The 137,007-nt window shown below is 53.6% G+C and overlaps 7 protein-coding genes, 1 long non-coding RNA gene and 1 other non-coding gene across 19 annotated transcripts in view; 5 read left to right on the forward strand and 4 right to left on the reverse strand.

The window, feature by feature from the left end:
• Window positions 1–12,886: 12,886 nt before the first annotated feature.
• NPPB (natriuretic peptide B) lies at window positions 12,887–14,098 on the forward strand. The gene is made up of 3 exons (XM_028108181.2): window positions 12,887–13,009; window positions 13,260–13,515; window positions 14,082–14,098. The coding sequence occupies exons 1-3, from the start codon at window positions 12,887–12,889 to the stop codon at window positions 14,096–14,098; spliced, it is 396 nt and encodes a 131-aa protein (XP_027963982.1).
• An 8,222-nt stretch (window positions 14,099–22,320) lies between these two features.
• NPPA (natriuretic peptide A) lies at window positions 22,321–24,383 on the forward strand. Its single transcript, XM_028108410.2, has 3 exons — window positions 22,321–22,919; window positions 23,023–23,349; window positions 24,088–24,383. Exons 1-3 carry the CDS (start codon window positions 22,800–22,802, stop codon window positions 24,097–24,099), a joined length of 459 nt encoding a protein of 152 aa, XP_027964211.1. The 5' UTR covers window positions 22,321–22,799; the 3' UTR covers window positions 24,100–24,383.
• Window positions 24,384–26,122: 1,739 nt separating this feature from the next.
• On the reverse strand, window positions 26,123–56,216 carry CLCN6 (Cl-/H+ antiporter 6). 3 transcript variants are annotated; one of them, XM_028108359.2, is made up of 23 exons: window positions 56,076–56,215; window positions 55,221–55,280; window positions 51,206–51,271; window positions 50,785–50,850; window positions 48,391–48,457; window positions 45,455–45,561; window positions 44,746–44,872; window positions 44,052–44,119; window positions 42,754–42,812; window positions 41,805–41,937; window positions 41,057–41,170; window positions 40,552–40,718; window positions 39,898–40,024; window positions 37,287–37,413; window positions 36,837–36,990; window positions 36,573–36,732; window positions 36,373–36,479; window positions 35,210–35,396; window positions 34,212–34,369; window positions 33,848–34,004; window positions 31,852–31,959; window positions 31,598–31,723; window positions 26,123–29,148 (listed from the first exon to the last, which is right to left on the reverse strand). In XM_028108359.2, the coding sequence occupies exons 1-23, from the start codon at window positions 56,160–56,162 to the stop codon at window positions 29,068–29,070; spliced, it is 2,613 nt and encodes an 870-aa protein (XP_027964160.1). In that variant the 5' UTR covers window positions 56,163–56,215; the 3' UTR covers window positions 26,123–29,067. The 3 variants fall into 3 exon arrangements, 2 of the variants coding, with proteins under 2 accessions (XP_027964160.1, XP_027964159.2); XM_028108358.2 differs by lacking the exon at window positions 26,123–29,148 and adding an exon at window positions 31,112–31,424; XR_003610185.2 differs by lacking the exons at window positions 26,123–29,148; window positions 31,598–31,723 and having other exon boundaries at window positions 31,871–31,959; window positions 33,848–33,970; window positions 56,076–56,216.
• A 234-nt stretch (window positions 56,217–56,450) lies between these two features.
• MTHFR (methylenetetrahydrofolate reductase) lies at window positions 56,451–69,932 on the forward strand. Of its 6 annotated transcripts, none has more exons than XM_028108274.2 (12): window positions 56,451–56,548; window positions 58,946–59,191; window positions 60,953–61,251; window positions 62,019–62,129; window positions 64,573–64,766; window positions 65,480–65,730; window positions 66,024–66,158; window positions 66,368–66,548; window positions 66,826–67,008; window positions 67,840–67,941; window positions 68,854–68,973; window positions 69,280–69,932. In XM_028108274.2, exons 2-12 carry the CDS (start codon window positions 58,959–58,961, stop codon window positions 69,520–69,522), a joined length of 2,052 nt encoding a protein of 683 aa, XP_027964075.1. In that variant the 5' UTR covers window positions 56,451–56,548; window positions 58,946–58,958; the 3' UTR covers window positions 69,523–69,932. The 6 variants fall into 6 exon arrangements, with proteins under 6 accessions (XP_027964075.1, XP_027964076.1, XP_027964072.1 ...); XM_028108275.2 differs by having other exon boundaries at window positions 56,485–56,548; window positions 58,949–59,191; XM_028108271.2 differs by lacking the exon at window positions 56,451–56,548 and adding an exon at window positions 57,793–58,695.
• A 736-nt stretch (window positions 69,933–70,668) lies between these two features.
• CUNH1orf167 (chromosome unknown C1orf167 homolog) lies at window positions 70,669–91,526 on the reverse strand. The gene is given in 21 exon segments (XM_088022863.1): window positions 70,669–70,910; window positions 70,912–70,982; window positions 71,466–71,576; window positions 71,872–72,034; window positions 72,281–72,558; window positions 74,428–74,683; window positions 75,266–75,655; window positions 76,572–76,716; window positions 77,616–77,824; window positions 78,521–78,675; window positions 78,786–78,972; window positions 80,621–80,807; window positions 81,377–81,552; window positions 83,209–83,395; window positions 83,819–83,913; window positions 85,237–85,373; window positions 86,049–86,256; window positions 86,741–86,784; window positions 86,979–88,192; window positions 89,193–89,321; window positions 91,033–91,526. Coding segments are annotated over 20 exon segments (4,413 nt in total). The 5' UTR covers window positions 89,263–89,321; window positions 91,033–91,526; the 3' UTR covers window positions 70,669–70,780.
• A 7,730-nt stretch (window positions 91,527–99,256) lies between these two features.
• On the reverse strand, window positions 99,257–113,249 carry AGTRAP (angiotensin II receptor associated protein). 2 transcript variants are annotated; one of them, XM_028108630.2, is made up of 5 exons: window positions 113,111–113,249; window positions 105,102–105,136; window positions 103,406–103,511; window positions 102,352–102,547; window positions 99,257–100,883 (listed from the first exon to the last, which is right to left on the reverse strand). In XM_028108630.2, the coding sequence occupies exons 1-5, from the start codon at window positions 113,135–113,137 to the stop codon at window positions 100,768–100,770; spliced, it is 480 nt and encodes a 159-aa protein (XP_027964431.1). In that variant the 5' UTR covers window positions 113,138–113,249; the 3' UTR covers window positions 99,257–100,767. The 2 variants fall into 2 exon arrangements, with proteins under 2 accessions (XP_027964431.1, XP_027964432.1); XM_028108631.2 differs by having other exon boundaries at window positions 102,373–102,547; window positions 113,111–113,248.
• LOC114213412 (uncharacterized) lies at window positions 106,985–118,377 on the forward strand. 2 transcript variants are annotated; one of them, XR_015768018.1, is made up of 3 exons: window positions 106,985–107,125; window positions 107,294–107,388; window positions 108,082–118,377. It is a non-coding gene; the product is annotated as an uncharacterized LOC114213412 (long non-coding RNA). The 2 variants fall into 2 exon arrangements; XR_015768019.1 differs by lacking the exon at window positions 107,294–107,388.
• A 51-nt stretch (window positions 118,378–118,428) lies between these two features.
• Window positions 118,429–118,611, forward strand: LOC114213421 (small nucleolar RNA SNORA73 family). Its single transcript, XR_003610207.1, has one exon. It is a non-coding gene; the product is annotated as a small nucleolar RNA SNORA73 family (small nucleolar RNA).
• Window positions 118,612–128,819: 10,208 nt separating this feature from the next.
• DRAXIN (dorsal inhibitory axon guidance protein) overlaps window positions 128,820–137,007 on the reverse strand; it is a 10,945-nt gene continuing 2,757 nt past the window's right edge. Inside the window, exons 2-7 of one of the 2 annotated variants that reach the window (XM_028108629.1) lie at window positions 136,704–136,894; window positions 135,388–135,390; window positions 135,009–135,120; window positions 134,527–134,616; window positions 132,850–132,939; window positions 128,820–128,932 (exon numbers count right to left, since the gene is read on the reverse strand). In XM_028108629.1, coding sequence (XP_027964430.1) covers window positions 128,820–128,932; window positions 132,850–132,939; window positions 134,527–134,616; window positions 135,009–135,120; window positions 135,388–135,390; window positions 136,704–136,894 — 599 coding nt within the window. The remainder of the gene's footprint in view (window positions 128,933–132,849; window positions 132,940–134,526; window positions 134,617–135,008; window positions 135,121–135,387; window positions 135,391–136,703; window positions 136,895–137,007) is intronic. The other variant, XM_088022612.1, reaches the window with a different exon arrangement.

Below are 137,007 nucleotides of genomic sequence, written 5' to 3' on the forward strand. Positions count from 1 at the left end.
AATTCTGAAGTACTGGGATTTGGTACTCTACCACGAGTGGAGTGACCAAGGTCATGGCAGTGACCTTGGGTAAGTCAGTTAACAGCTCCGAGCCTCAGTTTCCTTGTCCATGAGATGAGGTTGGAAGCGATCCTTTCCTCCCCACATTGCTGAGTAGAAAACACCACAAGGAAGGAAAATGCGGGGGCGCCTGGGTGGCTCAGTAGGTTAATCGTCTGCCTTTGGCTCAGGTCATGATCCCGGGGTCCTGGGGTCGAACCCCGCATCAGGCTCCCTGCTCATCGGGGAGCTAGCCTCTCCCTCTGCCCCTCTCCCCTGCTTGTGCTTTCTCTCTCAAATAAAGAAATAAAATCTTTTTTAAAAAGAAAGGGAGGAAAAATGCTGGTGCACTGCCCAGCTCCTAGTTGGTGTTCAGGAACACAGCAGCTGCTACTTCCTATGGTGTTCCTGGGGTGAGCTCGGCCAAGAGGCTGCAGGGACAGGAAGTACCTCGGGGAGTTGCTGGCGTAGTCTGGCCTTGCCAGGGGCATTTGATGCCTGAGGGCAGGGCCCTGCCCTGGCGCTGGCCCATGCCCAGGCTCCCAGACGGTTGCTGGACTTGGCTTTTGCATCTCTGGGTGAGGGATTTGGAGGCCCCACTGCCAGGCTTACTCCCCTGTTGTCCAGCTGGGGTTCCTCAATCTGGGCACTGTTGACATTCTGGGCTGGGTCATTCTTTGTCGTGAGGGCTGTCTTGTGCATCGTGGGATGTTTAGCAGTTTCCCCGGCTGCTACCCATAGACGGGGGAGCACCCCTTCCCTAGTTATGACAACCAGTGATGTCTTGGACACTGTCGAATGTCTTCTAGGGGTCAAGACCCTGCTGGTTTAGCTGGCGGCCTTAGGAAAGGCCCTGATGCTGGTGCTTCCTTTGGGATCCCACGCCCACCTCTCTCGAACCACTGACCCTCCCCATCCCCCAACCGAGGAAGATTCTGGACATAGGGGGTTGGCCTGCATTTGGGGCAGAAAATCTCTAGTGCCGTGGACCCACTCCATGTCCTGAATGAACCGTCCTTCCCAATCCTGCTACTGCCAACCTGGCTGTCTGGGGTCACCTCAAGGTGACTGTGGCCTAGCCTAGGCGCGGTGGCCAGGGCTTGGCTGTAAACAGGCAGCAGGAAGCCCAGAGCAGGGGTGGGCCCAGGGAGACTGTGCCAGAAGCAGGTGTGGACAAGCCTGCTGACAGGCCAGACTTATCAGGACCAGAGGCCCAGGCTCCAGAGGAGCAGGTCGTGGGGCTTTATCAGCAGTTAGCGCGACAGAGTCTGCAGCCATCCCGCGGGCCAAGGGCGCTGACAGCCAGGAGCTGGTGGGGCACAGCCTCCCGGCCTCGGGCCTCCCGGTTCCCAGCACGGGGCGCAGGCGCACTTTGCAGGGACGTTTGCGGGAAGACAGGATGGCCGGCGGGGGAGACAGAGGGAGATGAGCCTTGCTTTTTTCCCACTTGCCTTCAAAGATTGAAGCATGTGTTTACAATTTCAAAGCTGATGCCTGCTTGCTGCAACAACAAGTTATTTTAAAAGGGGTGGGGGCACGGGGGTGCCTTCAGGGAGAAAGGAGGAGGTGAGCGGGAGAAAGGCAAGGAGAGAGTGGGGGAGCCGCACCAGGACCAAAATCCGGGCTCTCTCCCACTTCCGCTGCCAGCCGGCCCCTGGAAGAAACGACCAAAGGACCAAAGACGCGCTGGCTCAGAGCAACACGGCTCTGGAGGCCAGACATCCGAAATCCCCATCACTGGGCTGACAGTGAGTTGTGGGAGGCCCTGGGGAGAGTCCATTCCTGGCATCTTCCAGCTCCTGGCTTGTGGCCGCAGGGCTCCAGCCTCGGCCCACGCGGTCACACAGCCTCCTCCCGTTCCGCGTGGGCCAAGTCTCCCTCGGCCTCCCTTTTGTAAGGGCGCCTGAGACAGCATTTGGGGCCCAGCGGATGGTCCAAGCTAATCCCCCTACCTCAAGACCCTCCATTTAGTCACATCTGCGACGTCCTTTTGTGCCCATGGAGGGTGACACAGGGTGCAGGGATTAGGCTGTGGGCATCTTTTGGAGGCCTCTTTTTTTTTTTTTAGATTTTATTTATTTATTTGACAGAGAGAGAGAGAGAGAGAGAGAGAGAGAGACAGCGAGAGAGGGAACACGAGCAGGGAGAGCGGGAGAGGGAGAAGCAGGCTTCCCGTGGAGCAGGGAGCCTGATGTGGGGCTCGATCCCAGGACCCTGGGATCATGACCTGAGCCGAAGGCAGATGCTTAACGACTGAGCCACCCAGGCGCCCCTGGAGGCCTTTAATTAGCCTCTCTCGCCCGCTGCCTTTCTGCCATTTCTCAAACACGTCACCCCTTCCTTCTGCAAGCCCTCAGCTCTCCTCCTTCTGCCTGGATTGCTCTTCCCTGGACTCTTGGCTCCTTCTCGTTCTTCGGGGCTCTGCTCCAACGTCACCTCTGTGGAGAGAACTTTCCTCGTTGCCCCCTGTGGCTGGCACGGAGCAGGTGCTCAAGGCAAAAGTGTTGAATGAAAGAGAGGGACCTAATGGTCCTGAAGAGGGAGGCTTCCTGAGCCTCCTGAGCCTTGGACGCTTCCCTGAGCCTTCCCTGCCTGTGTTCTCTCACATCTGGGCAGAGGCTGAGCCCCTGGCCCCAGCCTCCCCAGCACCAGGAACGCCGGGTCCATGTTGGTCAGAGCCTGAGGCTTCTGGCTGCCGCGGCCTAGGTCTCTGGGGACAGGGCCTTGGCCTTTCCCTGGCCAGTGCCTCCAGACAGAGCAGGCTGGGTGGGGAGGGGTGGCACCCATGTCTGCCGCAGGGCCCCCCACCAGCCAAGCTCACCCAAAGGGCAGCCCGGCCTGGCAGCACCCACAGTCCACACCGCCCAGGCCTGTCCTTCAGGCCTGTCTTCCCTGCTTGTCCCGAGGCCCCTGAGGACTGAGTGGTGGGCAACAGCAGACCTGGTTGCCACTACTCACCCACCAGGGCCTTTGGGCAAGGCATCTACCCTTTCCATACCCCAGCATAATAAAAATAAAAGGCAATGTTCATGGAGTGCTGTCTTGGCTCCAGGCTCTGCTCATTTCTTCCTCACTATAAGTGAGATGATGAATCCCTTCAGTGTGGAGAACCACTCACGGCCCCCGGCATGTGCTCAGTAACATTAGCCTGGCTCCCAGGGCCCCTTAGAGCGCTCCTGGTGTACATATCTGAGCACAGGAGGGAGGGAAAGAAGGAAGGAGGCGGGGGTGGGGGGGAAGAGGGAGAGAGGGAGGGAGGGAGGCAAGAAGCTGGCCTCATACCCTGGAATGATGGCTTTACCTCTCTGGCCTCAGGGTCTCTTTCTATTTAAATATGGGGGTTGGCAATGGATGATTTTCCAAGTCCTCTTCATTCATTTTTGTACTTTTGAGGCTGAGAGCATCTGAGCTGTCCTGGTCGCAGAGGTCAGCCCAGGGGACGTGAAAAGTAGCGCTTACATCCACAGAAGGGTGTGGGTCCTACGAGTTTTGCTCTCAGGGCACAAGTGGGCACCTCTGTACAAGTGGGCTGTGTGGTTCTAGAAGGAAAGACTGTTGGTCGCCTTTATTCCCTAAATGCTCCCACCCTGGGGACATTCTTGTCACTCTCCTGCCTCACCAGAATCTCCTCTCGGGTGGCAAGTGCCTGACCACCCCCCTCCTGCATACCCTCCCATCAGAGCAATGGGGGTGAAACACTGCCCAGTTCCCAGGTTGCACCCCTGGATGGGTCTGCACCTCCATGGGCAGTCATCTCTCTGGCCTCCGCTTCGGGAGGTGGGCAGTGGGAGGTGAGCACGTTAGCCTCCAAGGAATCACTCTGTGCATGGGGGGTAAGCTCTGGGCATTGGGGTCACAGAATTAGAGACGGATAGAAGTCGAACCTTGGTTGTGTCACTTTGCTGTGTGTCGAGACCAAAGGACTTAGTGTATTCACATCCCGTGCTCTGTGAGGAGGGGAGGCCTGTGTCCCTTGGTTCCTGTTTGGTCTCAGTGCTTAGACAGTGCTGCGTATAGTAGACACTCCATAAACAGTTGCTGAAGGGATGAATGAATTCCTTACTTTCCTCATCTCTAGAAGAGAGACCCTGACATCTACCTGCATTATCTTATACCTGTATTAGTTATCCGTTGCTGCGTAACAAAGTAGCCCAAACTTACTGACTTAAAAAAATAGGCATTGATGAGCCCACACGTTCTGTGGATGAAGAATTTGGGGTGGCTGAGCCTGGTGATTACCGGCAGGATGTCAACAGGGGCTGCAATCTCTGAAGGCTCGACTCGGGCTGGAGGATCACTTTTCCTGCCCCCCAAAATGGGTACAACTGATCTCTCGGTAGAAGTTATATATAATACTTATGTTATAAAGTTCTAAAAAGAGTAATAATAATTCTAAAAATAATGGGCATGATTGCTCATTTATTTTATTTTTTTAAATAAAGATTTTTTTAAGAGTTTATTTATTTATTTGACAGAGACACAGCAAAAGAGGGACTACAAGCAGGGGGAGTGGGAGAGTGAGAAGCAGGCTTCCCGCGGTGCAGGGAGCCCGATGTGGGGCTCGATCCCAGGACCCTGGGACCATGACCTGAGCCGAAGGCAGATGCTTAATGACTGAGCCAGCCAGGCGCCCATGATTGCTCATTTAAATCGAGTGTTTACTTTGTGCAGGTCAAAAACATCTTACATATATTATTTCATTTAGTCTTTCAACCACCCCATGAGGTAAAGGCAATGGGGGGCTAAAGGAGCTTGCCCAAGTATACAGCTAGCATGTGGTTGTCAAGTGTTGCATAACAAATCACCCCAAAACCTAGTGGCTTAGGGCAACAGAAATTGTTTTATTCTCTCTTATGGTTAGGGAAGGGCTTGTGTGGTTTCGGTATAGGGTCTTTGATGCCACTGTGGACAGATGGTGGCTGGAGCTGGAGCAGGTGGGTCTAGCCAGGCATTTCTCTCTCTTCACATGGCTTCAGGGATTCAGAAGCTGCTTCACCTTCCATGACCCAGCCTGTGAAGTCAGTGTTACTTCTGCCATAATCACGAGCCTGGCCAGGTTCAAGAGGAGGGAACATGGACCCCCTTTCAATGGGAAGGAGAGTTAAAGTCCCGTGGTAGGAAGAGCACGTCACGTGGGAGATCTCGTGGCCATCTGCCACAGTGGTAAGAGGTGGGACTGAGATCCAATGCAGGCAGGCTGACCCCCAGAAACCGAACCCTACCTTGCTCCACTGCGTTGTCCCATTAAAGGCTAAGTCCCCCAGATCCCTCGGCATAAACCCGAGGACACGGGAGCCCAGACCCAAGACCCCTCGTAAACACAAGATGCCCGTGGGTTCTTTGCTATGGTTGCCACAACACGGCACCGCAAACCGTACGGCTTAAAATAACAGAAATTGATTCTCTCCCGGTTCTGGAAGCTGTAAGTCTGAGATCAAGGTGTTGGCAGGGCCATGCTCTCTCTGAAGGCTCTAGGGGAGGATTTCTCCGTGCCTCTTCCCACTTCTGGTGGCTGCTGGAATCCAAGCTCTCCCCCCCGCCCCCGGTCTGTTTGCGTGTGTCTCTTCTCTTCTTCTAAGGAGACCAGCATGTTGGGTTTAGGGCCCACCTTATTCCAGTATGATCTCATCTGAACCAATTACATCTGCAAAGATCCTATTTCCAAATAAAGTCATATTCTGAGGTTCTGGGTGGACATGAATTTTGGAGGGGGTGGGGACATTGTTTAGCCCAGAACAATGCCCCTGTCTGATTTTCCTGTCACACCCTGGCTACTTTTCTAGTCCCTCACATCATTCCCTTTTAAATGGGGGAACATGACTCCACCCACAGGGACAGGTCCCCAGACATGTCCAGGAGGATGCAGCTAGCTCCAGAGGGCCCGGAACTCTGAGCCTGCATGGGGACTGGGGACGGCCCCCTTCACTGGGGAGGAATGTCAAAGGAGAAAAGCCAGCCCGAAGACTCTGGCGCCCTGCCAGCGCCTTCCCCACTTCCCACGGTGGGAATGTCACGGAGACACTTCCCGCACACCCGGCCCTGCTCCTGCCTGACCCTCCCCAAGCACAGAGTGTCCTCTCCTCCAACAGCTCTATTAATATCCCTCATGTGGATGTTCTGGGGCGGCCATTCATGATCTCGGCCTCACGTGTGCGCCCCACTCCAAGCCATTCATGAGTGTGACCCTCTGGGCTTGGGTGGCCCCCTCCCTCTCTCCTGTGCCCTTTCTCTGTTTTCTGCCCCTTCCCTCCCTCCCTTCCCTTCTCCATTTTCAGAGCCAGCAGGATCTAATCCACTAAGTGCTTGTTCTTCGGAGTGACCCCCACTGAGTTAGAGGCTGCTGCACTCACATTGTACTGGAAGAGCACAATGTCTGCCTGGGGATGTGCACTGTGCAGCCCTCCCCAGGGACTGCAGTGTGAACAGCGCCCCCTGCAGGTGTGCGAACAGCAGGAGGAAGCCATTCTTTCCCTGCGTGTAGAGTCCCCTCTTTTGCAGACACGCCCACTGCTTCAGTGAGCCTCCCTGACTCCACTCTCCTGACCCTTGGTACAAAGATTGTCAGCGGCTATAGTCCTGTTGGGGGAGGGCAGGCAATCATCAGCACTGAAACCCCCAAGTATGCTCATACTTTCAATTCAACAAATCTTTCTTGAGTGTTTAGCCTGAGTAAAATTTCTAAAGAAGTGGTTCTCAACCAGGTACAGTTTTTCCCCCACAGGACATTCGGCAATGTCTGGAGACACCTTTGGTTTTCACAATTTGGGTGAGAGGGACGTTACTGGGATGTCGAGGGTGGAGAACAGGGATGCTGCTAAGTATCCTACAGTACACAGGACAGGGCCCCTGACCCCAACAGGGAATGGTCTGGCTGCAAATGTCTATAGGGCGGAGGTTGAGGAACCCACATCTAAAAGGACAAAGGACAAAAAGCCAACACATGTAAAGATTTTTATAGCCACCTTATTTTTTTAAAGTAATCTCTACACCCAATATGGGGCTCGAACTCACGACCCTGAGATCAAGCCTTGCATGCTCTTCCGACTGAGCCTATAGCAGCACTATTTAAACTAACAAACAAGAAATCTAGGCGTTACCTATCAAATTAGAAAATAATTATATTAAGAATATTAAATTCAGGGGTGCCTGGGTGGCTCAGTCGATTAAGCGTCTGTCTTCAGATCAGGTCATGACCTCAGGGTCCTGTGATTAAGCCCCATGTCAGACTCCCTGCTCAGCAGGGAGTCTGCTTCTCCCTCTGCCCCTCCCCCCTCATGTTCTCTCTCACTCTCTTTCAAATAAAAAAAACTAAAAAAAAAATTAAATTCAGTGGATTATAAAATGACCATTTAAAAAGATAAATGCCAGCTCTTTGGCAACATTGAGAACTATATTAAAACTTACATATATATATATATACAAATTCCTCAAATGATTGAACATAGAGTTCCTATATGACCCATCCATTCCATTCCTAGGTATATACTCAAGAGAGATGAAAATGCATGTCCTTGCAAAAACTTGTGCCTGAATGTTCATATTGGTATTATTCATAATAGCCTAAAGATGGAAGTAACTCAAAAGGTGGATGAATGGATAAACAAAATTTAGTATGTCCACACAATGGAATATTATTTGGCTATATGAAGGAATGAAGTTCTCATCCATGCTGTAGCATTTATTTTTAAGTCATCTCTACATCCAGTGTGGGGCTCAAACTCACAACCCTGAGATCAAGAGTCACATGGCACCACCAGCCAGGTGATCCCTCTCCATTTTCCTTTCTTAGCTGATGTTTTTCTGCCAGAATACTGTGGGTTGTTATTTGCCTTGAGCTGAAAAATGGTTTGCATTTATCCCTGTACATTTATTTCTCCTTTTAATTTATGTAAAGTTTTTGTATGCGATTCTCAATTCTTTAAGAGATGACCAATTTTGGTTTTCTACTGTCACGTGAGAACATTTGGCCCCAGCAGTGAATCATTGTGGGAGAGAAATAAAGTGCTGCAGTAAATCAGAAAAATAAAATCAGACAGCGTTCAGCACTTTTGTCTGCAAAGGCTCCAGACCTTGGGCTTTTACTAAGGGATGTCTTTTAGCCTCAAGAAATATTTCTAAGAAAAAGGCGTGCAGTTTCTTTTGGGGACTGGGTCAGTTAGGGAGCTTTGGGATGGAAGTGACAGAAATCTAACTTAAATTGGTCTAGGCAAAAAAGTGGGGGGGGCAGATTTATCAGCTCGCATAAGTGCAAAGGCCAAAGTAGATTAACTTCAGGCATTTATGAGTCCAGGAGCTCCAATGATGCCACCAGGATTTGGCTAGAGGGACGAAATGAGTACAGGCCTTTCTGGAGGTAGGTGGGAAGGAATCTGACCCATTCAGATTTCGTTTTCCTTATGAGGTTATAGAAATGAGAGGCAACCCCTCCATTACACTCAGATGCTTCAGATGTTGCTTGTGAGGCTGGACACAGGATGGGAAGAGGTAATAGCTATTTCTTTCCAGGCTACCAAGCTCAGCCCTCCCTCTGATAACCATCAGTTTGGAGATTCACTTGAAGGGCAGAGAAGAGCTGCACACTCCGGCTGGTTTCCAAAGCACCCCCAACACACACACACACACACACACACACACACCTGCGCGTGCATCTGCACTGATGCCATGCTGTGAAGTATCTGATGGTCCTTCTGTAGGTGTTGTCTGGCTTTTGAGAAAGTCTACAAGTCATAGAAGATTGAAGTACTAGTGGGGGTTGGGAGCTGGTGAGCAGACCTAACCATGAACTAGGGGCAGCTGATGGTTACAGGGCTTCTGTGCGTTGAGAAATCCTCGTCTAATTCCTCCATTCTACATAAGGGGAAACAGAGTCCCAGAGCAGAGAAATGACTTGCGTAAAGCCATACCATGAGATAGCAGTGGGCAGAGACATACCACCTGCTGACTCCTTGGGCAGTGCTCCCTGCTTCCTCCTTCCTCTTTCCCTAGCGGTCAGTGCTCTTGTGTTGCCCCTATGGCTGCCCATGGCTGGAGGTCAGAGTCAAAGGGGATCTGTAGCTCTGCACACTTGTCCCAAACCTTTCTTTTTCTGCATGTTCTTCTGCCAATAGCCTAGATACTAAAGACCAAATGTCTGTGTTCCCTCCCAACAAATTCATATGTTGAAACTTATTTCCCAAATGTGAAGGTATTAGGAGGTAGGACCATTGGGAGGTGATTAGGTCATGGGGGTGGAGCCCTCACAATGGGATTAGTGCCTCTGTAAAAGAGAACTCAGAGAACTCCCTTGTCCCTTCTGCCATATGAGGGTGCAGAGGAAATAGCGGCTTATGAATCAGTAAGAGGGCTCTCATCAGACACTGAATCTGCCAGCACCTTGATCTTGGACTTCCTAGCCTCCAGAATTGTGAGAAATACATTTCTGTTGTTTATGAACCACACAGTCTTTGCTCTTTTGTTATAGCAGCTCAAACGGACTAAGATACTAGTTGTGGTAGTTGATCAGTTAAGCAGCCCCCACCTCTGCCCAGAATGCCCTCCTCATCTTCCTTCTCATGGCTCATTCATTCTTATCCTTCAAAGCTTTAGCTCAGTACTACCTTCTCCAGGAAGATTCCCCCTCAACTGAGTGTTCCTACTATGCTTACAGAGCGCCCAGGACTCACCCATATCCGTCACCACATCATCCTGTGGGGCTGGGGGGTCTGTGACTGTGTGTTTCTCCCTGCACTGTGAGCTCCCCAAGAACAGCATTTGTCTTGTTCATGGTGTCCCCACCTCCTAGCAGAAGCTTAGTTTTACCTGAACAGTCCCATTCCCTCCTCATGGCAACCCTGTGATACAGACATGAGAAAACATGAAGAGAGGTGAAGTAACTTGCCCAAGATCACATACATAGCAAAAGGTTGAGGTGGTGTTGAATGCAGGCAGTCTGATTCCAGAGTCTAGACTGCAGACCGCTGTGACCCCAAACCTTTGATAAAGGTTTGTTGAATGAGTTAAGGGGCTTATTTCTTTCTCTGTAGCCAGCACCTAGCACCTGAGGTTTGACCCTGGTAAGAACCAATACTGCTACCACAACCACCTTTGCTTATTAAGTATCAGGCGCTACGCTTAGCATTTTACATACACTGTATTAATTTCGTGTTACTAATGAAACAAATTGCTGTAAACTTAGCGCCTTAAAATAATATAAACTGATTTCCATATAGTTCTGGAGATCAGAAGTCTGAAGTATGTTTTTTCAATGGGCGAAACTCAAGGTGTTGGCAGGCAGGCTGTGTTCCTTCTGGAGGGTCTAGAGAAGAATCCATTTATTTGCTTTTTCTAGCTTCTGGAGGCCAATTACACTCCTTAGCTCATGGCCTCTTCCTCCATTTTCAAAGATGCCAGCAGTAGTGTAGACGCTTCTCTTATCTCTGACCTCTGTTTCCATCCTTCCGTTGTCTCTTTCTGACCCTGATCCTCCTGCTTCCCTCTTATGAGGACCCTTGTGATTACATTAGCCCTCCCCCAGAATCCTGGATAATCTTTCCACCTCCAGATCTTTAACCACAGGTGCAAAGTCCCCTTTGCCTATGTCAAGTAACATAGTCACAGGTTCTGGGGATTAGGATATGGACATCTTTGGGGGAACATTGTGAAGCCTACCACATATACCATCTCATTTAATCCTGGTGCAGTAATACTGTGACATTGATGGTCTGATTAGCTCCATTTAATAGGAGTGGAAAGTGCGTGGCGTACAGTAGGCACTTAATAAATGTTTGTGGGGATGGGATTTGGTGTGAGAACTAATTGATAATATATTGTTCTTCACTGGACAGAAGGTCCCGGAGGATATATTCAATCCTGTGCCTTCCCTAAAATTTTTTCCACAATCCCTTCTGCTGGGGCAAGCGGAGGCTCTGTCAGAGTGCTTCGCACTTAATTATTTTCCCTGGCCTGACTGTTTCCCTAGTGGGATCACAATCTCCTTCAGTGCAATTATATTTCTAATTCTTTGTCTCTTTCCATAATGCCATGGGCTTTCACAGACATCATTTTCTCCCTTGTAGTCCTTGAAAGGGGGGAGCATATGTCCATTTTGTGGAAGAGCAAAACAAGGCTCAGGTTACATGCAGAACCATTTTTTAATAGGTGCTGGTTGATGGACTCTGTCTTGCTCCTAACACTTTTGCCATTCAGCATTAGGGACTCGACGTTCTCAGCAGCCCCTGACCCTCTGACTCAGCTCTGCACTGGACTGGATTTTCTTGTCTCTTTCACTGACACTTAATCTTTGGATATTCTTTCTCTGGTGCATGTGCGCGCACACACACAGCTTTCTGTACCTTCAGAGATGACAGTGGATTAATCTAAATTTTTCTTTTAGTAGGAACCCCTTGCAATCACCCTGGCAGTGATTAAGAGAGTCAGCTCTGGAGTCAGACTGCCTGGGTTGCAACCAAGCTTTCCCACCTGTCAACTGAGAAATCAGATTAATTCCTCTGAGCTCAGTTTCCTCGTTTGAAAAATGAAAAACAGTAACAATCTTTTTCTCACATATCAGGCAGATGCTATTTTTCTAAGGTAAGATTTGCTTTGAGGTCACAGCTTCTGCCCCTTGCTGCCTTTTCTTCATCACCCATATCCCATTCTCTCATCCTGCTGCTCGTCCACCCAAGGCATCTAGAAGGGGTGGTGACATAAGTCATGTATGCTTTAGGGGGGATTTAATCTGCTGTGTCTCTTTCCAGGGCCATTTTTCTTTGCGGCCTCATTTGTAATCACAGGCAGGAGGTCCAGACCATCTGCTAATAGGAATTAGGTCATGGATGGTCAGATGAAGGAGGGCACTGGGGAGGGGCACTCTTCACACTTCTAGCGTCCCACCAAATAGATAACCATCTTCCAGTCATCTTTGCTTTTTCTGTCCCATGTTGGCTTGGTGGGGGAGAGGAGGTGTTGGCACCTGGAGGAGATGTGATAGACGGCATTCCTGGGTGACTTCATCTCTGGGCCCTGCCTCTCAAAATTCCAGCCAAATCAAGCTCTACCGTTTAAGGGATGGAAGCCGGGTCAGCATTCCAGAAGTTCCTTGTCATGCCCAGGCTTTTAATCAGATGACATTGGAGAATGTGCATCCTAGTGCAGGCAGCTGCGAGAGGGTAGGGAGGGGTCTCAGACGTTCCCTACTCCATGCTTGTCTTTCTGGCCAGACCTGAGTGGAGGAGAGCAAGACCTCTTGGCGCCGGGTTTGCTCAGAAGGATCAGCACCACGGACAGCGGTCAGGGCTCCGGGAGACCCGCGGCCCCAAGGGTTGCAGAGAGCCGAGCGCGTGCCGAGTAACAGGCAGGCGAGGGGAGGGAAGACGCGCTGCGCTGGTGGGGTGTTGGCTGGGGCTCTCCTGGCTCTGAGTCACCCGGTGCGCTCCGCACTTGCGTCGGGCATCGGAAAGCTGGAGTTGTCTCTGCCCTCTCCGGGAATGGTTGGGGGTGGGGAGGAAAGGCCCCAGGAGTGCGGCAGGAAAGGAGGAAGCGGGAGGCGAAGGACCTGTTGAAGTCCCCCGCGCGCTCCCGCCCCCCCCCCCACGCCCCGGGCAGGCCCATTTCTATACAAGGCGTGCTCTCCCCAGCCTCCACCCCCGGCGAGTGTGGTCGCAGGCGCGGAGGGGCGCATTCCCCCGCCCTGAGCTCAGCTGGCCGGAATGCGGCCGATAAATCAGAGATAACCCCAGGCGCGGGATAAAAGGCCGACGTTGCCGAAGGATCCAGGAGAGCGCCCGCGGGCCCGAAGAGGTGAGACGTGACCCGGGACGCAGCGCAGCAGCGGCAGCGACCATCTCTTTCCCCACTTCTCTCCAGCGACATGGACCCCCAGACCGCGCTATCCCGGGCCTTCCTGCTCCTGTTCTTGTATCTGTCGCCATTAGGAGGTCGCTCCCACCCGCTGGGCGGGCCTGGCCCCGCCTCGGAGCTGTCCGCAATGCAGGTGAGCCAGTGCAGGTGAGCGCTGCCGCGTTCGTGAAGGCCACTGTGGGTAGCAGCAGGTCACGGGTTCTTAGCTACTGTCCCAAGAGGTCCTCAGTATCCCTTGGGAATTAGTGATAAGGGAACCAGAAAGTGATGGAATTGGGTGCCAGGACTCCATACCCAAGGCGGTTGGTTCACTTGGGTCCCATCCAGGGCAGTTCCACCCAGGTGCAGGTTCCTGAGGCTCAGGCTATCCCCACCCATTGCAGGAGCTGCTGGACCGTCTGAGGGACACAGTTTCAGAGCTGCAGGCAAAGCAGATGGCCCTGGGACCCCTCCAGCAGGACCACAGCCCCGCAGAAGACTGGGAGACCGGGGGGGATCTCCCTGCGGGGGCCCTTGCGCCCAGTGACAATGTCCTCCAGGCCCTGAGAAGATTACGCAGCCCCAAGATGATGCGCAAGTCAGGGTGCTTTGGCCGGAGGCTGGACCGGATTGGCTCCCTCAGTGGCCTGGGCTGCAATGGTAAGCCCCCTCCCTGCACCTTGGCTCACCCTCCCCCATTCCCTTGGGTTCAACCATTGGAACCACTTCTGGGTTTGCTGTCTCCAGGGACCACACCCTGAGAAAAGGACACTTGGACATTATTCTCTCTTGCTGACAGTCCTTAGGGCCAAGGAGTGCCTTTCTGGAAATATTAAACGTGGACATCGTCGTCCATGAGTCCCTACTCCCCTTCTAGCCACCTCCTGCCTCTCTTACCCAAAGGGGCAGAATCGCCTTAGGATGGAATCCAGTCATTGTCTGGCACCCTCTCCTTGGAGCAGAAAGAGTCCTAAACATTTTCCTCCTGGTTTCCCCTAACCTGTCTACAGCCGCAAAGGCAGAGGGCAGGATCGTCAGGGCAAGGATGATTCCCGGTTTACAGATGAGGAGACTGAGGTTCAGAGAAAGGGATTATTCCAAAGCCTCAAACATCCAAATTGACTGAGGCTGGGGGATGGTGGCAGGCATGGCCCGTGGGGTGGGGAAGCTCAGATCCTGCCTGTCTCCCACCTCACGCCATTATCACCCTTTCTCTCTTCCCACAGTGCTGAGAAGGTATTAAGAGGAGGTCCTGGCTGCAGACATCTGCATCTGATTCTTCAACGGCCCTCTGAGCCCCTTTGAAGCAATTCTTATTTATTTGTATTTATTTATTTATTTATTTCAATTGTTTTATATAAGACAATTCTTACCTCCGAGCACAAATTTTCCATGGTGAAATAAAGTCAACATTATAGATTCTTTTGAAACTGATTTGTCCCAGTGCATTAAAAGTAATGCATCATTTAAAAAACAAGAACGAAAAATACCTAAACCCTTTGTTTTCTTGAAGGTTCCAAAAGTGTCTTAATGGTGGGGTGGGGACATGGCATCGGGGCTGGTCAAGCAGGGTTGGGGGTGCCTCTCTTCTCTTGAAGGGTTTTTCATGCTCTGAAATGTCTATAAATACCTCAAGTACTCAAGGCACTTTGCAGAAACTGCTTTTCAAAGCTGGTAGTTGCTCCCTGGGAGTGGAAATGGGTCCTGATATACTCGTGCAAGCGAGGGTGTGTGTCAGTGTTTGCTTACTAGTTTTCCCTCTGACTGGAATTCTGCCATCAAAGGTGTTCTACCTTGGTGATGGCTGTTTCCAGGAGGTCCGAGCTAAAATCTCAGAGATCAGGGGCAGTGTGTGCATGTGCATGCATGCACACGTGTGTGTGTGTGTGTGTGTGTGTGTGTGTGTGTGTGTGTGTGTGAGAGAGAGAGAGAGAGAGAGAGAGAGAGAGAGACACTGGCTCATATGCATCTCTAAACGGGATTGAGCTCTCCATTCTGCCCTAAACCTCAGCTTCCAACCTTCAATTCCTGATGTCATCCTGGCAAGACCTTTAAAACTCAAGAGTTTAGTAGCATTTTCATTTCCTAAACCCAGAAGTTTAGAAGTGTCTGACAAAAGGCCCAGCATTTTAGGGTGCCCCTCTTCTGTGGGCTCCACATCTTCACTTCCTCCCTGCCTCAGAGAGCAAAACCTCTCCTGCTAGGGCAGAAAAGGAGACAACCACCAGAGCCCTACTGTGTTGCCTCATTCAGCAGGGAGTCCTATGGTGGTCACTGCCCTATATTCTATGGGCCCCCCTGCCCCATGCATCCTGCGTCCCAGGCATCCCCGGCCATGCTCCCCTGCTTTCAGGCTTCCAGGCCTCAGCTCATGCAATCCCTTTTGCCCAGAATGCCTTTTATGATCCTAGCTCTGCAGAAGGGACACGATTATTCTTATCCCCACTTGATGGATGAGAAAACGGAGACCCAGAAAACCAAAGCCTCCTACCTGGCAGCAGGCGGCCACACCTGTCAGCCCAGAGATGTGAGTGGAGAGCCGAGTGACTCTCAGGCTGTGCTCTCTCCCTGCGCTCCTGGCCTTGAACTTCACTCTTCCGACCTTTCTGCTGTTCTCAGCCAATGTTTCTTCGAGGGAGGGGAACCGCAAGTGTTATTTCTCATTTCAACTCAGTGTGGGCTGGAGGTTATGGATAGCCAATGACATCAATTAAGATTTTTTAAATGAGATTTAGGAGTGAGTTCCTTTCTAATAAAACGCTGAGCCATCTTTGCCTAGTGTGTCTGACCCAGGGAGGGCCATGGGGACTCAGTGTAGTGAACTTTCATTAGGCATCAGGTGCCTCATTAGGCAGCAGGTACAGTTCTGTTGACTCACAACAAATCTATGAAGAACTCTCATTATCCCTCATTTTAACCGAAGGGGAAACTGAGGCACAGGGAGGTGATGTAACTTGCTCAAGATCATGCAGTTAGCAAGTGGCAGAGCCAGGGTTCAAGCCCACACAGCCTGGCTTAGCGCCCAGGCCCCTAACCACAACACCACCCGGCCCCTCCCAAGTCAGTGAATCAGGCTTGCTGGTGGGAGGGAGAATTGCCCTCCTAATGACATCACTCAGCTCATTTGCCTGTTGTCAACCTCTCCCCTCTGCTCAGGTGATGAAGGCAGACCCCTGCCAGAGCACCCACTCCCCACATCCAGCCAGCACTCCAGATTTCTTCCCGGTGAGTCTGGTTCATCCATATGTAGGGCTCAGGTGGTAGAGCCTGTATGTAGGATACATCTATTTCTTGGACACTTTCCCCCAAGCAAAAGTCTAGGCAAGAGGACTCCAGAGAGAACTGCAAGGGAGCCAAATGTGTCTGCTGGAGGATGGGCATGGGTAGCCTGATGTACCCCATGGGTAGCCTGATGTACCCCACAGAGCTCTCACTGAGCTCCCCATGTGTTCTGTGTTTGTGGGAAGCAGGGCACACATGCTCTGTCTACAGATGCCTGTTAAACCCCGCCCTCCCTGACCTGTGACCCTGGCCCCTTCAAACGTTCCCCAACATAGCTATAGCCATGGCCTTAACCTCCCTGACTTCCCTATTATCAACGTCGTCCAATGAAGCTGCCAGATTTTGTCTCTCCATAGATGCTTGGCGCTATGATCTTCCCAGAAAGAAGTGTTGGTGAGCCTTGACCCAAGGCTTCAGAGCTGGAGAGAATTTCAGTAGAGGGTGGACGAGCTTTGCTGGGTGCCAAGTGTGGAGGTTATAGAAGCCAGGACAGCACTGGGACCGAATGCTTTCTTTTGTGCTGCTGACTCTGCACCTGTGACATTCTCAAGGAATGCTGAGCCCTTCTCCATCCCTCTCGTGGCAGCTTTGACCCTTCTAAGCATCTGTGGCAAGAAAAAAAGAATGTATTTCTCCTCTTGCAGAGCCAGATCTAAACAAAATCACAAACTTGGCCCCCTGTCTTTGCTCACGTGGTAGCTCTCAGCCTTCCATCTCGGCCTTGGGAGGATTTTCGTGCACTCCCTTAGCTTTAAACAACCAGTCCTGTTTCACTAGGTGACCCATTTCTCCCATCGGGTCAGGAGCCAGTCCCGTGCACCTGCCTGGATGTTCTGGAACATTTCTACAGTCAAACTCCACACCTGCCCTGGGACACTGGCTCCCACTCTCACGTGCTAGTCTCCGGTCCTCTGCCTGCTTCTATCCAGCAGCATTGTGCTTTGCTGCCCAGTGAATTTTTCTGGCAGCCAAAGCCCACTGGGCTCCCCTCATGGCAGGCAGGAAGTGCTGGGTAATTGACATCAACCAGGAGCAGCACTCAACCAACATCTTGCAGTGGGTGGCACTTAAAGACCCAGCACCCTTGATTCACAGGTGGCAAGCATCTCACACCTGTTCTCAGGGTTCTCTGCAGGGAAGGGGGCTTGAGCTCCGCTTGGTCCCAGTGGTCACTGATTTTCCTTCTTTCCCCGGTCACTTCCTCCTTCTCCTGCTGATGTTTCCTGGGATTGTGTCCAAAGTAAACTACATAGACTTGGATCCTTCTCTCAGGTTTGAGAGAACCTAATCTAAGACACTCCCAAATAATTAAAGCTTCTCCTGGGGCTCCGCCCTTAATGATTAGAGCCCTTGGAATCTTTGCTGACTCTATTCTCTGGCTGAACCACCCAGGCAGGCACAGTGTCCACTCCACCTTGTTCCTAGCCTCTCCTACACACAATCCTTCACTTCCATTCCTGCTTTATGCCCTCACCACTCATGCTGACATCCGCTCACCAGCTTTCTAACTGGCCTCTCCACTCCAGGCTCCTTCATCTGGTTCTCCCTGCATCAGGCGAGAGACCTGAACCTTCATGTTTCGGCCGGAGGGTGACTCCTCCTCCCTGTGAAGACCCCAGGGAGGGCAAGGTACAGCAGTGGGCACGCAGATACATACCTTGGAGGGGTGGGTGGGTCGGAGAGGGACTGAAGGCAAGCTCATTCATTCAATCATTTGGAAAATTTTTTCTAAAGTATCAGGATGTGTCAGCTCTGGCTTGTGCTGGAATAGCACAACAGTGAAGTCCTGCAGCTGACAAGTGCACTGCGTCATACTTGGCCCGCATCTCTGACTTTCCAGAAAATGCAGCAATGGCTGCATTGACTGCATTAGCAAGAGCTGACCTGAATCTCAGGGCTGCCAGCTGACCCCCTGCCCCACCTCCATGTACCACCAATCCTTGTCCACCAACAGGCAGGATCAACTGGCGAGGAGAGATTGCCAAGGCAGTTCACGAGTGGATAGAACCTCAGGTTTCCCCAGCTACTACCTGAAGGAGCTGGGTAATACAGCCCAGAAGGGAAGGGGAGTTCATGGCCTTGGGGCGGGGCTGGGGTGAGGGTGGCCTTGGCACTTTGACCAGCGAGAGACAGGAGTTAGAAAGGAGCCCACAAAGTGTTTGTTATGGATTGAATTCTGTACCCACATGATATGTTGAAGTTCTAAACCCCCAGAACCTCAGAATGTGACCCTATTGGGAAACAGGCTCATTGTAGATGGAATGAGTCAAGATGAGATCAGACTGGAGTAGGGTGGGCTCCTAATCCAATAGGACTGGTGTCCTTACACGAAGAGGAGAGAGAAACACAGAGAGGGAGGACAGCCATGTGACGACAGAGGTCGAGATTGGGGTGCTGCATCTACAAGACAATGAGCGCCAGCAGGTGCCAGAACCTGGAGGAGGCAAGGACATCTCCCCCCTTACAGGGTTCAGAGGGAGCGTGGCCTTGCTAACACCTCGATTCCAGACTTCTGGCCTCCAGAACTGGGAAACAATATACTCCCGCTGCTTTAAGCCCCCCAGTTTGTGGCACTGTGTTAGAGCCACGCTGGGGATCGAACGCAGTACCCTCACCCTGCTCTCTCCTCACAGACTGTTCTAAGGTGCTGGGCTCCAGGAAGCTCTCTGGGGATGTCCAGCATGACCCACCAGCCACTAAGGTGTTTTTGCAAAGCTGTGGCCAACTTGGGAGTGTATCCCCTTCTGTTTGCTCTCCCTTTTCTCCTACCCTGTGGGGGGCAGTCTCTGAGGGGCCCCCAATACCCTCCCATCTCCTAGTACCCATGCCGTTGGGATGCCACTTCCAACATGAGGTTACAAAGAGTTTACATAATCTTTCCCTGTACCAGAGGAAGTCAGTTGCACTTCTCCGGAGCGGCCCACGTGTTGAGGAACTGACACCTCCAGCCAACGGTCGTCAAGGAGCTGAGGACTGTCGGTAGACACAGGAGTGAACTTGAAAGCAGATCCCCCAGCCAAGCCTTGAGCTGACTGCAGCCCCAGCCAACATCTTAACTGTAGCCTCCAAGAGCCCTGAGCAAGGGGACCCCAGCTAAGTAGGGCCAGATTCTTGACCCACGGAATATCAGTAAAGGATGTGCGTTATTTCAAGTTGCTAAGGTTTGGGGTCATTTTTTACACAGCCATAGTTAAATAATGCACTGTCTCTTTTCCCCTCGCTCCCGCTTCCCTTGAACTGAACCCACCCTCACCCCCATAAAGATTGAGCTACTGAACTTTGGCCTTGGGCCTTGTTTTCTAGGGAACTTGCCGCCAACTTCCAGGGCCAGGGACCTCCTTGTTGTGCCTAAGAAACAGAACATCATTTCCAAAGTCAGAAACAACCATCCCTAAATGTGCATCAGGTTCTTACCGATTTCTCCCAAGTGGGGCTTCTGCGTTAGACCATTTGTGTCCGACAGAATCATACCGAGGACACGATGGGTTTCTTATACCAGTTTTGCACTTGTGTTACATTGCTGGGACCTCATGGCTCCCAAAGCTGCCCGCAGCATCCCCATGGAGGATTCTAAAACAGAAACTCTGAGATGGAAACTAGAGACACCTAAGTTCTGGATTCTCCCACCCATCTGCGTTGCTCATTCCGACATATGACTAAGACAACTTCTTTCCAGTGATCAGGAAATAAAGGCTTTTGGCTTTTTGGCTAGTGGGAGAGGTGGGGTGGGGGGTGGATCTGGTTTTCTGTGCCTTTAGCTTTTCTTCTGTCTCACTCCTCCAGGCTGGCTTCTAAAGGCTGCATTAAAGATCAACTCCTCCACACACACACCCCCACCCCCACCCCCACCCCCACCCCCAGGTTAAGCAGGGGCATGGAAAAGAAGGGAGTTTACATCAAGCCATTTTCTGTTTCAGGTGCAAATCAAAGGCTTTGCTAGGATCGGGGTAATGCTTGTATTTGAGGCTTTTGTTCCTACTAAACTTCGGGCAGGAGGTGGTGTTGGTTCTATGTGAAGTCCTCCGGGCAGCAAATCTGAATATTCTTTTTCTTGCCGCTTCCCCTTCCACAAACAAAAACAAAAACAAAAACAAAAACAAAAAACCAAAACCCAAACCACACCGAACAAAAACCTCTGGCCCGTAGAAGAAACTCAGCTGACATTACCGCCCTGCTTGGATTTCGGTCTGGAAGAAGAACAGTGACGTTAATAAAAAGAGCTGGGAAAATTCTGAAATTCTCTTTCTGAATCCTTGAATAGCATTTCCTCTTCTCCTCGGGCCACCGACAGAACCACGACTGAGGCCACCTGCCACGAAGCCCTTCTGGAAGTCGCCGCCCGCATCAAAAGCCTGTCTGAAAGGGCATTTCCAGGAGACAGGCCGTGTGACGCACACAGCAAGGAGCATCAGTTCCCCAGTGTGGCTGCTCACCGAATCCTCTTTGCTAATAATAACCCTGCCAACTGAGCGATTAAGCTGTGAGCACATTCCAGGGACTCATCAGGATATGAGGGGTTTGGCCCCCAGAGCTCCTATTCAGGGTTGCATCTACTTTGGTTTTCAGGTTGAGTTCGGCTCAACCAGATAAGGCTCCTGGAGAAAGGAGAGGCCTCCTTTCTCCTTCTGTCTTAGAATAAAATCACCCCAGATACGTCTCATGACTTTTGGCTACATACTGCTCTGATTTCCTGCCCTCCCACAGAAGAACAGCCTCTCCACCTGATCAGCCAGGGAGTGGGCGCAGCCGAGAAGGGGTCTCTCTCGTCAGGCTAGAGCTGGGCATTCCGCATACATTTCCCAAGTCCCATGGAGTATATCGAAACACTTCGGGTGTGTCAACAGGCCATGGGGCTTGGATGACCCCTTCCTTGAGGTAGTCCACACACACACACACACACACACACACACACACACACACACACACACTTACCAAGCACCCAAAGCTACGGCCCCAGGAAGGGGGAGGAGGAGGGAGCTGCTCAGAGGCCACCTGGGAGAGTGGGGGCAGGGGTGTGTTCGGTCGGGAACTGCACAGAAAGGGCTGGTAAGGGACCATCACGCTAAGCAGCGGCAGCAGCATCTGTGAGATGGTTAGGAATATGGGCAGCGGTGTCAGACCTGGGGTTCAAGTCCTAGCTCTGCCTGAGTGACCTTGAGCAAGTGACAGCCTCTGTCTCAGTTCTGCCCCTCTGTGAATGGGAGCAATACCACCCACCTCGTGGGGGTGGTGCTGACAATTAGGCAATGCACACAAAGCCCTCAGTAGAGTGTCTGACACATTACAGCTGGTCAATGAAGGCAACCACGGGTATCATCCTGCAACTAGATAGCATTTCACAACGCGCTCACGCATTACTCGCTCACCTGACACCCTGGAGAGGTGGGTAGAGCAGGTTTTTACAAATGGGGAAAATAAGGCAGTGATGATGTGTGTAACTTGATTTGTTTGGGGCTGCAATGCGGGTCTCTGGACCCTTCAAATGTAGTGTTTGCCACACAGTACATGCTGCATCAAATAGCAGGCTAACAGGGAGTGTTGTGCTTAGTGAATGGGGGCCACGCGTTAAGTGTGGATAGACTTGCTGCCTGTTATTTCTCCCCAGGGGCCAGGAAAATGGAGGCCTCTGTGGCTCATCACTCGCCTGGCCTCGCAGAAGTTACATGGAAGGCCTTAAGGGAAACTGTGTGCCACAGTCACTTCCCTCTTACTCCATCAGCCAACTCACCAAGGGAGCTTTTCCGGGAGGGTTGGGGGCATTAGAAGCTTCAAATTCAGAGCTTGAGTTTCTACAAGCAGCGAGGTGATGGAATGAAAATGTTGGCATCTCTAAGTACCCTCCTCCCTCTACACTGCAGAGAGGAAGGAGGAGGAGCTTGGCAGAGAGATGATTGTGTTTCTGAAACTTTTCTTGGTGTTTATGTCTGGGAGCTGAATTCTTGGGACATTCATCACATTTGGTTCCCGGCTGGCTTAGGGCTCTAAAAAATAACTCCCTCTTCACCTGACCACTGCGAGTGACTGCCAGGAGGGAGGGCAGCCCAGTTGGAGGGAGAGGTCTGCCCTCATGGCTGATGAGTCAGGTGCGAGGCCAGCTTGAGCATCTGGACTAATTTGTCCTGAGCTGCAGGCTGCCTGCCACTTCCTCCCCGCCCGCCCTTATTTGGAGCCCCTGACAGCTGAGCCAAAAACCAACTTGGGGAGCTGGGCGCTGGCCAACCGTCACCCTCTGCCTCCCTGCATGGATCCTGTTGCTGAGGAGAAAGAAGCCCCAGGCATCCCTGTAAGATAACCAAGGACTCTTTTTTGCTCTTCTCACACCTTTGAAGTGGGAACCTCTTGAGGCAAATCAACAAGAATGTGGCTCTTGCAGCTGAGGGTCCGGGGCTGTTGGGGCTGCTCAAGGTGGAGGGGCAGTGACAGGCTCTGCTGGACTGATAGCTTTAAAAGGCCATCTTCTGCTGCTCTTCATTCAGCTGCTTTATCACTGCAAGTGACAGAATGGGGAGGGTTCCGTCCCTCTTGCGCTCTTGGAGAGCCGGGGGGCTATAAAAAGAGGAGGTGCAGGGCAGCTGGGAGACAGAGCCGGACGGAGGCTGAGAGAGGGAAACGAGAGGACAGAGAGGCAGCAAGAACCAGGCCACTCCTTGAGCGACGCCAGCATGAGCGCCCCTACCACCACCGCAAGCTTCCTCCTCTTCCTGGCATTTCAGCTCCTGGGGCAAACAGGAGCTAACCCTGCGTATGGCTCTGTGTCCAATGCAGACCTGATGGATTTCAAGGTAGGGCCAGGACAGGGGCCACAGTGTGGGACCAGGGGGCTTTGTGACACTGTGCCAGTGAGTGAGACCTCTCCCTTTCCCCCTGTGTGTTCCTTTTGTAAAGAATTTGCTGGACCACTTGGAGGACAAGATACCTTTAGAAGAGGAGGTCATGCCCCCACAAATACTAAGTGAGCAGAATGAGGAAGCTGGGGCGGCTCTCAGTCCCCTCCCTGAGGTGCCTCCCTGGACGGGGGAGGTCAACCCAGCCCAGAGAGATGGGGGCGCCCTTGGGCGGGGCCCCTGGGACGCCTCCGATAGATCTGCCCTCCTGAAAAGCAAGCTGAGAGCGCTGCTTGCTGCCCCTCGGAGCCTGCGGAGGTCCAGCTGCTTCGGAGGCAGGATGGACAGGATTGGAGCCCAGAGTGGACTGGGTTGCAACAGCTTCCGGGTAAGAGGAGCTGGGAAAGGATACGGGATGGGGAGGAAGGAAGTTGTGGTTTCACTGAGACTCAAACCTTGTCAAAGAACACCACTAGGGCATGCCTTCTGCAGTAAAGAGACCAGAGCAGAAGTTTACTTCCAAGAAATGTTTGCCTCAACTTGGGCCGATGACATCATCCTCAGCTACAGGCTGCCAAGGAAATGCTAAGGGAAAAAAGTTACTGCCATGAGCATTGGGAACTTAAAATGTTCATGGGGCCAAGACCCCTTCATTCTGCTGATTGGGAGTTCATGTTTCTCCCCAGAACTGTCAGATCCCAAAGGATTAAATGATAATGACCAGGGTTGGGGCGTCTGGGTGACTGTCAGTTGAGCGTCTGACTCTTGGTTTCAGCTTTGGTCATGATCTCATGGGTCATGGGATCAAGCCCCATGACAAGCTCCACACTCAGCGGGGAGTCTGCTTGAGATTCTCTCTCTCTGTCCCTCCCCCCACTCACCCACGCATGTTCACGCCTGTTCTCTGTCAAAATAAATAAATAAGTAATCTAAAAAAAAAAAACAGAAAAGAAACAGCCAGGGTTGACTTGTTACTTCTAATGAGCAACTTGTGCCCCAGTTCATGAAACTCCTAGGGTTGTCAGGCTGGAGTGGGGGCTGGTGGGAGGTGAGCATGGTCCTGTGAAGTTGACTTTTCCAATAGGGCCAGGTCACCAAGCCAAATTTGTCTTTGTTCTCTTTGTAGTACCGAAGATAATGGCCAGGGAGGAAAAGGCGGGCCAGGCCCTGAGCAGATTTCGAGAGACCCTCATCCCTTGGGGTCTCACACTCAACTTTGTCCCATCTCATTGCCATCAAGTTGAGCCGTGACGAGCACCGTATTCAAGCTGCAGCCTCTTGGCAACATTTCTCAAATTTTATGCTAAATGTAGATAAAGTGGTTTAACTGTGGCTTCCCCACCTCTCCCATCCCATGCATTAAATTTTAGGATAGACACTCCACCTGTTATTGAAAGCGGTTTGAAAAATGAATAAACTTCAGCACCACGGACAGAAGCCAAAGGCTCAGTTGGTGTGCTTGCTTTCTTTTCCCAGCCTGATAACCCGGTTTACCTTTTGTCAGAGAGAAGAAGGCTGTTTCTTTCTTCTTCCTTTTAAACATAGTAAGATTTATTTTGGGTTGCAGTTTTGGGTTCACAGCCAATTAAGCAGGAAGTACAGAGATTTCCCATAGACCCCCTGCCTGCACACATGCAGAGCCTCCCTCACCAGCAACATGGCCCCCCGAGTGGTGCCTGTGGTAAGCAAAGTGAAGAAAAAGACGTTTGTTTTGTTGACAAACTGTGCGTTTGGGTGCCTTTTGGGTACTCAGACGTAATTAAAAAGTAGCCACCAGCTTTTTCTAATTCTGGTCCCAGGTGCTTGGACGGGGGGGGGGGGGCGGGAGCGCTGGGGAAGATGCCATTTCTTTGTATCTGCTTCTGAAAAGCAGAGAATACCAGGCACCAAGTTCACCCACAACAGGGAGCCATGCTGTAATCTACACATCCCCCTCTCCACGTCAGAATCTATGACATTCCTCCAACCCCCTCCCCCTCTGGCCACTGACACTTTGACTTCTCTGGCCCTTCCATACCCTGTCCCTTCCTCCCATAATGCCATTTATCCAGTGCTCCTGAGAACATTCTACACAATCAAGGCTCACGGAGAACACTGCTATGAACTGAGCTCTGCACTGGCAGCATTTTGGGTATAACTATTGTAGTACAAGACAATTTGCCTTGGTAGGCAGTCGTGTCTCTGTCCCTGGATTGTAAACTCCTTGAAGGTCAACGCCTGTGCAGCCACCACTGCAGCACATGGCAAAGTCCGTGCTCTGTAACGTCAGCCCAATCGTCTTGGTCTTGTACAGAGATCAGGAAAAGGGGGAATAAAGAAGTCGTTCACTCTTTGCAGGGGGAGGGGGAGGCCAGAGTGAGTTGATGAGTGGAGTGGGTGAAGGACCTCTAATCTAACCACTTCCAACAAAAATCTTCTCCACGTGGGCTTTGAACACAGAAGGGCGGAAAATCAAGAAGCAGAGAGACTTTATAAAGACAGGAGCAGAGACAGGAAAGAGCATCCAAACTCGGCTTCCGAGGTCCGGGGAGTGGGAACTGCTAGGAGCGAAGTGTGGGGAACTGGGCCGACTCCCAAGGGGTCACTGTGACACAGTGGGTCCCCCCACAAATAGAACGGACAGTGCTGAGTGCACAGGAAGTGTCCCTGGAATTCGGGAAACCCGGGGACATGTGGAGGGGAAGGCACAGACGGACACCATTTCTAGGACTGGTGAAATGGCAACTTGAGGCAGATCATCCGGAGACCAAGAAAATCCTGTTTCTGGCAAAACAGAAGCCAGAAATTGCTTGTACTTCGGGTTGGCTATCAGGGAACCTGTTAGTGGGGCAGATTCCTAAACACAGCGCTGTCAGATCACACACGGGTCCTCCATCTCCTGCCAAGGGTAGCGGCAGCTGAGGGAATAGGTAGGTTTTTACGGGAGAACAACATCCGTAAACAAGATCACATGGCGTTGATTTCAAGGGAGGGACAGAAGACCGGGAACTTCGTGATTTTTGCTAAGGACTAAGTCGGTAGCATTCCCCTGGGAATGAAGTCAAAGATTTGGAAGGAGACCTCTGAGACCGTAAATCTACTCTCCGGCTCTGCGAGTTTTACATAGTAGAAAGCGAGAGTAAAATGCAAACCATGCACCCCCGTACAGCGAGCGCCGCGGAGACAGATGAAGACATTTTATTCTGACATGTTACAGTTACAATGAGAACTTCCAAGTTCCAAAAGTTCAAATAAAAATAGAATTTTGCAAATTAAAAAAAATACAACATATGTACACAACAGAATTAGCTAGTATTACTATCTAAACCAACAGCGCGTACAGAAAGAAGCCTGCCACGCTCGGGAGCCACGGGGTAATACTGCACATCGACGCTACAGGGCCCAGGACGGCGCTTCTGGCCTTTCCAGAGGCTTTCTTTCTTTCCGACGGTCGTGTCAGTACACAATTTTGCATCAGAAACGTCATATAGTTGGTTGCGTCAAGCAAGCAAGCGTCCATCCCAGCCAGGAACCGTTCGTTAAACAAGGTCATGAGCAAATCACTCCCGACTGCCAAGGTCCCACAGCCGGGGGTGTGGGGTGGGACTCTGGCTCCCTACCTCTCAGGCTCCTCCGCTGGGGAACGTGAAACACCAAGCAGGAGACGGCAGGCACACAGCAGGCACACAGCAAACCGTCTCTAGCCGGCCCCCGAGCCCCCTCTGGCTTGCGCGCGCACGCATGCGTGCGTACCCCATCACCAGGGGGCGACGGGGCTGGTAACAGGTGGGATGTGGACAACGTGGGTTTCTAACTATCAGAGGAGTGAGGCTTCCAGTTATTTGTTACAAGTGGGGCAGTGGTTGTCTTTGGGCTTATCTGGCAAGGGCAGACACCAGCGGAGGACAAGAAGCAACGTGCCTTTCCAGAGAGGCCTGAGTCTGGGACCTCACCACCGTGCAGTCAGTTCACGGGGAGGGAGGTGCGTTCTGCCAGCCACCTCTGGACTATTCAGGGGTAATGAAGTATCTGGGGACTGGATGTGCATGAGGGGTAAATTCCGACACCATCGCCCAGGGCAGCCCGGAGGCAGGCAGCTGGTGACCCCAGAGCCCTGGAGGCCAGAGGCTGCCCCCACAGGACCCTAGTTCACTGAGGGGTGGGAAGAGGGGATTCCGTTTCTGTGATGGGCGGTCCCCACATCCTCCTGACTTGGGCAACTGGTGTCCCTCGTAATAAAAGGAAGGAATAATGTGGCCAAGCTCTGAAGGCTGCCTTAAAATAAAGTGGCAGCGGGCTGAACACAATCACATTTAGAAGGGCTTGCCTTTTTGGTCCTTGTGATTTCCCCAACGACTTATTGGGGGTCTCCTCCACATTTCACAAGTCAAATGCATCCAAGGAAGCTGAAACATTTAGAAGTCAAGGTATTTTTGGTCAAAGAGATAAGAAAATAGGAAGGATGGAGTGTGGGGGGGCGCCACAGTCAGGTGGAAAAGGTCCTGAAGCAGCCCCCTCACTTAGGGGAGCAGAGCGTGCTGAGCACAGGGCCTGGGCTGGCCACGCCGAGATGGGCGCCCACCTCCAGGCCACACGGCAGTCCTGGCAACAGAGGTCAGGCCGGAGGCAGAGGGTAAGGGGGACGGCATTGTCGAGGGCAGGCCATGTTCTTGGGGGACTGCCACAGTTGACACACACACACAGAAACCCAACATAAACTTAAATGCAAATAAATGCCATCTTGAGTCCCAAAGCTCATCTGTCACAAGGCTGCATAGCGATGGGCCTAGGGTGCGGATGCAAGTAGGGGGGAGAGCAGAGGTTAGGAGGAAAGTAAGGGCAAAATACCCAACACCAAGTGTTCACTTTGGGGGCCCGGTCAGAGAGGGCCCCCCAGCCTGGAGAGACAGACGGGTTTCCTTCCCGGGGTTCACGCTTGGGCCTTGGGGCACGTGCTGGTGGCTGTCCCTCCCAACCCAGCCCCCTGGCAGCACAGTTCCCATGTCTGGGCCCGCAGTGGGCTGGGGATGGCTAGCAGCAGGGGGTGAAACAGGCGTGTGACGGGGACGCGCCCTCCTCCCTGGAATAAGCCGTCTGCGCTGTCCTAACCCTGGCTTCTGGGCTACACCACGTGCCTGTAGTGCTCACTGGCCCAGGACTGGCTTCTGTCTGTCTCAGAGGTAACGGTACCATTCCCCAGGGTTGGGTCGAGCAGTTTTATTACGGGGTGCCCTGCTTTTAGCTAATGGTCGGGCGGGGGGAACACCTGGGCTGTGGCTGCCTCACCAGAAAGAACACGTAAGAACTCACGGGTCAGTAACTCAGCGCAGAGCGGAGGAACAAGGGACAGACCACGGAAAACACAAGTCACCAGGAGAGAAGCCGAAATGCTAAAGACTAGGGCGGCTGTAAGTCAGAGCGTCTTGTCAGGCTTCTCCTTCAGGGATGGTCCGTGGGACTTGTGCTTCTGGAGGGTGCTGCTTCCAAGGAGGCTGTGACCACGGGGGCAAGCCGAGAGCAGCAGCTCCCCCAGGAAGCCACGTTTCCCTTCAAACGAACCGGTGCGCCTGTCCAGAGTCCCGACGCAGGAGGGCCCCCCTGAAACATGGGTGATCTCAGTGGCTCAGTCCCTAAATTTGGTGATTCGCTGCATTTTGCAGCTGACCTTAGCCCCAGCACCTGCCTTGGCCAAAGCCCCTCCTGTTACAGTTGAAGGCAACAGTTGGGCTCCCTAGGAGAGCAGCAGGAGGGGGCAGGAAAACTGCTCTGGGCATCACTCCCCGGTGGCCAAGGCCTGACGCCCCTCTGGTCCTGGCACGCGTGGGGTGGAAGGGCCTGGGGCTGGGGCCCATGCTGGACGGCAGGAGAGCGGGGAGCAGGAAATAGGAAGATACTTGCTGAGAAAGTCAGACAGGCCCAGGCTCTTGTGGTTCAACACCATCCCCGGGATGGCTGACCGGCAAAGTGTTCGATGATTGGAGGCTTCTGAGCGAGCGGGTGAGTGGGAATCTTCCGTGTCCTGGAACAGCCCCAGTCGGCCGTGGCGACGGAGCACAAGCGAGCCGCCTCCCTGGGCAGCTCCGGGACAGGGCAGGCTGGCGCGTGGCGGTGAGGCCGCGCTGGGCCGTCAGATGGTCTGGTAGTGCTGCCGTAGCCGGGCCTGCAGAAATTCGTAGGTCAGGTTGTGTCGAGTGATGATCCCAACGATCTAGGACAAGGAGAAAAAGACCCCCGTCACCTGCAGAGCAAACCCGCTGGGGCAGGAACGGGAGCGGACAGGGCTGGCCCTGTGCGTCACCGTAAGCAGAGGCGACAGAGGCCCGTCCTGCAGAGCGCTGGGACGGACGTGTCAAGCTGGCCACGCTGCACACTTCAAGGCTACCCAGTCTCCAGACGACAAGGAGATCAAAAGGTAACTAGGGCTCGTCACCTGGAGGCCAATGGGACAAATTCAGCTCCAGGAGAAATTTTAGTCAGGCCAGCTAAGCTTTGAATTTGAATGTCTTTTTCAACAGGGCACACGCTCACTAGCCTTCTCAGTGCCCATCACCTGCCGCTTGCTTCAAGCATGTGTGTAAGAGACATCATGTGTGCAAGAGACCCAGCCCAATGCAGGCTCCCAAGCGGCTGAGACCCCACGACCCCACTGCAGCTCATAAATACCATCTCTCGGCACTACCTGAGTCCTTGTGATACGGTGACTTATAATAGGAAATACAGATTTGGTCTTCATCCTAGTTCCTGCACAAAGCTCTAAAAACTCTTGGAATTAAGTGATGAGTAAGAATGGCGTCCTTTACCATTCATAATGAGCCTCTTTCAACCATACCTGAGTTTATGTGAATGATAAACTTTTAGAAAGTCCCTAAGGATGGAAGCTAGTTGCCAGGGCAACGAACCATGTGGCTAGAGGACTGGCTCTTCCAGCCCCAACCCCCATCTGTGGGCCGGGAAGGGCCAGAGGTTGAATCAATCACCCGTGGCCATGATGTGATCAATCCCACGTACGTACACAATGAAGCCATCAACAAAGTTCCTGAACTATGGGGTGTGGGGAGCCTCCACGCTGGTGAACACGGAAGGTGCCAGGAGGGTAGTGTGCCAGAGAGGGTGTGGAAGCCTGGCACCCCTTCCTACACACCTGCCCCCTGCATCTCTTCCATCTGGCCGTTCCTGGGTCACATCTTTTCACGGTACACCAATCAGCTGGTAAGTAAACTGTTTTCCTGAGTTCTAGAAGCAGATCATGGGAACCTCCAATTTACAGGCACCTGGCCAGAACCACAAGTGACAACCTGCACTTTTGATTGGCATCCGAAGAGGCAGAGGGGGGGCTGTTTTGGGGGGCTGAACCCTTAATGTGTGGGATCTGATGCCATCTCCAGGCAGATGGGGTCAGAAGGGAGGGATGCTGTGGGAATCAGAAGTCTTCACAGCTGTTGCAACCGCCGCTGCTCATGTCTTAGTGACGCCGGTGCTGTGCACCAGAACCTGCATTAGAACCTCCCGTGTGCTTGTGTTTCAAGGAACACAGTTGGACCCACTGTAACTATGCCCACAGAAGAGCAGGCCGGGCCAGGCCAGCGTTCTGCCGGAGGTCCCTGTCTAGAGAGGTTTCACCTCCTGGAGGGCGACTTGGTGACAAACAGCAAAAGCCTTAAGAGGATGATCATGGCAGTGACGTTTAGCTACATGTCCCCCAACAGAGGACGGCTGGATGAGTCAGTGGACAGCCAGCCAGTGGGATGCCGTTGAGCCCATTAAAATACCATAACCGAACGTTTCCTGCCATGGAAAGGCATTTCCTACAGATTACACAAACCACGAGAGTATTAAACAGTACAGGTAGTGGCAACACTCTCATTAAGACCAGACACGTAACAGGGCGCCTGGGTGGCTCAGCCAAAAGCATCTGCCTTCGGCTCAGGTCATGATCCCAGGGTCCTGGGATCGAGTCCCACATCGGGCTGCCTGCTCAGCAGGAAGCCTGCTTCTCCCTCTCCCACTCCCCCTGCTTGTGTTCCCTCTCTCACTGTGTCTGTCAGGTAAATAAAATCTTAAAAAAAAAAAAAAAAAGACTGGACACGTAAAATCTCTACTTGTAGATGCAGAGGAAAAAAGACAAAGGAACTCCCTCTGTAGAAATAAGGGGTTGGTATTTATTTTTTGTTTGTATTCTGCTTCTCTATTTTTTTTTTTTTTTTAACAACCACACAATAACTGTGTAATGAGGAAAACAATGGAGTTCTAACAAAAAAGAAAACCGGGAAAGTCTGCAGTACTGATTACTAGTTGTAAGCAGTTGGATCTTTTAAAACTCTCTAAGCATTTTGCTTGAAATTCTCTCATTTAACGTCATAGATGCCCAGCAGGGGTGGGGAGTGGACCCCTCCTCCAGGAGGCACGGGGGCTGACGAAGGTGAAGAGGAACACTGGGGACGACTGCCCTATGCTCTCCCGCAGCAGCTGTGACCCTGGCGACACCTGCCGGCCGAGCAGAGAGTGTACGTCAGAAACACACGGGAGGCAGAGGGGGCAGAAAAGCTTTTAGTCCGAGAAACCCTGCTGGTTGGGAAGCCCTGACTCGCACGCAGCGGGGACAGGGTCCTTTCTGGAAGGCAGGCGTGGCTGCGGGCACAGTGGGAAGTCAGACTCACCTCTCCCACGGCGTTCACCACGGGCAGGTGTCGCAGGCCCATCGTTCTGAACAGGTTGAAGACTTGGGAGACGTGGGTGTTAGGTGAAACAGTAAAGGGCGCAGGGTTCATGTACGGGGTGACATCCTGCAGAGAAGAGAACACAAGTCACCTTTGGCCACCTGCGCCCTACCCAGGATGAGGCGTGAACACACGGATGAGCAGCTGCCGGCTCCTCTCCGGGGGCCCTGCCCCAAAGGGACAGCCCTGCTCACCACAATCATGCGTGGGTTTAGCAGCGTCAGGTCCAGGTCGTGGATGTCGGGGTACCGCGGGTAATCCTCAGCCATCTCGGCGTAGGAAAGGCGCGGCTGGCTGGCGCTCTGCAATCCCAACCGAGACAGGTCCTTGCACCCAGCACGACAACCGGCAGGGGCACACTGAGAGCCCCTCCCCCTCTATGTCCACACCACTGGCTACGGTGTCACCCGGCGTGAGGCGGTGCAGAACTGGGGGCTCTGCCATGAGACCCCTGTAGTCTGAAGCCAGTTCCCAGCCAGGACTCGCCGTGCCCCCCCTTGGCGAGTCTCCTAATCTAATCCTGCTTCTCCTCATCTGTAAAATGGACATGGTCTCAGGTTGACATGTGGTCCTCAAAAGACGTGTCTGAGTCCTAACCCCTGCACGTGTGCATGTGGCCGTGTGGAAAACAGGGTCTCTGGAGATGTAAGCAAGTTCAGATGACGTCAGACTGCACTAAGGTGGGCCGTAAGTCCAATGACTGTGTCCTTCTAAGAAGAGGAGAGGACACAGAGGGAGAAGACCACGTGACAACGGAGGCAGAGGCTGGAGGGACCTGTCTACGGTCAAGGAGTGCCAGGGATAGCTGGTAGCCCCCATAAACGAGGAAGGCAAGGAGCGATCCTCCTGAGAGAGCAAGGCCCTGCTGATGTGTGGACTTCGTACTCTGACCTTGAGAATTGTGAAAAGAAGAGATTTCTGTTGTTTGCAGCCACCCGGTTTGTGGCAATTAATTGGACACGGCAGCTTTGTTAACATCCCTGCATCCCGAGGGATGGTAACAAATCTTCTGGATTTCCCCTCGGCCCTCACGGGGCACCTGGGCCACCACCATGGCTCTCAGGCTGGGCACAGTGGCCACAGTGGCTGATGGCTGCTCTGTCCTGACGGCTCTCCCTGTAACTCCTCTCTCCACACACTGCGCTTCCCCCGCCCCAGCCACCTGCCCACCGGCACCCAGCTCCCAGCGCTTGGTCAGCTCAGCTCCAGCTACTTTCTGCCTTCAGGCGAGGCCTCTGTGACCTAGCCCACATCACCCCTCCTGTGCCCCACACACCACCTCCACCCGCGTCCAGCCACCGACCACACCTCCAAGCCCCAGCCCCTCCCCCTGGGGCCTTCCTGTCCCGCCCCATGCTAGCTGCTCTTCCGCAGGCCAGCAGGTCCATGAGTGACCGCAGGGCTGGCCTCCGTGGCCAAGAGCTGAACCAGGAGAGTCCGTTTGGAAAGTAGGCCTCTGGGCAACACTGTCACGTTCCCTCTAAAGGGGGTGAAGTGTGTGGGGATGAGCGGGTCTTCAGGTCACTATAGGGACCGCTTTGAACAACACACCCCACCCACCCCTGCTTATCTCCATAAAAACCAAATGAAGAGAAGAAAAAAAAAAAGAAAATTACAAGAGAATTAATGGGAAGAACATTTAAAAAAACAAAAGCATATAAAAAAGTTCACTTATACCAGAAAAGCGTAGAAACTATATTAAAAGTCTACAGGCTTGGGACTCCTGGGTGGCTCAGTCAGTTAAGCGTCTGCCTTGGGCTCAGGTCATGATCCCGGGGTCCTGGGATGGAGCCCCACATCGGACTCCCTGCTCAGACTCGGGGGAGTCTGCTTCTCCCTCTCCCTCTGCCCCTCCCTTGCTGTGCTCGCGCACGTGTGTGCTCGCTCACAAATAAAATCTTAAAAAAAAAAAAAAAGAAAAAGAAAAAAAAAAGTCTCCAGGCTGAAAGGACACTTGAGAGGCACGGCACCGACTAAGGGGAGGGGTGACTGGGGCATTCCCCCACCGCAGTGCCCCCTGAGAGGTGCTGAGGGCAGCAGAGGGAGCCGTGGGGCTGCACATACCGCAGGATGGCCGCCCGCCGGCACACGGGCTCCCCAGGTACTAGCTCTCGTCCCCGCCGAGGCACAGGGACTGTGCTCCTAGCACCCTCGTGCCTTCCCGAATCCCGGTGCAGAGCAGAGACTCACTGATTGACTTTCCGAGTAACAAACTCCTCGGACGAGCAGGGTGACGAGCTGTGACCGCAGGATCAGGCCGTGGAAGGTCAGAGGGCGGAAGCGCTCCTCCATGGTCCAGTCTTCGCTCGGGGACTGGTCAGGGTATAGGTTGGGGTAGGGAGTGTATCTGTTACATAAAAACCAGACGCTGCCTAGCATACCCTCAGCAGGATTGCATCTTGCTTCCCCCCCATGGCCCCGAATGGCCTCATGGCCCCATGGCCTCTCCAAAGCCCCCAGGAGCTCGGGAGCTGCCTCTGAGCAGTGCGCTGGCCCTTCGTGAGCCCCTGCAGGCGGGTGTGTGCGGCGGGGGGGGGGGGAGCTCTGCTCTCACCTTCGCTCCAGCATCTGCTGCAGGAGGTCCTCCTTCTCGGCTGGCTCCTCGGAGGGGAGGTGCTCATCACACACGTTTCGTAGCTCACTCGACGGGTAAGACTTCATGGACTGGCTCCGTCGGCGCTGCTCGCCAGCCCGGGTCAGGATGCTGGATTTCTGTGCGTGGGGAGGGGTGATGGGGACAGAGGTTTCTACCAGGCAGGCCAGGGGTTGCTGGCCCGGGGCACACCACCACGGCACCTACGCAGCTTAAGGATTCAGGTGACAGTGGCGACAAGCACGTGCTCACACAGGAAGTGCAAGGCATCTTCGGAGTGGCTCAGGGGCTTGGGGTTGAAGGGAGTCTCTCTGAGCCTCTGAAACCCGCGGTTTCTGCCAGCCCAACTTCCCTACTCCTTTGATTTGGGAACAGCACTTCAACTCTCCAGGTGAACCCCTCTCCTGCGTCATGTCGTGGTGGGACTGACAATGTACGTGCCCCGGCCCCCAGAGCTATGGGGGCTTATGGCCTGAGTGAGGGCCTCTCCCTCTGCCTGGATTTCAACTCAGGAGCAAGGGCTAGTGCCCGTGCCCCCCAACACCCTCCAGGGTGTCTGCGAGTTGCCTGCGTGCCTGGCGGGAGGCCTCTGGCCCTCCAGCTCCCGTCGGTCCTGCACCTTCCAGCCGATTTCTTTTTCTTAGGTAAAGCCAAAGTCCATTTCTGTCACAGGCAACTCGAGAAACCTCCTGATACCACTTACACACCATAATGATGCCGATTAAAACAAAAAATCCCTCTGCACGCTTGCTGGGGTGACAGTGGACACATGTCCCGATGGCCTAATGACGTCCACACTCGCTATCATGTTTACACTTGCTGCCGCACATAAAGAAGAGGTGGATTCTCCCTGAGAGCTAACCAGCGCCCCCATCTATGGGGTGTGGCGGGCGCCAGATCAGCGTGTGTGTCAAGGAACTGCTTATTTCTCGCCCACCATTCCTCTCGGGCTGCTGTACCTTGAATTTGATGTTGTTGCTGATGAGCTGGTTGCCCTTCATGAACTCCTTCTCATTGCCCCGGTTCTCCGTGACCACTGGGAAGGCGTGGTGGACCGTGGTGCGCAGGATGCTGACCAGAGACTGGATGCGGGTGTGCGGGTAGACGTAGGTCAGGTTGGGCTCCATGATGTCACTAGCTCTCAGTCTGGGGGAGGGAGGAAAGTGGTCCTGCCTCACAAGAGAGCCCGCAGTATCCCAGGAGCGAGCCCTGCGTCTCCTGCACGGCCCGGATCACCAGGCTCCCTCCTCTGAGCCAGCTCTAGCAGTTCTTTGAACACACACGTTCCTCTGTACTTCTATCCTTGTGCAAATGCCCTTCCCCATGCCTGGATCGCCCCTCCCTGCTCTGCCAAACTGGTGGGCCTTTCCTCAGCTCAATACAAGATGTCCCCTTACACAAACCCCATTTACTTGCCCGGGTGACTAGCCATCCCCTCCTCAGCCCTCCATAGCACATTCCTCGTAGCATCACTGAATTGTCAATGGTACTACTAGAATTAAAAAAAAAAAAAGTTTGGCCTGTTCCTTTAAACCAGGTGGCAACCCGCAGGTGTCAGGCCAAATCTGGCCTCTCCTGATCATTTACGTATTATCTATAGCTAGTTGTAATGGAGACCACGTGGCCTGCAAAGCTGCAAATATCAACTATCTGCCCCTTTAGAGAAGTTTGCTGATCCCTCTGTTGGACCATAAAGGCCTGTGGGGTCCCCAGACACAGAAGGCCCAAACCATTTGCAGGCTGATGGATAAAGCAGCAACTACGCCTAGAATAATCTCTGCTGATGGCATGACATTTCATAGGGCATGTGTGAGGCAGGCTGGTCCTCACTCACGGGGCTTAGCAGACCCTTAGCGGAAATGTGCAGTCATAACGCAGACCTGATCGAGACCTCCTGTCAGGTCCAACCAGAAGGCCACAGGAGCCACATCAAACCACGCAGCAGCCGCCGGCCTCCGCCCCCCAGCTCCCTGACACACCCAGCTGCTTCCGGGAGTTATCTACCGGTTCACTGGACTCCCACCCCAGAATCTTAATCACCACTTCCCACCCTGATGCACACACCCCTCGGGCCCGAGGTCATAAACTCTGACACTAGAACAGATGGAAGGCATGGTCTCACTTGTCCATTTCGGCCTCTGTCTCCCATTCCAGGAGCGGCACACCTCGCAAGCCCACGTGGATGTCATAAATGCCCTTGTTGAAAAAGTCCCCTGTCCATTTGGCCACCTAAGACACAAAACAAAGACTTGAAAAAAGGCTGCTGGGGGGGGGGTGAACTTGGCCCTGCACCGGGGACAGGCCTGGAAGGGGAGCACTCACCATCAGAGTGATCATAATGGGGAGCCCATAAGTAATCTCGTTGGTAGATTCAATGAGGATGACCGTGAGACTGATGGTCATGCGGACGACCCCGCCCAGGAAAGCTGCGGCACCGATCAGGGCAAAGGTCCCCGAGTAGATGTGGCCCAAGCCGATGTAGCTGGGCAAGAAAGAAGCTGAGACTACGGCTTGGAATCACAAGGTTCACACACTTGTGCCCACGCACACCTGGGCACGCTCACACGCGCACACACGCACACTTACCTTTTAAGGACATTGGCAACTAAACGTCCAAAAGCAGCTCCACACAGCAGGGAAGGCACAAAAAGGCCACTTGGAACTGAAATGCCGTAGGTCCAACATGCAAGCAGGAAATAGAGGGCGAAGAACAAGGCCAGAGTGACGGGGCTAAAAGTACCTGCAAGGCAAGAACCCACCTGAGTCCCACGACCAGATGCCACCAAGGCCCGCCGGGCTGCTCTGGCCCCTTCCAGGTCCTTCCACACCCCAACCAGTTCACCTCCAACACTGGAGGCAGAGACTCCAGCCTTGTCTGGGTTGCTAGTACAAAGGAAAACTATTTTGCTCAGAATTGAGGGTAAGCCTGGCTGTGTCTGTGGGCCAACAGCAGGGGCAGAGGAATCATCCTGTTCCCTGCAGGAAAAAAAAAAAAAAATCAATCACCTAAGAACAGGCAGGCTCACGGATACTCACTATCCTGGTGGAAAAGCTGAAGGATGGCAGACTCCTGGGGATTGAAGAAGAGTGTGGCCATGTCGTTGTAGGTCTCGTTGGGACAAAAAAAGGTCTTGGTACTTGAGTTGACATCTTCTGATGTGACCTAAGACACAAGAATCGGAGAGTCAGTACGAGGTCATTATGAAGTCAGTATACCTGACCAGGGCGCTCAAAGTCTTGGAGCGGGAGGTCTCCGGTGAGGTCGAGAAAGTCTGGCTTGTAAGCTTTACCCGGAATTGAAAACAGGTGGCAAAAAATCGATCTCTAGCCAAGAGCAGCCAACTGTGATACTATATTCCTTACGCTTTGAGAATGAAAGAATCGGGACGAGGGCTCTTGAGTTATGACAATGAAATTCACTGTGGATCCGGCTCTGCTTCCTCTCGTGGTTCTCATGTTGTTAAGTGATACTGCTGGAAGCCTGGCCCGAGAGCCCCACGCACTGTGAAGGACGGAGGAGGACCGCCACGGGAAGTGGGGCAGTGCCCCTCCTGGCGGAACCTGGCAGGGAGGGGCTGCCAAATGAGAAACGTGTGTGGCTCAGGAACGAGGCGACCATGAAATGACCCACGCATGCAGTGTTTCCCAAACTATGTCGGGAGGAACCCCGGTCCTGAGGGCTCCCTGGAAAGAGTCCTGCAGTCAAATGTGCTGAGATGCATCGCAGCCTTGCTGGAGATCAGGGAACCAGCTGAAGGCAGAGCAGAGGCTCCAGCATCAGACGGACTGGCCTCTGACTCTGCCCCTCTCCAGCGACCACGGGAGGTGCAGCTCATCCTGGAAGCCTCACCCGTGAAATGTGAGTAATGCCGAGCTCATGGTGTATACCACTAGCTGAGAGATCACGGTCAAGACCTCACTTCGTGGGGCGCCTAGGTGGCTTAGTGGGTTATGTGTCTGCCTTCAGCTCAGCTCACAATCTCGGGGTCCTGGGATCAAGTCCCGCATCGTTGGGCTCCCTACTGGCGGTGGGGGGAGCCTGCTTCTCCCTCTCCCTCTGCTGCTCTCTCACTTTCTCTCTCAAATAAATAAAATCTTAAAAAAAAAAAAGACTCACTTTGTCTCCCGTTTTCTCCCCTGTAAAATGGGGATAATGATACCAGCCAACATGGCGGGGGCAAGAACTAAATGAAGTCGTGTCCGTGCGGTGCTTCCTGAATAGTTAGCACACACTAAACGTCCAAACACCCGTGACACTGATGGAACGGCGGACGTCCTACACAGTCCTGTGTTAGAGCGACTCATTTAATTCTGGCTAACCCATCAGACCACAGGATTCTTTTCCATTTGTTTGTGAATCATATGTATCAACGTCCCACAGGATGCACTGGTCTGGTAAGGAGGCAGCCTCCGGACTAACGAGGAACAGGGGTTGGCGGATATAAAGAGCCACATAGTAAGTATTTTAGACTTTGTAGGCCACACAGAGTTTCTGTTGCACATTCTTCTTCTTCTTTTTTTCTTAAAACACTCTTTAAAAAGGTGAAAACCATTTTTACCTCGGGGGCCACACAAAAACAAGCAGATACCAAAGGCCAAATCTGGCCCATGGGCCGCAGTTTGCCAAGCCCTGATCTAACCCATGCTGCTGTTCATGGACATTGCTGGGGACGCCAAAGGGGCAGCCATCCAAGACAAAGCTCCCAACAGCCCTGAGGGATGTGAGCAGCTACTCAGGAGCAGCAAGAAGGTAGGGTACTGGGGCACCTGGGTGGCTCAGTCGTTAAGCATCTGCCTTTGGCTCAGGTCATGATCCCAGGGTCCTGGGATCGAGCCCCACATCGGGCTCCCTGCTCGGCGGGAAGCCTCCTTCTCCCTCTCCCACTCCCCCTGCTTGTGTTCCCTCTCTCCCTGTCTCTCTCTGTGTCAAATAAATAAAATCTTAAAAAAAAAAAAAAGGTTGGGTACTTAGGGAACACTCCCGAGCCTCTACCCTAGAGGCCAGAACCATGCATCTGGCTGACCACATGCAGCTCTCAGACCCACTGGCTTGGACCAAAAAATTGCAGGGCAGAGTAAGCTCCCTCACTGACCCTGCTCTTTCAGTGAAAGGTTCTAGAAAATACTACATCTTCCTAAAAAGCAAGAAGGAGAAACAGAAAAAAAAACAAGCCAGTAAATGACCTAAACCCAGTAAGAAAGAACCAGAAGATGCCAGAAAAGCCAGATCACAGATCACCGAGGCAGACACTCCTTTCTCCCCATCTTAAGGGTGATGCTCACAATCATGAGTGAGGGTGAGGCTGGTGGGCACCTGTCAGGGTTGAAGAGGTAGAAGAGTAAACTGGGGCTCATCGAAGAAGCGATGGTTGGCTTCCTGAGCTTGTCTCCAGTTAATTTTGTTCAACAAAACGAGAGAGGAGCCCCCCTCTATGATGGCCGTGACTCTTCATAAAAGTGAAAAAGAGAATGCACACTCTCTTTTCCGGGAAAAGGCTCCTACGGCGCTCTAGCTCTTAGCAATCTGATACAGGTGTGGAGCAACAAACAAACACATCTATTAGCTCTAAGCAGAGGCAAGTCATACATTTCTGGATTCTTCCTCTTTGGGGGTGTAGGACAAAGGCAGCAGGTGCACAGGGGTTACCTGGAGCTGGGATGAGTCATTACTGATTTGACCCGAAGCAGACATCTGTCGGCATTCTCCTAATACCATCGAGGCCATGAACACCACCACGGTGGTTACCACAGACACCAAGAGGCTCTCCAAGACTCTAGGAAGCAAAGCACAGCGGTTACTACAAGATAAAAAAAGACACCCCAGCCTCAGGAACTAAAAAACACAACCCTGTCTGCTCTAACCCTCACTGCCCCAAAGAGCATGCAACCAGCAGCCCGGAGTCAGTCAGGACACGTGCAGAGCTCGTCAGCGACTTGCTCCATTCTAGCAACTCGTACGTCAACAGTGGGTAGCCAGGAACGTGGGCTGCTACATCCATAGCACCTCTCTGAGGAACAAAATGGCCTTCCATTTTAGGTCAAGAGTCTCATCGACCCTGCTGACTTTGTGGCTAGAAGGCAACCAGCACCTCTGATGTAAATTAAACTCAGACTCAGCCTTTTGGCCCGTCTGACAAATAGAGGAGATCCACGACCCTGTCTCCATTTTTAGTCTCAGACACGAAATCAAAGCTGGCGTGAGAAGTGGAGTCCGTTCCCATGAGCATCTTCCTCGGGAGAGACGGCCTGGTCCACACGAAGCTCAGGGAGCCATGGCAGGCTGGGGGAGGCAAGCAGGTACCTGACGAGCTTAGGTTTCGGGTGCACGTTTCGCATACGGTACTTTGCAAGCCTCTTGTTCAGACAGTTGAATGTTGCTCCCAGGAGGCCCCCAATGACCCCCATCACGACGAAGAAACCCAAATCCATAGCTGTCCAGAGGTGACATTTTTTATCAGAGTCAGAGCACTGAGAGAAGGGGCAAGGGAGGGAGAAAGAAAAACCAGAGTGCCCATGAGAACAGGAAGGGACAGAAGCAGAGAAGACAGAAATAAGAGGCGAATCTGCTTTCCATCTAGGAGAGCCCAAGCAGACCCAGAAGCCTGCCCGCACCGAGCACTGAGCATGCACAGGAGACTCACGGGGCAGAGAGACCCCATTAGAAGCTCTGCCTACCCTGCTGACCACTGCTCTCTGGTACTTTACAAACAATTTTCATGGGTCAAGTAAAAACAAACAAAAAACCACAAACAAAACCAAAAAAACCAGAACACCCAAAAAACGATGGAAGAAAGGACAAAACATACCTTAAACTCGCCGAAGTTCAACAATCCGGGCAATTGGAAGGAACCCCAACTTCCAAACTGAATCCCAGAACGAAAGAAGTTGAGGGTGAAGGTGGCAGACATGGAACAGAAGAGCTAGGAGACAGGGGACAAACAGGAGAATGCTCAGGAGTGACAAGTCCTACCTTCTGGGCACGGCCTCAGAAAACCCACTGCCCACCCCCCACCCCCCCCGCAAAAACCCGCACCTCCAAGGCTGGACACAGAGACCTGGTAGCCACTGCAGTGAGCACTCCTCGGGTGTGAAAACTGCGAACTGGGCTGTGAGAACTTTGTATTCAATGGCCTATTGTGAGAGCGTCTTTATTTAGAGACTGCTGTGGACTAGATCATGTGCCCAAAAAAGAAACGGTAACTACAAGACGAGGAACATGCTAGTTTGAGGGAGGAGGCCAGATAGGGTTCAAGTCCAGCCTCTGCCACTGCCTGCCTCTGACCCTAGCCAGTCTCCTGTTTTTAGGCCAGATGGTTCATCAAGGGAGGACAATGGCAGTTTGATGTGTGGATGGGGGGGCCTGGATATGAAACGTACAGAAACGTCCATGGTTGGGAGGTTATGGGTCCAGAGCAAAGGAATTTCTAATAAAGTCAACCCTCCTGGTCTCATCAAAATGACAGGTGACCGTACCAAGTCAGAAATGTCCAGTTTAGTTTTGGGGAGAGGGGGTGGCTAAGTTTAGGAGATGCTTTCACTAAAAGTCGTCCTTACCACTTTCCACGTGAGCCCCTGGTTCCAGAAGGACGAGCCCTCTTCCAGACTGAACAGGGTGCCCCCAATGGGGGCCCCGAAAGCTGCAGCAACTCCAGCAGCCGCCCCTGCTGATACAAAGTCCCGCTTGTCTCTGCGGGGAGAAGAGAGAGGTGATTCACCCAAAAAAGAGTCCTCAGGCCGCAAAAGGCAGGTGTTCACTTCCTTGTCCACAAACATCATGTCTCATGACCCACGAACAGGCAGGGCTTACGAAGAGCAGGTGTCTGGTGAGGCAGACTCCCCAGCAAATACAGTTTCCCTAAGAGCCAGACACTCTCCTTAGTTGGAGGGGCCCCCTGACGTCAGTCTGCTCTGAATGTGGGGTCTCAGCCACCAGCTGAGGAAGCAGAGCCCAGACTTCTGTCAGTCCCTGCTGAGCCCCACTCTCATCAGATATTTCTCCCAGAAAGCCACAGCAGCAGTAAAAAGTGTCAGGAGCAGGTGACAGTGACTCACAGGAATCCCAGCAGAAGGTAGATGACTCTGAACCTGGGCCCCCGGTTCCAAAGGCCGAGCAGGGTGTACACATCAGTAACACGCACAAATCCCACAGGGCGAAAAAGTACCCAGAAGAACACCTTCCAACCCAGAAAGGCAGCAGACCAAGTACATCACTTGGAATATAAAACACATTCTTGATAATACGCCTTGGACTTCCCTGGTCATGTTTTCAATACTGGACCATCTTCTTCATTGCCTGAGACAGTTCTAGGCCTTATGTCTTGACAAAATAGAAGCCACGAAGCCAGCCTGGCTCTCATGCTTATTTTCAGAAGATTCCAACCCCCCTCCACTCTGACAGGTGGGTTCCGCCCACAGCCCGCCCAGCAAGGCAGCCCAGGAGCCAGCTACGGTGACGGGAGTGGGGTCTGAGCGGCAGCAAACAAACTGGGTTGGGTTTCCATACCTGTCACTTCGGAAATAGGGGAAGTTAAACTGGATCTTCCGTAAGGAGATGCTCTGAAACTAGGGGAAGAGAAAACAGTGAGGTGGTGGTGGTGGTGGGGGGGGGGGGCGGGCCCTAAGACAAGAGCTACAGGAATCCCAGGCACCAGAAAGTTCCCTTTGCTTCAGCACACCCAGGCAGATGTGCAAGAAGGAAGAGGCCAGAACCGCAACATGGGGGAAAAAAAGATGTTACTTCTGGAAGGAACTTCTTTTTCTGCCCCCCAGATTTCTAGGATCTTTGGAAATCACGTTTGGTACACAGTCAACAAGTCGGACAGAGAAAGGGGAAACTGCCGGCTGGCGGGAGGAACCGAAAGCTGCTGCAGAAGATGAAGTGGGCTCTGCTCAGGGGATGTCAGTACGGAAGGGGCCCAAAGAACCGGTGAGGGTCCAATGAGCCCAGCAAGTTCTCATGCTGCTGCCTCGTCCTCACCTGGCCTCCTTCCACCTCTCAGCTCACTTCCGGGAGGCCGGTGCCTGATGTGAAGGAGGGGACACAGTAACGAGAGAGACCAACAGACGGGCTCTGGATAAAAGAGTCTTCTCTCCTTTGCGCCGATAACCCACAGCCACAGTGACTCCCTCCCCTCAGAGCACCAGAGCTAACCGAGCTAACCGTCTACGAGGGGCGGTTCGGAGGAACAGAGACATCTCAAGCTTGCAGTTGGGGAGTCTGGGAAACCCAGAAGAAGGGGGGCTCTGGAATCCTGAGCCAGTACTAAGCCTCGGTTTCCTCAACTGAGGACGCGGAGGACAAAGACAACCAACCCCTTGAGGTGGCTTTAAAGAAGAAAGAAGCTGGGACACGGAGAGTCTGGCCCAGAGAGCACGTCGGCTAACAGCAGCAGCTAGTATTCCTGGGCTCGTTCAAACGGCCTCACCATAGACCTGGGCCTGGTGCCATCTCGGGCAGTGCTTCCAGCACCCTGGGGTTTGGCCGCACGGAGGTGATCCATCAACCGCCTGATGGGCAGGTGCTCAGCACCAGGTGTGGGCGCACCAGGTGACTTTCATTTGAATAGACTTTCTCTGTCCTGTTGCTGCTCCGAGTACTCAGCAGGGCCTTGTTAAAACCTGGGGGTACCAGTTACCCTCTCTGCTGGGTGACGGAACAGTTTCACATCAACCCAAACGGACATCAGCTTCCAAGGCCATGTTAGGTGCTCCCAATGGATATGTTACAAACTCAACCATGGACACGGCCCTCCCCAGGGGCCCCCTCTGAGGGACGTATCCTCCCAGCCCATCAGCTCTTACCTGGGGGAGGCCGGCTCCCACCACTGCTCCACTGTGGATCATGGGGCCTTCCTTCCCCACAAAAAGCCCTGGCAACAGGTGGAAAAGGGGGAGACCATCAGTCAGCACAGAAAGCTGTCTTTGTTAGGAGACCTTTGCTAGGTAGACCTTTCTCTCGACAACTGTACAGCAGAGGTGATTACGTGACTTTGTAAAAGAGTCAAATACTCATCACATCAGAAAAAATACTCCTTAATATGAGCACTCAGAAAACCACAGCTTGTGGGCCAAGACAGGCCCAATGCCTGTTTCTATAGCCCGAGAACGAAGAATGGTTTTTACATTCTCACATGGCCCTATTTCAAATGGCTATATATGTTTAAGTACCTACATCGTATCTCCCATTTTGCTTCTTGGCCCATCAGGCCTAAAATATTTACTGTCTGGCTGTTTACACAAAAAGCTTGCTGACTTTGCGAAAAGCTAACTCCACAAACCAACTAAAGGGTCATTCCACTTCAAAACTAAACGTGTGTTAGTCAGATATCTGACTGGTAACTTACAGCGTCTACGTTATCCATCAACAAACGGCAGAGATCTGTTTGAGGGCAGGCCCTTCAAATCCAAATCTACTTAATTTACGTACACCGTGCTTCTTGTCACCTTCACCCCTTGGAATACTTGGAAGGCGAAAAGTCAGACAGACTCTCCTCACCTCCAGCCACACTGAACAGCACTCCAAAGACTTTGCAGAGCAGGGTCCGGAGACGGACAATCCCGGGCACCTTCACACCATTCAGATAGCATTTGATTTCAGGTATCCCGGAACCTGCTGCCACTGGCTGCGGGAGGAGAGAGAAGGATTTCCGTGAACTCGAAATCCACCAGCTCTGTGGCTTAGCCACAACAACCCGCTGACGAGGGGGAACTGACCTTCTTCCTTAACAGCATCCGCATCACCTGGTAGGCCTGTTAAGACAGATGCTGGGCCCCACCCTGGGTTTCTGACTCAGCTGCATTCCTAACAAGTCCCGGTGATTCGGCGTCACCTGGGGGCCACGCATCTACCAATGCAGGCAGTCCACTTCCGGAGATTCTCATCTCATTCACTTGAGCAGGGTAGCAGCCATTTTTTAAAGTTAGTTTTGAAGTATTTTCAAGTTTTTTAGAGTCATTTTTAAAGTTGCCCAGGTGACTCTAATGTGCTGCCAAGGCTGAGAACCACCCTCCTAATCTGGACTTTTCCTCGGTCATCCTACCAGAGGCAGAAACCTTTACTTTCAGAAATAGCTCTAAGTGTAGGAGAGGCCACTTTCTGCAGGAATCTATATCCGAAGTCTAATTCAGCTTCCTGACATTCCAGAAGTGGGGATGGAGGAATCCAAAACGTCATCAGCCAAATGCCAACACCCACACCACCTCACCTCGATCAGGACAAGAATGCTTGCCAAGAAGACAAAGGTCAAGTTGAAACCCAAGAGCTCAAGGAGGGACAGGGCAAGGCAGCCTTTCTGGCTGCATTCCTCCACCGCTACAGAACCGGGGTTAAGGAAAACATGCTCGCCAGTCAGAGGCATTCCTACCACCACCAGTAGGAAATGGTGCAGCATCTCTTCTAAAACATGCTGGCTGCTTACTGCACATCTTCCTATTCTCCATATGTAAACTTAAGAAAAAACCTGTCTGATGCGCGCCTTGGTGGCTGAGTCAGTTGAGCGTCAGTCATGACTCTTTGATTTTGGCTCAGGTCATGATCTCAGGTTCATGAGATCAAGCCCCACATCGCTTCCATGCTCAGTGGGGAGTCTGCTTAAGATTCTCTCTCTCTCCCTCTGCATGCCCCCTCTCAAATAAATAAATCTTACACAAAACAAAACGAAATAAAACAAAAAACACCTGTCTGAGAAGTCTTCTATATCAGGAACCATTTTCTAAGTTTATTTTTATTTATTTTTTAAAATATTTTTTGATTTTTAAATAATCTCTACACGTCCAACATGGTGCTCAAACTCAAACCCAAGATCAAGAGTTGCATGCTCCACTGGCTGAGCCAGCCGGGCGCCCGGGAACTATTTTTAAATTATGAAATATGGATGTGGAGAACAAAGGCAAAAGAAATGTAGAAAAAATTAAATCTCCTTACAACTTGCAGCCCGTCGGCTAATACTTGAGGCAGGCAGAGTGACCTTCCTCAAGGAGCTCAACTGCTTCAACGTTACTGCTTTACTAGAGGCAAACTTGACATTAGCCCAACCTCCAGGATCCTGTAAGTCATCTTTAACAGATGAAAATCCCTTTGGAAACTTCCTTTATCTCTACCCAACCTCCCCAAGATACAGGTTGGCGATCATCCTCCAAGCACATGGCCCACTGATACCCATCTGAAGGGTCTCATGACAAAGGTTTTACCAGGCAGTACTAAATAACCTTAAGAGCAGCTAGCCCCTCAAGGTCCTGTAAACCTTGCTTCCCAAACTCCTTAAAGACTTAACACTATCCCTAATCCTTCCCAGTTTAAAAGTATGTAATCAGTCGCTCCTCACAATCCCGGTACAGCTTTTTCTGCCCATGGGCCCTGTCCTGTGCTTTAATAAAACCACCTTTTTTGCACACCAAACGTCTCAAGAATCCTTTCTGACCATTTGCTCCTGCACCCCAACATTTCAAATCAATACTTCAAACATCATAAAAAGCAACAAACGCCCTTCCCCCCGCATCCCTCACTTTAACAAATCTTGGTGTTATGTCACATTTGCTCCAGGTTTTAAAAATTAAAATGTTAGATACCATAAAAAAAAAAAAAAATCCTGTTTCCCTCCCTCTCTCGCCTGGGAAAAACCACTAACCTGAAATTATAGTGTCCTTTTTTTTTAAGATTTTATTTTTAAGTAATCTCTATGCCCAACGTGGGGTTTGAACCCCCAACCCCGAGATCAAGAGTTGCACGCTCTACCAACTGAGCCAGCCAGGCACCCCATTCCCTGTGTATTTTTAGACGTAGCCATTTGTTGTATGTGTTTCTAAAACTAAAATAATGGGATTGCACTTTATACACATTCTACACTTTTTTCTCTCCTTCAACATCAAGTTTCTGAGAATTAGTCATGTTGATATACACAACTCTGGTCCATTCATTTTAACCTCTGCATAAAACTATACCGTATGAACACATTACAATTTTTCCATTCTCCCATTTGGTGTGATTTCACCTTTCTGCAATCACAAAGCCGTAACAAACATCTTTGTACATGTCCAAGGTCCGAATGAGAAAGAGGGACTCGGGAGTCAGAGGAGGTGTACTTGCTATCTATTTAATTTCCATCTCCTTGGTTAGTGGTGAGGCGAGCCCTTTTCTACAGGTTTATTTATTGACCATTCCATTTTCCTCTTCTGAGAATTGCCCGTTCACATCCTCCGCTCATTTTTCTATTGGGCTGTTTGGGCTTTCTTCTTACTGAACTGCAGTTCTTCTGGTGTTCTAGATACTAATTATTTGTCTCTTCAATGTACGGTGAGTAACCTCTCCTAGGCTGTGGACTTGTTTTCCACTTTCCTTATGGTGTTTTACTGTTGTGGCTTGGGGTTTTTTTGTTTGTATGAAAAACAAATTTACTTTGACATGGTCAAGTTTACGGATCTATATTCCCTTTCACTTTGTGCCTCCTGGAGTTTTAAGGAAACTATTCCCTACTCTTGACATCACATAGTCTCTCAGAGTTTTGTTTTGCCTATTTACATCTTCAATCCATCTGGAATTAATTTATGGTACAAAGTAGGAATCTTTATTTTTCCAGATGGAAACCAATGTCCCTGCATCTTTATGATGTCCATCTCTTCCTCACTGACTTATAACACTAACTCTGTCATTCTCCCGACTTCTCTCTACGTACAAGCCAATTTCTGCTCCTCTGTTATCTTCCATTGGCTTAACTGGGAATTCCTGCACCAATATGACATGGTTTCAATGACTATATCTTAAATTATGACATTGAATAGGGCAAGTGCCATGCTTGTTCAAAACTGTCTCAACTACTTTTGGCCCTTTACTCTTCCCAACAAATTTAGGAAGAGAAATTTCCAGTTCCATGAAGAACTCTATTGGAGTTTTGCTTGGAACTACACGGAATTTGTAGATGATTGGGAAGGACAGGCATCTTTGTGGTATTTGTGCCTTACCAACCTGAATACAAGTATCTCTCTCTTAAAGTCTTCCTGTTGTGTCCTTTAATGATAATTAAAAACTTAAGCCAAATGGTTAATAAATAGCTCTTCACTAGATCACGTCTCCTATTCTCTAGACAAGAAAGCAGGGTCAGAAACCGCTGACGTCTGGGACCACCAAGAACCGCGGAAAGGATACATGTCTGTACCACTCCAAACTTGAGCTGGGTGAAGAGGCGTACGAAGAAGTCCACAAAGAGACCCACCTGCGAAGAGCAAGCGAAACATCACACAGCTTTTCCCCACTGTGGCGCAGGCACTTCGCTCGAAAGCTGTGAGCCCCCCTGGCCTTTCCCGGTTGGCACATGCACCCACGTCACCAAGAGGCAATGAGTGAACAGGTTTCCTGCTAGTCACTCTGACGGGCCAGGAGATTCCCTGCCAGCCTTGCCCCACCGCCCCTCCAGAGGACAAAGGAAGAGGGCACAGCTAAGCTGAGAGAAGGAGAGTAAAACAAAGGGAAAGGCTGCAGGAAAAGATGTGAAACCAAGGAAGACTGTCCCATAACTAGAGAAATCACCCGGAATCCTGTGAGGGGCTACTCGGCATTCTCCATAGGCAGTTTCAGAAGAACTCCAATAATATCTTCCGTGATACTTAGCTGAATAAGCACATAGCTTAAGATAATACTTTGAAAAACAACATTTACTCAGGTGTTTATGGCTTTTGCATGTTTGTTATTAGTATTTATACTTTATAAGTCACTATTTTGATTTGCAGCCAATGGTTACCCTGGTAAGTAAGAGAAAACCACTCATATTCTACCAGCCCACTTTAAGCCCCACGTCTTTGCCCTGGGCTTCATGGGGAACTGGAAAGGCTTGTGATTTGGTGGATTCAGGATCAAAGGCTTCAGGCCTCTGGCCTTCCCTCAAGCCAAAGCCCAGAGGCTCTTAAACACTGAAGCAATAGGTTGTGACAGATCGAAGGATAAGAGAGCCAGTAGCAAGAGGAGCTGGTTGCTAAGTTATAAAGGCAAGTCTGCCTCCCAGCAGCGTGAGGGGACGTGAGGGGACTGGTGGAAGTTGCTAGTATTGATAAATGGCGGTTCAAAGGAGTGTGATGTGAAAGTAGCAGAAAGACTAACAAGTAGATGGCTCATGATTATGCTTATTACAGGGAAATTTGCAACCAGAAACATATATGGGAAAACAGACACTCTAAAATTTCAATATAACAGTTAAATCAACCCAAGTTCCCCCCATAATAGAATGCTACCAAAGAGGCCTTCTGAATGACATTTGTCTTAACTAGAAAAATGTTCCTTGACCTCTGAATTTACTGCAGTAAAAATCTGACAAATGCCAGGAAAATAAAAATTGGTCAGCCTTTGTGGCTAGATTATACTAAATGCGTGCTTACATTTTATGGGTATGACATGCAGAATCAAGAATGAGACTTGTAGTCAGTTCCAGTGAGATAAACAGGCCGCCGCTTAGGAATATATATTATCATGTCACGTGCTGAATGTTTGTGTACCCCCCCTCCCCGCAAATTCATCTGTTGAAATTCTAACCCCTACTGTGATGGCATTAGGAGGTGGAGCCTTTTAGGAGGTGATTAAGTCCTGAGCGTGGAGCCCTCGTGAATAAGATCATTGGCTTTATGAAAGACCCCCAGAGAACTCTGGCCCCCTTCTCCCCTGTGAGGACACAGCCAGGAGCCAGGAAGCAGGCCCTCGCTAGACACAAATCTGTTGGCACCTTGATCTTGAGCTTCTGGCTTCCAGGACCGGGAGAAACAAACATCTGTTGTTTAAGCCTCCGGCAAGTCTTTGGTATTTTTATTACAGTAGCCCACATGGACGAAGATAGCCCATTTGAACACTGTAATGATAGAAAATAAGATGTGACATGTATCATTTTGACTGTCCGCTGACTTTTCCAGTTTCTCTTCCCCAGCTTTAAGTGTGGTTAGGTCAGCAGTTAGGGTTCCAGGCCTTGTGCTACTACACAATTTGGCAGTGTTTCATAATCTTTTCTTGTCTGTGATTCATCTGTGAGCAAGCTGACCCCAGAACCCTGTGCATTCAGGCATATTCCTCTATCCACAGCCACCAGCTCTACCTTCTAGATAAAACACGCAATGCACTGGAAAGAAGCCCAGGACAGCACCATAAATTCACTGAGATCAACGGTATCCTGTTTATCGGCACGCCACACTAAAGGAAAGGGTGTCATGGTTGGTTTTGTTCCACTATTTTGCTTTTTCCCTACAGAGTGACCTCAATTTCCATGAAGTAATCCTCTGATTATGTTGTCCACCTGACAGGACCATATCATAAGAGCTCGGTCCTGACCAAGCCTTTGAGTGCTTTAAAGAATACCAGTGTTGTAGGGTTCACTTTCATAAAGCGAAAGCAAGAGAAGTGCGGAAAACAGTGTCAGGATTATTGTGTGGGGGGAATAAAGAAAAAAAGAAAAAAAGAAAAGGCAGTCTCTGTTATCATGACCATGACAGAGGGCAATGAGTTGCCCTCTGACCCCCCAGGCCCCCACCCCGTCCACCATGCCCCCATGCCCTGCCTGCTCACCAGCCCAGTGCAGATTCCAATGGCAAACACCATCATCCACTTCACCGCCTCATACCTGCGACCTTTCTGTTCACACAGGGAAAGACAGACTCAGTTTGTTATATGGTTTTGTTGGCAGCAGGGAAGGAGCACATCTTGGGACAACCAGTTTTAGGCTAAATTCCAAAGAGACAGCAAGCATGGTTGTGTCTGGGTTTGGCAGGTGCTTTATAATGCCAGAAGGATGAGCTCTAAGAGCCTGGGCCAGGTACACCAAGAGTGGGCACTCTGGTTGGCAGGATGAAGGTCTAAGGAATAAATGCTGATATCTCACGAAAGGGGTTAAAAGCCATGGGGTAAGGCTATCTACAGGAGCATTTAAATGGGAAAAAGAAGCCATTGTAAGATCTATTCAGTCCCAAGAGATCAATACGGGACTCACCTTATTGTCCATGGTCTCCAAAACTTCCAGGTACGGGTCATTGATACAGCGATCATAATCCAAACTCTGACAGAGAAACGTGAGTAAAAAGGTCACAAGCAGATAGGAAGAATTACTGAAACCTGGAAAGGTATAAGCTTCACATTCCTGCTACTCGAAGTGTGGGTGGGCAGGGCAATGGACCTGCAGCCCCCCGGGGAGGAGCTGGTTAGAAATGCAGAATCTCAGACCTTCTGACCTGACTCAAGGGAGTCTGCACTTGACACACATGAATGTTTCGGCAGCGCTGGCTGCTGTAGATTCGTGCTTTGGGAAAATCTTTCAATTACCTATCTTTGAACTTCCTGCTTCTGCAAAACTCGAAAAGACCTTCGGCTACCACCAGTGTTACCCAACTTATCCCATTACATGTGTAAAAGTTTCAATCAACCGGAACCAAATTGATTTAGAAAATCAGTTAATTATAAGTATCTTCTGTAGTTAGCTTCTATGAGAAAGAGGTTAGTCACAAGACAAACCAATATGGAGCCTATTTTAAAAAGCAACTTTCAGTTCATGTTAGGAAAAGGCACAGACTTGACACAGCTCCTAAAATTACATCTATAGTAGTGTTCCTTCAACTCTCCTTCACGGAACACAGCTATCCTGCAAACAATCTGCCTGTGTGCCAGAGACATCTTGAGAAACAATTCAAAGGAACTAATTTTATTTCTTCTGTGTTTTCTAAGAGAAGCAGGAGTCTGGCAACAAAGGAAAATGGTCTGCTGTGTGTTCTCTCCTTCCTAAACCTGTTGCAACCTACACATCAGCTGGTGAACAAGCTAGACACCGGCCTGGTGGCCACACTCCGTGCAAGACTTAGCAGTCAGCCAAACACAGGCGTGACATCTGATAATTTATTCCATCTATATCTATACCCAAAGTCCAAATACCTTTTTAAAAAGGGTCCTGGTGCATCAGCCGGCAACTTTTTAAATCAATGATCAAATATCTAAATATAGAAGACCATATAATAATAAGATAATTACGGTGGGTCCCACAGAGACAGATGTTTATTTTTTATTTTTTTTAACAATTTTTAAAAAAAACCAAAATTTATATAGGGGTCCTGCAGGGCTGCTGCCCAAGGTATTAGCCAAATGGCGTGTGGCCACAGGGGTAAGCAGGGCTGAAAGGCAGCCCATGTTCAACCAAGGAAGGGCACCTCAGTGCTCACACAAGCAGCACCCTCAATGGGCCTTGAGCTAGGGGAGTTGCTGTGGCCCAGAGGGAGAGGCTCTTTATTCTAAGTCCTCTGCTCTGAGGGATGCCTTTTTCTAATTCACAAGAGCAACGCAGGCTCTGTGACCTGCATGAAAACATGGTTAACAGCCCCATCCCACAGATAGAGGGTTACTGTTAACTCAAACCATCTAGAAAGAGAACGGATGTCAAACCAGGGATTCTAACATCTTGTAAGACCCCCAACTTATCAGTCAAGTAGGTGCAGTCAACTCTTAGTAAGGCAGGAAGGAGAAAAAGCACATTTTAGAAAGATTTTCAACAGATGGGTTTTCTAGTTGATCCCTAGTAAAATCCGAGCAGACTTTTCAGAGTAAGCGTCTAGCTAAATTTGCTCTAATACAAAGCAGATATTCTGAAGAAGCTCATACTTGAATATAGTTAATTGAGAAATATTAATGACTCACATGAAACAAACGTTAACCCGTAAGATTTACGTAAGTATGCATATCAGGTGAAAGTAAATGCGTTACAAATACAAAATTTAGAAAAAGGAGCAAAGGAGACTTGGAAACAGCAGGGTCAATGGAGAAGAGAAGCCAGGTGAGCTCCAGGGAACAGATGAAGGCTGCCAGAAAGTTCCAGTCGCGGTCACACAGTCAGGGTGACATCACAGGGTTCAATGAGGGAGTGTAAGGTGACAGCACAATATGGGGCTTCTTATACTAATTCTTGCAAACCTCTCAGCTATGTGCAAGGAGAAAAATATTTTAGAAATGTGGGAAAATACATCAGTAGATACTGGGCTTTTTGATTTTGATTCATTAAAAGCATTCCCATCAGTGTAGCATATTAAACTATACCATGGTAGGACAATTTTCAGAGCAAATTTCAGAGTCCTAAAAATATTCTGTCAAGTAAACTGCAAGGGAAAAAAAGATGAAGGAGGAATCTACAGATTATAAAAAATTTTAAAGGGGGGCACCTGGTGGGCTCAGTTGGTTCAGCCTGCAAACTCACAACTCTTGGGGTTCTGAGTTTGAGCCCCATGTTGGGGGTAGAGATATTTAAAAAAAAAGTTGAAGGAAAATTTAAAAGATAATCAAACAAATGCAATGTGAGTACCTTATTGGAAACTGGATTCAAACAATAATAATTAATAATAACAATAATTTAAAAATTACAGGACATTAAAAAATTATACGACATTTATAAAACAACTGGAAAATCTGAACACTGAATATTTAATATCAAGGCATTATTGTTAATTTCTTAGGTATGAAAATGGTATTGTGTTGTGCTAAAAAAAAAGTCCTCATCCTCTAGAGATGCACGTTGAATTATTTATGGGTGAAATGATGTGATGTGTAGAGTTTTCTTCAAAATAATATGGGAAGGAGCCAGATGAAACAAGGTTGGGCATGAGTTGAATGACTGTTGAAACTGATGAGTACAGGGGGTTTCAATATACTATTCCGTCCATTCTTCTTTATGTTTGAAATTCTCTATAATGAAAGTTTTAAAAAAAATTCCATGTTATACTAATAAATCCTAATAGTTCCACTAAATTCTACAGCAAAAGATAAAATATTAAAAAAGAAAATTAGTCTGAGTATGTTATTGCCCTAAAATACTGAATTTTTAAAGTCTACATGACTTTTTTTTAAAGGTTTTATTTATTGATTTGAGAGAGACACAACAAGAGCATGAGCAGGGGGGAGGAGGCAGAGGGAGAGGAAGAAGCAGGCGATCCCAGAACCCTGGGATCATGGTCCGAGCCAAAGGCAGACGCTTAACCAACTGAGCCACCCAGGCGCCCCTCTACGTGACATTTTGAAAGATGCATTAAACATACAAGATTAATCACGCTTCCTGGAATTGCTCAAAGAAGCAATTAAGGATGAAGAAGAAAAGATAGTCAAGACTCATTCACCATAGAGAAAAATCAGATTGAATAAATTGTGGCATAATAAAAGAGTATTCCTCTATTTAAAAAGATATCGTAAAAACGTATTAGCAGTACAAAAATTGCTTTCAAGTTGAGGAGAAAACATGTGAAAATAGCCTATGTAGCAGAATCTCGCTTCTGTTATTTCAAAAAAGCAGCAGGAATGTAAGCATGGAAAAGGATATTCAGTAAGGTTCACAGTTATCTTTTAATGGGTGGGGTTATGGGTTTTTCTCTAGCTTCTTTTTGTAAACGGTTTAAGAATTCTCTATCAGAACCATGGCTTGTTTTTGTTATTTCAAAAATCAGAGAAACATTATGAGGAACTGACTAAATGATAAAAAAGGAAACTTGGTTTTACTCCAGCAGCACTAGCCTTACTAAACACACACACACACTCTTAGCATCCCATACGTGAACCAGAACTACAATCAAGAGCACTTCAGAGGAAGCTGCTTGGGCAGGAAACAATCATCTGAAAAATAAGTTCTCTAAGAAGAGAAGGCAGGTCTCCTGTCCCAGCCCGTTATGAGCACACACTGCAGTGGCTTTCACTCTGGGTCTCTAGCTGTAAAAGCAAATAGTTTAATGGCAAACATGCCCTATCTAGGTTAAGGTGCCACAGATCTATGAACGCAGAGAGACACATCAGACCCTGTTTTGGGGTCATGGTGAGAAAAGGGCTTGTTAAACAGTCCCTTTCAGAGAGGGAAATTACCTCTTACTCATTCACTCCCTGGGAGAGACAGTCGAAGAGCATCTCTCCTCAGAATCCTAACGCTTCTGTCTGAAGTGCCCAGCTCACTCACTGCTCTTGTTATCCCAGGCAGCAACTAAGAATCTCACCTCATAGTCTTTCCTTGGAAGGATCTCCTCCTCCTCCTCCTGTGTTTCTCCAAGGATGGTCTAGAAAAATAGATCCACAAAATGGTTAAAAGGTTAAATACTTAAATGGTTAAAAGTAGAAAGAGAGTATCTATTGAAATTTGTTGCTAATTTCCAAATCATCTGGAACTATTATCAAATGGGAACAAGATCTCAAAAAAAAAAATTGGGGGGATGGGGGTGATGTCGGTGGCTATCTATAGTCACACAGCTGAGCTCTTCGTTTCTACTGATACGTTCTCCAAATAACCACTCTTGTCTTCAGGACACCTCAAAGATCTCCCATGCCAGATAAAGGAGAAAAAAAATTCAGGTTCCATCGGACAATGTACTGAATCTGAAAACAGAAGGGAGGGACCTGTCAACTCTGGGACACAGCAACTCAAGTTTTCCCAGGGTCCTTTGCAGAGGGAAGCTGGATTATCAATGACCCAGAAAAGGTGAGGGATACAGTGAGAAAGGGCTGGAGAAACTAAACTAGCTGCTTTGATAAGCACAAGGTCCAGTGAAGGGGCTCACTCTGAAAACGCTCGTTTCATTCAAAACTCCTTTCACATGGAAATATAAGAAAACATGGACGGGATTAACTGCAGCGGGCCTGGATTCTCCCTCAGATCCCAGGGAGGGGTTATGAAAAAAGACCCCAGACTTGGGCACGGGAAGCGCGGCAGATGCTTGGAGAGCCTAGGATGCGGTGCCCGGGCCCCACCCGCTGCCACCTGAGGCCCCAGCTCGGCCTGGCCCCACCCCCGGCAACGCCTCTCGCCGTCCCTTGGCAACTGCCCTCTCCCCAGCTGGGCTCCTGCCGCTCCTTACCAACTCCTCCGGGGTGCGGGTCTCACGCTCACCGCAGCAGCAGCACCACCTGCAGCAGCAGCACAGGGACCCCCTACACCCCGCCATCTCCCTCCTTTACTGCCACTCTGGAACCCTCCGCCAACCCCCTCCCACCCAGAATCCGCGCCTCACGTGACTGGCCCCGACAGCGTCACGTGGTCCTCTCGAACTAGGGACGGAGACAGGGAGTGGCTGCAGACGGGTGGGGCGAGGGCCCGCGTCACATGACGGTGGAGGGACCACTTCCAACGAGACCTCTGGGCGCGGCCATGTTGGGGACGGAGCTTCCGGTCGCCCGCCCGGATGGTTTCCGCCCTCTCGTCCCGCCTCCCTCAGCAACCTGACACCTGCGCCGCGCCCCGCCCCCGCGCGCCCCGCCTCCCGCACGCGCCCACGCACTGGTCAAGCAGCTGCTGCGGGCCCGCGCGCTGTGAGTCACCCGCGACGGCAGGGTGAGTGGAGGCGGGGTGTGGGGTCGCCAGGGAGGGATATCCGGGAAGTGGAGACCACCCACCCGGGGGCGGAGAGCGAGGGAGGGCGGCCCGCCCCTCGAGGTGGTTGGGTTTCTGCCCCTCCGCGCGAGCCCTCCGGGGGGGCCGGTGCAACCTCCGGTGGCTGCGACCCCCAGGGACCTCCGGCCCTGAAGGGAAAACTCACTTTCAGCCCCCGGCCTGGACGGAGGGGACACCGGGGCAGGAGGCGGCCCTGAGGCGGGGGTGGAGACCCAGCCCCTTGGGACCGGGTCTGGGCCCGCGTCCCCGCCCCCACCTTGACCCAGTGACCCGGTGACTCGATTCGTGGTCTTTGAGCCGGCTGTCGAGCCGGGTGCCGGAGGGGTCTTTCCGGCTCCGGCCTTTTAGACCTGCCTCCCAGCTGTAGCACCTGTAGGCGGCTGGCGCAGTCTCCGGCGCCAGTGCAGCGGGCTGCGCCCAGGTGGGCGGGTGGGTTGCGTTTTCGTGCCACGGTGCTTGGCACAGATTAAGCAAGCGGTCAGGAGATGGCAGAGGGTTAGTTTGAGAGCACGGTGGCAGCGCTTGACCCGTTGGCGCTCACTGAGTGCTGGTTGTGAGGACTGCGCCGGGCATGGGGGATGCCACAGGCAGGATACTGGGCCCTGGTCTCAGGGAACTGGGGGGTTGGAGAGGAGCCAGAACTGTGAATCCACAATTACAACCCAATGTGAGAGTCCATCTTGAGATGGGTAAGAAGGGATGCGAGAAAGGAGGTTGAAGAAAGGCACGTATTTGGCACTTACTAGGAATGCAGTTAAGTCTTTTTTAAGTAAAACGGAAGAGCAGGTAGTTCTGCTTCCTCCCCTTCCCTCGGTTTTGTTCCAGCAATCAATGAGCCACTCTCTTGAATTCGGGAGAAGGGTGAGCCAGGCTGGTCTTGCTATCCTTCCTCTCCTTACTCCTGATGGCCATCCCTGCTGAGGAGCTGGAGTTTTAGGTCAGGCTCAAAATGGGCATCCCAAGGAAGAAAAATCGTTGGTACAAGTGTTTTTTGTTGTTGTTGTTGTTGTTTTTTACTTTGGCCTTGACTCCTTGACTTTGCACCTACGAGCTTGTGTTGTGTGCGTTTCAGGGGAGAGGAGTAGTGGAGTTCATCAATTTCTCAAGAGTCTAGGACCCCAAAATAGTTAACCCCGGTTTAGCTGTGGCTGTTCCCTGAAAGGAATGAACTTGGCCTGGTTGTTCCTCTGATGCCCCATGTCACCACACATTGGATTTTCACTACTAAAAATGGGTGTTTGCACATTGCTGTGTAAGAGTTGTGTTCTGTCTTGTTTTTAAGTATTTGTCTTGTTTTCTCCACCGAACTGGCCAGTGACGCCGTGCCCTCTGCTGGCCTGCCTGTGGTTGCCATGGCTCAGGGCTTCGTATGTGGTGGCTGTGCAGTCACTATAATTAACTAACTGGCTTGGGTGCTGGGTGTAAGGAGAACAGCCTGGAATGCAGGCACAGATGGGACAGCTTTTGTTCCGAGTAGGACACAAATTCATGCCCTTAATTGAATTTGGGTCCGGTTACTTGTGGAATCCAGCCAATGTCAAGTTCTAACCCATGACAGGGTCTTTTTGGAGTAGCACGAACTCAGGAGAAACCTGGCTGCTCTGTCATGCCCACACTCTTTCCATCCTGCATGCAGACAGACTGTTTCAAGTAACAGGAGATGTTCCAGGCAGGGCCAGGCTGAGCTCTGCCTTCTTTGGAGAGTAATCCAGTGACCCTGAACGTCTGTTGGTCTCCTATCCACCAACCCCTGCAGTCTCCAATCAACATCCCCCTCCTTCAATCCGGCTTCTGCAACTAGAGCCTCAGCCCTCCCTCTTGCCTGGAAGCCTTGCCCCCGCCCCCTTGCGCAGGGCCCCAGCTAGTCTAGCTCTGGGCTCTTGCCTTGTCACAGCTTCCTCTGCCCAGAGGAACACACTCGCTGGGAAAGTTTCCTCTTATTTCTTCCCCACCCACTCTGGGTCCCAGCTAGCAGAGATGGACCATCCAACACCCAAGGTTCTCCCAGCCAGACCCCGTGGCCCCTCCCTAGGAATGTGGGCTTTGGAGACCGGCAGGGTGAGGTTCTCAGTGCCACCCTCCATCAGGTAGCTGTCACCGAGGATCCCTGGGCTGGAGGAGCATGTTTCTGTGCCGGGTGGGGCTGGTTTATTTGGAGCCAGGGGCTGTGGAGGGCGTAGACAGTCACAGCTGTGGTATGCGGAGTCACTGGGTGGGGGCATTGTCACCCTTACCCTCCCTGGCCTTCTTCCTGCTGGAAATGCCGCATCTCACTTGACCCTGCCACTCTGGGACTTGGCTGCCTACCCTCTGATGCTCCTGCCCGCCCCCGTGCAGCAGGAACCCGGCCATGGTGAACGAACCCAGAGGGGATGGCGGCCCCCCTCCCCGCTCAGAGGGCAGCAGCAGCGGCAGCGAGAGCTCCAAGGAGAGTTCGAGATGTTCCACGCCCGGGCTGGACCCCGAGCGCCACGACAGACTCAGGGAGAAGATGAGGCGGAGGATGGAATCTGGTGACAAGTGGTTCTCCCTGGAATTCTTCCCTCCTCGGACGGCTGAGGGAGCTGTCAATCTCATCTCAAGGTGAGCTGATGTAGTTGGGGAGTGGGGTCGGAATGAGGGGGCCCCTGGGCGGGGGGAAGGCAAAGCTGCAGCCCTGCTGCCGGGCCACACTCTGACCCGGCAGGAAAAGGCAGCCAGAGGGGATGGAAAAGAGCAGGGTAGACCACTGGAGCTGTAACTTCTCAGCTGTCAGCAGAAGTCCCTATAAGCATCTGGGATTTTTTTTTTTAAGATTTTATTTATTTGAGAGAGAGAGAGTGAGAGAGAGAGCATGAGCGGGAGGCAGGGAGAGGGACAGGGAGGCAGGGAGAGGGAGAAGCAGACTTTATGCAGGGCTCGATCCCAGGACCCCAGGATCATGACCTGAGCCAGAGGCAGACGCTTAACTGACTGAGCCACCCAGGCGCCCCACATCTGGAATTTTTAGACACATTCTTCAAGGAGTTAAAAAGGTTGATTCTCTGAGACCGCATTCTTTGGCAGAACTTGGGGCTGGTGCACGAATACAGTTTAGGAAGTCATAAAGCAGTGGCTTGGAGAACATTTCAGTGAGTTAGGAATTCAACTTAAATGCCTTTCAAAATCTAGAAATGCCAAAAGAATTAACGTTAGTGCCTTATGAATTGCGGTTCTTTTTTTTTTTTAAAGTTTATGCATTTTACCATCTGCATTTTTCATGTGTTGCTCTGAAAGTTTTGAAGTTTAAAGGCACAAGGATGTTTATTTTATTTTTTTTTGAAGATTTTATTTATTTGACAGAGAGGGAGCACAAGCAAGGGGAGCAGTTGAGGGAGAGGGAGGAGCAGGCTCCCCATTGAACAGGGAGCCCCATGCGGGGCTCGATCGCAGCACCCTGGGACCTGAGCCGAAGGCAGATGCCCAACTGACTGAGCCACCCAGGCGCCCCAGCACAAAGGTGTTTAGCCGTGATACCATGGTCAGACATGGTATGTTGTTTAGCCGTGATACCATGGTCAGACAGGCGTGTGTGCACACCTGTGGCTCTTGAGTCTCGTTCGGGAATCGTGGCTGTGTTCTAGAAGCCTGCTGGCTGGCACCACAGTGGGGGGAGGGGTGTAGCATGAAAGAAACTTGTGTCTGCTGACCCTTTCTTTCCTCTTCCTGGAGTGAGCCTCTGCTTGCCACTCTGAGAGTTCCCTGTACCTTTGTCGAAATGTCTTAACTCACCCGAGATGATACATATGCAAGCACTTTGAAAAGGCTGCAGGGCTGCCCTCTCACAAAACGGTTGCGTTGTTGATATCACTTATCTCTGCAATAATAATCATCATCGGGGTGCCTGGGGGGGCTCAGTCTGTTAAGTGTCTGACATTGGCCCAGGTCATGATCTCAGGTCACGCTCAGTGGGGAGTCTGCTTCTCCCTCTCCCTCTGCTCCTCCACCCCCCTTCATTCTCTCTCTCTCTCTCTCTTTCTCTCTCTCTCGAATAAAATCCTTAAAAAAAAAAATCATTATCATAACAGGAGCTCACATTGAGCGTTCAGTGTATGGAGCCATCTATCGTAATATTTTCATAGTGTTGTTATTATGAAGTAGGTAGTGTTCTCTGGCGTGTTTTTAAAATGAGAAAACCGAGGCTCAGACAGATTAAGTAAGTTTCCCAAGGTCACACAGCTAATAAGTAGCAGAGCCCAGATATGAATATAGATCGTCTGGTTACGGCCTGCCTGTGATGTCTCCCTACCTCCCAGAGCCCGTGGGAAGGTGGTGAGGGGCGGTGTGCTCTCAGGAGCCCCTCTTCAGAAAGCAATTTACCTACAGGTTTGATCGGATGGGGGCAGGTGGCCCCCTCTTCATAGATGTGACCTGGCACCCAGCAGGGGACCCTGGCTCAGACAAGGAGACCTCTTCCATGATGATTGCCAGCACCGCCGTGAACTACTGTGGCCTTGAGACCATCCTGCACATGACCTGCTGCTGTCAGAGCCAGGAACAGATCACAGGCTACCTGCACAAGGCCAAGCGGCTGGGACTGAAGAACATCTTGGCGTTGAGGGGAGGTGTGGAGGCAGCCCTCTACTCTCTGGGATCTTGCTTCCTCGAAGGCCTCTTCTGTCCCTGTAACGGTCCTTTATGTTTCTCCGGGCCCCGCACTAGGCACGCTCAGCGTGCCCTCCCAGCCAGTAGGGTCAGGAGGCGTGGTGGGTAGTGAGTGCTGTCGGTACCGCACAGATGGAGCCACTTCTTGACCTCTTGACCTCAGCGTAGGAGTTCAGTCAGGAATGCAGCCTTGCCTGATAACCCTCTGCTCTGGCTACTTACAGCTTCATCGATTGCTGGCCATGCCCAGCTCCGGGCCCAATCAAAGAGCGTGGTTCTGGCATTGATCCCAGGGGTGAGACAGCTCCTCATGCCTCTGGCACCTGTTGTCATCACGCCCCCGAGTGTGGGAAGGGGGACGGGATGGGTGGGATTCTGTGGCCTCGCGCTCCCCGCAAGGACTCGCTTGAGTTGAGTAGAAAATTCTCCCGGGAGGCAAGGGATCCGAGAGGGTGGGAGAGTGAGCAGTGGGGTTGGGTGAGGGTGCCTGAGCACCCCCAGATCTGGGTAGGGAAGTGGTCTCAGATGCTCCAGGCTAACCCCAGAGCAGCAGCTGTCCCCTGCTTAGCGTGGCCAGCACACTGCCCGCGGAGTCGGGGCTTGGTATGTGCTTGACAGGGTGGCTGCTGTCTTCCCGGCCGCCATTTGCCAAGTGCCACGCTGGGAGGAGCAGACACACACTTGGAGAGGAGCCCGCTGCCCCGGGTGTGGGGTAGGAAGAAGGAACACAAAGGCCGTCTGGAGTGTGGGTGAGACCCAGTGACCGTGGCCTCTGTCACCCTTGCAGACCCCGTGGGTGACCAGTGGGAAGAGGAGGAGGGAGGCTTCAGCTATGCCGCGGACTTGGTGAGGCACATCCGAAGTGAGTTCGGGGACTACTTTGACATCTGTGTGGCAGGTGAGTGGCTGGGCCTTCTCGGGGGACAGGGAAGGGAAGGCGTGACACGCCCCGAGAGGCACAGAAGGCCCGCTGGCATTCAGTTCGGGACCCGGTGACCCAGGGCGCCACGGGCCTGCGCCTGTGCCAGGGGCAGGCGGCTCAGAGACGCATCACACAATGCCCTTGCTCTCATTCTGTCATCCGCCCCTGCCAGGCTGCCGCCAGCCCTTAAGTTTTTATCCCTCTGCCTTTCTGTGCTCTTAGCTTGCTTCCCAGCCCTATTCTTCTTAAAACAAAAAAAGGATGTTTGTTAAGACTGGGGGTGGGAGGCCAGGGGATTTCAGAACCCCTGTCGGAAAATGGTACTTGACCTCATGAGGCCCTGGACCCAGAAGCAGTGAGACACTAAGGCCTCCCTCCTGTCTGGAGCCACAGAGTTCCCCCCGCATCTCTGCCTCCCACTGCACACGTGCTCCAGGCTTCCAGTATTCCTGATATGTACACTTTTGCACACACATGACCAGCCGCCTGCTCCTGAGTGACATGGCCACTTCCAATCAATAGTCCAGACGGACTGACAGGTATGAGTCAGTCCAAATTCTCAGAAGAGAGCATTGGATTGGCTCAGCTCCAGTTCCATGGGCTACAGCCAAGAGGCAAGGTTCACCTGCTCGAAATGGATGAAGTGGCCTTCCCTTTTACCCCCACTCGCTGGGATTGGGCCTCAGCTTCTTGAGCCGGGGCTTGGGTATGGTGAGGCAGCATGTGCCAGGGATGCAAGAAGTCCAGGGATTAACTTGACACACCATCTCGGCATGACAGTTTTTCTCAAAATTTTCTTGGGGAGAATCCTATCATTTTTACACTAATTTTTATATTAAAACAAACACGGCTACGCTCTGGAGTAGCATATCAAAGTGACGTGAATTTTAAAATCTAACCCATGTGGCCTCAAGGAAGTTAGTTGTTGCCGGTGGCTTTGAACTTAGTCCCAGGCCCCCACGTGCATATCCACTCTTCACAGCCAACGGGGGCATTTAGGTGAGTCTGGGAGGCCCTGATGAGTTAGGAACATAGTGAGCATTTCCCCCCGTTCAAGCATTCACTGCTTACACGGGCCACCATTTGGTCAGTAAATTGGGGAACGTGCACGCGTGCAGTAGGCATTAGGTGGTTGTGCACGGAGACTGGCTAAGCTGTGAGCTTGTAGGTGCTGAGGGCTCTGGGGTTTTGCCTGTCATAAAGTGGATGAGCAGGACGATTGGGGTTGAGAAACACGTTGGCTGTGACAGAAAACATAGTAAACGGGGCAAAATCTAAATGTAAGCAAATGCTACATGTGTTTGGTGATATTGAGGTTTTAGAGCTATAGTTTCAGCTATTAAAACCTCCTTGTTTTTGAAATTCCTGCTGGAAAAATAGCTTTGTTATTGAAAGTGAAATCGTGGTGCTCAGTCCTACCCCTTTGCCCCCTGAGACAAGAGTTTTTATATTCATTTTTGATGACTTGGGGTTTCTCAGAACAGAAGGGCCTTATCACAGCAAAGCAGCTTGGGTCTCAGCGTCCTGCCCCGGGCTTAGGCTCAGGAAGCTAGCGCTCTCCTATAGCTTCCTGAAGGCCTACAGTCGTCCTTTGCAAACACCAAACGTGGCTGCCTGCGAATTCAGTCGCTTGGGGAAGGAAGCAGTCATAGGGTTACTTACTCGAGCTAGTAAGGAGCGCACGTGACGTGTGGTCCTGCCTCCCAGGCAGTTCTGGAATCCCTCGGCCTCCCCGGCTCGAGGTCTCCAGGAGCTTGTTACTTGGTGGGGCCGCTCGTTCCCCCAGTGTTAGGCAGCTCTCTGGGACCGATCCTGGTTCTGTCGTCAGAAGCAACACAGACTAGGACTGGTAAGGAACTTGACAGTTTTCCCTGTGACAGACCTTTGGCCTTTTGGAAGTAGTTCCAGTGTTCTCTTCATTCTCCCCTTCAGGGGAAACATCCCCACTTTCTTCAGTTCTTCCCTGGGTAACATGGTTTCTAACGTCCACTCTCTTGGATCCCTGAGTAATTTCCATGTTAAGTTAAAAGTACGGGTTTGAATCCAGTGCCCAGACTCCAGCCCAGGAGCCCAGGTGCTGCCAGACCCGTGCTGAAGGCGACATTTTCTCTTTTCTGTGGCCATAGCGTGCCGGCCGGATTTGCCCGGCTGCTTGCCGTGGACCTGAGGCAGGATGGCATGGGAGCTTGGTGCCATCCCCCCAACTCTTGGGCAGGTGGCCCTAGGCCACCTCTCACCAAGGGTCATGTCCAGAGCGAGAAGCGCAGCCACTCACTGTCTTGGCCTGTCTGTGCTGCGGTATTGCAAGGGACAAGCCCAGAACCTCCGAGACAGAGAGCTCTCTGCTCCCAGCTTTCTGGTCTCTTCCTCACTCACCTTGAGCACGTGGGAGCCAGCCTACTGTCATCCCTGTCGGCAGGTTACCCCAAAGGCCACCCCGACGCAGGGAGCTTTGAGGCTGACCTGAAGTACTTGAAGGAGAAGGTATCCGCAGGAGCCGACTTCATCATCACCCAGCTTTTCTTTGAGGCTGACACATTCTTCCACTTTGTTAAGGCTTGCAGCGAGATAGGCGTTACCTGCCCCATCCTCCCCGGAATCTTTCCTATTCAGGTGAGGGTCCCAGGAGGGCCGTGGACTCCCTCCATCCGCCCCCTAGCACAGGCCAGGGCCCTGGGGTGAAATGCCAATCTCTGATGCTCAGTAGACTTCCCTTCAGGCAGATGTTCCAGTCCTTGCAACATGCCACCCCGCTTTGGTCACCTCTAATCCACCCCCCCTGCCTCCGAAACAGCAGTAGTGTCTGTTGGAGGGGCTGCCGATAAGTGTCTCTAAAAGGGATTATAACTCTCATTGTAAATCTTGGTAAAATCAATGCTTTCCAAACTTGACTGTCCTCAAAATCATTTGAAAAACTTTTTTGAAAGATAGATTTTCAGATCCCCTGTGTGGAGGTTCTGATTTAATAGGTCTGAGGTGGGGCCTGGGAACTTGGATATTACTTACTAAATTTTACAGGTGGTGCTGATGATCAGTGCAGCTTGGGAGCCACTGGCCTTGTGGCCCCCTGGGTTCTCAGTAAATACACGTAGGGGCGGAGGGCTAGCTCGGCCCGAGGGCGGGAGTGCTGTAGGCAGCTGCGGTACTGGGTGGAGGAAGCGGGACAAGGTGGGGGTGCTCCTACGATCCGGACTGGCTTTCCTGAGTCACTCGGTGTCACACTGCAGTTGGCCGGGAGGCCTGGTGGGGACGGAAAGGGCGGTAAGTATCTCAGGGGAGAGTCGGGCTGGGAGATGGCACCCCACAGCCCCTTGTGTCTCGTACAGGGCTACCACTCCCTTCGGCAGCTCGTGAAACTGTCCAAGCTGGAGGTACCGCAGCAGATCAAGGACGTGATTGAGCCAATCAAAGACAATGATGCTGCCATCCGAAACTATGGCATTGAGCAGGCCGTGAGCCTGTGCCAGGAACTTCTGACCAGTGGCTTGGTGCCAGGCCTCCACTTCTATACCCTCAACCGTGAGATGGCCACCACAGAGGTGCTGAAGCGTCTGGGCATGTGGATTGAGGACCCCAGGTGAAGCCACTGGCCCCGAATTTGGGTGTGGGAGGCACAGAGGAAAGTCAGATGGGCAGAAAAGTCAGAGAGAGGTCACAGAATGAGCATGCCCTAGCAGTGCTAGCCACCACGGCGGTACAGAGGGATGTCTGCCATGGCCAGCCGTACACTTAGGGTTCTGTCTCAGTGGGAACTCCATGCACAGTCAGATCAGAGAGGTCAGGCTGAGTGGTGTCCCCACCTCCCCTCCCCTCGCCCTTCCTGCTTCCTCTAGCCAATCCCTTACTCATTCTGTCTCCATTCTCACCCAGGCGTCCCCTGCCCTGGGCTGTCAGTGCCCACCCCAAGCGCCGGGAGGAAGATGTACGTCCCATCTTCTGGGCCTCCAGACCAAAGAGTTACATCTACCGCACGCAGGAGTGGGATGAGTTCCCCAACGGCCGCTGGTGAGCCGCTGCAGGCAACCCACTGCAAGTGTATCCTGTTTCTTGGGAGGGAGGCAGAGGGAATTTGCCTGCTTATTGGCCTGCTTTTTGGGGAGTGGGGTGGGACAGGATTCACAGGAATGTCCCCCGGGCGGGTGGGTGCAACTGTCCCTCCGTCAGGAGCCCCAGGTCAGGAGTGTGCCTTGCCCTCTGGGCACCTCCTCTGCCAGGGGCAATTCCTCCTCTCCAGCCTTCGGGGAGCTGAAAGACTACTACCTCTTCTACCTGAAGAGTAAGTCCCCAAGGGAAGAGCTGCTGAAGATGTGGGGGGAGGAGCTGACCAGTGAAGAAAGTGTCTTTGAAGTCTTTGCCCGCTACCTCTCAGGAGAGCCCAACCAGCATGGTCACAAGGTGAGTAATGCTGGGGTGGGGTCCCTGGTCATATCCCCCGCCCTGTGTCCCTGTGGGCCACACCTCGGGGCTGTGACTCACACCGCTCCCGCCCCACTCAAGCCTCCCCTCTCTTTGTCTGAATGTGGCACCTCAGCAAAAGGGAGGGTGAGTTGGGAAGTCCCTACCTGGGGCGCCTAGAAGGGCTGACAGACGCGCCGGTGGAGCCCGCGAGAGGGCGGGAGCCCAGGGTGTCTGGTGTGATCGTGGCCCCAGCCCGGCTCACCCTCTCCCCCAGGTGACTTGCCTACCTTGGAATGACGAGCCCCTGGCTGCCGAGACCAGCCTGATGAAGGAGGAGCTGCTGCGAGTGAACCGGCAGGGCATTCTCACCATCAACTCTCAGCCCAACATCAACGGGAAACCATCCTCCGACCCCGTTGTGGGCTGGGGCCCCAGTGGGGGCTATGTCTTCCAGAAGGTGCGGCAGGGACATACAGGGCTGTTCCACCTTGGCCGGCCCCCAGAGGTTCCCCAGAGATGGGGACAGAGAAGCCTCCCTCCCCGGGGTCTGTTTATGGTGAGGGGCAGAGGATCAGAGTGGACATTTTTAGGCAGACCTGGGTATGCAGGTTCCTTGACTGCTCTGAGCCTCAGCTGTCTCTTCTGTAAAATGGGGATAGATCTCATCATGTTCTGGGGCCAAAATGCTTGGCACGTGGGAAGAACATAGGAAGCATTCACTAAATGGAACTGTAATTGGTGTCCCGAGTTGACACCTTTCTCCCAGGGCAGCTCTAGTTAAAATGACATTCTAGAACTGTAGCCCGGGCACTCTGGAGTTTGAGAGACCTGGGTTTGAGTCCCAGCTCTGCTGTTTACCTTCAGCGCAGCCAGGTTGCTCAACTTCTCCGGACTTAGTGTCCTCATCTGTGAGATGGGGGTAATGGTGCTCCCCCTTCAGGCTCTGAACCCGGCCTCATCCCTGACAGGCAGTTGGCACTCGAGAAGCCCTCGGTGTCCGTGTTAGCCTCCAGTGAGTGGGGAGGCCGGGATGTGTCAGGCCTTGCTCCCGTGTCTCAGCTTACCAAACGGGGCCTCCCATCCGGCTTCTGAAGTGGCCTTCCATGGGGCCTTCCCTGGTTGGGAGAAGGGTGGCAGGTGCCCCTCAGACCTGTCCAGACCAAGAAATCCCACGTACCTGCTCCCCTCCCCCTTGCTTGCATTCGCCCGCTCTCAGGTCACGATTCGATCCACGTGGCCACACTAGCCCCAGTGTCTCAAGTCCTGCCACACGTGTCTGCTCTCACAGGCCTACTTGGAGTTCTTCACTTCCCGAGAGACGGTGGGGGCGCTTCTGCAGGTGCTGAAGAAGTATGAGCTCCGGGTTAATTACCACATCGTGGACGTCAAGGTAGGCCGGCTCCCGGGCTTTACGCTGCTCAGCAGGCCCAGGGTCCCGGGACTGAAGGCACTGTGTTTACCCCTCCCCTCGGCGAGCGCTGAGCACCTAGCCCGGGCCAGGCATGGTGGAAACGTATACCCAGAGCCAGGCCCCTGCCCTCAGCTCAGAGGGCCCCCGGTCTAGGGAGGGGCCCAGTCCATGGGTAATCACACATCTGGTTGCACATTTAACAGTAAGGTTCAGTATAGGATGCTGGGGACCTAGGAGAGGGATGTCTAATCTGAGAGGTCAGGGAAGGCTTGGAGGGGTCCTATGCGGTTGGAATCTTTGAGGACAAAGGGAAGGCTTCACAGGGAGAGGGAGAAGGTTGTGCAAAGGCTTATTGTCTGCACGGCCTTCGGGGACTGCTCAGTGGGTTCAGAGCAAGGCTAGAAGTACTGACTGGCCTGCTGGGAATTTGGTTTTCCCCTGGAGGCAAGAGGGAGCCTTTCTGCGCAGCAATGGCTTGGCTCCATGTTTTGTCATAGACAGGCCACGGTGGACAGGGGTGTGGATAATGGGATCAGAGAGACTAGAATCAGAGCCCCGGTGGCAATCTGAGTAGCAAAGAGTGGCCTGGCTGGGCAGACACGGCAACAGGTCCGCAGATCCATAGAGTGACCCTGCAGGAGTCAGCAGGAGCCACCGGATGTGGGGGCTGTGATGTGGGGGATGTGGAGCTTGGAGCACAGGGGGGAGGAAGGAAGTACCCAGCCCCTGGCCTTCAAGGAGCTGCTGGGCTAGGAGGGGCTGGTGGAGGGGTTGGAGCAAAGCCTGCTCCACCCCCCACCCCCTCCCCTGTGAGTTCCCAGGCAAGAAAAGGACTGCAGTGTCTAGGCCCGGGTCTGCTCTGACCCCTCCCTCCCACCCATCTGCCCTCAGGGTGAAAACATCACCAATGCCCCTGAGCTGCAGCCCAACGCAGTCACTTGGGGCATCTTCCCTGGGCGAGAGATCATCCAGCCTACAGTGGTCGATCCTGTCAGCTTCATGTTCTGGAAGGTGAGGGGCCCAGGAGCCCAGGAGCGGGTCTGCCCTGCGCACCCTGCAAACCGTAGGCAGGCGGTGCCATTGGGGCCACGCCCCCAGGGCTGGGGGGGGCGCGCTGCCTTCTGGGCTGTGCTCTGACTCTGACTCAGGGTGTTGATTTCTGGGCTGGGGGATGGGAGGCGACTTTGGCAGTGGGCCTTGTTCTATTTCTGGAAATGTCCTGTTGAGCAGCTTAGAAGCCCTGGGGGTGCTCAGCACGGAGCCCTGACCCAGGGGCAGCTCTGTTCACCTTGCCTGCCTGTGTGTGTGTGGGTGCAGGACGAAGCCTTCGCCCTGTGGATCGAGCAGTGGGGCAAGCTGTATGAGGAGGAGTCTCCGTCCCGCATGATCATCCAGTACATCCATGACAACTATTTCCTGGTCAACTTGGTGGACAATGAGTTCCCTCTGGACAACTGCCTGTGGCAGGTGGTGGAAGACACGTTTGAACTTCTCAGCAGGCCCACGCCGGAGCGGGGGGAAGAGGCTCTGGGATCCTGCACCGTCGTGTCCTTGCCTTGAGCCCGCTGGCGTCCTGCCTTCCTCCTCCCCAGTCCTGGTTTTCCTGGGGACCCCTCCTCTCTTTCGTTTCTCCCCAAGTCCCAGCTGCCACTCCTCATGTGGTGATGGCAGCTGGACTGGTGTGAGGCTTCCGGGCTCTGGCTGGACTGGAGCCAGCCCCGCGAGGGAGCCTGGTCTTCCTTGCTCGGCCTAGAGTCTGTGCTCTGTATGAGGAGCACCTCCCTCCGCAGAGGACCTGGTGGGTGGAACAGCATCCTCCCTGAGAAGAAGAGGGGGTGTTTGTTGCTGACTGAGCCCCTGAACCAGGGCAGTTCCTGGGACCTTGCACTTCGGACCTGCGGGGACAGCAAAGTGAACCCGGGTGGTAGGCACTTGCGGCACTGCCCAAGAGACCAGCCAAGCAGAGCCCCCTCCCCCCCCCCCCCCCCCCCCGCTCATCTCAGAGGTGGTCCTGCTTGTGGCTGGAGGGGCAGACCCTTGCCCTGTCCACCTGCTTGGCAGGCCGCACGCCAGGCCTCCGGACAGGCCTTGGCCTGAAACCCGGTAAGGCAAGCATTTCTTGCCCTTGTCTGCCTGAGAGCCAGCTGGACTTTCACTTTTCTACTGTGCTGCTTTTCCGTATTCTGGTGGTTCAAGAGGGAAAGTGCCTCGTAGAGGTTAAAGGCATCTGAGCCCTTGTACTTGGTGAAGCCCTTGGCCTGCCCTTTTTCCCGCCTGGCCATGGACGGGTATCCTGCCTATTACTGTCAAGGGCAAAGCCGAGGCTCAACTGAGCAGGACTGATTTCTTCCTGGCTTAGTTTTTTAGATGGGACCTCTTAGTGCCAGCTACCTCCTCCCGTCTGCTCGGCCTGTTCCCGAAGCGGTCTGCCTGGCACCGCTCCCCAGGAGTCAGCCCTCGAGCCCCACTGCCAGTGGCCAGTGACTGCTAGATACCTAGAAGCCATTCCCTGTCCTGGTCCCGGTCCCTGTCAGCTGGTCCTCGCTGGCTCAGCAGGAGGAGAGTGGGGGTAGGTGCCCAAAGAGCAGCCTGATGGCAGAAGAGGTGGGCACAGTCACGGGTGTACCCTCTTGGCTTCCTTCTCAGGGTGGCTGACCGAGGCAGAGGGGCGGGCCTTAGGAGACGCTGAGCAAGAGAAGCAGCAAGGACTAAGGACCGTGTTTTATTGTCCTTCAGAGCTCAGAGAACTGGCCCCTCTGTGACCAGGCTGCACTTCCCTGATGGGTGAAGCATGGTTCCTTCCTTAGGGAGGCTGGGCTCAGTGTTGTTTTTCTTTCCATGGGAACAAGTCACAGCTGCAGCTGGGTCCCCTGCTCCGCCTCACGTCTACCACACGGGCTCGAGCAGCTTCCAGCCTGCTCCCAGGGTTCCTGATGCCCACCTGGCTCAGGTATCAAGCTGCTGGTGGCTCCTCTCTTCCGGCCCCTGGCTGCCAGGTGCTGGCGCCACTTCTCAAAGGCCTGGAATTGGGGAGGAGGAAGGAAAGGCTGTTTGGCTCCCTCCTGGGTCTGCTGTATGTGCTAGGCTAACACCTGTGCCCTGTTCCTTCTCTCCCCAGAGGGAATAGGAGACGCCACCACCCCCCGCTCCACCCCAGCCAGGCCAGCCCGCCAGCCCGCTAGCCAGCTCTGCCCCAGGCCTAATGCACAGGCTCAGAACAGATCTGACTTACGGTCTGGGAACCTATGCTCAGAGTGGGGCGGATAAGGGAGGGGGCACTTAGGGACCCATACCCAACATGGGCTAGTGTGAGTGGCAGCCATGCTGTGGCCAAGCCTCGTTCCTACACCAAGTGGCTGGGTAGGACTGGCCGAGCGCATGATCGCCAGCTAAATCGGGACCCAAGCTGTGTCTTCTCTAATGGAACTGACTCTGCCCCTGAAAATGGAGGGGCCCCAGCTCCGAAGAGCTGCTGGGAGGTGGGGGCCACCCCCCCCCGGTACCTGGGAAAGGACCTGGCCACCTTCTTGCTGCTGTAATCGCTGAGCCACCCATAGCCGCAGGGCCCGCTGCCGCCACACACGCCAGGCCCACTTCAGGTGCCACTGCCTCAGCTGTGGGGGTGGGAAGTGAGAGGCCCCCGGCCAGGCCGCTGCTGCCCCCCAGCCCCTCTGCTGTGTCTTCCCTCTACGGCTTTGCAGCACCAGGAGGAAGGGGCTGTGACGGCGCGGGCGGGGGGTGTCCCTTAAGGTGCGTTAATGCAGATCCTTGCACCTGACCCCAAGCTTTCAGACTTGATCCATACAGAGACCAAGATGTTTTGAGAAATGTCATTTCTAGCGGTTAGGGTCGGGGACGAGGTGAGCTGCGAGATCAGCTTGAGGCTGGGGGGGGGGTGCCCGCACTCACCAGCGTCCGTGCCAGCTGCTTGGCGCCCTGAGCATCTACCCAGTGCTGCCCCGGTGCGGCCAGCTGCCTGGCCCGCTGGGGGCCCCGCAGCCGGCAAATTGGTGCCTCACAGTGCCAGCGCTGCAGGTACTTCCTCCTGGTCGGGAGAGGCCCTGGCGTGCACCCCGGTAGCCAAGAGCATCAGGAGCCCTTCATGACCGGGAAGAAGGGCAGAGCCACGGACCCCCCTGGATCCTCCAGGAACGAGCACTGGCTCGAGAGGGTCCGGCCCCTGCCCCGGCTCAACCCGGCCCCCAGATCCTGCCCCCGAGCCCCGCCCACCCCACTCACTCCTGCAGGTGCAGCTGCTCTTACCCCAGCTGTCTAGCGGCCTTGCTTTGACTTTTGAGGGCTCCGGCCTCAGAGCTGCCGTCCCCACCTGGTCTTGTAGGGGGCCAGCCTTGAGTCTGGCCGGCGCATCCAGGCCGTTGCCACTGGCGCTGGAAGGCACCGCAGAGAGGGGGCTCTTTGCTGCCTGGGAGAAGAGGTTAACAAAATCTGTACATAAAAAGCATTTCCAGGCTTGTGAGATGTCTGGCCCCAGGGGCAGGTCTCCTTACTCTGAGCCCAGGACATTTCTGTCTGCTTCCTATGTCCGCTGTGGCAGTGGTGCTGGCTTGGGCTGGGCAGTGTCCCGAAGCCGTGGGTCTGAGGGAACAGCCAGAGAGGAAAACCTGAACCCCATGGGCCTGGACCCCCTGCATCCCAGGCAACCTGGCAGGATTCTTCGTGTCCTGCCCCTGACCAGAAGCAGGGCCGCCACCTCTTGTGTGGCCCCGAGGCTCCCAGAGGAGGCAGGGAAGGTGCCTGGGAGGAGTAGGGCCATGGGCGCACACCGCTGCCTCTTGCCCCATCCTCCCAGCGTGGTTGGAGACTCAGGCAGAGGGGCGGACCTGGTCCACACCTGATGCGAGCTCACCCGTGCCCGTGCAGCCTGTGAGGAGGCCTCTCCCCACCCGGGCTTTACAAAGTGAGATTGCCTGCCTGAGGCCCCTTGTCTCAGGAGCTCTCTGACTCCAGAGCCCAAGCCCAGCCACTGCTCTCCCACGGACCAGGGGCTCTCGAAGGACTTCTCTGCCCCCAGGAGGCATAATAGCAGCTTGTGTGGCTCAGTGAGGGCCGCCTGGGTGCGTGTGTGCATGCGGTAGAAAGGGGGGGGCCCTGGAGCCAAGTACCCTAGCTATCCTTCCCGGCATTTACTTTTGGTTTCGGCATGCCTCTGTTTCTCCCGTCAGCACATGGGATCCCGCCTGCCTTTGCTGATAAGAATGGAGTATTTGTATTTTTAAACAGACTGAAAATAAAATTGTGACACAGATCTAGAAATAAAATACTGAGCCCCCAGAATCTGTTGCCATAGCCCCCATGTGTGAATATGTGGATTCTGTAAATAACCAAAGTTAGGCCCTTTCAATTCCGTTTTAAAAAAGTAGGGGTGCTTGGGTGGCTCCGTCAGTTAAATGTCCAACCCGATTTGGGCTCAGGTCATGATCTGAGGGGCGTGAGATGGAGCCCTGCATCGAGCTCCGTGCTCAGGGCGGGGTCTGCTTGAGATCCTCTCTCCCTCTGCCCCTGCCCCTGCTTGCACTCACATGCGTGTGCTCTCCCTCTAAATGGAATCTTAAAAAAATTTTTTTTTTACATCTTTTTTCTAAGAACCTTTCTAGAATCTATTACATGCTTCCTGGCCTTCTGAAACAGGATTCTAGATGATTCCAGTTCATCTTTAGGAACACTGTGTGGACTGCCAGTAACTCTGCGGCTGTGTGTCTTCCAATGACATGTCCCTAGACTGCAATGTGGTGTCCCTTCTTGTGCCTGCCTTTCATTGTGGCTTCTTCAGTCCTGTTTGCCATTAAGCTGTTGTCACCATTTGAGGGTGTCAGAACTGTCTCTTTTTTTTTTTTCCCTTTTAAAAGTTTTATTTTTAGTAGTCTTCACACTCAACATGGAGCTCGAACTCACAACCCTGAGATCGAGAGTCACGTGTTCCACTGACTGAGCCAGTCAGGCACCCCAGAACTAACTGCTTCTGGTTCGGAGAGAAACTGGTGGTTGTCTTTGGGTGGAGGGAGTTATGAAAGCAACATTTCCTTTGTACTTCCTGATTTTCGTGTAGTGAGTGTGTTTAATTTTTCCAGTAAGGACTAAAAGGGACTTGGGGAACAGTTGTTCCTATCCGCATGTACCTGACTCTAGGTTGCACCAGGGTACATATGAGTTCAGGTGTCTGTCTCCCTAATAGACTGTGACCACGGTATTTGTCTTTGTGGAGGACCTGTGCTGGGCTGGCACTCAGTAGGTGCTCAGTAAATGTTTGCTGATGGACCCAAAGATGGCAGTCTTCCAGAGCCAGGAGGCTGTTCTAGAACCTAGTAGGGGTAGTGTCCATAAGGCCACTGGGTCCCCCGGATAAGCATCCAGCCACGCTTACCACCACAGGCTGAAGCAAGCTGATTCTGAGGCACTGGCCCTCAGGTCATTTTTGGACCTCCCACCCTGCCTAGGCTGTCTCACCTGCTTCCATGGGGCTGGAGTGTCGGTCAGCGCTAGGAGGCGCCCTCTGTTGGCCACCCTAGGCCACTGCCTGAGGTCAACTGCACGGGCCTCCTGAGCCTCCGCCTGTGGTTCCAACCGCATACTGAGCAGTGCTGCCTGCCACTGGGCCCAGTGGGTCCACAGAAGGCGTCTGGACCCAGCCTGCTGGAACTGGGTGATGGCGGCTCGCTGGACACGGCCCCTGGTTGTTGACTGGGCCCAGGCCTCTAGGACCCTGGGAGAGAGAGGAGCCCACATGTGTGGTGGGCTTTAGGGGGCCCTTCCCAGCCCTCGCCAGTGCCCTACTGGGCGGGGACCTCCGGGCTAAGCCCACACTGGTGCTCCTCCCCTCATCCCTCTTCTGAGGAAATCTGGTTAAAAGAGGCCCAGAGAGCAGCAGAACATCACACACCAGGGACAAGCATCTTGTTGAGGCGACAAAGAGCAGGCAGTCCTGCTGCTACACTTTGCCTCGCCCTCTCTCACAAGAGCACTGTTTAATGAGCACCTGCTGTGTTTCTGACTCCTGAGCTGAGTGCTTGCCTGCATTCTCTCTCTAAGGCAGGCCTGTTATTTTCCTTTGACCTTCAAAGACTTGCTCAGAGAGGGGTTGCACTGCTGGAAAGTGCAGGTCTGGACTTGGACCCCAGGACGAGCTGCAGTGGCTGGGATCGCCTCTCCCTCTGACCCCAGCCTCCTGAGCCCTGTCGCCAGCCACCAAATACCCTCTACCTCTGCCAACAACAAGCTCAAGGCCTCAGAAACAGACTGAGCTGGAAGCACCGTGTGGGGCTGCCCTCTGGCCATGGGCACCCACCTGGCGCTCAGCTTCTGGGCAGCATGGGCTCGGCTGACCCGGTGTAGGCGGGACTCACGCACCCGCTGTGTCCGGCACAGGGCCACTCTGCCTTCTGCCAGGTGGTGGGCCTTGTGGCGCTGGCCCAGAGCTGCTTGCCATGCTACGAAGGCCTGCTGGGCCCGGGCCCTGCTCAGCTGCCTGTCTGCCTGGCCCCCCTGCACGTGGCTTCTCCAGCGGCCCACGGAGGCCCGGGCCACACGCCGCTTCCGTGCCCAGGCCTTGGCTGCTCGGGCATCCTGCCACGTGGCAATTGTGGCCCCCACGGCCTTTCTCGGGCCATCCTGAGAGGCTCCCGTGGCCGGGACCACCCCTGTATCTCTCTCAACTCCACACCAGGCCTGGAAGTGGCTGAAAAACAGGAGCAGAGGAGAGGCCTAGCTGGCTTTCAGCGTCAAAAGTCCCATTTATTCCAAATCGCACCTGCAGATGCCCCCTCAAAGTGTCCTAGGTTATATGTGGCTTTGCATACACAACCCTGTGCCTTCAGAATGTAGGAACCGATGTGTAACGGGTCAAAGTGCCGGCTTTGGTTCAGGGCTTCCACACGAGCAGACAGACTCAGGAGGGCAGGTGCTCCCAGGAGGTCGTGGGAACATAGCAGGTGTGGGGTCAAGTGCCAGTGCCACCGGGGGGGGGGGACGGGGGCAGCCAGTTCTGGTCTCCCCTCACAAGCCCACTCGGGGGCAGGAGGCTGGTGAGGGGAGCACAGTGCCCACTCCAGGAAGGGCCAAAAAAAAACCATGCCCACTGTTCAGCTGTATCTGTTCAGTATCTGCTACTCCGCCGTCAATGGCTGGCTGCCCATGCGGGGACACCGTGAACATCTGCAAATTTATAGCTGAACGGTGGGAGGAAGCATCATCTGTCCCCGCTGTTTTTAACAATGCACGAATGAGCTATATACATTTTACTAGAACGTCTCTATTTAGGTGAAGAGCTCACTCTTTAGGCAACTGTATAGAGTAGGACTTGCCTGTGCTCAAACAAGACATGGGCAAGACACTGGAACACACGTTATGGTGGATGTTTGAGGCGTGGACTTCCCCCATCTTTCCCGTGTCCTCGCAAACCAAAGGACTGACCTGGCCAGGAGTTGGAGACCTGGGGCTCATCAGGGCATCAGGTGGGCACCCCTCGAACAAAGCAAGTAAAGGAAGGTCGGTGGTCATGTCTCTATGGCTCCCTCGTTAGGTCCCCTGGGTTGTCTCTCTGCTTTTTCCAGAGTGGAGATGACCCTCACCCTCCTACCCCCGGGCCCACCCACCTGTGCAGTAGAAGCTGCTCTGGGGGGTCCACTGGGTGTCTCTGACCAGCTGCTGCCTGCCGCCAGTTCTGGAACACGGACCTCCTCAAGCCCCGGAGATGGACCTGCACCCACCTCTGATACTTTGCATGCAGGAACTGCTGCCCTGTGGCCAGAGAGATGCTGAGATGCCCCCGGGCGTTCATCCCAGCCTTGCCCCTCAGCCCTGGGTAACTGTGGGCCCCTCCTCAGCCAGCCCTTTGCACTCGACCCAAGCAGGGGCAGAGGAGGCCCCCAGGGTTTAAATGCTTCGGTTACAAGTGTCCTGCAATGACCAGGCCAACCCAGCTCATTGTTTTTCATTTCTTGGAAATGTTTAGGAATCAGGAGAATTCATGTAAAAATCTAGATTTCCAGCTTTTCTTTGAAAACGAGATCTGGCAACCCTGGGTCAGCATAACTGGGCAGCGACTGGGCTGGAGAAGCAGCTGTCCCCAGTGGACAGGACATGAACTTTCCAGAACGACCAGGTCCCCACCCGCCAGCTCATTGATACGATGTGTTAGTATAGTGGGAAGCCTCGAAAACGGCCCCCAGTGATCCCCACCTCCTATGCTGGGCTCTGAGGGCACCATGACTCAGTGCTCAGGCCCATGACTCCTGAAGGCCAGGTGAGGATAATGATGATGACGATGAAGACAAAGATGATGATGATGACAGTAACACCTACTAGGAGCTGGGTTCTGAGCCAACACTGCGTGGTTGGTCTCATAGACTCCCCACAATCACCCTATGAGGAGGGTACTGCTGTGATCCCCATTTTACAGATGAGTGAGCTGAGGCTCAGAGAGGTTATGTAGCTTGTGTAAGGTCCACATAGCCGGGGAACGGATGGGCAATGTCCAGGCCCCTGGGTTCTGCTCTGCCCCCTCCCTGTCCTGGGTGTGCCCTGTGGGGGGGGTCCCATCACTGGACTCTGTGCTGGAGGGCACAAAACCCTGGGTCTCCCTGATGGACCCGGCCCTTCCCTCCCCTTCAGTGACCCGGAGCCAGGCCCCGACTCACTCTGCCAGGAGGAATGCCAGCAGTGCAGGGCGCGTCGAACCAGCATGCGGCCCCGCGCCCGAACCCACTGCTCCACCTCTCGCCCCTGCACCAGCCGCCTCCGCCACAAGCCCAGCGCGGCTCTGCAGCTCCGGTCCCAGGCCCAGCCAACAGCCAGCTCTCTCCGGGCCCCTCGGGCCGTGGCCCAGTGGCTCCAGCCGAGGAGGATGCTAGGAGGGGGAGCGTCCACCCTGAGGATGGTCAGTGCCACCCCGGGCTCCCCTAGGAGCTCGAGGGGATTCTTCTCCCTATTTCCCTCAAGGGGGAGGGTGGCTTGCTGGGGGGGCTGGACTGCTCAGATGCTACTCCGAGTGTCACAGTGACAGGTTAGGGATAAGATGGGACCTCGGACCCCAACCAAGTCCTGAGCTCAGCCACCAGTGATAAACATTGCCATGAACTGAGTGCTTACTCCGTGCCAGGTACTGGGCTAGGGGATTGCGTGCCCCTACCTTGTTGATGCCCATCGGAGTGACTACTGTTAGCATCCCCATACAAATGAGAGACGGAGGAGACACAGAGAGGTTAAGCAACTTGCCCAAGATCACGCAGCTAGCGAGGGGCAAAGCTGGGATTAGAACCCAGGCAGAGCGACGCTTGAGATTGTGCTGCAGATGAATAGATGAATGAGCCACAGCTATGAAGTCTCTGGGAGACATGACTGGCAGGCTAGGAGGGCAGGAGAAGTCCAGAGGACCCGGGTCTGGGTACTAACAGATTGGAGCGTGAGAGGGGAGCCCTCTGGGAGGCAGACCCCAAAGGGATGCTGCTGTGAAGGTCAAGGAATAATGGGAAGGGAACTGGGAACAGGATGTCCACAGAGCGGCGGGTGGCATGGCTCACCCGCCATGGGGAGGGGTCCCTACCGCCTCTGAAGAGTACACCGGTGCCACCTCGCTGCACCCCGGGACTGCTGGGCCTGCACCTGCCAGAACAGCAGGCACCGTGCCTTCTGCCGCTGCTCAGAGGCCCACAAAAAGCTCAGCCGGAGGGTCTCCAAGAGGGCAGGGGCCCTGGAAGCCTGGGGAAGCAGGGATGGAGTCCTGGATCCCTGGGCCCCTGCCCTGCCCCACAGTTTCCTCCCACCTGTCCCCCACCCACCCTAGCCCATCCCCACCCCCTGCCCCTCACCTTTTCTAGTGAGCTTCGGGGTGGGCTGCAGCCCAGCAAGGGCTCCCTTCCCGGGATGCTGCCCAGGAGCTCCGGGGCCAAGGTGGTCCTGGCACTGTCTGATGGGGTGCTCGGACCCCACGCCTTCAAATGCCACCCCCTCAGGATACGCCGAATCATTTGCTGCCGCATGCCCCGGAGGAAGGAGCTACAGGAAGGGGCAGGTGAGTCCCTGGGCCCCAGCCTCACCCCGTGGCTGACGGGGCTGCCAAGCAGGTGCTATCCCCGGCTGGGTCTCTGCCAGAGCTGATCTGGAAGGGGGCCTCCCCTGCCAAACACCAGGCCACATATGGGACTACTGGGGGCTCTGAGACGTACTCATGCCCACTGGGGTACCACCCCCAGAGATTCTGACTTAGCAGTCGAGGTGCGGCCTGGGCTTCCTAACTTTTCCAGAGCTCCCGGAGTGACTCTCAACAAGTATCTAAGGCTGAGGCCACTGCTACCTATGCCTGCATCACCTCGCGATCCTCGACACACTCCTGATGGGAGGGGGAGCTGAGCCCCAGACCCAAGGACCCCAGACTCAGGAGACCACATGTATGGTCACATCAGTACTTCTGCCTCTGCTTGGTTATAAAGATAAGGGAACTGAGGCCTGGTGGAAGGTCATTTCTCCAAACTCCATATAGCAGAAGAGGTGGGATCCAAATACTTATTTTAGATCACAGGGCAGCCCTAGCTCTGTTGTAGGAAGATACTGTTCCCTGATGCCCAGAGGCTAGAGGATGGACTGGAGGAGGGAGAGCTACATTCTGAGGGACCATGGTGAACTGACTTCTCTGGGAGTTCTAAGGGCTTCATTCAAAGAGACGGAGGGTCCAAGTGGACCAAGTGGGTGTGGGATGATGGATACTAGGCATGTAGCTTGCTCGCTTGCTTTCCTTCCTTCCTTCCTTCCTTCCTTCCTTCCTTCCTTCCTTCCTTCCTTCCCTCCTTCCTTCCTTCCCTCCTTCCTTCTTTATTTGAGAGAGAGCACGAGTGGGGGTGAGGGGCAGAGGGAGAAGCAGGCTCCCCACAGAGCAGGGAGCCTGACATGGGACTCAATCCCAGGACCCCGGGATCATGACTGGAGCCGAAGGCAGATGCTTAACTGACTGGGCCCCCCAGGCGCCCCAGTATGGGGCTTTCGATGACAGAATTCTTATCCCTGCAGCTGCTGGCTTACATTCCACTTGAGGTCTCAGCGCAGCTGGCCCCTCCTGACCTCCATCGCCCCCCTCACCCACAGCCATCAGCCTGGACTCTGAGTCCCAGCAATGACTGTCTTGTAGAAAAGTAACAGGGATCTTCTTGCTCCTAATTCACCGTGTGATTTAGAGCAAGCTGCTCGGCCCTCTGAGCCTCAGTTTCTCTAGCTGTATAACGAGGCAGACGGGCACTTACTCACTTACATTATCTATCACGCCTCTAACATGCCAGACCACGGTGAGGCAGACACGGTTCTTGCCACTAGGGGACTCCCCCCCTAGCCTGGAGAGAAGCAAGCAACCTCTCCATCAGGTTCCAGCTACCCTGGTAGGTAGGGGTCTGTGTTTGTGTCCCCGACTACCCCATGGCTCCCACAGCTCGCTGTCTGCCTAACCACTGTCTCCAGGCCCCTGGGCCACCTCCCTCAGCCCTGCACCTGCCTGCCGGGTACCGCAGCATGCCATGGTCCCTGCAGGAGCCTCGGGGAAAGGCAGGACCTGGCCTATTCCCCGTGGGACACTTCCCAGGGCTGAGCATTGCTCACATGCCCACCCTGTACGTAACCCCTGGGCCCAAACCCAGGTCACAGGCTCATGGACACCTACTCCGCCCTCTGGCGCTGGGAGAGCCTCATCCTCCAGAGCAGCAGTGCCCGGTGCAGGGCCAGTCTCCGGCAGGCTTCCTGCAGGGAGCCCCCGCCTTGCTCCCGGGGCAGCCCCTGGGCCTGAGCCACTACCCCCAGGCCACGGGCTGTAGCCACTCCAGGCGCTGAGCTGCAGAGGGCCACGTTCCCTGAGAAGCAGTCAAAGGATGAATCAGCCACGTCCCCAGTGACCTCCTTCCTCCCAAAGCCCTTGGCGGCACCCATGGCAATCAGGGATGGCGTGGGCTGCTGCCCCAGCCTGCCTCACCCCTCCTTAGGACCTCCCCTCCCAGGCACTGCCCTCCTCCCACTGCCTCCAAATCCTCCCCTCCAAGTCACCTCAAAGAGCCCATTTTCCCTATCAGATTTTTTTGGGGGGGTGGGGGACAAGGGCTGTGTATTATCCCCCAGACCAGGAGCTTCCAAGAGCAGGGATCACATCCCCTTCTAGTGGAAGATGGAACGAAGTCTCTTGCCTAGAGAAGCTCCTGACCTAGAGTGAGGATGGGGCCCAGCCAAGGCCTGCCCACTCCGGGGACCCCTCCAGAACCCTGCCGGGCCGTCAGACCGCACCCCCCAGAATGCTCTGCGTTCTACCACCTCCCAACACGAGAAGCCATCAATTCCACTGGGGCCCACCACAGAAGGAGCTTAGGTGACACTCTTTGCTGGGGTGGGAGGGAAAGGGAGCCCCTCGGCCTGCCACTTGCTCGCTCACCCGCCTTCTGACAGCAGAGGGACAACCGGGTCACCTTCGCTCCATCTGAGGCCCGGAGCTGCTTCATCCGCACCCACTGTTGCAGACATAACCTCAGGCTCCCTGCCCGGCGGTGGGCCAGGCCGTCCCGGGACTGGGCGGCTCTTTGCACAAACTGTTGCCAGGCCCCAAAGCACCTGGGGAACCGAGAGAAGGTGCTGGTACGAGTCGTCCGTGCCACTGCTGAGGACTCGGACAAGCCACTTCACTCTCTGACCCTGTTCGGGCCAGCATGCCCTCACCGCCGGGTGCCCGGATGGCCTCCGCAGCCTCCTGCCTGGCCTCCCGCATCCACTCGGGGCCCCTCCAGGCACTGGTGGCTCAGTGCCCAGAGTGATCTTTTTCAATCTCAAATGCGGTCATCTGGCTCTCCTGCTGAAAACCCCCCGCCTTGCGCTTGGGACAGAATGTCAACTCCTCGGCACCGCCTACAAGGCCATGTGTGATCTGGCCCTGGCACGCCTTTCCATCTTCATTTAACCCACCCTGGGCTGCCAGGGTGTCCTTTGAGTTTCCCACACTCCCCTGTCACAGGCCTTTGCCTGGGCAGTTCCTTCACTCGGCGCTCTCCTGCTGGCTCTCCCTCAACAGGCCAAGGGTTCATCCTCACATCTCCGTGGAACCATGGTTGAGCTCAGCAAACTTCGCTCAAAGCTCTCCTAGGAAACTGCACTTGGGGGGGCGCCTGGGTGGCTCAGTCGGTGAAGCGTCTGCCATTGGCTCACTCAGGTCATGATCCCAGGGTCCTGGGATCCAGCCCCACGTGGGGCTCTCTGCTCAGTGGGGAGTCTGCTTCCCTCTCTCCCTCTCCCCCTCCCTCCTTCTCTCTCTCTCAAATAAATAAATAAAAATAAAATCTTTAAAGAAAAGAAACTGCACTGAGGGATGCAGGCAGCAGGATGTAGACCCGGGAAACTCTACTTGATCAGCAATCTGGTTTCCTCCACAGATAAATTGCAAAGAAAAAAACTAGAGGGGACCCCAGAGCTCAAAAACACTTTAACGACTTATCGACCAACTTTAGCATGAGGACTTTATTTAGATCCTGGTTCAAACTATAACCGAATGTGTACCTGTAAAACAGTTGATATTAAGGAATTAATGTTCACTTTTAAGCGTGATCATGGCACGGTGGTTATGTTGTTGAAAAGAGTCCCTAACTTTTAGAGATGCTACAGAAGTATTTACGGGTGAAAAGGTATGATGTGGGGGGCCTGCTTTAAAATAACATAGGGGGCGCATTTGGGGTACAGATGAAACAAGGTTTTCAAGAGGTGATTTTCTTTTTTTCTCTCTCTTTTTTTTAAAGATTTTATTTATTTATTTTAGAAAGAGAAAGACAGCATTGGCGGGAGGGGCAGAGGGAGACGGAGTGAGAGAATCGCAAGCAGACTCCCCGCTGAGCGCCGAGCCTGACACGGGGCCGATCCCAGGACCCTGAGATCATGACCTGAGCCGAAACCAGGAGTCAGACGCTCCACCGACTGCCCCACCCAGACGTCCCCAGGAGGCGATTTTCTTGAAGCTGGGTGATGGGGACGCTGCGGGTTAGTACCTATTTTCTCTACTTTTGTGTAAGATGTAAATGTCACATCATAAAAAATTAACACGGGAAAAACCCTCTTATGGATCTGCGTTCCTTCCCCTCACGACACTTACTGGCGCACCCTCTGTGACTGCCATGCTTCCGGGAGCGGGGTTGGGGGGCGGCCGGCGCCGAGCTTTGCTTAGGACCAAATCCCTCTGCCTCAAGGAAGGGGTCCCCACTCCCACCTTCTTCCACTTCTCCCTACCTGCAGAGCCAGGCTCTCCGCTGCTGAGTGTCCAGCGAGGCCACCCTGGGTGCGTCTGCAGCAGGAGAGCACCAGGCTTGGGGGTGTCTCCCCCTCCTCTGAGTCCTCAGTGTGACCTGGGAGGCCTCTCCCTGGAGCCCCCTCTCCCGCCTGGCCCATTCCTTCCGATGGCACCACAAGAGGAAGACTGTAAAGCAAAGAGAGAGAGTAAGGAAGCTCAGGACGGGAGGAGGCTCTGTCGTTCCCCATCTCTGGGCCTCAGTTTCCTTGTGAGTGAGTGATGTCTGAGGGACCTTCCGGTTCGAACACTCAAGCTTCTGCAGGAGCTGTATTAACATCAACGGCACACAAATACAGGCTGTGCACCTTTCATACTGTGTGCCCTCAAGCTGGTCACTTAATTTCTCCGTGCCTCACTTTCCCCATCCGTAAACTGGGCACAAATCTTTGCCCAGGTCCCGTGAGGCTCAAATGAGATCGTGTCTGGGAAACTGTCCAAGGAGACGCTCAGTAAGCACTCATTTGCTCAGGAGCCCCAGCCCTGCCCAGTGTGGGTGCTCGGGGCCAGCCCCGCTCCCTCTCCCCTGCTTTCCCGGGGCCCACAGCTCACCAGCCAGTTGTTGTAAGACCTGCAGCATCTGGTCTGCCCCATCGCCTCCGGCTGGTTTCGGCCAGGCTCCTGCCTCCTCCCTCGGACTCCCTGGACTGTGAGTGAAGTTGCCCAGAGAGAAACCAATGCCCGGGGTCAGGCTGAGGGAGAGTGCACAGTCCCAACCTGGTCACCCGGCCACCAGCATGGCAGGTGCAAATGTGCGCTCAGCCGCCCCTACCCCACCTAGTTCTCTCCATATCGTCCCTGATTATCGAAGTGATCTGGGGGGAGGTTCTGCTTTTGTTTCATTCCCTCTCGCGCGCTCTCTCTCTCTCTCTCTTTTAAAGCTTTTGTTTATTTATTTGACAGAGAGTGAGCACAAGTAGGGCGAGTGACAGGCAGAGGGAGAGGGAGAAGCAGGCTTCCCGCCGAGCAGGGAGCCCGACATGGGGCTCGATCCCAGGACCCTGGGATCATGACCTGAGCCGAAGGCAGCTGCTTAACGACTGACCCACCCAGGCGCCCCTGTTTCATTCTCTTCAATACTATTTGGACTCTCACAGCAAACAAGTACTCAAACAAATGGCATTTGAATAATTATTTTAAACACATTTGTTTCATTTACAAATAGAAACAAAACCCATCATTTGCTGTAGTGGAAGATTGAGGGAATGGAGAGGAAATAGCCAACTTGAATTTCACTGCTCCAGAGATAAGCCCTAATGCTTATTTCAGCATGTTTTTTGGATGAAATATTTATTGATTTTCATTTTGAGCAATACACAAAAATAAAATACACAATACACGAAGCTTAACTGTCTTAGCCACCTCTAAGTGAGCTGTTCGGTAGTGCTAAGTAATTGTACGACGTTTCACTGTTTTTCCTTCTGTATTGTTTCATGTGCATGAAAAATATCTTACACACCATTTTTTAGCCTCCCCCCCCCCCATCTAACATACCAAAACCATTTCTCCTTGTCACTAAAAATTCCATGCAAATACCCATGAAACTACTTCTAGAAAGGGGGAATACACGGGGAAGGGCGGGGAAAGGTTCAACTATTTGGGAGTGTTTTTTTCAAATCAAACACGCATTACTGTTACAATTAGAAATAATGCCAATAAAGATATTGAAACGAAAAATTTTAAAAAAGAATGGGGAGGAATTTTTAAAGTCTTGATGAACATCGTATTGAATGGTTGCTCAACCATAATTTTCTCCCTCACCGTGGGGCACTTAGGCTGTTTTGAAGTTTTTATAAGCAACAGAAATAATGCCGCCATGGACATAACTCTTGCACAAAGCTTTGTCCACATCTGCGGGTTTCGTTTTCATTCTCTTGTGGGGGGAGCGGGGAGGGGGGACACTGAGGCAGGAAGCGGGGGAAGGGAGGCCACCAGCACTGCCCAGGGGCCATTAGGGTGTCCTGCACTACCTGTTTCTCCTGGTGGGGTCCACCTCTGGCTCCCTTCCTGAGGGGCCTTGGCCTTGTCCTGCCCCAGAGGGTGGGGGTCCCGGCCCAGCCTGGACGTGCGGCTGCCCCTGCTTCTGCTGCAGAGTCCGGTTTCGCCACTGGGGAAGAGAGAGGGAGAGAAGGATGTCAGCAGCAGCCTCAAATGTGCCCCAAGAGGGGGCACCAGGGTGGGGCGCAGGGACAGAAATGTCTGACTCCAAAGCCTTCGGTCTTAACCTGTAGACTGCCCGGCCCCTTTGGGAATAAATGAATGAATGGAGACAAGGAGCCCAAGACGCAGCATTTTCCTTGGGAGGCAAATCCTGGAGCTGGGCCCTCTCAGAGGACCCCTTTCCCAAGGAGGAACGAACACAGACGTGTCCTGGCAGTCCTGGCTGGCTAACCACAAGTAAAAGATAGCAACCACTCATACAGTAGAGCACTTGCTGTGTGCTAAGCAGGGTTCTAAGTCCTTTCTATTTATTAACTTAACATCCCAGCAACCCTGAAAGGTAGGTACTATTATTATTATCCCATTTTGGAGCGAAAGAAACTAAGGCTCAGAGAGGTTAAGTAACCTGCCCAAAGCCACACAGCAAGAAATCATGGAAAAAGGAAAATAGCGGAGGCAGGATGTGAACACAAGCAGAGCTGGTTCAGGTGTCTGGGTGGCCCTCCACCTGCTCTACTGCAGCTCACTCAGGAGGTACAGAACAGGTGCCCCAGAGGAACCCCCTCCCCAGACATACCAGCTTTTCATCACTGCCCCATGGCCCAACCAGGAGGCCCCTGACCTTCTGGAAGCTCTGGGCCAGTAAGGCCTGAGTGTGTCGCCTCCACGCCACCTCCAGCTGGGCCTCCCGGAGCCGCGGAGCCCGCCCAAGCGCCCTCAGGCCTCTGCGTAACACCTGCCGGTGGCCCAGGGCCTCTGCTGCAGCCGCTGTCTGCCGTTCCTGCACCAAGTGCCACCAGGCTCCGAAACATCTGGACAGCCACTGCCGGCTGGGGCCAGACCGGGGCTGATCAGGGGGGTGGGCCTGGCCCCTGGGCCCCAGGAAGCAGCTGGGGGCCGGGCACCACCCAGGTCACCTGTCCAGCCCTGACGCCTCATGCTGCTGCAGGAAGACCAGCTGCAGACTGGAGGAACTGCCCTCTGCTGGTGGCCGGCCCCGGGGAAATCCCGGACAAGCAAGCTCCTGGAGCCACAGAATGCCCCCTTGATGGCCAAGAGTGCCAGGCAGCCTTAGAAGTTGCAGATTCCCAGCAGCCACAGCAGTTCCCATGTCCCGGGCCTTAGGGCCTGGGAGGTCCCTCGCATTCCCCAGCAGGGACAGGGTGAAGGAAGTCCCCTCCCCCGGAAGCCCTGCGTGGATCTGCCACCAGGGCCCGACCTCCATCAGGGGCTGGTCTCCACTGGCCCAGGCAAATGGGGGAGTAGCTGCCCCAGGAGGGTGGCCGGCCCCCACCCCCCAGCCCATGGCCTCACCGGGCTGTCTCAGACGCCAGGCTCACCACGTTCCGGGCTTTTTTCTTGGAAAGCAAAAGGACGTGACACAGTTCTCAGGCTGAGGAGTGAGCAGGATAGGACACCCCCTGCCCAAGGCCTCCTTTTCCGGGGGGAGGGGGTGTAACAGGGTAGTGGCAACCAGCTGGCCACGAGAGTTCCTGGGAGGAGCCCTCCTGGGGTCCCCCAGCTCCCACACCCAGCCTCCTCTGGCCTCTACCTGCATGGTGCTCCTTGCTGGGGCTGCGTCCGGTGGGCAGGAAGCCATCTTCTCTTCCTCCTTGCTGACCTGTTCCTGCAGAGTCACCTCCCCTCCCTTCTGCCCAGTGGGGACGCCCCGGGCAGCACGGGAGCGGGCCGAAGAGCAGAGTCTGGCCTCCTTGCTGCCCGCCCCTCGAGGGAGCCAGGGGTCTCCCCTCTGCCCGCTGCCATATGTCGGCCCCGGGGAGAAGTTCTCTCCTTGCCTCAGGGGGTTGGCCAGAAGGACCCCCTGCTTAGGGTCAAGGAAATCCCCAGGCAGGATCCCCAGCGTGGTCTCCAGGGACGCAGGCTTCCTGTTTGCCTGAGAGTCTGAGAGGCCAGCCTGGGTCCCTTGTGTCTCTGGGAAATTGGCAGTTTCCCTGAGACCTGGCAGGTGTTTCTTCCTCCCATCCCAGGAAGCAAGAACAGGTTGGCTGGGCTGGGCGTGGGCAGGGAGTACCTGCCCACTGCTGGGTTCCTGGAACGCCTGGCACCCGAGACGGACGACTGCGTGCTCCAGGTGTCGCACAGAGGCCAGCAGCTGGTGGATGGCAGTTTGGGATGGGCCCCGAGCCTGGCTCTGGACAGGGACAGTCAGGTCTTCCAGGGTGAGGGGCTCTCCCCTGATCCTAGAGGGCCAGCTCCCCAGGCCACACCAGGGTCTGGAGCCTGGCCGTGTGTGCCCATTGAAAGGGGCAAAGCCTGCAGCTGGCTGGACGTCTGGGCTGAGGGAGTCTGTGGCCAGCAGCCGGGACTGTCTCAGGCTGGAGGATGGGCAAGCCAGTGATCCTTGGGGGCGAGGATCGTGTGGGGACAGAGGGGTCACGTGGGGCCAGAGGCGGGGGCTGATGGGGCTTCTGCACTCGGCCAAGCTGGTCCCCCTCATGCTCAGGTTACTCTGCTGGATGGCGAGCTCTCGGGCCCTCCCCTGGGGCCTGCCGGCCGGGGGCTCCAGGTTGCTCTGCTGTTGCAAGCTTGAGTTGATCAGCCGGCCAGTTGTGTCCTTCAGGACAAGGCTCAGGCCGGGGCTCAGGCCAGCCAGGTTGGTCTGGACTCGGCAAGGCTCCTGGTGCAGCTCGGCCCCTGGGGAGGGTGTGGCGGCAGGCCCTCCCCTCTGGGCCTGGTACGAGCGCGCCCACCGGCCAAGTCCACTGCCCAGGCTGACATCTCGGCTCTTCAGGAATCTCTGCTGCTCTAAAGAGAGGAGAGACAGTTGTGCCCTGGCGGGGCGGGGTGGGGGGAGCTGGTGCTCAGTGCTCGGGTGGGTTGGGGGGTGCTGGTCAGAGACAGGGCCCCGGGTGGGAGGGGGCCAAGGACTCCCCCAGGGGACTGAGTGGTGGTCTGACTCAGGCTGCAGGGAGCAGGGCTGGGGCGCAGGCGGGGTGGAGGGCAGAGGGAAGCAGGGGGTCAGGAATGAGGTGTTGAGGGCATCCCAGGTGAGAGACGACAGGGCAGAGATCAGGAGTGGCAGGGACAGAAGAGGGAATTCGGAGACAGATTCGGATCTGCTGTGGAGGCTCAGAAGGGGGTGGGGGGATGAAGGGAAGAGCCAAGGATGACGGATTTCTGGCTTGGGCGGAGGTGATGGGGGAGAGCCCCGGGGGGTTAGAACAAGACCCAACACATCCCACAGCTGCAAGGGAGCGGCTCTTGGGGACTAGTCTCCCGAGCCCCCAAGGCCATTCCACAGCGGAAGACTAGGCTTCCTGGCAGCTGGGGAAGTGCCTGGGAGGACCTAGTATCTGCAGTGGACCAGAAGACTTGCAGCTTTGAAGATAGGAACTAAAGTTCAGAGAGGTTTGGCAACTTGCCCCAGTCACACAGCTAGAACTTGGAGAAACTGGCCTGTGAATCAGAATCTGAATTTGTTCGGGGGCTGCTTCCATCCTTGGCTATACCAGCTCTGTAGCCTTCTCGAAGTCCCCAGCACCCGAGCCACTAGCCCGGCACAGACCGCCCCCGGGGGTGGGGGTGGCGTCCCTTCTCAGCCAGGGGTCCCAGCCAGGCCCACTTCTGGCCTGCCTCTTCCTGACTCTCCCTCAGCCCCCGGCTAGGAAGACTCTGTCCCGGTCCAGCTGGCCCTGTCCAGCTAATCTCTGGAATTAGTGAGGCCCTGGGCTGGCCTGACGGGAAAGGAGCTCTGGGCCAATAGCTGCTCCTGCCACATCCAACCCAGACCCATTAAGCCTCTTGCCTGGCCTCAGGGGCGCCACAGGCCTGGGGGGCACATTCTCCTTGTGGTTGGCATCAGGTCTCAGCTCCATGGGCTCCAGGGCAAAGCCAAGGCGACAGTGTCCTTGGCCCACACCACAGCCGGGCTGGCCTGTTTGATCGGATGGGTTCTGAAGGGTAAGAACAGGATGCCCGACTCCCACCGAGTCACACCCCAGCCCTGGTCCACAATGCACCCTTCACCAGCAACCCCTGGTTGCCCTGGGGCCCAACCCCAGCTGTCCTGGTCAGGCCCCCGTACCACCCCCTTTCCTTTGACAATGTCTCGTGTCCTCCAGCACCTGTTCCTTCTAACACTGACCACAGGCCTCTCTGTGGCCCCTGCTTCCTGGGCAGCCCTCTCAGGTGGGGGCTCTCTCAGACCACTAGGCCGGGGGAGGGGGCCCTCTTTACTTCCCGCCCCCACTTCCCGCCTTCTCCCCTCTCTAGAACACTCCAACCCGAAGCTCCAGGCACGCCCCAAAACCAGCCCAACCCCTGTCCCCTCATTCCTTGCCGGTTTCAGCTCTGGCTCACTGTCCCAGTCTCCAACACACACCACAGTTCTTGACCATCTCACCATCCACACGGCTGATAACCTCCCACGCCTGGTGAGCGGGGTCCTTGATCTCTCTTCCTTTCCCACTATCTTGCCCTTTGTCCCACCTCAGCCACCTGCTCCCATGGTGTCCCCAGGTTTGGTCATCCTACATAACGGCACCCACTCCATAATTTCAGCTCCAGGGCCCACCCCATCCTCTAGTACCCGATTCGGTAGTCTTTCCCCCATCAGACCCCATCCTCTGGCCCTGCCACCCTCTGACTGTCCCTTGCTGCTTGCTTTCTCACCCCTCCTTCCACAGTTTAACCACCCAGCATAGAAGCAGCCCTTGGCACACCCTCACCCTGGCCCCGCACCCCTCCTCATTCTGCACAACGCTGACTAGTGCTTTTCACCCTACTGCCACACTGAAAACCTCGCTCCAAATGACCACCTTCCATCCCAAGCCGGGGCAAAGGCTGCGGGAGAATCAGACTCTACTTCCCTCCCCCTCCCTCCTGATGCCAATTCACACTTTCTCCTCTGTCCTCAAACCCCTGCCACCACCTCCCCTCCCCTCCCCCGCTCCAGCGGACCTTGCTTTCTGTTGCACTCAACAAAATGGGGAAATCGGAAGAGAAATGCCTTGCGTTCCTTTACCAGCCAGCTCCCGGGTCATAGCCTCCTAGCCCTTCCCTCATCCTGGGCGGTCCCGTTCCCAGCCCGACCCTCCCCAGCACTCTGGGGGCCATCCCGTCTTGCCTCCCCAGGGACAGCGCCCAGAGCCACCACTGGCCTCCGAGGTGTCATTCTGTGAATCAGGAAAAGCACCCGTGACCCCTCACGGCCCCACAGCGACTCAGGCCTGAACCGGGGTACAGAGCTTGGGGGATGGGACACAGGCTCTGATGTCCTTGCTCCAGAAACTACCCCCCCCACCAAAGCTTCCCCCTTTTTTACTGAATCATTCTTATGAGCACTTAAGGAGGTGGTTATTTCTTCCAACTTTAAAAGACAGAAAACAAAACCACCCAAAAAACCCACCACCACCACCCTTCTTGAGCCTCCAGGTTCCAGCTCATCTCTCCCACCCTCACCACACCCAAATCCCAATTCCTCTCCCATCTCCACCTCTGCCGACCTCACTGCAATCGGCTCCTCCCAGCCCCACCTGCCCAAAGCTGCTTTCCTCCAGGTGATCCCCGAGATGCCATGCCCCTAGCCAGCCCAGAGCCCTGGGCTTTCTGGAGGCAGTAGCCGCCGTAGGATGGGGGTCACTCACTCGTCCTCCTGGGAGCCCTTGCTTCCCTGACTCCAGGATGCCCCCTTCTTGGGTGTGGAACCAAACTAAAGTGGAGTCACTTATGTCAAGGACAGAATGGAGATGGTCAACGTAGGCGCATAAAGGACACTTAACCTAATCTTACAGGAATTTACAGCTCTTCTCAGAAATCAGCTGAGGACACCAGCCAATCCCCGACCACCAAAGTCTGTTCACGCTCTCTCAGGACTTCCTCGTTCCCTTGGAGTCCCTTGAATCCTAATAAGAAAGACCATTAGCTCTAGACCAATCAGCTCCAAAAGCCAGATGAGTTCCGCATTTATCCCATAAAAACCCCTTGCTCTGTGAGCAGTCGGAACTCATTGCTCCCGTAGACCTGAGTTTCCTGGCTTGCAGGATGAGAGCCTTGCAAAGTCTGACGCAGTCCTTCTGCTTTGTTTTATTCCGTGTGCAGAGTGTGGGTTTTGATTGGGTTCCCTCCCCTCCCTCCTGCCTGTCAGCTCCCTCCCTGTCACCTGGCTGGCTCCTCCTCTTCCGAGCTCTTGCCTTCAAGGCCCAATAGCTGTTATGTAAGTAAAGTCCTCTTGGAACCCAGCCACCGCTAGTGATTTATGGCTCTTCTCTGGCTGCTTTCTTGATACAACGGCAGAGGAGTCAAAACACAGACCTCATGGACCTCGATCGAAGCCTAAAACATGTACTCTCTGGCCTTTAAGAACGTTTGCTCACACCCTGTCCTGTGTTATCTGGCCCCCCGTTACCTTACAGACCTCACCCGCCTTGTCCCTCTTGCTCTCTCCGCTCCCAACACACCAGCCTCCTCGATGTTCTTCAAAAGTGCTGTGCACATCCCCGCCTCAAGGCCTTTGCACCTGCTGTTCCCTCTGCCTGGAACTCTCCTTCCCTCTCTCCTTCAAGGCTTGCCTTAACCACAGCAGGGAGCCCTTCCTTGACCATTCTCCCCCACTGTAGTGGTGCCCTGATGAGGAAAACAAAAGCCAGAGAAATGTAGCTTAAATTCCATCTCCTTACAGCCTGCAGCCCACTGCCGAATACCTGAGACAGGTTGAGCGTGACCTTCCTCAAGGAACTCAAGGCTGCCTTCCTGTAGATGTTTTACTAGGGACGAAAAGCAACCTTACCTTGATGACAGCCAGGCCTCCAAGGTCCTGTAGACCCTGCTCTCAGTGCACAAAAATTCCTGAGAAACCCACATTATCTCTACCCCGACTTTCTCCACAAACTTAAAAGTATATAATCAGTCGCTCCTCACAATCCTGGTGCAGCATTTTCTGCCCGTGCTTTCATAAAACCACCTTTTCTACACTGAAAACATCTCAAGAATTCTTTCTTGACTGTTTGCTCCCAGGGCCGCACATCAAATCACACTGTCCGCACTCTGTCCTCTCTTTACCCTGCATGATTTTTCTCCATGACTTGCCACCACCTAACAAAGTAAAGAGAATACAGCTTGGTCCTCTCCCTCCGGGGGCTGTGAGCCACTGTCTTTTTTCCCCTGGAGTATTTCCAGCACATGGACTAGTACCTGGCCCATAACAGGGGCTTCTACACTGTGCAAAATGAGCGCCCGGACCATGGTAAACGCCATGCAGCCTTTACCATACACCCTGCCAAATAGGCACTGCAGCCCTAAGCATTAGGTCCCTTGTTTTAGAGATGAGGAAACTGGAGCTTTAAGGGGCTCCCTGCCCAGCCCAAGCCCCACAGCCTGTCAGAGGCTGTAGAGGGGCCAAGGGACTAACTCCACAGCCCATGCTCAGAACCAGGACAGCCCCCCCCGCCCCCCCGCAACTCCGCCCACCTCTTTCCAAAAGAGACAGGAGACAGCTCAACCCACAGGATCCCCTCCTAACTTGGTGCCCCCACCCCGTGCCTGGGCGTGCAACTGTCCATCCACATGCTCCTTACAGCACCGCCCCCCTCCGTCTGCCCCCGGCCATGCCACCCCCATCCCTGTCCAACTAAGGACATCAGAGCCTCCCTCCTCTTCCCACCCAAAGAACCGGCGGTCAGTTTTCCTGGCCTCCTGGGCCCGTCCTCTGGCGTCTGTCTTCCTTCCGTCCTCCTTCACCCCACCGGGCTTGAAACTGGAGAGGACCTCGGGCGAGGGCTAACGACCCAGGCGGGTGGGGTGGGGGGGACCACAGAGAACGCGCCGCCCAGCGGCCGCGGAGCCTGGAGGTGCACGCGGGGGCTCCACGAGTCGGGAGCGTGGCCGCCGCGTGGGCAGCGGGCGGGGGCGAGGGCGAGGGCGGGGGCGGCCACCCGGGCGCTTGGTCCTCCGTGAGGGTCCCGGCCCCACTGCGCATCCGGTGGCGAAGCACGTGGCCTTGTGCAAGCTTCTTGCACGTGCAAGATAGATGACGCGGCTGGCCATCGGGTCCCCCTGAAACTGCCCGGAGTCCACCCTACCCACTCTTCCCGCGTGGCGGCCTCGGCCCAGTCACAGTGCCCTCTAGGCTTTTTCCCACCTGCCAAGCCTTTGCCCACGCTGTTCCCCATGGAGCCCTGCCAAGCCTTTCCACCCTCTGTCCAGATTGTATGCTTTCCCCGTTGCAACCGCGAGAGGAAAGAGCACTTGACCTGGGGTCAGAAGACCTGTGATCGCCATCCGTTCTGCTGCCGAGTGCCTTACGCAAGCGCCTAACTTCTCTGACCTTCTCGTCTGCAAAAGGGGGATGGTAACACTTCCTCCACTGTCTCACCGGTTGCTGTGAACATTTAATGAATAAATGCCAAAGAGCCTCCTAAAGTCTAAAGCAATTCTTGAAGGACAGGGGTAATTATTAACTTCCTTCCTGAGTCTGTGTATCTAACATCTCCTCCTAAATCTGGTGGATCAAACTTTTTGTTATTTAGATCTTGGTGCTCTTTTATCCCAAGAAGTTGAAGCCATAAAGGCAAGCTGGTCGATACGAATCTAGCTACACCAGCTCTCTTTGCCTGATTTTTTTTTTTTTAAGATATATTTTTAAGTACACCCCACGCTCCGTGTGGGGCTCGAACTCAGGTCGCGAGATCAAGAGTCGGGTGTTCCACTGACTGAGCCAGCCAGGCACCCCTGCCTGGTTTAACATTTTCCCCTCTTGTACTCTCAGCCTTCCTGTGTCTGTATATTTTAGGTGTGTCTTTTATAAACACAATAGGGCTGGAAGTTTCTAGAAAATCATTTACAAAGGTATGATCATGATGTGTATATATAAAACCAATCTTCTTTTTGTGTTTGCCAATGGTCCAAATTCATGTTTCTTTTTTCTCTTTTCTTGGCTTTTTAAGAATTGATCAAACAACAACAAAAGAGTTGATCAAGGCTCTCTCCCCCACCACGCACACACCCAACACTGTCTTGGAAATTACACATTCTATTTCTATTCTTTCAGTGGTTCTCCAAGCCATTAATTTGGCAAAGTCTAAAGTTAATCCAGTGTTTACCCTCCTTCCAGACAGAAAAGGACTTAGTAACACTTTGTTCCTGGCCAGCTCCCCCTGAAAGGTACCAGTATAGTTTTGAACACTAAACCACATGTTTACTCTCTCCTTTGTGTGTCAGATCTTCTTTATGGAAAAATGTCCTTCTGCCACAAGGAAGATTGTTTAAATGTTTCTGGATCAAAGGTCTGTTGCTGATAAAATCTGTTGTCATTTCTCTGAATAGGCCTTTATTTTCTTCATTCCTGAAAGATAACTCACAGTACACAATCGTAGGTTGGCGGTTGTTTTTCACACCACTTTGAAGATACCATTCCCCTGTCTTCTGACTCCTTTTGTTGTTGCTGAGGCATCAGTTGCCAGTGTAATCATTTCTTTTAGGACAACATCTTTTCTACCTGCTTGCTTTGGGGATTTTTTAATTTTTATTTTTAAATTAATTTTTTAAAGTAATCTCTACGGTCCAACATGGGGCTTGAACTCACGACCTTGAGATCAAGGGTAGCATGCTCTACCAACTGAGCCAGCCAGGCGCCCCTGCTTTGGGGATCTTAATGTTCATCTTTGGTGTTCTGCACCATCCATTCTATACTTGTGTTTTGTTTTTTAAGATTTTATTTATTTATTTGTCAGAGAGAAAGAGAGAGAGAGAGCACAAGCCAGGTAAGTAGCAGAGGGAGAAGCAGGCTCCCTGCTGAGTAAGGAGCGCGATGGAGAACTCAAGCCCAGGACCCCGAGATCATGACCTGACCGGAAGGCAGATGCTTAACCGACTGAGCCACCTGGGGATCCCTCATTCTATATATGTTATAAGGCATTTACTATGTGCTGCAACTGTGCCAGCTGCCAAAGATTAAGCAATGCTGAACAAAGTGCCAATATGGTAACTATAAATGTGGATTTCTTCTGTTTGGGGATTGCTTGGCTTCCTGAATCTGAGGTTTGGTGTCTTTTCATTTTGGAAAATTCTCTGCCGTTATTCCTTTGAATGTTTGCCTCTCTCCCAGGGGCTCCTTCCGAACTCCGATAGAGTTATATCGGAACTTCTCATGCTATCCCTTGTTTCTTAACCTCTCTTCTTTTCTGCTTTTTGCTCCATTCTAATTCCTTCAAATATCTCTTCAAGGCTACTGATTCTCTCTTCTGATGTATCTGTTCTATGAATTAATCCATCCATTGAGTCTCTAACTGTTCATTTGTGTAAGTTCTGTTTTTTCCTTTTAAGTTCTACCTGGCACCCCAGTCTCCATTTTGTCACATTCCAAAGTCTCCACGTGCCCTTGGCCATGTCTCCTCTTTGTGGGCCCGTGTCCCGAGCTGTGCAATAAGGTGGATGTAGGAGAAGAGTTTCCATACTGTGTTTTGGGGGCCCTACCTCAGAGTGGCAGGGGTGGTGGTGCTGGTGCTGCTCTGTCAGACCCGCTCTGTTTTATACCCTGTGTAAGATTTCTTTTGAGCCAAGGTTTTGAAATAAAAAACATCTGAAACTGCTGGGCTTCTGGAGCTCTAAGCTCCCTTCAAGTTCAAGTCTGTGAATCTGAGTGTAGATCTTCGATATGATAATGTTTTATAATGTTGAATCTGTCAATAGTTTTTAGATTCATAGGTATGGACACAAGCCCTCGACTACCTGGAGGACTGGACCCTCAGGGTTCTGCTGTGGCCAGTGAGGAAAACCCGTTTTACTTCCTGACAATTTTTTCAAAACTTGTGGGACGCACTCAATAAATTATTATAGAATTGATGATAAATGAATACATGAACGGATGGTCAGACAGACTGGTGATGGGGCTCAGGACATGCTACCTCCAAATTTTGGCACCGTGGCATACTGAACATCTTAACCTGAGTGTTTGAAAAAATGGCAGAAGGAAGTAAGTCACTCTGACCCCATCCCTTGTCCTTTCCTGAAACAGGTCCTAAATCTCTGCGTGAATGGTATCCTCCCTGTACCACGAGGAAAGAGGACATTTTTATTACTAGAGACAGGGAATTTCTAGACAAGAAATCTGTATAAACAAACCTTGTTAATCTAGCCCTATCTTCCTGGTTACTTCTTCACCATTCACTACCCCAGCCCAGACCTCTTTGTCTTGTCAATTCTTCACACATTTATTATCTCTTTGTGTGAAAGGTATAAAAGCTCCTTATTCTTGTCACTTCATCAGGCCTTCCTTCTCTTGTGAAAGTTCTTGTGTACATGTAAAAGTTTGAAAAACGTACATGTTTTTTTCTCCTGTTTAATCCTTGTCAGTTTAATTTTCAGACCCAGCCGGGGACCCTAAGAGGGCTAAGGAAAACTCTTTCCTCCCCTACACCCATCACCCCCTCCCTCTCTCTGAATAATTAACATGGTAACACAGGTAATGAGAAATGCTGATGTTACACATTTTCAGACTTCACTAATCCCTGAGTCAACACTATGAGTATCCGCACTTTTCCGATGAGAAAACTGAGTCACAGTGAGGTTAAGAGATTGTCCCGTCTCTTACACAGCCAGTCATGGGGTGCCAGTAGGGATTTGACCAAGGCTTTCTGGCTCTAGGGCCACTTTGGAGGGAGGCTGGGAGAGTTGGAATTTCCAGGCTGTTCTGGAGACTCCCAGGATGGGCCTAAGGCAGGGGCTCCTGCAGGTATGCCTGGCTCTGGTCCAGTTTTGGCCAACAGGAAAAGACAGTGACCTCTCCTGGGACAGGGGCTTGTCTCTGGCTCCCTCAACTGGAAGGCTCAGCTTTGTGAAAACAAGAAATACATGATCTGGGAACTAGACTAGTGGCTTCAGTCCTCACCGGCAGGAGAGCGGAGGCAAGAGGAATTTGCTTCCTGCGGTCGACAGTTTCTGATCAGCAGATACCATAGGCTGAAATACAGAGTACTTCCAAGTGTCTATAAAAGCTGGCCTCCCAGTGGTGAGAAGGTCTGGTGGGAAGGCCCATTTCCTCAGTGTGACTCATCTGGCCTTTCCTGGAACCTGGCCTTCCTGCCACCTTCCTTCCCAGTCGGTGGCAGCTCAAGCCCCAAGCTCCTCAGGCCCCAAACCTTGCAATCGTGGATTCTTCTTTTTCTCTTGCATCTCGTCCACGAGTGAATCCTGTCGCCTTGCCTTCAGAATATATCCAAGAGCGGCTCTGTTGGGCGAGGCAGTCACTTGCATGCTGTCTTTCAAACCCACCCGCTGGGTAACAATGGGCCTGGAGGCTGGAACACTTCCTTCCCAAGAGATAAAGAGCCCGCAACAGCCTGTGCTGACCTTGTCACCTCGTGTGGGAATATCTTCCCCTATTTCAAGCCCAGGGTTTGCTCTTTTGTTCTGCTTACGCATGCGTGTCATGTGGCACCTGGCCAACCCCACTGCTGCGTCTGTCCTCCGCAGGGAGGGGAGTGTCCTTCCACTCTGGCAGGAGAGAGGGGAGAGTAAGCCAACTGCCCTGTGTCAGTTACTGCTGGCCACGGGGGACCGCCACCCGCCACCAAGGCTGATCTGGTCTTTTCTCGGCGTAAGGCGTTGTCCAGCCAGTGCCTGACTGCACTGCTTTCCTCAGAGCCCGATTACTGTGACAGTGGGCAGAACTGCCTGATGTCCTTCCCTGGAAGGGACAATCGGTGCATGGTGTTCTGCTCAACAAGGCCACTTGTCACCACCCCCATCTCTACCTCCCAGCCCAAGCCATCGACACTGTCCTTTTAGAGTGTGAGTCAGATCGTGTCCCATTCTGCCCAAAGCCCTCCAGCGGCCCCCCATCTCACTCAGAAAAAGCCAGAGTCCTCAAAATGACCTACTAGCCCCTTGCTACCTGGTCCCTGCTGCCTCTCTGACCTCATTCCTTCTTCCCTCCCTTGGCTCCAGCCACTCCGGCCTCCCGACTGTGCCTGGAAACAGGCTGGCCGGGCCTCCCTATGAGCTGTTCCCCTGCCCGGAACCTCTCATGCCAAATGGAATCTCCTGGTACTTGGGACTTTTTCTCCTTGATTCTGGTATCCCCAGCAGCTGGAAGACTCCTAGCTCCCATAGGCTCTTGGTTGCTTGTTGAACGAATGTTCGAACGTCAGTTACGAGACCTGCCGTTTGGAAAGGGGGCACCCCACTGGTGGCACTCTTCTTGCAGAACAGCCCTCCAGCTTCGGGGGCCACTGGGCCTGCCTGGTTCAGGGAGCCAGAGTAGCCTGGGAGGTTAAGTCCCTGTCCCCCAACTCTGGAGCAGCCCTTGGCCAATGACCAGAAAGCCCAGCCCCCGCCCCTGCTTTGCACCAAGCCAGACGCTGCATTCAGCGTCTGCTTCTGGGGACCCCCACTTAAGACAGGGGCCTTCCTCTGCCCTCCATAAAGACCCGATCAGACTCGAGGGTCTGGGACTAGGAGGAACTGGGGTCTCTGAATACACACTCCCCTCTGCTTGACACAGGCTCTATTAGCTGTTCCTCCACTGTGCCCCCCCCAATTTTTCATTCTCTTTGGAAATCTGACATATTCACCACATACACACAGGAGGGCGCACAGCGCAAGCCTGCTGTGTGCCAGGAACTGGTATAAACAAGAGCACCGGAACTTGGGTTTTTAGTCCCATGCCCCGAAGGTCACACCTCTCCCCTACGCAAGGCTGCCTCAGCCATGACCTTGAAGGGTCCTTCCTTCTAGTCCACACTTCTGTTATTTCACTACATATACGTTCATGAACGACATATGATATTGCTTGGAGGTTTTTAAATTCATGCAAACGCTCACATTGAAGATGCCATTCTACAGTCTGTTTTGCTCACAATAGGGGGACCCATGTCAACAGAACTAGATCTGGTTTATTCACGTGAACTGCTGAACCATATCCATAGAATAAACGTACCACGGGTTATCTATTCGTCGCCTTCTGATGGTGAAACTGTTTCTAGCTTTACTGCAGCTGCAGCCACTCAGCGTCCCTTGGTCCCTTCCCAGGGGTCCCTTTCGGAGCTCTTGCCTCCTGACAGAGGACTCTCAATGTCTGTTCCCTGAGAGCAGGCGCCAGAGTTGAGCCCTGCAGCCTGCGCTCAGCAGTACCATGTACCGAGCCCTAGGAGGGTGGTGGGGTTGTGCACTAGGCCTTGATCTCTTTGTGCCAGGGACAAGCCGGGATGGCCTGGGAGAACCCAGGCCTGTGAGGCCCTGAGGTCAACACTTGGTCCAGTCGATGCAGATTAGGACCCTGGCCATGGGACGCTTGGGGCTTCTGGATGGGTGCTGGTCCCAGTCAGCCCTGACACCAGGACATGGGGTCTGCCAGGAAGAGGTCGCCCCTTGCCTACTGACCCCACATCATCACAGAATCAAGGAGCAACCCACCAACTTTGCTGTGGCTCAGGGAGCTTTCTGAGGGCCAGGCACTGCACACTTCATTCGCCTCATCACCCCTGGGGCAGGCATTAGCTCTTTTCCAGAAGACACTGAGGTCAGAGACATTAAGCTGCTCAAAGGTACACAGCCAGAAAGTGGCAGAGAGGGAAGGAAACCAATACCCAAGTCATCTGATTCAGAGACATGGATGCCCATTAGCCACACCAAACAGCGCCCTCCTCTGCTGGGGCCTTGGCTAGCCCAAAGCTGGGGAGTGAGCCCCTGCTTCCTCCTGCCACAACAAAATGGGTGGCTAAGCCCAGGTTCCCTGCGGGTTCAAAGGAGAAATCTTCTCAGGAATGGCAGGTCCAGGCCCCAGACCGGCTGGGAGATTAACCATGGCTCAAAACACACCCAGCTACCGATTCCCCAAACGTGAATGCCATGGCTGTGGGAAGGGCAGCTGGAGGCCGCGGTGGGTCTCAGGTGCTGCAGACACCTCCTGCCTCCAGCCCCCAAGGTCCCTAAGCACCAAGTTGCCAGGCAGTGAGAAGCACAGGGACCTCACTCCCATGCTGGGCTGCTCCCAGGACTGAGCATGACCCAAAGCTCTCAGAGCTTCTGTGGGCGAGGTCAGTAAACTATGGGCAAGGACTGGCTCAGGCATGGTTGGACAGGGGCTACACGGAGCCGCTACGGGAGGTGAGGAAAGAGACCACGGTTCCCAGCCTCAGACCACTGGGGTGGCTTGAAGGGAGAGGAGGCCTCAGGGAGTCTGGGACAGGTGTGCACGGGGCTCCGGGCCACTCAGGGCACTTGACTAGGGAGATGGGCAACAGGAGAACACAGTCCAAGAAAGTGGGGTGGAGGTCAGGAACATCTCTAGAATGCCACCCAAGGCACAAGGAGGGCGATGCGGCCTGGGCTGTCGATGGGGTCTGCTCCATTGGCCCCTGCGCTGGGGCCAAAGCAGACTGGCTTCAGTACCCTTGCGGGGAGTGACCCCTGCCCTCCGAGCCTACAAAGGGGTCTGTGGGCGCCTCTGGTGAGTCAATCGTCTGGTAGTCACTGCGCTCCTCTGATGGTCCAAGGAAACCTGGGGGTGGGGGGGATGAGGGGCGAAGGAGAAAACGAAGGGTGAGGACTCAAGGCAGTCTACTGAGTCCCAACCAAGATCCACCCCCCCCCACCAGGAAGGCACTGGGACAATGGCAGGGGCAGCAGCGCCCCCCCCCCCCCAGCTTTTAGCAGGTGTTCAGCCAATCCTCCCATAACCCTCCAGAGCAGGTATTTGGGTTGCCCCCACTTTACAGACAGGGAAATTGAGGGTCAAAGAGATGAACTGACTTGTCCCCAGTATGGCGCTTGACGCGGAGGACACTAAATTTCAAGCCAAGGCAGCACGGGCCCAAAGCCAGTGCTCTTGGCCATCACACTGGGGCCTTCCCGGAGTAGCATGCATCTGAGCAGAGGGACGCCCAGCCCTGGCCCACAGGCTCCTCTCCCGGGCAGAGTGGACCCCGAGCTACTGTATCCAGAAGGCCCAGAGCTGGCACAGTTGCATAGCCCAGAGCGCTGGGCTGGGGGTCCTAGGTAGGGGGGAGGGCTCTAAGTGCCCATGCTCTTTGCTCCCCTCTCTGCCCTGCACACTTGACCCTGAACAAGTCCCAGGGGCTCTGGGCACCAGCTCCCTCATCTGCCCACTGGAAGGAATGTGAGTGACTCCCCGCAACCCCAGGGCATTGCTGAGATCAGCCCTGGGGAGGCCACAGGTGCCTTTTGCCCTGGCCCAGCCGCCCCTCTAGGTGGGTCATGGGCCCCTCTGGGCCTCTCTTCTTGGGAGGGAACGGTGGAAGACCACCCCCACCCTCTCCCCACCTCTCTGGAAGGAGATGAGCAGTATGTGAGAGAGAACAGGAAAATGGCCCAGCCGCCAGGAGAAGGAGGTACAGCTCAAGAGGGTGTGGGAGGGGCAGTTGGTGGGCCAGGCTGAGGTGACCAGGATGTCAGCAGGGAAAGCACCACAGTTCAGGGCCAGCTTCAGCCGAGGCTCCATGGCCCATGCCAGCAGCCCCCCTCCCTTGGCCACCCAGACCCCACATGGCAGGAGGGGAGGCTCTAGGCATGGGGCTGAGAGGAGGGGCTGGCCCCACCGATGCCTACCAGCCTCAGGCTGCAGGCCTCCCAGAGCTGCCTGAAGGACTGGGGCACACCCAGCTGCATCCATGCTCAGGTTAAGACAGGGCTCTGGTCCTGCCCCCAACCCTGCCCGTAGTCTGATGCCCAGGAAAGCTCACAGCAGGCTGGGATGGGAGCCCTGGGCTCATGCAGCAGAGCCCGGAGCTTGCAGACCTTCTAGCCTGGTGGTCAGTGTCAGCACCCAAGCACCCACCTCCCCCACCCCGACGCCTTGAGCCCTCGTCCCCCAGGGCAAGGCCAGCTCACTTGGGCAGGGGCTGTGGGTCAGGCCAGCCAGAGACAGGGGAGATGCGGGAGATGGCGCCGCCAGCACCTTGGCCGGCGAGAGGGGCAGTCAGGGAGCTGGCCGGAGGTGGTGGCCTCACCAATGTGGAGCAGGAGCTCACCCCCACGCTCCCGGTACATGTGGTAGACGAAGCAGCAAGACAAGGGCTTGAGGAGCAGGCTGAGAATGGCCATGCCGGCACCAAAGCGCTCTGTGTCCGTGAAGCTGGCCCTCTGGTAGAAGACGCTGATGTGGACGATGTCCAGGAAGATGGTGGCCACCAAGCCACTGAGGAACTGCAAGACAGGCCAGGCGCAGGGCCCGGGGGGGACCATGTGCCATCAGGGTTTATGAGCACCCTTATGCTCCATCATGGCTCATGGCTCCCTTACCACAAACACCAGACTGGAAGCTCCGTTTGTGCCCTCCTGTGTCCTTGGGCTTTGCTGGAAAACAGATCAGCAAGCAGGCAGGGCCTGGTGGGTGAGATGCCTGAGCGAGGACTACAGCACCCAGCCCAGGGATCTGGGGACCCAGGTCTGGACCTAGCCTGTGGCCACGATGGGGCACAAGACTTGGTTCTAGAATCTCCGGGTGAAATTGGAGTTCACCCGATCTGTCTGCACCACAGGGAACTCCCTTCTTAGTCATCCTGACAGGCCCTGCTGGAGGGCTGCCTGCCCCCCGGGGCGCAGTGGGTGCTGGGAAGCTCCCCCATGGCAGAGCTCAGCGGGGCTGTGTCCACTCTGACCTCACAAAGTACAGCAGTTCCCTCTTCGTGGGGCTCCCAGCCCCACCGCTCCCTGCTAAAAGAGGGCCCTAGAGGCGGGTTATCGGGGACATGCTCCAGTGCCCTCGAGGAGTGGCCGAGCTGGGGCACTTGGGGGCCCCCGCCCATGCTTCTCTTGGGGGAAGGCACTGAGCAGACTCAGGGCTCCCGGAGCCGGGAAGGCCGAGAGCCAGGCCAGGCTAGTGAAGACACACCTGGGCTGGCAGCTGGGGAGGGCTTCTTGACAAGACTTTAGAAATGGAAAACAAAGGGTGGGGTGGGGGCCCCCTTCCTTGGAAGAGAGGATTGGGATGGGCGGGGGGGGCAAGAGTGGGGGCCACGGGCCACCCTGAGGCCAGTCCCCTCGCTGCTTCCCCCACCTCACCAGACTTATGGCGTCGATGGAGTCCCGCTGAGCGACGGCCCACACACCCACGGCCAGGATGGTGAAGTTGGCCCAGGGATAGGGGCCCGAGAACGTGATGCAGCCCCTGTGGGGAGAGGCACCAGAGTTAGGTCAGGTTTCTGGATTCTGAAGTGTTCCCTACAGAGAACGCGTACAAAGCTGTGAAGCGCAGAACCTGACTCAGCTTGATAGTCTTTAAGTCACCTGACTTTTTTTTTTTTTTTAAAGATTTTATTTATTTATTTGAGAGAAAGAATGAGAGAGAGAGAGAGAGAGCACATGAGAGAGGGGAGGGTCAGAGGGAGAAGCAGACTCCCTGCCGAGCAGGGAGCCCGATGCGGGGCTCGATCCCGGGACTCCAGGACCATGACCTGAGCCGAAGGCAGTCGCTCAACCGACTGAGCCACCCAGGCGCCCTGACTTTTTGGTTTTAAGAAGCTAGTGCAGGGGCCCCAGCCCAGACCACAACTCAGAATCTTGGGGAGTATGACTGAGAAATCTGTATTTTGACCTTGCTTCCCGAAGTCATTAGCCATGACTTTCACTGTCTGCATTATTCACAACCATTTTACACGTGCAGCACACTTCAAGGTCTGCAAAATGCACACAGAAGCTCAGTGGTTTCCAGTCCTGCTTTGGCAGGGAAATCGCCCCACAGCTCGGCAGGTAAAACAGACAGTAATAATGAAATCAAGCCTGCAATGCTCAAGCGTCCCTCTGTAACAGGCCCGGGGGAGTGCTGGATGAGCACAACATGCTTCTCCCTCACAGCCCCTGAGGGATGTGTGCTATCCTTATACACGTTTTACAGATGGAAACTAAGGTCCCAAGAGGTGGGCCATTTGCCTAAGGTAACCCGGCTGGACCACAGCTGAGCCAGGACCTGCCCAGGTCCATCTGAATCCCTAGTCTGTCATCTCTGGGCAGGAGTGTGACATAAGAAATAGGGTCCACCCCTAAGCACGTGACCCCACCTTGTGTCTTGGGTCATAAAGTATCTACTTGCTGAGCTGTGGAGCCAACCCACAGAAGGTGCTCAGCCCAGTGGCTGGCTCCTAGACACCCTCAAGAAATGTTAGGGGTTATTACAGTCTCTAAAACTCGGCTTTCACCTTCCAGTGACCTTACAGGGTAAATGGGAGGGTCAGTAATGCCCTCATTTTATAGGTGAGAAAATGACTCAGGGAGTCTAAGTGACTTACCCAAGGTCACAGACACACAGAGCTCTAGCCGGCATCCACCCCATGGCTGCCTCGGGGAGTCCAGCAGGCTATGTGAGACCGGCCCCCTGGCTTTAGCACCTCACACCTTCCAGATACAAAGGCCTTGGGGAGGAACCAGAGTCATGCCAAGCCCCCAAAGGGGCCTGGGCAATGTCTGGAGGAGGATCTGAGCTGTGGGGACTGCCCTGGGCCAGCCACCTCCCCTAGGATGAAGGCTTGAAGCTTCTGGGATCCGGGGGCGGGGGGGGGGGGTGAGTTATGGCCGAGGCCTCTGGAAACTGCCTGCCCCTCAGACATTCTTGGGACATGGGGATGCTGATGACATTCTTGACAAAGGTGCTATTTAGTTCTGGAACTGGCCAGGAGACACATGGATGAGAGCCTGGGGGTATGTGGACCCAGATCCCGGGAGACAGCTGGACACAGAAGTGGACATCTGTGGAGTCACTCACCAGGTCGTCAGCAGCCAGTGAACCAGCAGGATCGTCTGGGGGAAGGAAAAAAGAGCTATGAGTGAGACCACCGTCTGGGGAGGGGTGGGGAGAGCTTCTGGGGCCAGAAAACACAGGAAGCCCCTGTCTAGCACCTAACAGGGCTTTATAAATATGTTTAAACAACAACAACAACAACAACAACAATAAAACACCAGCAGCAGTGAGCGAAGCAGGGGTGAAGGAGGAAGAGTGCAGGTCAGGCCAGGAGGAGCTGCCATGTCACTCTGCCCTACTCCCTTGGGGCAGCAGACACCCACACCCCCTCCTGCTTCACAATCTGGTCTGGCCTCAGAGGATATACCTGGACAGGAAATGGCTGGGGGGGGGGGTGTGGGACTCAAACGAGGCTGGTTTCTCGGCACACCAGAGCTGGGGTACAGTGTGGGGCACAGTGGTTGTCTGCTACCTGCATCCGAGGAGCAGGAGAGCACCAGGGGGCAGGAGGGGAAGAGCAGGGGGAGGGTAGCGGGAGACCAGGGGGAGAGGCGGGCCTCGAGGGCCTCAGCAAGGAGGGTGGATTTTATCCTAAGTTCATGGAGGGAAGCCACCAAAGGCTTTCTGCAAGCAAGTAACTTGGTAGGGTTTAAGGAAAAAAAAAAAATCCCTCTGGCTTTTTTCTAGATTTCTACACCATTCTACCCCTTTCATTTTCCCCTATGTCCTTAAAATCGCAGCCCCCTTCACCAGAACTTGTCTCTACTCCTGGTAATCAAAAGGGCCCTGCTTGGAAAGCAAATGAAGGAGGAGGGAGCAGATGCTACGGGGAGGGCAGGGCAGCTGTCAGCGGGAGCTTTGGAAGTAGGAGGGCGCTCCTGCTAAGGGACAGGCAGGGACCAGCCAGGCAAAAGGGAGGAGAGCAAGGTGCTCCAGATGTGGCAGAGGGAACATAAATGGGGAGGAAGAGGGAGTGGACCCGAACCAGCAGGGGGGCCAGGAGCCCCAAGTCAGGAGCTTCCATCGGGGTCCCAATGGTAGATGGGGGACCTTGAAAGAGTTACTCAAGGGACTGGAGGGGGGGGGTCAAGCTGGGAGGGGGGATGCCAAGAGCCTGGGGAGGGGGCAGTGTACCGGCCTGAGTGTGAGGGCAGACACGGCAAGGGTGTTCAGTGAACTGTCCAGGCTTCTGGACCAGTGAAAGGGCAGAAGTGGGGATTGCCACCCGCAAGAAAGAACTCTGGCTACGGAGGGAAAAGCACTTCGAGAAGAGTTACTATTTACTGCACACCTGCTCTGTGCCAAACACCTCACGCCACCTTCTTTGGGCCTCACGAGAGCGTCTGGAACAGACACCATGATCATTCCCATTTTACAGACGGGAAAACTAGACTCCGGGGAAAATTAAGTTGATCTAGATTCCACCGATGGTAGGGTGAAACTCGAGTTCAAGTGTAAGTCTGACTCCGGTGCTCCCAACCTTCGCAGGGTGGGGGGGCCCGGGCTTTCAGCGGAGGGCAGCCATTGGAGCTTGTGACAAATGTGGACATTTTCTGCACGTGGGGGGGAGCCGAAACGGCCGGGACGTTCCACCTTGCTCCTCAGGGCCCACTGCGAGTGAACCAAAAGGGCTCTGGTGCCATGGCCGAAAGAGAGTCGTTAAGCTGGGAGAACAGCTCTGCAAGGACCAACGCTCCTGCCTTTACCGAGCAGCCGAGCCCCTGAGAAAGCCACGTGTGTACTCTATGGAAGGCTGGTGCTAGAAGGGAGCTTCGTGATTGGCTACCTCTGCTGTGGAAGGGAGCTTTGTGATTGGCTACCTCTGCCCTGGAAGGGAGCTTCGTGATTGGCTACCTCTGCCCTGGAAGGGAGCTTTGTGATTGGCTACCTCTGCCCTGGAAGGGAGCTTTGTGATTGGCTACCTCTGCTCTGGAGCGCTTCGTCGGTGTGGGCACTCTGTGCTCTGTACGTGGACGCCTTTAATCCTTCCAACCCCCAGAGGTGTCCCCAGAGGTGCCGTTTACAGTTGAGGAATCTGAGGCTCCGAGGTGAGTGACTGCTGCCCAGTGGCAGAGCCACGGCTCAAACCTGACCGTGAGCCCGGTGTCGCCTGAGCACTAGGCCTCTCTGGGGCTGGGTAGGTGTGCTCCTCCCGTTACAAAGATGGGGAGATCGAGGGAGAGGAGGCTTAGTCTGCCATGGGTTTCTTTTCCCAGAGGCTCGAGAGACATGATCAGATGGTGCTAAATTTCTCAAACACTTCACCCGGCATCGCTGGCATCTGCTTGGCACCCACCCTGGGGGCTCAACGGTGAGTGGGACAGCTGTGTGGCAGAACTTTTATGTCTCACCTGCTGATCGGATCATCGTCTTAGGAGTGAGGGATCCAGTGAGACCTTCTTTCTGAGAGAGAGTTATAGTAAAAGAAAAGGAGCCTTGGGGCGCCTGGGTGGCTCAGTCGTTAAGCGTCTGCCTTCGGCTCAGGTCATGTTCCCAGGGTCCTGGGATCGAGCCCCGCATCAGGCTCCCTGCTCGGCGGGAGGCCTGCTTCTCCCTCTCCCACTCCCCCCGCTTGTGTTCCTGCTCTCGCTCTCTCTCTCTGTCAAATAAACAAATAAAATCTTAAAAAAAAAAAAAAGAAAGAAAAAGAAAAGGAGCCTCATTCTACAATGGGGTGGGGTGGGGTGGGGGAGAGTGGGGTGGTTAGGAGGCTTCTCTGAGGGAGTGACATTTAAGCCAGGGTAAAAACGGTGAGCAGGGGGTTCACTGGGGGCAGAGATCAAAGAAGAGCATTTCAAGCAGAAGAGGCAGCACCTGCAAAGGCTCTGTGGCAGAAGGAAGCATGGAACATTCTGGAAACTGAAAAGAAGCCCATGTGGCCGGACAGAAGACAGTGGAAGACAGACAGGAAGCTGGGGGGTGGGCAGGGCCAAGCCTGGGGGTTGTGGGGAAGAACTCTGATCTTTATCTCAAGAGCCAACCAATACCCCCTCTGTCTTGACAGGAAACCATGCTCACAGAGGGAAGAAGCCCTGCCTCAAAGGCCACAGCACGTGACCAGCCACAGTGGTCCTGGTGTCTGGCTTTCAGACTGAGAGCAAACACCGAGGAAGGGAGCACAGGGGAGGCAGCTCACATGACCACCTTCCTCCTGAAAATCAACACCTGAGCCTTCCCGGCTGTTGGCTTCTATTCCAGAAACCGTCTTCATTTCCAAGTGCTCTGGTTCCCACATCCAGACCATGCACACAGTGGGTCTTTAACACATGGGTGCTTCTTGGCCCTGCAGAGCCCTGCTTGATGAAGGGGAGATGAAAAGCTGAGACCCGGAGGCCAGCTGAGATGCAGGCAAGCCTGTGGGGAAATGGCTGTGTCACCTGTGAGACAAATATTTTGCCAAGCGCCAGAAAGACCTGTAATATGCAGTGAGCACCCGCCCGAAGTCCAAAACGAAGCCATCTGTTTGGGAAGAGTGCAACCTGGAAACACTGAGGACCCCTAAAGACATATTGTGTCCCCTCCATGTGCCGTCACTTTTGTTTTATAAATGGTTAAGAAACTTAGCACCTTTTGATCATGTCTCTTAAGCCCCTGGGAATAGAAACCCCCAGAAGACGAATCCTCCTCTTTATTAATAGTTTCCCCATCTTTGTAATGGGAGGGCACACCACCCAGGCCTACAGAGGCCTGGTGTCCAGAAGAGCTCCAACCAGAAACCGAGCCAAATGGGCCCAGCTCTTCCTGACACAGGAGGGAACAGTGACTCATCTCAGCACAAAGAACTGTCTGCCGGCTGCTGGGACGGTTTCTGGTAACCAAGGGGATACTAGGGATTCTCAGGTACTGCCCAAGAGACTGGGGAAGGCAGGCACTGGGCTCTGAGAATGCGCCTGGGCAGCCCACCCTGGCTGGGCAAGAGCAAAGAGAGACCGGAGCTCCTGGACTCTTCATACAGTGCTCGGCGCCCAAGAGGCTGCCTGGCTCTTCCCCAGAAGACCGGGCAGGGGAGGGAGGACGAGCCAAGGCAGCCGGGGGTCACAGGATGCTGGACTGGAGGCCTGGGTTCTCGTCCAGGGGCCATGTGCCTTTGTGTCTGTGCCCAAGGTTCGTTCTCTGTGAACTGGAGGCAATCTTTATCCCCCGCCCCCATATGTCCCAGTGGGGTGCCTCAACCACAGAGAGGTGTCTGACAGTCACTGTACGAATCCACGTAACAACCATAAGTACCCGCATGGAACAGGCATCCTGTAACAGCGCTAACAAGCTAACAACACACCTCCTGTAACTGACAAGGACCTGCCTGCCATGTGTCTGCACTGCCTTGAACACTTGGCCACTGTGTGGGGGGGACTATTCATATTCTCTTACTTATGAAGACACTGAGGCAGCGGGAGATTAAGTAATCGGCCCACAGTGTGATACTGACAAACGAGAGCTCAGATGCAAGTGTCCGATCGCTCTATCTGGTCTTTTTCTGCTACTAAAAATGTAATGCCCCACCAACTCCTGGACCGCGGGATCCTCCTCTTATCACCCTAGAAGGTAGGGTTTATTTTTATCTTCTTTTTACAGTGAGGAAACGGATACTCAGAGAGTTAAGAGACCTGCTTAAGGTCACAGGGCTAGTAAGTGGCAAAGTCTGTGCTATGCTGTCAGGATCTGGAAGAGCAAGGGAAGGGTGGGTGGAAATGAGGAGGTTTAACCAGAAGGGAAGGCTAAGGGGAAGCCAAGGGGTCATGGGCACCAGGACTTAGACCCTTCATGTGCCACTAGAGGGCCCAGGGGCGAATGGGATGGGGGGCGAGAGACTTCCAGGACAGGAGGTAGACAGACTTAAGGCCAACAGACAGATCAATATGGGGAATATAGTTCTATTAGTCCTGTGGAAACACTCAGCAGCCTGTCACATGAGGCAGGAAGGTCCCCAAGGGTAGCTAAGGCTAAGAGACCTAAGTCAGGAATGCCATTCTAGGGGGGCAGAGTCAGCCAGTGGTTAACTCTGTGGGCAATGAAGCCAAATATGCGGATCTGATCCTATGGAGCCGGAGCTCCATGACTTGGAAGCTGTGTGATCTTGGGCAAGTCACCTGACCTCTCGGAACTGCTGTTTGCTCTTCTATAAAGTAGGGACCATCACGCCTATGTCATGGGGTTGTTCTGTGGATCTAGTGGTCCAGGAGGGTGGAGAGGCCTGTGAAACACAAAACACAGTGCCCGCCAGGTAGTCAGCCTTCAGTGCGTGGCCATTCTCATTGCTAGCATTAGGAAGTCAGCTTCCTGAGTCCTTAACCCTAAGGCTACACTACTCCCTGGACCCTCCTCCCACGGCCTTTTCTCACAAAACTCCATGGGTTCCTTTTCCCAGAGGCTTGAGACACATGATCAAATGGTGCTAAGTTTCTCAAACACTTCACCCGGCATCGCTGGCATCTGCTTGCCACCCCACCCTGGGGGCTCAACGGTGAGCTCAATGGTGAGCAGGGCAGCTGTGGCAGAACTTTTATGTCATGGGAGACACCTCCTGATCAGATCATCGTCTTAGGAATGAGGGATCCAGTGAGACCTTCTTTCTGAGGGAGAGTTATAGTAAAGGAAGAGGAGCCTCATTCTACAACGGGGTGGGGGAGAGTGGGGTGGTTAGGAGGCTTCTCTGAGGGAGTGACATTTAAGCCAGGGTAAAAACGGTGAGCAGGGGGTTCACTAGGGGCAGAGATCAAAGAAGAGCATTTCAAGCAGAAGAGGCAGCACCTGCAAAGGCTCTGTGGCAGAAGGAAGCATGGAACATTCTGGAAACTGAAAAGAAGCCCATGTGGCCGGACAGAAGACAGTGGAAGACAGACAGGAAGCTGGGGGGTGGGCAGGGCCAGGCCTGTCACGATGTCATTTCTCCAGCTCAGGACTTGCCTCACAGATGGGACTCAGGTAGGGACGGCCCTTTGTGTGAAGGGCCTGGGGCAGCTGTTTCTTTCACCTGGCACCACTGACCACTCCCAGCAGGGCTGGGCACAAGCAGGATTCAACCAAATGCCACGGACTAGATGAAACGAGGGAATGCAGGTCCATAGGTGTGCATTCTCCCAGCTCCTGAGGGGCCCTGATCTCAGAACATCCCACTTAAGTGCCTACAAACAAGGAGACGACAGCCGCCCTCCCTACGGTGGCCAGATTTAACAACAACAACAAAAATACAGAACGCCCAGTTAGTTTTGAATTTTGGTTAATAAGCCCTTTGTTAGTGTGATCCACATATTGCCTAGGATATACTTATGCTAGAAAATTATTCACTGTTGATCTGATATTCAAATTCAATGGGATGTATGTTCCCTAGCAACCTTGGCCCCTAGGGCCTCCCAGCACTTACTGGTCTCTGACTGGTAGCAGCTAAGACCTTTGGAAACCTGGGGTCCTGTTTTCTAAGCCAAGGGAAGGTCCCCCCGTTTCACTCTGGGGCAGAGAACACTAGCACAGCTCATACCTGTGGGCACACTGGGCCTGTCAGGCCCATAAAGTTGCCCAAAAAAAAAAAAAAAAAAAAAAGCCCCAAACTGACGAAACCCTCCCAGTGGATGGAAACCGTCAAGGCCAAAGTCAGCCCTAACTGGTGGTCAGGAAAGGGTATGGCTTTGAAGTCTGACCCCAGTGGGTTCAAAGCCTAACTCTGCCACTTAATCCCTGTGGGACTTTGGCAAGTTACTTATCTGCCTCGAAGTTTGCTCATCTGTAAGAAAGGCGACAATATCAGCTTTCTCCGAAGTGGCTGTGATCAAATGAACCACCTGGCATACCACAGATGCTCCAGGAATGAGGGCCCCCTGCCCTCTCCATTCCTGCAGCTCTGTCCCTCGCCTGATGCTCTCTTAGCCATGATTCTAGGCAAATCTCTCACCAGAGAGAAGGCAGTGGGCACTGACTCCACACTGCCTGGGACACAGTGAATGTTAATACCAACAAACCTCGGTTGCCCTCCTGTAAACCAAACTGGCTGGAAGCTTCTGGGAGGGAGATGAGATTAAGGGAAATCTGCCTCCGTGAAGTCATAACGCAGACCCCGTCTAATAATCCAAATATGGATTGTGTTGTTTTGTGGTCCTCTGTCTCTCAGATTCCTTCAGTGCTGGACACCACGTGTGCTAAATGCTTTGTCACTGATGAGTAAAAGGGCGTTCCTGGATATAGTTTCAAGGGGGGACAGCACCGAGACCCCAAATGGCAGGTTTGGGCCAACGTTCACACCTTCCAGCCCAAAGCTAAAGGCCCCAGCCCCTCTGCTGTCAGCGCAGCCCAGAAGCGGAGCCCGCCCGCAGGGCCAGGGGCGGGGAGAAAATGAAGAAGCCACTGGCATCTGGAGGAGCTGAGGACATGCCACAGGAAATGAAGACACCCCAGGAAGCCGCGCAGTGCTTTCCTAACGGCACAGAGTTGGGGTTTTCTGCTTCTAAGTAACTTCTATTGGAGTTCCTGTTTCCTATGAAATAAGGACGCTGGATTTATAAGCTTTGGAAACCACTGGTCTGGGAATTTCGGGTTTTCTTAACCTGATGAAGCCAACGAAGCGGCGGGGCGGTGCTGGGCGTGCAGATGAAAGGTCTAGCCCCCTCTCTGGGCGACCGGCAGGTGACCGCCGCCGAGACCCCTCGGGCTCTCAGGGCCCGCCCCCACCCCGCGGCTCCCTCCCTCCCTCTCTCCAGCGGAATTCTGGGCGCGTAGGCCAAAGCGATCCTCAGGTTCCCGGGGCTCGCGGCCGGAGGCGCCGAGGCTGGAAAGGGGAACGGGCGGCCCTTTCCCTCCCCTACCGCCTCCAGCTCCCCCTCGGTCTTCCCTGCTGGCCTTTCCCTGGATCCCTCTTCCCTGTTATGGCCGGTCGGCTCACCTCCTACCCACCTGGGGTCCACGCTCTCGCTGTCTCCCTACCACCCCCTCTTGCCCCGAGCTCTCGATCCTCTCGCTTCTGAAATCCTTCTTGAAAAAAGCAAACGCCCCCACACACTCTGGGGCAACCCGCCCCGCCCGCGCCCCACCCTGCCCGTCGCCACCTTCAGGTTCACGGTAGGCAGCTCCATCCCGACCCAGGCGGAGGGCACCTGCGCGGCAGCCGCGGGGGCTCCTGGGCTCCGAACTCGGGAAACAAACTTGCCCAGCCCCGCCCCACTCGCGGCTGCCGCTCGGACTGCGGCGCGGCCCCCGGCCACGTGAGGCGGGTCACGTGACCCCGGCCCGGTTGCCAGGAGACGGCGTCCGGCGGCTTGCTCCCTCCGGGTTCCTAGCTCCCGCCGCCTCCCACGCGGTTCCGGCAGGCTGTTGGAGAATATTGGGATTTGTGTCGCAAAGGACGCAGTATGTTGCCTGGTTAGTATCCCAACAGATGGACCGCCTGCAGCCGAAGAACTTGGGGGAACGTCCAGGTGCCAACAGCTGATGTCTCATCCCCAAGGGCACCCTCACTCCTCCCTCCTTCCTCGCTTCTAAGTGGAGACGTTGATGGTACCTACCTCTTAGGATCCTTTTGAGGTTAGATGAACTCATTCATGCTGAGGGTGAAAAAATTATTCTGACACTTGCTGGAGCGGTAAGGGAGACTTTATTCAAGACCGTTGCCACCCAGGACAGTCAGGACAGGCACAGAGCGAGGGGTCAGCGGATGGAAAATACCAAGAGGAGATATAAAGGGTAGGGAGATTCTTGCTAAACTGACCCAACAGGATTCTTGCTAAAGGCAGGCCAGGACTTAGACACCAAAGATGGGGGATGGGCAACTTGATCAGATATGGAGGGTGACCAGATATCAAGGGTGGGGGGTGATTCTCACTCAACTGACGTAGTAGGAGTCTTGGTAAAACTGGATCTTGCAGTCCCAGCAAGGACAGGCTGGACAGAGAAGAGGGCTCAGAGGAACCTAACTAAAATTTGGTCAAGGATAGTGTCTTTGTCAAGGTAAAGTGCCCAAAAGTACCTGCCACTTAGTAAGTGAGCAATACACAGGAGCTATTGTTATTACCAATACAGGAGGTTATTATCGATATACTGGTTGGAGTCCACTTGAGTCTGTATACCAAAAACTTTAGGAAAATCTAGCTGGAAAACCAGCAGAAAACCTATAGGAAACACCTCTCTGCGGAAGGAAGAAAACCAGAGAACAAAAAGATTTTATCTAAACACTGTGTGCCCCTCAATTGTAAATGAGAAGAATTGAGGAAAGAAAGAGCTGTCTTACCTGGCATCTCTCTTAGGCTGTTGACTACCCTCACCCCACCCCTCCCCACCCCATCCTTCACCCATAACCAGAGAAAATTCTCAGTTGGAGAACACCAGCTTTTTATTGGAGTCACCTGGGGTAAGGGTCCCCTTAGGGTTGGTCTGAGTCCTTGCTCTTGTCTCCAGGAGGGAGAAACCACATGGGAGGTTGAGAATCTGCCAGGGATTGGCGGTGGGGAGAGGGAGGGTCCTGAGATCGGATCAAGACAGGTGCTCTCTCCAGACACAAAGAAAGGGGGAACTTTGCAGGGCTTCAGGGCCCACTGGCCTAATTTGATGCCCTGTTTGGAGATACAGTCCTCCAGCCCAGGGGACAGAGCACCCCAACGCCTGCCACTGGGATCTTGAGCTGCGAAATGGCTACACCTAGGTTGATTTTTGTGGAGTTAGCACACAGGAGAAGAGGCGTTTGAATCCTGGCTTTGCCACTTACTGGTGGAACTTGGGCAAGTTGCTTTGCCTCTTTGTGCTTTAGTTTTTTCATATGTGAGATGAGGACGATAACAGTTATCTTCCTCAAAGTGTTGTTAGGATTTGTTAATACACAAAGAAGCATTTAGAACAGGGTCTGGCAGATAGTAAGTGCTAAATTAGAATTGGCTACTATTGTCATTAAGTATTAGTTACTGTTAATTATTGGTTATGTGATACCTAGAAGAGAGTAATGTCTCAATAAATGGTGGATATTATAACATTATATTATTATTTATCAATTCTCTTATTTTTTAAAAAAGATTTACTTATTAATTTGAGATAGAGAGAGGGAGAGCAAGAGAGAGAGGAAGCTCGCATGGGGGGTCCGGGGGAGGGGCAGAGGAAGAGAGAGAAGCAGGCTCTCCACTGAGCAGGGAGCCCCATGCGGGGCTTGATCCCAGGACCCAGGGATCATGACCTGAGCTGAAGGCAGCCGCTTAACAGACTGAGCCACCCAGGCGCCCCCCCTCCTTTTTTTTTTTTTTTAAAGATTTTTATTTATATATTTGGCACAGAGAGCGAGAGCACAAAAGACCAGGAGCAGGAGGAGTGGCAAAGGGAGAGGGAAAAGCAGGTTGCCCCCTGAGCAGGAAGCCTGAGGCAGGGCTTAATCCCCTCACGGGGCTCAATCCCAGGGCCCTGGGATCATGACCTGAGCCAAAGGCAGATGCTCAACTGACTGAGCCACCCAGCGGCCTCTATCAGTTCTCTTCTAAGAAACAGTCCCCATCCACCTCAGATCCTAGAGGTGTTTCTTCCAAGCCTATAACTGTGTAATAAGACCATGATCACCTTAGGAGGAGAAAATGCAAAACAAACAAGTCCTAGATTAAGGCAGACATTAATTAAATAGTTAATTTGTGGAAGACAATGTGAAAAATGATCTGTAGTCAATTCTCAGCAGTAAATTCTCACAATGACCCCATGGTGCAGGTACTATCCTCATCTTTGTTTACAGTAAGATGATTGAGGTTAAGAGAAGTTGGAAGGATTGCCCAAGTCACTGGTTGGTATGAAACTGGGCTGGGGACCGAGGCGGTCTGGCTCTGGGACCTTGACATTCGGCCCCTCAGCTCCACCGCCTCTATCTCAGGAAAATGTAGCCCAGGCTGGGATGCAAAGGATGGAGTGAGGCAAAGAAGGGAAAGACAGACTGGAGGAAGCACAAGGCTGGGTCTGTGGAATGTCCCTGCGGCTCGGCTCACACAGTGACGCTGCATTCATCCTGACCAGCTGGGGCGGGAGGCATGGGGGAGGGGGCACCAGACCCAGCTGGCTGGGGTTGGGGTGTAGCTCGCAAGAACAAAGGAAAGTGACTATTCTCAAGGGAGCCATGACCCAGTCCTGACTATGCAAGGACAAATGCGCCCCCACAAAGCGTATTCCACAAGGCTTTGGGGTGATAGCTTTCGTGAGCACACTTCTGGAATTCAAGTTTAAATTTATCATGTCCTGAGGTGCCTAGGTGGCTCAGTCATTAAGCGTCTGCCTTTGGCTCGGGTCATGATCCCAGGGTCCTGGGATCAAGCCCTGCGTCGGGCTCCCTGCTCCGCGGGAAGCCTGCTTCTCCCTCTCCCGCTCCCCCTGCTTGTCTTCCTTCTCTCACTGTGTCATTCTCTGTCAAATAAATAAATAAAATCTTAAAAAAAAATAAAAATAAAAAAGAAATTTATCATGTCCCTCACCAATCCTGTCTGCCTCAGCCAAGTTTTATTTCTGTACCTTCAATACAGAAAGACATGCAGAACAGATTCATTCATTCATTCATTCATTCATTCAGGTGATAGTCACTGAACATCTATTTGGGTAGATGTCTAGGAGCAGAATGACTGGATCATATAGCAGGTATCTATTTACCTTTTTAAGAAATTGCCAAACTGGGGCACCTGAGTGACTCAGTGGGTTAAGCATCTGCCTTCGGCTCAGGTCATGATCCCAGGGTCCTGGGATCAAGCCCCGCATCGGGCTCCCTGCTCAGCTGGGAGTCTGCTTCTCCCTCTCCCACTCCCCCTGTCTGTGCTCACTGTCTCTCTGTCAAATAAATAAATAAACTCTTAAAAAAAATGGCCAAACTGTTTTCCAAGATGGTTGTGGCATCCTGTCTTATTTTCTTTGTAGCACTTCTCAATATCTGCAGGTATTGCCTCTCAGTTTACTTGTTTGCTGTTTATTATCTGTTCCCCCAACTAGACTGAGCTGTAGGAGGGTCTTGCATCCTCAGTGCTCAGCCCCATGCCTGGCACATGGTAGGCACTCAGGGAATGAAGCCAGCACACACCAGCTGAACACATATGTGGGCACCACTTCCCCCCATCACAGGCACTGGGAAGACCAGCCACCCGCCTCCGCTTGTCCTCAGGGTGCCACTAGTAGTCAGGCTCTGCCCAGGAAGCCACTCAGTCAGTGGTGCTGGTTTTAGAAAGGCTCATCTCTTTTTTTTTTGAAGATTTTATTTATTTGAGAGAGAGAGCGAGAGAGCACGTGTGCACAAGCTGGGGGGAGGGGCAGTAGCAGAGGGAGAAGCAGGCCCCGGGCCAAGCAGGGATCCTGACTCAGAACTTGATCCCAGGACCCTGGGATCATGACCTGAGCCAAAGGCAGACGTTTAACCGACTGAGCCACCCAGGCACCCCAAGGCTCGTCTCTCTTTTCACATCTTTAATTCTCATGTGGTAGGGTAGCAACTGCTACTTTGTTAATGGAGAAATTGTTACAGTTTGGATGACTTAGCCAAAGTCACAGTGAGCAAAACTTGCATGGGAGCCGTGTAAATAAAACGTGCATACCCCCTCAAAGTCTGCCCATGGATGCCGAGGATTTGGTGTCAGGCACAAGGCCTTCCCATGGTACCGGAGATGAAGATGGGCGTATGTACCTGCATACTGCCAGAACAGTGAGGAACTCATTAAGGAGATACACCAGAAAGTCAATAGTAATGACTGGTTTCTAAATAGGCTTTCCTCAAATTCACTTGTATAGTACGGGATGGGAAAAAATGAAATCTCTTGAGAATGTTTTGAGGCATTGCAACGTGGGTACCCTGGGAGGTCCCTTTCCCAGTGATGTGGGAAACAAAGGCAAAAGAAAAATTAAATTTCCTTACCACCTACAGCCCACTGACAAGTCCTTGAAACAGGCAGAGTGACATTCCTCTAGGAACTCAGCTGCCTCGGTGTTAATACTTTGCGAAGGGCAAAAGGCAATCTTAGCCTGACTCCCAGGATCCTTTAAGTCTACTTTAACATATAAAAATTCCTTTGGAAACTTCCTTTATCTCTACCCCCCAAGATACCTGTTGGCAATCATCCCCCAAGCGTAGGACCCAGCGATATACATCTGAAGGGTCTCATGACTGAGGGTTTACTAGACGGTAATAAATGACTTTTCCCAACAATAACTAGCCCCATCAGGATCCTGGAAACCTGCTTCCGAAATACCTGGGAGACTTATGCTATCCCTGACCCCCTCTCAACTTGAAAGTCTATAATGGACCCCTCCTTGTGACCCCAGTGCAGCTCCTTTTGCCCACGGATCATGTCCCCAAGCTTTAATAAAACCATCTTTTTGCACAAAAGACATCTCAAGAATTCTTTCTCAGCCATTGGCTTCGAACCCTAATGTCTTTCCTACATCACCTGGGTGCTGTCCAGATGGCGTAGGGGAGCACAGGGTTAAGCCCCACGATGTACAATCCTTTTCCCCAGTGTTGGAGATGAAGCTGCGTCTTGAGTCTGCACCTACATATTCCTGTGGCTTCTCAGAGCCCTGTGGACAAGGCCTGAGGGGACAAACCATGCAGGAACCATCTAAAAAGAAAAAAAACATAGAACAAAAAGTAGAAAGGCTCCATCCCCACTCTCTTTCTGCCGGGCCCCATTTACTCCTACTCTTTACTTTGCCTCTAAATAAGCCAAAGAAGCTATGTTCCCACTTCCGGGGGAAGCAAAAAAGTTACTCATTCTCTGAGTTTTGTCCTAGGCCCCAAAGACCCGATAACACCTAAGGGGAGCCAGATCCCAAAAATATGTTCCAGGGCACCAGCTTCCAACAAACCTCGGCCGATGCTGGCATCAATACCCCATCCCTTCGATGATTTATAAGATAACACCTGTTATTCACCATCACTCGTCTTTGATCTGACCCTACCCTGGATTCCGCAGGAACATATACCCTAGACTCCTTTCCAGTGGAAACCCCTAGCCCCAGCTGACGACAAGACTCCTTCTCCTTTCCGAGTCTCCCAGACACTCCGTCAGCTATACACTGTCACTCACACTATTCACTGTCACTCACGTTCTTGGTTAAACTCTGCTGTTACTTCCTCTGGCACACATTTGCTTTTCATCCTGCACAAAGCCAAGGACCCTCTTGGCAGGTCCTGCGGGACCCCCACTCTGGGGTCCTCAGACGCCGCCTGCCTGCATCACAAACACTGTCCCATCTCTTTCCCATGCTTGCTGGCGTCCTTTGGATGCAGGTGTGTTTTTGGATCCCCGCCTTGCCTCCTCCTAGCAAAGCGACTTGGGCAAATTAGGTAGCCACGCCGAGCCCTAGGGTGACGGGGGTACGTGAGATGATTTACATATATGCCTGGCCCGGCTCCTGGCACTTCCTAAATGCTCAGTAAGCAAATAGCTGCCCTGCTGCTATAAAAACAAAAACAAAAACAAAAAAACCCTACAGCATCTTGCAGCGTCTCGCAGCAGGTCCTGGCCCATGATAAATGCCGGTTGAATGGAAGCACCGGGAAAGACCCTTTTGATGGCGGGAAGATGCTCTTCTCCCTTTTCCTATTAGCAGAGACACCGTGGTTCACCCCGCCCCCTCACCCCCACCCGCAGCACTGCCACTTTGCATCTATGTCACTTCATCTCTCACTTAATCCCTCTGAATTTTTCTGTGCATCTTGACAATAAGGACAGCGATCATCAGTCCCCAGGGGGCGCTGTGTGAGGCACCAGGGAGGCACCGAAAGGAAAGGTTTTGAGATGCTTCCCCGCCCCCCCCCCCCCCCCCCCCGCACCAACCCAGCAAACTTTGGTTCTCAATGCACTGGAGGCCCACAATTGCGATGGGGCCCAGCCACTTCCTTTCCCAAGTGGGTAAATCAAACTGGAAGAAAGAGAGCAGAGAACATCACCCAAACCCTGTTGAAAGTCACACGCACCTGTCAGAAAGCAGGGCCCTCGGCAAGAAGCTTTCAGAGAAAGGCCTGGAAGCAGAGTCGTGGCCCCTGGTGGCCCAGGGGTTCTTTCTGGGGTTTGATCTGGAGACCTGTCCTCCAGTGTTTGTGTCAGCTCGTCTCAAACATGCTGGCTCTGTGTTTCTTGGCCTAAGGTCTGGTGGGGTTATAGGGGAGGCCTGGGAGTTTTGTTGGTCAGTGTTGGCTTTTGGATCTACGGCTGTGGTTTTCTTTCTCTTCCCGAAGGCGAGCTCCCCTGAGCAGACGGCAGGGCACGGGGGCAGGAGCTGATGGAACCGAATGGAACCCTGTAGGACTGGGGTTGGGGTGACTCTCTTGGGCTCCCAGGCTTCATTCCCTGTCCTTCAGCCCAGTCCCTGGTGGATGCCAAGATACTGAAAGTATCGAATGCCATATAACTCGTCAGGAAAATCACCATGGCCAGAGCAGCATTCACTCAGAGCCAGGAAGGGGACACAATCCTGGGGCAGCCTGGGCCCAGAGGGAGTCAGGGTGGACGATTCTGCTACTTCTCTTTTCCTGGGTTTTCTGGAGGTGCCTGGACATTGCCGGGAGGTGGGAGGGACGTCCTCTCTAGAGGACACATTTGTTTTTGTGATTAGTCAAAACACAGGGGGGCTGATTCCGAAATATTTGTCCCAGTGGCACAGAATTCAAACTTACAGCAGCATCCATGGCCGACTTTTGTAGGCCCCACTCAGGATCCTTGAAGACTCCCCCTTGAGCTTTTAAAATGTAGCCCGTAATTCCCAACGTCCCTGTGGCTTTGCCACCTCATCGGGGTCCTATGAACATGACTGCGGGGTGAGCCCCGTCCTGGCCTCACCGGACACTTAGTGATCTTACCTTGTCCCTGCAGAGGGCTGCAGCTCACGTCAGCCATCAGAGAACACATCAGAATGCCCCATGGGGCTCTTGGTGAGCGTGGAAGAAGCAGAAAAGGAAGTTGTGTCCTGTTCTTGAAAACAGATGTTGTGTTCGACACCAGCCAGAGGGAAGGCAGACAGAAGAGGCTGGTGCCAGTATGCTCTGCCCTGTGACTTTCATCCCCCTGGGCCACACTCCAGCAACCCACTTCATGTCATTGCGTGCTTGCATGCGCGTGCGCGTGCCCAGGCTCTCATTAACTATGTGTGTCCTGCCTCCCACCGCCTGTCCCGGCTCTGTCGGTCTGTCCTGAGTTCAGGCTACCACCTCTTTGCCTGTCCGGCCTCCCATCTCTCCGCATGCTTGGGGCTGGAATTTCAAGGGAGGCATCTGAGGACTCTGATGGCACCTTAGTGATCGCTCGGATACACAAACAAGGCCAGTTATGGCCCCCGGGCCCCGAGGCCCCCAAGATGCCTATCTGCTGCAGGGCTTTATCCTGGTGTTTACTTTCACACCCTTCTGCTGGGCCAGCTCAGTGCCGATGGCTTTCGGGTCCAGTCTGCGGCAGGTCCGTGAGGGCTCACGTTCCTCGCTGGGGGACAGTAAGGGAGCCTGTGCCCCTGGTGTGGGAGACATAAGAGAAGAATGGGGAAGTGGGTGCCGGGACCAGACAGGGTACCTCCACAGGTTCCACCTGCTGGGAAGCCCCTGAGAGGGATCTCAACCCGAGGGGCTTTCTAGAAGGCGGCCTGGTGAGTGCGTGATCTTCGGTTCTGGCAGTCCAGGGCTGGGGCCTGCCCAGCAGAACTCCTGTCCCCTGCTGGCCCTGCAGCAGCCTTGGTGACCCCAAATGCACCATGCAGCTCCTGTGACCTGGGGTGTGGGTGGGGCGGTGGGGGATAGGGAGGCATGGTGACTGACTCCTGGTAGGTGCTCAGCAAACATGTGGCATTTGAGAAGCAACGTGAGATCGGTGGACATGTTCAGGTTTTGGAGTCAGAGAGACTTGACTGGGGTCCCTGAGGCTGCTACTGAGTGGCTGCACTATTTTGGACGAGTGGCCTTTATTTCTCAGTGCTTCGTTTTCCTGCTCTGAAAAGGGGGTTCTACGAGTTTCTAGCTACACAAGAGGAGGGTGCCTCCGGCTGTGGACACAGCTCAATAAACGAGCTCACAGTTGTGTTTGGGTGAATGTATTCCCTCTCTCAACAGGCATTCTGCTTTGTGCCAGGCACTGACACAAGGTCAAGGCTGGGGCATGGAGAGACCGTTCCGGACCACAATGCCCAGAGCTGACCAGCCTGACCCGCTGGACGGACCAATCACCAGTGTGGTCCCCCAGGCACAAATATGTGGGTTTCAGGATATGCCATCATGAAGGAGTAGAATGAAGGGACAGAAACGCCTCTGTTTAGCCCCTTGCTTACCCAAGTGTCTGTCATACACCTGCCCCCACGCCACCCCCACCAGGATTTCATGTCCTGACACTAAGACATGCGTGCCCACTTACATGACAGGCGGCAGTCGCTGCCGCCACCTGACACTCAGGCTGACAAAGGAGTGAGGAAGCCCAGAACGTCATGACACACCAAAGACAACTCTGCCCGTGTGCCCACGTGCTGTGATCCAGAGCTGGGGAGCTGAGCTCCAGAAGCCCCTCTGTGATGACCAGTTTTCTGTCACAAGGTGGCCAGCTGCAGTATGTGAGGATTTAACTGCACACTAATCTAGGTGCTGCTGTGAAGGCATTTTGTGGATTTGGTCAACATCTACAAGCAACTGACTTCCAAGTAAAGGAGAGTACCCTCCCCCATGTGGGTGGGCCTCGTCCAATCAGCTGAAGGCCTTAAGAGCAAAAACTGAGGTCTCAGAGAAGAGATGTGGTCTCGAGGCTATAGTATCAATTCCTGCCAGAGTTTCTGGCCGGCTGGCCTGCCCTACGGATTTCGGACTTGCTGGCCCCTGCCAGTGTGAGCCAGTTCCTTAAAATAAATCTGTATAGAGAGAAGATATATATAAATACACAGACATTTAAAGATACATAAATACAAATTCCACTGGTTCTGTTTCTCTGGAGAACCCTGGCTGATAGACCCCCAAGCCAGCTACCTGATCCCCTGAGGGCAGCACCCAGGCTGGCAGCAGAGAGCTGAAACCCCTGTGGACTTGGGTTCGACTGGCTTTGACTCCTCACTTCGGTACTCCTCCGACCCTCATGAGCAGAGATGGATTTGAGTTGACGTCCCAGGACAGAAGGGGCTTTTAAAAGCCTCGCATACCTTTCTGCAAAACATGGACCCAGGAGTCAGCAGTATAGTTTAGGGAGTGGCAAACTACAGATCATGGGCCGATCCAGCCTGCTGCCCCTCTGTGTGAATAAAGTTTCACTGGAACACAGCCATGCTCATTCATTTGTGCATATCCGTTTTCAGCGTTGTCTATGACTGCCTTGCACTATGACGGCAGAGCTGAGCAGCTGGGCCAGCGAGGGAAGGACTTTTGAGGCTTCTACGAAAGGGGAGCTTCTGGGCTCGATTCCCTAGAACCATCCCCAACCGAGAGGCTCACCAGCCACCTGGGGCCTGAGTGGGGAGGAAAGTGAGTTCTGAGGAAGGTTTGATGATGCAGTTCTCAAACCTAGGGCAGGGGGCTCATCAAACATGCAGCTTGCCAAGCCCCACCCCTAGAGATTCCGAGGCCCAGGCCCAGGTGGGGCTCAGAAACTTGGGTTTTCTCCCCCAGAGGATCCTGACGGTGGGCCATGTTTTGGGACACTCTGGATTCCCACGCGTCCAGGCTGCAGAAGCCGGTCCCTCTGTGGTATCTGGGCAGGGAGATTCCCACAAGGACAGCAGGCCCTTAAGGGCCTCTCCCCGGGACAGTCTGGACCCCGGCTTGACTTCGGGATGTGGAGCCACTGAGAGCCATAACACAGCCTTGCTCTGTATTACAATCAGCCAGGCCTAGCGGGGCCTGGTCAGCAGAGTCAGGTGGCACTGGCTGGAGCTGCCACCAAGATAAGAGATGGCCTTCTTGGTGCTGAGCCAGGCCCCTCCGGCCAATTTGTGCCCTTTCCCAAGATGGCATCTGAGCCTGCCCAGGCCCGGCGTCAGGAGGCGGTGCTTTGTTTATCCCCATCCTGCTGAAAGTGGCGTCTGCTTTTCCCTGCACGTGGCCACCCAGGCCCCAAATGAGGCCAGCCTGCTGTGACTAGCCTTGTCACCTCTTTGGGACCTCAGCTGCCCCAACCCTAAAATGGAGAGGGAGGTCAAGATATGAAATTCCCACCAAAGGAGCACGATGAGGTCCAGGTGAGGAGAGAGACTCTGTCTCGTTTACTGCTGAGCTCAGAGCAAATGCTCAAAGATGTGACAGAGGAAATACTCGGCTTACGGTCCCCTCCAAACGCTCTGAGCATGCTCCCTGCCTGCACACACAGATCGTCTCCAGGAGAGGCAGAGAGAGACGAGAAGGCAGCTAATTAACCATTGGCTCTTTATTTATAGCTCAAGAGAGCGCATGCAACACGCCATCACAGGACTACAAGGGCATAGCACCCCCCCTCCCACTGCCGCCCCCACACTTTAAAGAGGAACCACAGCACCCCAGGGAAGTTCCCAAGAGTCAGAAAACCCAATGACTGCGACTGCGGGGGTAGGGGGGCACCCCAGGTGCTCCACTTGATTTCCTCTGAAAATAGACCACTCCCAGCCCAGGAGGTAGGGGCTCAGAGCTTGGGAGTTTGTCACTGCTGGTTATTAACCAGGCAAACCGGATCTCCGATTTGCCAACTCACACCTGAAGGTAAATGCCCTGAATCATCCAAAAGTCCCTGACCATCCAACTTTTCTGTTTCCCCTTATGGATCGTAGACCTGGGTGTCTCAAACTCGGTCGTGCCCAAGAATGACCTGGGGACTTGGTAAAACCCAGACGGCTGAGGCCCACCGCCCGAGATTCTGGTTCAGCAGGTTGGGGATGGGGCCCGGGACCCCCGTGCTTCTGCCGAGCTCCCACGTGATGCCCTCCCTGCTGCTGGTCCGGGACCACACTGTAAGGAGGGACTAGGGAGCCTCTTGCACCCAGAAGAGGCTGAGGATCCTGTATCAAACTACCCGTCCTGACTTAGAATTCAGAAAACACACTCCCTGCCACGAAGGCCTGTGGTTCTGCAAACCAGTTCCTGCCGCCCCCCTCCCTGACACACATACACACACACGCACACATGCACTCCTGTCTCCCAGAAGAGGGAAGGTGATCATGGAGGTGATGGCGCCAGCCCCTTGAAATCCTAAATGGTTTGCTTTTCCGGCTCCTCCCAGTGTCCCTCCCGGCACCCGCTTCCCTTGCTCTTCTGTTGTCTTATAAACACATTCCTTGCAGGTTACATGTCAGTTCACTGACTTTCCTGCTGCAAAGGGAATCCCATTCAAGGCTGTGCCCACCCTTTAGCACTAGATTTCATTCGGTGTGTTGAATATGGCTTCAAGTGAGGATCCATCTCTGCGGTGGAAGGGGTCGCGGCCTTGGGATTTGACTTGTGGTTCAGTCACGCCTCAAGGGGCAAACGAAGCTGTCACTTGTCCATGAGGCTTGTCCCTCATACTCTATGCCCCTCAGCCCATTCCCAGCAGGCTTGGGGGCTGCTCTTCTCACGGCCGGATGAATCCCAGAAAGGAGTCCCGTGGGAACCGTGCGCACCGCTGGGGAATGGTGTAAGACTCCACAGAAGGAATGCAGGAGGGCACGGGCCACCCGCCCAGCATCCACTGGTTTCCACTTGGCCTCCTGCTTAGCTCGCCCTCTGGTTGTATTTTTTTGAAACTCATGAACCCCACCCCAGACCAATACCACTTACACCTCCTCCCACTCTGCCTCCGCACCCAGGATCTGTACCTGCTGCCTCGGGCTGAGTCCAGAACAGTTTTCCAAACTTCTTTGACTGCAGAACGCCACCTTCTCTTTCCTACAGGAGCATCTCCTGGCCCCAGTGTTGCAGGGGAAGGAGCCTGAGTGGTGATTTTGACAGATCATTGTCAAAGGACAGACTACCTACCAAAATTACCCTAGAAAACAAATTAGCCAACACTGGGAGCTTATTATGTGCTTGGCACTGTTCTAAACACGCTATAAGGATTTTACGTTTACTTCTCACAACATCCCTATGACAGGACAGTCATTATTCCCATTTTACAGATGAAGAAATCAAGGCACAAGTAACTTTCCTAAGGTCTCCACGGTGGTGAGAGGTGGAGCAGGCCGTTTGTCACCAGCAGCATTCCCATAGTCGGGAGGACGAGGGCAGAGTTCATGCCCAGCTGTACATTAGGGTTGCCTGGGGGAGCCTTGAACACACACGAAGCCCAGACACAACCCAGACCAATGAAACCAGCACCTCTGCAGGTGGGCCTGGGCATCATCCGTACCTTTGAAAGTTCCCTAAATTATTCTAACGGGCAGCCAAGTTTGAGACCAGTGGACTGGAGCACGAATCTGCCAAATGATAGCCTGTGGGCCGAATCCAACCCGCAGCCTGTTTTGGGGTAATCTGCAAGTTAAGAAAGGTTTTTACATTTATAAATGGGTTTTAGAAAACCAAACGAAGGATAGTAGTTTGTAACATGTGAACGTGATATGAAATTCACATCTCAGCTTCCATGAGTAGTTTTATGGGAACACAGCCTAAAATATTTACTTGCCCTTTATGGTAAAAGTTGGCTGAATCCTGGATTAGGGGGAATTGACTTCTGTACTAGCCAAAGAAATCTGAGATAGACCTAAGGAAGAACTTCCGGGCGGGGAGGTTTGTTAAACACTGAGGAGGGCTCTGGGATCTCTAACTCTGGGGTTAGGAGGTTTTTACCCACCTGCCTTTGCAACCACGAAATGAAGGTAACTAGGGCAAAGAGCTAGGGCCTGAAGGTCCAATCGCAGAACTCCCCTGCTAGATGGGGATGGTTCCATGGGGCCTTTCAGCTTTGTCCTGACCTTCTGTGCTTTCCATTGTTGATGTCCCAGGGCCATCTGAACTGTTACCCTCCAGACATATGCGATGCCAGACATAAGCAATGCTGTGTTTCCTGCCTGCAGCCCACCACCCCCCCCCTTAGGGTTCTATCACATTCTCAAATCAGCCACCCCCAGTGAAGCTCACACAGCATGGGTATTGTCTGGTGTAGTCTTAGACAAAACTGCTGGTAGGTTTGATCTCCAAATAGCCGTCTTTGATCTCTTTTAGTTCCTCTGCCCCACCCCCACCCCTAAGATTCCTTTGCCCATAGAACTTGAATAGGGAGACATGAGCAAGGGTATTTGGTCTCTCCTGAATCCGTCTGCTTTGCTTGGTGCCAGACCCCTGACCCTGACTGATTTTCCCATGGAGTAAACAGCCCTGGCATCGAGGGTGTGGTTCCTCTGGCAGGTGTCCAGGCCAACGAGGAATTTGGATGGGGAGGGCTTTTGTCATTTGCAACCTGGTTTGCCCTGGACCAGAGGGCTGACCAGCAGTGAGGTGCCAGGTGTGGGAGTGGGGAGTTTAAGTGGCTCTCCTGGGGTGGCCCCTAGAGCCAGATCTGCTGGGGTAGATGTTCTGGGTGGGCATCGTGGGTCTAGCTTGTGGGGGGTGGTTTCAGAGAACACCTTGACCTCAGAGGTGCCCCCATGCCTCAGTAGGCTCTGCTGCAGAAGTGTGGGGTGGGGGTGGGGTCTAGAGATGGTCTGTGGGAGGCCTGAAAGCCCCTAAGGCAGTATGCAAAGTGGGTGCACATGCATGATGCGTGCATTATTTTGAGCCCATGTCGGCATTCGATTCTCAAAGGGCATGAACTACAGTGAAACTAAAGAAGCTATAAGAGCAACGTCAAAGTGCATGTCCTGGGACTGGGTGAGCAGAGCCACGGAAATAGAAGGAACAGCACTATCGTTTCCCCCAAACACATCCTATCTCAGATTACCAGCTCCCAGAGGGCAGCGGCCAATCTTCCCAAATCATGCCTTACCAGCAAGCAGGGGCTTAATGCAATGCTTTGTTTTTAAAGATGCTACACCTTTGTTCAGGGAAGGAAGAGAACAGCCTGTTACTGCAGACCTCACCACCGTGAAAGGAACTCCCTGGGAGGGCTTCTTTCTCACTGAAAGCCATGGAGAACTTGGAATAAGTCCGTGGTTGTGGAGAAGCAAGGATGCGGGCCCAGGAACCCGACAGGCTTGGCCCAGGTGCAGATTCCGGCTCGGGCATTTACTCCCTAGGAACCTGGGTGCTCTCAGAGGGGTTCCCGCCAGCAGCAGCAGCATGCCCCCGAGAGCTTGTTAAAAATGCAGAATCGACCCAACCAGACTCTGCATGCTACCCAGATCCCAGGGATTCTTACACAGGTTAAGGTTTGAGGAGCACTGATCTGGGACCCTGGACAAGTCCTAAGTAACTGCCTCGGTTTCCTCACCGGTAAAACGGTGATAATGCCTCCTTTGAAAGGTCATTGTGGTAACTAAATGAGATAACGTACGGCACGCATTTAGCACAGTGCCTGGTACATACAGGTGTTCCGCACTCATCTCCTGGGGTGCTCTGTCTCTCTGTTTCTTTCCCTTTCTTGACGCGCTCAGAAACCTCTTCGTTGTGTGACTTGAAGCGGTTGCAGTGCTGAGGTTGGGCAGTAGAGGGCACTCTCGACATTGCCAGCGCGGAGCATCAGGCCACCAGGAGGCGCAGGCCTTGCGGGGCCTCCGGGGGCGGGGAGGTGGGCGCAGGTGTGCTGCAGCTCGGCTCCTGGGCCAGGGCTCCTCTCCCGGGGCTGAGGGTCCCGGGCTCGAGCCTGCAGCCTCGGTCATCGGGTCCCCCATCTGAACTCCCACTGCTAGTTCTAAATAAATCGCCCGGCTTCTCCAAACCTCGGCGCGGGCGCCGGTCCCCAGGCCGGTGGGGAGGCGCCTCCGGCCGAGCCGCTAGACGTTGATGAAGGATCCCTGGTCGCCGTTGGCCGTCTCCGGCTCCACGCAGCGGCCCTTCCTCCGCGTGACCCTGCGGTTCCGGTGGAATTTGGCGTAGCAGCGCAGCCCTGAGCGAAGAGAGGCCAGGGGGTCAGGGGCGCCCACCGCCAGGGCCCTCCCCTTCCTTCCTTGCGCCCTCTGGGACTCCCTGCACCCTCACCACCACCGTACGCTGCCCTACAACCCACCCACTCTCCCAGGACAGCCTGAATGGGCTTTAAAAAGGCGATCATTGGGGGAGAAGGGAAGGATGGACAGATGGAGCACAGGGTCTATTTAAGGCCCCCCAAACTATTCTGTGTGATACTGTAATGGTGGGTACCTATTACGATGCATTTATCAAAACCCATGGAATGTACAATGCGGATAGTGAATGCGAAAGCAGATTATGGACTTTATCAAGGTTGGTTCCTCCACTCTAATAGCAGAACCACACTAATGCAAGTAATAACAGGGGGACTGTGCAGGGGGAGAGGGTATATGAAAACCGTGTTTACTGTGCCACTTTTCTGTAAACCCAAAACTGCTAAAAAAAAAAAAAGTGGTCTATTAAAAAAATTTGTAAGGGAATGCGGAGTCTGCTCTCCCCTATAAAACCTCCCGTGGCCCCCCCTTGCACTCAAAAGGAAATCCAAACTTCCTACTCTGGCTTACAAGACCCCCTGGGACCTGGACCTGCCTCCTGTCTGCCCTCTTCACTTCCCACTCCCCTCTTCATGAGCTCAGCCACACTCAGTCTTCTTGCTTTTCCTCAATAGCCCGCCATGTTCTGCCTCAGGGCCTTTGCACTTGCTATTCTTGCAGCCAAACTCCCCTCCCCAAGCTCTTTGCATCACTGGCTCCTTTGTGGCCCCAGCCATGTTCTGCTTCAGGGCCCTTTTGGCCCAGCAGTAGGAGGGTTTCAGAGCTGAAGCTCTCTCTGTCATGACCACAGGCATCCCCTGAGATACATGGGTAGACATAATTTTTATTTAAGGCCTCAGAAGGCCACCTCCTCTTGGTGGTGGGGGCAAGGGATGTGAGGGTGGCCTGAGCAATCCCTACACTTCAGGTTAGGAGTTGACCCCAGGGAGAGAGGACATTGATACTTGAAGATTCACTTACGTCACTACCAAGAGAATAAAGGAACTGCTGTGAAGTTTGTGCTTAGGGGCCTAGAATTTACACCTGGGTCACTGGGCATCTAGACATGAGGTCACACAAGTGGCACTTGGAACGGGGCAGGGGATTCATGAGCAGGAGTGCTTGGTTTCCACAGAAGCCCTTCCGGAACCCTCCACAATCAGGCTGGCCTTGACTGCTGGACTTCAGCCCTGGGCCCCCAGAAGTCCTCAGGACTCTTGTTCCTCATGAGGGTTCCCGGCATCACCTAGATCCCTCTGGTGTGGCATCTTGGTGACAACCTCCTCCTGGACCAGCTTTAATGAGCTGCCTGAGCTGTCATTTCCATTCTTCTTTTTTTTTCTGGAGCCTGAGTCTCCAGGGAGGAAGCAAGAGTTTCCTCCAGGACTGACCAGTGCCAGAGGGATCAGAGGAAATGAGCAGACAGGCCTTTGGATGCAGATATATCTTTTGGATGCCTGCAAATCTGCCGCCTCCCACCCAAGGTCCAGGGGAGGAAAGAAGGAAGGATTCCTGGACTCAGTAGGGCCACATCCCCCTCGCCTGGGTGCCCGGGTTGGACCTGGAGGCCAAGGACTGTGCTTGGGCCTCAGCACTGTTCTGGACTCCGTGGACTAGAGTGCCCTCTGGCCCGCTCCATGCCTCAGTCTCCTGCTCTGTGAAATGGGTCCCCAACCCTGCACACAGGTAACAGAAGATAGTTTCCCAGCATCGCCTGCCCCTCCCACCCCTGCCTGCCTCCGTCCCCTCACCTCTCTGTCTCCACTCCTGCCCCCCAGAGTCCTGCAGCCAGACCATGTCATTCTCCAGCTTAAAACCTGCCTGTGACTTCCAATTATAAATCAAAAGATCCCGTGTGACCCTCCCCACCGGGTTCTCCCACCTGGCCCTGGGGCCACCTTCTCTGTTGGCCACTGTGTGCCAGGCCCACTCAAACACGCCAGCCCTGTTCCTGCCTGAGGTCCTGGCTTCTGCCCTGCTTCGTGCCTGGAGCTCTCCCTCCCCGCACCCCCATCCTCACCTGGCTGGTTCTGCTGTTCCCTCCTGCCTGTCCTTTCTAAAACAACTCTGACTCCTCATCACACCACCCTGATTTTTGTTACAGCCCTTATTTCTTTCTAAAGACATGTCGTCTCTGGATTCGCTTACTGTCTGCACATCTCACTAGAATGGAATCCAGAGGGGCGGTCTGCCTGTTCTCTTTGCGGCTGAATCTAATCTCAAGTCTCCAGAATGGTACTGGACACATCGTGAGCACTCAATAAGTATTTCTTGATTGACTAGACCCAAGTAGCTTTATTGCTTGCACAGCAGATAATTTTTGAGGCTCATATGAGCAAAAATAGGGCTCGTATCTAAGGATGGTTAATAGAAGGACCAAGATCAAATTCTCCAAGTCAGGGCATGTGAACAACCAATTAGCTACCGAGTGATACTGAGTAATTATTGTTCATGTTTGTTTGTTTTTTTTGTTTTCCTTAGAGAGAGAATGTGTGTGTGCGAGCAAGGGGTGAGGGGCAGAGAGAGAGGGAGAGAGAGAGAATCCCAAGCGGACTCCACACTCAGTACAGAGTCCAACAAGGGCCTCAATCCCACAACCCTGAGATCATGACCTGAGCCAAAACCAAGAGTCAGATGCTCAACCGACTGAGCCACCCAGGTGCCCCGGTATTTTATTTTTCAGAGTACTTATCTTTTAGAGATATATAGTGAGGGGCGCCTGGGTGGCTCAGTCATTAAGCGTCTGCCTTTGGCTCAGGTCATGATCGCAGGGTCCTGGGATCAAGCCCCGCGTCGGGCTCCCTGCTCGGCAGGAAGCCTGCTTCTCCCTCTCCCACTCCCCCTGCTTGTGTTCCCTCTGTTGATGTCTCTCTCTCTGTCAAATAAATAAAATCTTTTTTTTTATAAAAAGAGAGATATATACTGAAATATTCACAGATGAACGATCTGTAAACTCCCCAGAGTTGCTTCAAAATCATACTGGAATGGGGAACTGAGTGGGGGAGAGACAGCGCAGACTGGCAGTGAGCTGGTAAGTATTGAAGCTGAGTGATGGGAAATGCGGGTTCATTATTGCAAACATGAGTATTTGAAGTTTTTCAGAATGTAAAATTAAAAGTATTCCCCCACTTTTCTAGCTGTGTGAGTATGGGCAAGTCGCTTAACCTCTCTGTGCCTCAGTTCGCTCAGGTGTGAAATGGGGATGGTAAGAGCTCCTTTCGTGGGATGGTTGTGAGGATGATCGTAACGGGAGTGAAGTGCTCAGCACAGAGCCTGGCACGCCTGCGGGGGCACACCTGGGCAGGAGGGCACGCCTGCGGGGGCACACCCGGGCAGGAGGGCACGCCCGCTGCAGGTGGGAGCTCAGAAGAGCTAAGGACATAGCTGGCCAGGTGCATCCCCCCTGGGACAGGGCTGGGAAATCCACCCCCCCCAACCCCTCATTCTCACACTTGGAATGCCTCCCCTGGGGTAGAATTCTGGTGTACCAGCCTTCTCAGATTTGATCTTATATAAAGAGATGTGCGCCTCTCCTCCCTTCTCCCACCCCCAGATCCTAGGAGATCATGCCAGCTTGTATTTCAAGAGGCGAGAAAAGCAAATCTGAGAAACGATGCCAGGAATCAAGACTGTACGAGTTCACAGACTGGGAAGGCACGGAGCAAAGCTGTTCTTACTCACGTCTTCAGCTCCTGAGGGATCCCGCTGCCCTCTCCTCTGCCACAGGCCCCTGGGCCCGCCCTGCGCCCTCCGCAGGGAAGCCTTGGCCCCCATTCCGCGCAGAACCAGCTTGGAGAAGAAGGGGTTTAGTGGCCCTGGGAACACAGGGGCACCCCCCCCTCCCCGAGAGAGTGGGGCTCACCTTCCATACACATGCAGTCATCAAAGCATTTGTTGTTGAAGCCGCGGTTGTGGGGCGTGCAGAGATGCTCTCGCAGGTCACAGCAGGTGCCTGCCCACACAGCAAGGCCACGGTCAGCGGAGCTGCCTGGACCCTCACCATCCCCCCCCCTCCTCCGGCCGACGTGCACACGGCCCCGCTGGACGCGAGATCCATCATTTCCATGGCAGGGCCGTGCCCTGGCAGGGGGCGCCATCTGATGCACAAGGCTCCCTACCGGGACCACCGAAGGATAGCATGGCCAGGGCCCCCGGGGGGCCGGTGGCAGAGACCCCAGCTGCCCCAGATGGGCAACTGATAGATCATGGGCGGAGCGAAGGCAGTGTGGGATGGCCTCCCAGGGAGAGGGGGCGGAGCAGCTGGCGGGGGGTGTGAAATCAGCTTGGAGCTGGGAGGGGCCTCGAGGATCATTGCCGCCAACGTCTACTTTGACAGATGGGGAAACTGAAGCCCCTCGGGGAGCAGCGGGAGGGCCCCAGGGAGGCCCCAAGGAGGCCTGAGGCAGCGGTTCGCCCCCCACAGACCCAGTCAGCTCCTAGGGCGGCTGTCCAGTTGGCCCAAACTCAAGCCTTTTCTTTCTGCTCAGGGTGAAAACAATGGTTTGGAGAGGCAGCAGCCTGTCCGGGAGCTGGTGGTCTGCCTTAAACAGCGCCGAATTGCTGCTTTGGTTGCTATTTTGTGGAATATTCTGGCCGCTGAATTAACAAGCATGGCACTGTGGAAGTGGGCCGCTTGGGTCCCCCCCCCCCACCCCTGTGCTGTCCGGAGGTGAGGACAGCAGTGAGCTGGCGGCCTCCAGTGTTAGCACCTTCAGGAGCCTCCGGGCCGATGTCACACTGGTTCCCCAGCAGCCCGACCCCCCAGCAGGGGGACCAGGGCCTGGCCGGTCCTGCCCAACGTGGCCTCCGTCAGCAGGCAGTCTTGCTCTGGAGCTCCCCATCGGGCTGCTGAGACTGCATCACAGGTTTCTGGGTCCATTCCTGCTTCCTCCCCCCTTTTGCCATTCACAGGCCTTCCCTCTTCCCCCAGAATAAACCTCCTGCACTTGGAACCCCACCTCGGCATCCGCTTCCCCGGGGGCCCAAACCGACCCAACAAGGGCCAAGGGCCAGCAGTCCCAACGTCAGGCCCCTTGTGTGTAGACTGTAATGGGCGCAGCTGCTGTACAGGGAGGGTGTCATGACGGCGTCCCCCCACCCCCCACCCCAACAAAGCCCGGCAGTGTCATAAGGGGACGAGGACAGAATTAAGCCCGAGCAGGCGTTAGGAGGAAGAAGTCGAGAGAGGGCTCATCCTGACTTGAGACGGCATGGGGCAGGGGTGAAGAACCACACCGAGCCAGGTATGAGCTACCTCCTCGCTGTGTGGCCTCAGCCGAGACACTCAGTCTCCCTGAGGTTCGATTTCCTTGTCTGAACACTGGGGATGAGAGAGGCCCTTTCTCGGGGTTGCTGTGAGGGTTTAATACAGGACGACAGCAACTCTCAGTGGAGCGGCAGCGCTGATTGTTATCATTGGTCCTCCCTAAAGGGCCGAGGACCCACAGGCCCTGCTCCTGGGCCTGGCGACAGCCCCACTCCTACACGGGCTCCCCTGGCACCCAGCCTCCTGCTCTGAACGTGGGTGCTGCTTGGGTACCTGGCAGGCAGTCTTGGTGATGGTTGCATGGCTCCCCTTCAGCTGGTGATGTTTCGTCACCATCGCTGGAGAGTTTACCCCGGTGTTTCTCTGGGGACAAGAAGATGTGTCGTCAGAAGCTGACACCCAGCAGAGCAGCGAGACTGAGCACAGGGGCTCATACCGCCACTTGCTCTGTGTTGCGTGGATAAGACTCTCTACCTCTCTCTCTGCCTTAGTCTTCTCCTCTCTAAAATGGGATCGATAGCAGGGTAGACCCAACCGCTCGTTTTTCAGGGGAAAATGAGTTGGTAGAGGAAAACATTTGGCCTGCGATCAGCACTTGATAACAGCATTTGCATTTTGGGTGTTAGTCCCAGTTTAGACTCCATGCCCTTCCACTCTGGACATCTGTAGGTCAGGGCTCCCTGGGGCCTCCACCCCAATAGACAGTGGGCGGAGGAGGGAGCCCACGCATGGGGTGGCTGGGGAGGTGGACATACCTTTCTTCTTAGCAGAGGGCCAGACTTCAGGTTTTAAGTCTTCATAATCAGTCCAGTCGAACAAGGCCATGTCCAGTGTGGGCATCACCTCCCCATCAGGCCTGGGCTGAGCCTGCAGAAGGGGCATGGAGAAGAGTGAAGTTGGAGCTCCCAACAGGTGGGAGCGGAAATGTGGGACCCTGGGGCCAAAGGGCAAAGGAGGGACTCCTCAGAGGCCAGCTTGTCCCCTGCTGGGCAGCCTGAAATCCCGGCCCCAGGGACAGGGAACAGCTGCCTGAGGCTCAAGCTCCAGGAGCCACCATCCTGTGGGATGGTATGGATGCAGGCGGGTGAGTTATCCCTTGGGCCCCTGGGGGAGGGTCTGGGAAAGCAGTTGCACCTGCTCAAGGTTTCTACACCTGTGTTGTTGAGGGGAGCTGGATGAAGCCAAGCCATTCACTTCCCTGCCCCTTCTCTCCTCCGCAAAAGTTATCAGCTCTCTGTGGCCCATGAGACCACAGCTCAGCTGGGCTCACAGCCCTGGCCAGCAGTCTCAGGGCTGGATCAGCACACGGTAGGACATGGGCAATAAAGGCATCTTCTAGGGCGGGGTTCTCAACCAACGGGCTTCCGGGGGCCTTCAACAGTGTGGATTGCCATGTATTCCTTGGAGATGGTCCCTAGCTTTTATCAGACTCTCGAGGGGGTGGGGTGCCTGGCTGGCTCAGTTGGTGGAGCATGTGACTCTTGATCTCGGGGTTGTGAGTTCAAGCCCCACGTTGAGTATAGAGATTACTTAAAAATAAAATCTTAAAATAAAAGAACCTCAAGGGGGTATGAGACCCAAAAGGGAATAAGAACGATCCACTGCTTAAAAAGTTTTATTTCTTCTATACATATACTTTACTGATCATCTTTTTTTTTTTTTTTTTACTGATCATCTTAAATAATTTTATTTGGAAAAAAATTCAAAGGGGTGCCTGGGTGGCTCAGTCGTTAAGCGTCTGCCTTCGTCTCAGGTCATGGTCCCAGGGTCCTGGGATCGAGCCCCGCATCGGGCTCCCTGCTCCGCGGGAAGCCTGCTTCTCCCTCTCCCACTCCCCCTGCTTGTGTTCCCTCTCTCGCTGTGTCCCTCTCTGTCAAATAAATAAAAAAAGAAAAAAGAAAAAAATCCAAAGCCACGAAAGGGGTCCAAGAAGGATGCACCTCTTGTTGATTTTTTATTTATTCATTTGAGAGACAGAGAGACTGAGCGTGAACAGGACGGGGGGGGGAGGGGCAGAGGGAGAGGGAGAAGCAGACTTCCTGCTGAGCAGGGAGCCCGACGTGGGGCTCCATCCCAGGACCCCGGGATCAGGACCTGAGCCGAAGGCAGACGCTTCACCGACTGAGCCACCCAGGTGCCCCGGGGACATGGTTTTAAAAATTCTCTGGCCTTTTGCGTATGTATCAAAATTTCCCCCGAGGTCCCCGCTCTTTTCCATGCAGAGCCAGCATGATGAGCTGGTGCTTGCTTCCTTGCCCGTCCCTGGAGTGAGCCCCTAGGACCACGCTCTCCCGGACAGCAACAGTACTTTCAGGACAGAGAGAATGCTGGACCATAGCTGAGCTGGACGGGCATCAGGAGCCCTGGTTCAGTGGCCTCAACCAACTCCCTCCCATCTCCGGGCCTCAGTCTCCCTGAATATACTCTGAGGCTGTTCTGGGACCCCTTACCTGGGGCCACAGGGATGTGACGGGCAGGATCAAGGACTCTTCTGTGGCAGGTGCTGCCTCAAAGGTGGTTAGGTAGAGTATGGTGGGGGCCAGGCTGGTGGAGGACTCCTCCATCATGGCATCCAGTGCCTGGTCTTCGGAGGGTTCTGCTTTCTTCATCAGGGAGCTAGGACCTCGGACCACAGCTCGGCCTGAGACACGGAGGGGGAAACACAGGGGCTTTATCTGCTCACCGCCCTGTAGCAGCCCACAGCGAAACTCACATTTCCAACTGCAAGCGGGGAGGTGGCAGGGACCATGTAAC

The sequence above is a fragment of the Eumetopias jubatus genome, unplaced genomic scaffold, assembly GCF_037043125.1.
Source record: "Eumetopias jubatus isolate StellerSeaLion01/CBP00866 unplaced genomic scaffold, mEumJub1_p1.0 scaffold_4, whole genome shotgun sequence".
NCBI classification, from domain to species: domain Eukaryota; kingdom Metazoa; phylum Chordata; class Mammalia; order Carnivora; family Otariidae; genus Eumetopias; species Eumetopias jubatus.

What these genes read in the sequence shown, in the direction of transcription:
- NPPB (XM_028108181.2), top strand. Translation starts at nt 12,887, where the DNA reads ATGGACCCCCAGACCGCGCTATCCCGGGCCTTCCTGCTCCTGTTCTTG. An exon ending in CGGAGCTGTCCGCAATGCAG is followed by an intron (nt 13,010 to 13,259) that starts GTGAGCCAGTGC and finishes CACCCATTGCAG; the next exon opens with GAGCTGCTGGACCGTCTGAG.
- NPPA (XM_028108410.2), top strand. Translation starts at nt 22,800, where the DNA reads ATGAGCGCCCCTACCACCACCGCAAGCTTCCTCCTCTTCCTGGCATTT. An exon ending in CAGACCTGATGGATTTCAAG is followed by an intron (nt 22,920 to 23,022) that starts GTAGGGCCAGGA and finishes CCTTTTGTAAAG; the next exon opens with AATTTGCTGGACCACTTGGA.
- CLCN6 (XM_028108358.2), bottom strand. Translation starts at nt 56,162, where the DNA reads ATGGCGGGGTGTAGGGGGTCCCTGTGCTGCTGCTGCAGGTGGTGCTGC. An exon ending in GCATTCTTGTCCTGATCGAG is followed by an intron (nt 44,873 to 45,454) that starts GTGAGGTGGTGT and finishes CTCCTCCCGCAG; the next exon opens with CCAGTGGCAGCAGGTTCCGG. An exon ending in ACAGAGGCCGAAATGGACAA is followed by an intron (nt 35,397 to 36,372) that starts GTGAGACCATGC and finishes TCCCTCCCCCAG; the next exon opens with ACTGAGAGCTAGTGACATCA.
- MTHFR (XM_028108271.2), top strand. Translation starts at nt 58,586, where the DNA reads ATGGACCATCCAACACCCAAGGTTCTCCCAGCCAGACCCCGTGGCCCC. An exon ending in GCTGTCAATCTCATCTCAAG is followed by an intron (nt 59,192 to 60,952) that starts GTGAGCTGATGT and finishes ATTTACCTACAG; the next exon opens with GTTTGATCGGATGGGGGCAG. An exon ending in GGGGCTATGTCTTCCAGAAG is followed by an intron (nt 67,009 to 67,839) that starts GTGCGGCAGGGA and finishes CTGCTCTCACAG; the next exon opens with GCCTACTTGGAGTTCTTCAC.
- AGTRAP (XM_028108630.2), bottom strand. Translation starts at nt 113,137, where the DNA reads ATGGAGCTGCCTACCGTGAACCTGAAG. An exon ending in TGCCTACCGTGAACCTGAAG is followed by an intron (nt 105,137 to 113,110) that starts GTGGCGACGGGC and finishes TCCTTCCCCCAG; the next exon opens with ACGATCCTGCTGGTTCACTG. An exon ending in CCATCGACGCCATAAGTCTG is followed by an intron (nt 102,548 to 103,405) that starts GTGAGGTGGGGG and finishes CCTGTCTTGCAG; the next exon opens with TTCCTCAGTGGCTTGGTGGC.